Source organism: Phalacrocorax aristotelis, chromosome Z, assembly GCF_949628215.1.
Source record: "Phalacrocorax aristotelis chromosome Z, bGulAri2.1, whole genome shotgun sequence".
NCBI lineage: Eukaryota > Metazoa > Chordata > Aves > Suliformes > Phalacrocoracidae > Phalacrocorax > Phalacrocorax aristotelis.
The window spans coordinates 17,671,387-17,815,565 of record NC_134311.1 but is presented as its reverse complement, the minus strand read 5'-3'; the positions used below and the strand labels follow the sequence as shown (position 1 = coordinate 17,815,565).

Below are 144,179 nucleotides of genomic sequence, written 5' to 3'. Positions count from 1 at the left end.
TGCTTAACAGTGTTTATATATTTTCAGTACATTTACAAACCAACTTCAGGTTAAGGTCTCTTGCACCCAAGTAAAATCACAGAACAGAAGCAGGGGATAACTCTGGTGGGGAAGGAACTCAGGAGGAGCAACCAGTTAGTTTGGAGCAATTAACAAGTTGCTCACAGCAGGGTCAGCCATACGGTCAGACCAGGCTCCTCAGGAAGGATCTTATGCTCATACATAATGAAAAAACCAGAGGCAAATCTCATTAGAAAGACAATTTTAAAGGATAATGCAACATATAGATGCATATGGTGACAGTGGATGCAATGGTCAGGGAATAGGGAGCAACAAGATGTATTGCCATTGCATTGCCTGACAAGGACCCAGGCCAAGTGGTTTGCTTCAGAAATCCTGCAGCAGAGTGGATGAGAGTTTGTTCTGAAAATCCAATACATGACAGTGATTAGGGCTGCTGACAGGGTGCTGTTTAGAACTCTCCTTCCAAAACCTTTCAAAATTTAGTCAATGCTATGGTTGCAGACCCTAAATACCACATCATGTCAGGCTGTTTATAAACCTCCCCAGGCTATTTTCAACAGCTTGTTCAGTTGTGCTGACCAACAAAAGCAATGCATGGTTTTAAGATGTCTCAACTACTTGGCACATTTTACCTAAAAGAACCATCAAGCTGAGCTTTCAGTACATAGCCAGTGTGGTTTATTTTGCAATGAACTGGACCATTAAAGAAAAGAAGCTTTGTGTTGTAGTGGAGCCAGTAAGTGAGAACCCAGGAGCAATCATATATATTTCTGATTCTGCCACCACCTCTCTCTGTAACTACAAGCAGAGTGTTCAGCTAGTTTTGACAGTTTCCACACCCAAAAAAGGGTATAACATCACGTACTGGAGTAGTACTGAAAAATAAAAGCCTGGTCTAGCTCCAAGTGAATATCACAGCTACATCTTTGTTCATTTTTACTACATAAAGACCTTGAACCTGACTATGAACCATGCTGTGGCAGTGTAGCTGTAGCGTCCGTTCAACCAGAAAGTGGGTAATTTTTCCTCCTGTGTGCAGGACCTTGTTGGACTGCAAAATAGGCCGCTATAATGTTTGCACAAGATCCCCTCCTGTAGATACAGACATAAATATCATGAAAAGAAGAGAGGATAATGAGTGAGGCACAGATGTCTCTGTGTCTGGTGGTCTACAGAAATCTCATCTGAGGCCATGCATAAGTCTGAGAAGCCTAAGGACACGCTTCTGAGCATCCCAGAGTCAAAGAGAGTGGAAGGAAGCTGCCACCATGGCCTTCAGAGTTGCCAAGCACAATTCAGATCCTAAAAAAAAGCATCACCGGTATTTCATGTGGTTTTGCTAAGAAGGAATTATTTCTGGGTAGAAATCCACAGTTAGTAGCACATGTACTGTATAAGCCTAAGGGATAAAAAATTCCTACATTTAGTAGAAGCTCCCCCTGCTTTAAAAATCAGTAAGAGAAGGTCATTCTATTTAATAGAGGCTGTAACTTGTAAATGAAGGCATATAGTAGTCTACAAATTGAAAATATCTGGTAAAAGACAATGTTTTTAACAGAAATCAAACAACCTTCTTTACAGCAGCCGTCAAACAATATTTGATATCAGAGAAAAAAAAAACCAAACCAGAATCCTATTATTAGGGACCAATTTTCTTTTTTTTTCTTCCCTCCCCTCTTACTGCCCAGGGGATTGGCATAACCACCTCCAAGAGCCGACAGTACTTCAACTGTGAGCACCCCTTCCCACTTCTCTGCATGATGATCCTCAGCCGGGTTGTCAAACACAATTATTTCTCTGGGTAACAATGTGAAAGGCAGCTGCAGCGAGAGTGGAGGTCAGGCAAAGCAGGCCACGGATGCAACAACACCTGCCTTTTGCACGCAAAGAAGGAGCAAATTACAACATTTATCGCCAAGGAACTGAGCAGTAGCACCATGTGTGATGGCCTCACAAGCACCATTTTCATCATGTACATGGGTATATCTTTTCAAATCTAGAGCAGGGAACAGATGTTTCATCAAAAGACACGTTTAAAATAAAGATAATTATGCAGTAAGAAGCTTAATTACATAGTATTATTCAGGTCCACTTAATTGCTGACAGTCTGAGAGCTTCCCACGTATCTGTGACAGAAGCACCCTTCTCTTATTGGGTTACCAAACTCTGTCATGGCTTCAGGACAAATGTAGTTGTGTTAGTAATTCAACAAATACTAATTTCTGATTTTCATCTCCAAGGAGGAAATGTAAACAATCTTATCAAGCAATAAAATATTATTTTATTCCTATAGGCACTTTATTTTCTTCCATAAAATATTAATAACCTGAACTACAGAAGTAAAACTGAATGTTATTATCACTGTATACTCAGCAGAACATTAAGTGTACTTAGACATGATGTAGATTAAAGAATAGAATTTCCTCTGGTCTGGCTGCCCTCAGATACTTATGGAACTCCTGTTTCCGGAAGTTTGTTATGACTTTTTCATGTGGGCATATAAAAATGGCCTTTCATTTCCCCCCAGTGGATCACCCCCTTTCCCCACAAGCAAAAATTCTAATACTCTAAAAAAATATATTTACTCCAAGAAAATAGATTTTTTTCTTTGTCTTTGCTTAAACAGCATAGTATGGACTATAAGGCTATGCTGCAGCTATTCTGGGAGACTGCATTATCATGGGAGTTACTGAACTGATCATACTAATACATTTCATGGAAAAATAATGATTTCTGTGAACTTCTGCTGACAGGCTTTCAGTGTGATTCTCTCAAGTCCGGGAGCTTACCAGCTGTGGAGTGTGGATTCAGCATAGGTCCAAAATACAAAATCATGAAGGCAGACCTGCCATGTGAATCATGCTGAAGGGGGAACCCTGCCTTTACAGGGTCCCTATCATGCAGCTGAGGGATTTAAGGAACACCCAACATCAGCCCAGGTGTTTTTTACTTTATACAGGTTCCAGGAAACAGCTCTTAGATTTTCTGTAGAGAGCTTTGTAATTAAATTTCATCCCTCCCTCCAGCCCTCCATGCATTAGTTTCTCATGCTCAACACATTTTTTGATCATGTATGGTAGGGCACTAGCAAAGCCAAGAACAGATTTTATATTTAAGGGGTGTAAACGTGACATTGAAAGCCTGAGTACTAAAATGATCTCCTACTTTTCATCAAAGAGACCACTATAATATTTGCAATTTTCAAGCCATTGCAGAATTTTCTTACATAGGCAAACTAGGAATGGTTTCATTGTGCATTACTGAAAAAAATCTGCAGGAGAATTAACTTTATATGGAGTTAAATCTTGTAATTTAGAAAAAAAATCCTTAGTTCAGTCTAAGCCCCTAAAAGTAACTTAGAGCTCGGGAAAGATGATTACCCTATAATGGCTCCATTCACATTCACAAAGTTGAGGTCATTTTAAACTGCTGCTATGTTTTGGAAGGCTGCCCAGAAAACTTTGGTGTGAAAAATTTGCTGAATGCCTTTGCGCTACATTAGCTAACAGTATTTAAGGTCAATAACGCAGGTGTGGGCTTTATCCCATTCAAGCTGCATCGTGAAAACTTAAAAAACCCTTTAGGAATTCTTCTTAAAACTCCATTCAAAAGTGGCTTCTGCTCAAACTTTTAAAAAGAAGAAACAATGGGGGGAGAATGGGGAAAGGATAGCTTTTTGCTCTTATCAGAAGAGAACACGAGAGAGGTGCTAATAAACCATAAACCAAGAATATGGCTTTTGCATTAGTTTCAGCGCACCAATTTAACTTTTATAAACATGTACCAGCACTAAGTGCAACTTGCCAAGCAAATCATAGGGGCTTGTGCTACTTTCACACTAATAGTGTCAAGGTACACTGAGTGTTTCTCCCTTGGTGCTTGAGAGTGACATTAGAGGCTTTTGGTGAAGCATATGCCCAAGTTCCTAGCTCTGCAGCAGTTATCATATGCTAAGGTGACACTATGACTGATCACAGTCAAGCACTGCTTCTGCCTCTGCAAATGGGCTTTCAGCTATAATGGAAATCTTTAGTTCAAAGCAGCATATACATTACACGTTATTAATGGCTGAAACAGATGCTTCCATCTAGTGAAAGGGTTTGGTTTTATATAAAGCAAATCCTCCCGTAAATCTGGATCTTTTATTTGGTTGCATATCAATTTGAAGGATAATAATCTGGAAAAGCTTGTTCTACTTTGCCTTATATTACAGAAGCATTTAAATTTTTAATTTGTGTTTCATATAAACAAATTTATATACATCTACACACATTTTATTACCCATTTTATATGGCTCCGTTTGTTTCTGTTGTAAATTGCACAGTTTCTTAATCACTGCTAAGCATAAAATATCCTATCAGTAAATTATTCCTACAATAAAATACATGATGTGGTCTACAAATGATGGTTATTAATTTCAGGACAGAAATGTTGTGTTTATATTGTGGTTTATGTTCAATTAACACATGGCTGCATTAATGCAAAGTGTCAGTATAGAATTGAACCAGAGACTAAATGAAAATGAAGTACCCTAAAAAGGAATTATTGCCTGTGCTAAACAGAGTAAAAGCCAGTTTATTTGGGAGTTTGCTTGTACAGTACCACCTGAGATATTCATAAGCAATTCCAAAAGCATAGATCATGTTTCCAGAAGGAAATTATCTGATTGCTTTACCTTTTTATGCACTTTTTGTGGAAAGAACTGTGTCTCTATGTACATGATAGATCAATGATTCTAAAGCTGGAGCAGCTGCAGTTCATGAAAACCAGATTATTAGCAAGGGGAAAACATCTTTAAAAATAAGTCACTCATTTCTTTTGTTAAACAAGCCTGTTTCCTAAGGCACAGGCGGCTCATGAGAGAAAAGAGTGGCCATGGTGGAAACAGTGATTATGATCTTTTAGATGCAAAACATAACAATAGTTTTGTCAGATACAATTTTGCTAGCAGTGCAAAACTCTAGAAGTAACTAAAAGGAGCAGACAATATGGTTTGAAATTAAAATGCTGAATTACCCTCTTTTTGAGATAAGCAAGGTCTTGTAGGACGAAATTGCTTATATGTTTTGCGTTTGAATGCTGTAGGGGTTAAAACTACCCCTGACTGCAAACCAAGTGGACTAGAATTACGTTCTTTGAACACATGGTGTGTCTCACTTCTGATTTCTGCTCTCTCAACCTGTACAGATTGCAATGTGTTCTTGCCCATGGATAAATATCTGAATGGCTGTAAAATATTTGCATTAGAAAGTAGGTTAACATCATTAAACAGATCCAGGATTGCAGCATTACTGAAATCTATTTAATATCAGGATAAAACATTTTGAATTAAATGTCCTGTTTTTTGTAAGACGTTGAGCTGTATAAATTTAGGAATAACCTCACAGAAATTACTTGGAAAACCTCCCAAAATCTGTGTGAGCCACTAAATTCATTGTGTGGATTTTACATTAGAATTTGTGTATTTGTAGAGGAACTTAAAGAGCCCAGCTGGCACTAAATCACTTTGTAAGACTGGCACCACAGTCGTGAATAAACTGTGTAAACTCCCTCTGAGATTTACATTTCATTCAGGTGAATTAAATCTTCTTAATCATATTGCGCCAAAGCACCTGAGCTCCCCCTCATCTCAAGGGAGCTCTGGAGGACAATATCACCATAAGGCTTCCTTCATGCCTTTTCTCCTATTTTGCCCTGTGCCAGCAACAAGGTGAGAGGCAGGATTTGCTCCCTCACAAAATAGGTTTCAGGGCACAACTCCATAGCTGGAGGGCTAGCTGTGTAGATCTCACAAACTAGGCACCACTGCTGGCCCAGTTCTTGTTAATTTTTCTCAGGTGGACTCTGCCACACACTTTCCATTTAGGGACCTCGCTGTGAAGAAATGACAGATAGAAATAGAGAAGAAAGTAACACCCTGCTTCCCCCAGAAACCAGGCAAACCTCACCAACACAGTAGCATAGACCCTTAACATGGGCTAGTCTGGCTTGTAAAAAATTGTTTGCATGGTTCATCAGTGAAGTTTAGAAAGCTGTACTAGAAATAGAAAAGTTTTCCCCACCCCTTTCCTTTTTCTTTCCTTTGAGTGCTATCAATGTCCATGTTCAAATGAATGAACTTAATTTGTACACTTTGTTCTGTTGCTAATCCGAACATTTTATGTAAACCCAGCTTTGCAAGTTCACCTTATTGAAGAAGCCAAGCAGCATGCACTGTTATGCAGTTACAAACTGCTGACGAATATCTGCTGTTATTATATAGTCAGTGGAAAGCATAGTTACTTTGGTTTCTGAATACTATAAATATGTTTTCTGCAGTGTTCCTCTTTCACCTATAAAAGTAGGGGAGACCTGGACAATAGCTACAATCCACAGTACATGAGTCTGAGCACCTCCACTGTTTGGATTAATGTTTTCATTAGCCTGTGCCTCTACTTAGGCACCACCGTATAGCATACACCTTGCATCTGCAAACTTGGTTCTTAAAAACACATGTCCAGCCCTAGAATTCACTGATTTTCCACTACATGGATCAGCTTGAACAAAATTCCCCCATTAGGTTCATCTCAGTAAAAGAATTTAGAAGTCCCTCCATTTTTCAAAAATTTCTAGTTCTAAATTATTTTTCTTCTTATGCTCCTAGATAAGCATTAAAAAAAATGTTTCTTTTTAAAAATAAGACCATATTTATGGCATAGCTGCAAATAAAAAAGTGGAGGTACAAGGGCAACTGCCATCTAGTTACTCATCCAGACCTGATGATTGGACCTGTGGATATCACCTACTGCAACAAATCTTCAGGCCTTGACTGGGGTCTGCAAATGATATTGCAATTCAAATAATAATTATGTGTGCATAGTAATCTAATAAGATAAAATCTTACTGGAAATTTGGAGTAATAATGGCCTATATGTAAAGTACTTTGTTATTATTTAGGGAAAATGAGAACAGTAACATTTTACCTTCTACAACTATATGACAACAATTTTCCTTCCTCTGACCTCCAAGTCTTCACTGAATGACAGGAACTTTTGTCAAATTTTCTTGAATTTGTCATGCTTCATTTGCTTTCACATAGGCCCTTCCTGAGGTAATTTTGGTGCCTAAAGCATTTGTGTATTATAACTGCAAATCAGAAGTAACCAACTGGTGTAAAACTAGTATGTAAAACTGGTGAGAGGAACTGCCTTGAAATGAGTTAAACATTCTTTTATGGGCCAAAGATATTTTCTAAGACTAAAATTAACTACAAAATAATAAGGTTTAGTGATCATATAGTACATATTTTACTGCTAATTTGCTCTATGATATATATTCATATGCTTTGACTGTAAAAGCTGGTGATGTACACCAGTTTCAGGCAATTTTGCTGTTGTTTAGAACTAGTGCTGGATCATGATTTATTCTGTTTTCTTCTAGTTCATAATATAGCTCAAGGAAAATAGCTCACCTCATGGCTTATGCTTGCCCTGAAGGACTTAAAGTGCCAGATGATAAAACCTACTTTGACAAAAAGCTGACCATATAAGACAAGGAAGGATGAAGTATGAAGATAAGAGTGAGGGAAGACAGCTTTCAAAGAGAGACAAAGAAGCGCCTTTGTTTATGTGTTCCATATAAAGACCGATTTTTTTTCTTTTTTTCTTTTTCAGATTGCTTCATCATATAGAGAATGCTAAGGTGCTAAGAATATGGTCATCCCTGGCAGCCAGGAGGCAGAAAACAAGCCCACTGAAATATCCAATATGTTTATAGATAGTCCTCAAGGAGTAGGCTGCAAAATAATTTTGTCTTCCAGAGACTGCTAACAGCTACCTGAGGGTGTTACGCTTGAAAAATATGACTTCACATTTAGTACTTGAACGTGGTATTGTTAAGTATTCAGGAATAGCTCAAAAATCGCTCAGCTGGCACAAAACGAAAGCTAAACAAGACACCTCAGACATGCATTTGATGTAGTGTGATTTAAGGAAAAGTGACTTTCTTTTGTTACTCTTGCCTCCTAAATGCAATGCATAGCCTAATTTTTTAAGATTTTCTCTTTTCCATGTAACCTCAGAGGCCTCACTCCCATGATGGTTGCTAGTTTTTTCCTCTTCAATAATACATGAATATAGATAATAACCGTTCAGTGTCACAGATTTAGCACAATCTCATGCATACTTGTCAGGAAATGCTACTTTCCTTCAGATATGTTTTCAGTTACAAATGTCTTATACATTTCAGTGGCTTTCTCATGTGGAGCACTTCATCTAGGGTTGGATCTGATCCAGCTCTCACCATAGGCAGTGGCAAAAGTCCTACTGGCTTCAGTAGGGACTAAATGAAACTCTATGGGTTTTATCCTCATTTCTGTGTCTTCAGTCCTAAGTACGACACTTAAGAAGATGCTTAAATTTAAGTATGTGAGTAGTCCTATTCAAATCAATGGACCACTCACATGTTTCTAATTTAGGACATTGAAAAATGTTTTTTCTGGTTTGGGAGCATCTACACATATATGTGTATGGGTATACGTATATGTTATTAAATTATGGAGAGCTACACAGCTTATGAAAGAATAGTGCTTAACATCTTAAGGTTTAGAATCATAGAAACATAGTACATCTCAAGTTGAAAGGGACCCATAAGGATCATCAACTCCAACTCCCTGGTCCTCTCAGGACTGCCTAAAACTAAACCTGATGATTAAGAGTGTCATCCAGATGCTCCTGGAACTCTGGCAGGCTTGGTGCTGTGACCACTTCCCCAGGGAGCCTTTTCTAGTGACCGACCACCCTCGTTTCCTAATTAGGAACCTTTTCCTAATGCCCAATCTGAACTTCTCCTGATGCAGCTTCATTCCATTTCCTTGTGTCCTATCGCTGGTCACCAGAGAGAGGAGGTCAGCACCTCCCCAGCCACTGCCCGCCTTGAGGAAGCTGTAGACTGTGATGAGGGCACCCCTCAGCCTTCTCTTCTCCAAGCTGAACAAACCAAGTGACCTCAGCCACTCCTCCTGAGTCTTGCCCTTGAGGCCTTTCACCATCTTGGTCTCCCTCCTCTGGGCACACTCAGAATTTTATGTCCTTTGTATATTGAGATGCCCGAAACTGCACACGGTACTCAAGGTGGGGCCGGACCAGTGTGGTGTAGAGTGGTACAATCACCTCCCTGGACCGGCTGCAATGCAGTGTTTGATGCACACCAGGACATGGTTACCCTTTTGGCTGCCAGGGCACACTGTTGGCTCATGTTCAACTTGCCATCAACACAAGCCCCCAGATGTTTTTCCACAGGGCTACTCTCCAGACAGTCTCTGTTTTATGTCTTTTTCAGAAGTCAGAGAATTGAAGAAATTAATACTTTTTACAAGGTTTGCATTATATCTGACTGTGTCTTTCTTTGCAAATAATTGAGCTGAATAATGTAGCCCTTTATCTTACTCAAATTTGTTGTGACACAGGCTGGATTTTTGTGTTTGCTTTATTTATAAGGATCAGATGAATAGTCTGGATGGACTATTTTAAATCAATGGATTATTTAGACACTGTTCACTTTACTTGTGTTCATTATATGTGATCTGTGATTAATTACCTGAGTGTTTAAGTATTGTTTCTGTATTCTGATTGGACGCCTGAAACTTCTGATAACAGGAAAAGAATGAGTCAGAAACAGTAATTAGCCCACAGTCAAAGTGAATGCACTTGTTAACACATGAATGATTTGGTATTAATATGAAAACAGATGTTAATATGAAAAAAACTCTTGATAATTAGTGCAATTAAAAAACTGCCTGTGTAAAATCCTTAAAACAGTATTTTTGCCATATTCAGCCCACTCTAGCTAGTACTGTAAATCCATTATCAAATTACAGCAAAATAGTAAAAATGCCACACTAATGAAATGAGAAAACTCTAATTCTTCCAGTGGCAGAGTTTATTGAGCATTTTATGGTGTATGTATAGCATGGAAGTAAAAGCGTAGGTGCTTAAGATGTAGTTAGTGTTATTGACAGAGGATTTCACTGAACACTTTCAGAAGGTACTGTTGTAGTTACAACTATATAGGTCATGAAGTAAAAAGTAGTTGTAATGAGAATATCTGAGATGATATACAGCACTCTGACTCACACCCATGTGACAAGGTATAGGAAAAAAAAAAGCTATAACAATAATAACAATTAACTACCTTTAAAATACAAATGGTAAAAGAGTTTGAATAATGCCTAGGATGAGGAGGGTAGCTATACACAGCAGCAGGAGCGCAGCTGTCATCTGGGCATGAGGGCAGTTGAACAGTGAGCGCCTCATGTTCTTTATTCAGATAAACACAGGAAAAGAAGGAGCCCAAGGAGGGATAATAAATCCTTGAGACGGAAAAGAATGGCATAGGAAAAAATGCCCTGAGATGACAGAGCTGTGACCAAGGCGACGCGGGTCTGGACCTGGTTTTCCCTGGAAGTCTGTTGCAGATCCTCATCTGAAGGTGTTTGATGGAGTCTCACCAGTTCCTGGGGGAAACAGCCCACCCTGTCCTGCTGGTTAAGAGTCCAAACTTGCACTCACACCCACCTCTGGGAAAGGGTGGTCCTTCCTGGTCTGGCTTTGGCTCAGGGACATGTCACTGAGGCAAGGCTTCACCTGGCCTGTATTCACCTTGTACCTGCCCCAGGGAGAATTAAAAACTTTAATGTCAGGCCTTACTACTGCTTTTACCTTCAAGGTCAAATAGATGTCAATCCTTTTTATCTTCTGAAATCCTTAGAATTTCAGAATGACTTTTTATGGCCAAGAGAGTGATAGGTAAGAGGTGTGCTGCTGGGCACTGGCCTCTGGGGCTCCTGGCCTCTTTGGCCTCACAGCGCTCGTGCCACAGCTCGGATGTATTTAATAGAGATCCACAGTCATGAGGGGAGGAAACATAAGGGAGGAGACCCTTTTCGAGACATGTGGCTTGGAGGCATGCTGCTGAGGGGGCTGCTGAAAAGGTACCTGGAGACTCCTGAAAGAAGGCCCTCCATGTCAAAGGGCTACCCTGCCAGGGCTGGGACACCCATGAGGGACTGTGGCCATAAGGGGACCCACACCAGGGCAAGGACACTCCTGAGGGCACTGCAGCCTGCAGATGACCCATGCTGGAGCAGGAGAAAACCAGTAAAAAAAGGAAGGTGGAGCCACAGGAGACCAGCATGCAGAGAGGTACACACAGTAACTTTATGCACTCAGCCACAACCTGCGGGGCTGCCCCTCGCCTGGCTGGGGGAACAGGGATGGGGATGTGGGAGATGCCAGACTTACCTTTCCTCTCCCTTTCCCACAGTCCACTTAAGTGTTGGTTTACTTATTTATATTTTCTTTGTTTCAATGCTTGAATTGGTTATTAGAAATTTGTGGCAATGTGTGTTAAACTATATGAAGTAAATGTTCTCCAAGCTGAGAATATTTTGCCCAGGACAGGAGGGGAAAATATGTAATAACAAAATCCTGAGGTCTGCCCTCTCACTGGCCACCCCACAGTGTTCAGTGACAGCAGAGAAATGGGAGCACAGGCTCTTCAGCAAGGCCTTAGTGGCAGTTCAAGAGATTGAAAAGCTGTATCTTCAACTGTGTAGAAGATGAAGCTCTGATTCAGCTAAGTATGTTGTAACATCCTCTTCTCTTAACAAAAAGGGAGAGGGCTGTAACCAACAATCTGGTTAAGCTTTCCAGTTATGTTTTTTAAATGTACACATGGCTAGATAGCAAAGAATATGGCAACAGAAACATAGAATTTTTGTGTTACACTATTTCCGCAAATATGAGCTTACTCCAATATTTCTGTTGCACTACAATGATGAGTCCCTCATGCTTACATGTGTGAAATCACATTATGTCACGACCTGTAACAAATCACAGTTCCTGATTCAATGGAGAGGACTCAGTAGTAATCTCCATGCCAGGAAGAAGATGTGAAATAAGGGGGGGGTTCTGTGAGGTCTGCAGCTGAAGTTAAAAGGTGAAATAAAACTCAGTTCTCCCCATGAAAAATATTCTAGGAGAAACACATTCTCCTTCCTCTATTAGAATTCTATGACATAGAGAAACATTATGTAGTTATACCAAACCACAGTGTGATAAAGCATGAGGAAGAAAATAGATGTTTAAGCAATAGACTTGTATAAATTCAATAATGGCTATCCTTCATTGTCAGAATTCCTTTGGATACATTGATGTATACCTCTGTATAACATCAAAATGTTGCACAGCTCTTCATACTAAGTTGTCTTAGGCACACAGAACCTGTATCACAGAGTCTCCCTGTCTCATCTGCTACGTGCGCTGGGCTTTAGCAGGTGATTCCTGAAGATTAGGGTATTTGGGAAAGCTTCCATAAAACAGAGATGGAAAGTCAGGAAGTATTTGGTGTCCTAGCAGTCACAGACTTAATGTTTCACTCAACAAGAGAGCAGAGTGCAGTGGCAACCATGTTCCTAAATTTTCTTTCACTATTATGGAACTGACATAGTCAGACAATATCCAAGTTTTGGCTGGTTAAAAAATTATGTCAAAAAACATGTGCCAAGGAACAAGTTCCTTGAAAGAAAACTATAGAATCTTGCAGTCTTATGTGATCTTTTTTTGTAATTATTATATGTTTAATACAATACAGTATCTAACAGTTTTACATTGAAATGGGGTGTCATGAACAAGACAATGCATTCAACGTAGATTTTGCTCATACTGATAAAGCAAAAAGCATCTGCACTGGTAAGTGAGTTACACTACCGCAAAAACAGTTCATGGTAACCATCAGAACCAGGACCATGTTCACTGTCAAATGCACAGACACTGAGATTAACTCTAATCGTAACTGAGAGCAGACTCTGAAATTGGCAAGTCACTGCTGAAGTGCTGCCTGTTATTTAAACGGACATTTGTTTTGTCTAAATGTAACTTATGCAAATTTAAGAACAGAATCAGGGGTTCATCGTATGCAAATATTCATCTAGCTGGCAGAAAATTAAATTTTTTTGGCTAGATGTTAGAGCCACTTTTAAAAAATATAATATGCTCAGAAGAGAACATATATATTGAATACTAATGACCAGGGAAGAAAAAAACCTGGTTCCTCTGTATCCCAACATTTAACTTAAAATAGTCTTAGAACCCCTAGCTTTTAAGATGGGCTGATGTAATTTTGAAGCCTGTTTGTCACTATGGTGGAGAAATTGGTACCTTAGCTGATTTACTGTTTTGGCATTTTAGTTGTTTAAAAAGCTTTGGATAGGAATTTGAAGTAAGTATTCCACTGAAATGGAATGTATTTTAAATGAAAACTTACCCAAATAATGAGCTTGATAGGAAGCTGGTTTTTCCCTTGAAACCAAAATAAAACATCATTTTGGAGCCATTAAAGTGTACAACAAGTTTGCTATTTAATTCTTTTCTGGGCAACGAATTAAAATGCGTTCTATTACTTGGTGGTTTTTTAATAATTAATGTTTCCTGTGTTTTCTGGGACTCTTCTTTTCAGACTTCTAGTAGAGAAGGCTCATTTCTTAATCTGAAAAGCTATCCCACATTTGGTTCATGAACAATCAAGGCATTTGAATGTATCTTGGATTTTATTTTGGAACTCTGACATATCCTGAAAAGGTTTGGCTATGCATTACACAGCAGGACTTCAACTACAAGTGCATGGTAAACATTTTACCATTAGGTTTCACTTACATTTTGCTGTGATTTTAGCATGCATCAAATACTTTATTTTACATCTTTACTAAATCCACAAACCATTAATTTAAGCAGTCCACGTTTTTGACAAGTTATTCCACATGCTAAGTGTCAATAGTCTACATCTAGTTGAACAAAACCTAGGAATTAAACAAGAGTGCGCTCAAATTGAGATGAAATTATTCTGAAATCTAAAAGCCAAGCTAAATCATTTACAGCAGCTTCATAAAAGGCTGAGAGATGAAATGCAAATTCTTTCTGGCGTTAAATAAAATATGTTTAAACCATGTAATATATTATAAACATCTCTGTTGGTAGATTTTTGAAAGACTGTCACTTTGTTAGAGCATAGATGATATCCATCAATAGAAGATCAATATGTAGTGCTGGATTCTCATTTTAAATTGTCGGATAAATGCAGATGGTAATTAAATAGGGAACTTCATGATTATATCCTTTGCCAGAAATGGTGTAATTTTAACCATGCAGCATAAAGTAATATTTCTTAATCTTTAATTATATTCTAAGATTCCAATAGTTAGATGACAGGCTATCTATGGAGGAATTACTGTCAGATGTTTTCCTTTTAAACTCTGGAAAACAATGCTCTGTTGAATACACATCAAGCCTTTATTGCTCCCAAATAAGATTTTTCCGTGTTCAGCTTATTTTCTTTTTGTAGTCATCTTACAAAACAGTGCTACAGCTGCTGCAGTCTTTTTATTGTTGATCTCTTTATACAAAATTTTTCATCTGCTCAGACTATTTCCATTTTACCAAGTCTCTGATGCTTTTCTTTCTCAACATGGAAATCATACTTATCTGTAAATGGCACTTTTGCTCAACACAGTACTGTGAGAATTCATGTGGTGAACTGTTACATACAGTGTCACATGCAGACTTGTGATATTGTGACTAAGTCATTCTTGACAATGCCAGTTTTGTGTTATGAGTTTCTGTTGTGAATATTTTAATAGGATGCAATGGGAGGAATGGAGGGCCAATAGTGGGAGCCACTACATCCTAGTCTGACCTGTGCCACTGTGAAATCTCAGGCTAAACCCTAAGTTTTTTTTCTGGTCTCATCTGCTCTTTTTCAAAATAGGAATATATCCTTACCTCAGAAAGACTGTGTTTTAGGTTCACCTCCAGCTTCCTCTGTGTTCAGGAACTGGCAGTATCAGTGTCATCAACATGGCGTTATACCCTACCTAACAACCCATGCCAAAAGACAGGACTTAGCAGCAGACATGGTGCAGAGATAATGTAGGATTACTGCACCCACGTCTGAGCTGAAATCTCTGAACAAGCTGCTTTGCCTCTCATAGGTATGTCTGTTCTCACTGACGTGAGCTCAGGCATTTTTGAACCACATTCTGTTAAATGCCATCTATTGCATCTTTGGTCCAGGTCTCCTAAGCTGAAGCTTGATGAAAGATAACTTAGTAGGAGCAATAAACTATCTTTTCAAAACTAGGTTTGCAGTTCTATAACTGTGTTGTCTTAGACACCACATTTGGACTATAATTATGAGCATTTAGTTTGACAATTCCCAAACAAGTCATAGAAACAGACTTCAGATACCCTGCCTGCAAAACCTTGGAGTGTCTTCAAACCTATTACTGAGACAGCTGTTTTTTAAAGGATTTTTTGCAAAAATATCTCAGCACTGTGGCAGTTTCTCCAAGATCATGGAATGACTGATGGCCTTTTAGCATGCCTTTGCATGTGACATTACATTGCTTACACCAAGTTCTACTTAAAAGGTTTATTGCAGCAGCCAGATTTTTGTTGTCTTGTAGTCAAAATGCAACATGACTTTTTACTAAAAAAACATTACTATTACAATTTTATCCCATTGCTTCATTATTCTGTAATTTGAGTCAGATTTGTGGACACTTTGGGTACTCCTAAAAAGTTACACTTGTTGAGTAACTGCTCTCTCACTGATTCTTATTTACCTTTAACTAGTATAAAACAAAAACTTTGAAATTAGAAACAAAACAAAAAAAACATTTAAAAGTTAATAGTAAAATGAATTTTATCTTCCTAGTCATTTGACTGACCCAGGGACACAACATAGCCAAGAAATGCCGTCCATTGGTTTCAAATGACATGTCACTTCAGGCAAAATTTGCTTTGCTATTGGTGATGGAAAATAAAGATAAGTGTGGTGCATTCAGCGTCATTTCCAAAAAAATGAAATGGATACAATGTTCCCACAACACAGACAGCTGGCTATACCTGTGTAACACAGCTGTACAGAACATGGAAGCACAGATCTTTTTCAGTAAAGTGGTTGGCCCACAATACATGCCACAGCCAAAGACTGGCCTCATCTCAGACATCTTTTACCTTTTTCAGTTGAACGGCTGTCTTGATTCTAACCTCACTTGTTGGTGTAAATCAGGAGTAACTTTACTGAAGTCCCTTTCTTGGGAGTTTTTCCAAGTCTAGTACCAAAACCTAATAGGTATATCACATTCAGAACTTGGCACAATTGTAAATACAGGGTCGAAAGACAGATATTTTATGTCATTATCAGTCATGAACACTACTCTTTCTAACAGAAAATGTTGATGTAATTGACTTCAAAATATGTTTCAGAAAGAGCTGCCAAGTTTCCTTTAATCGAAATGTGGAAGAATTTCATTTTCTGTCATTCTCTTAATAACAGTAGGTACAAGGATGATGAGAGAAAGCATAGCTAGCTTTTTAAATCTTTTTCTTCCACTCTAGTGCACCTTCTTTGACACCTATAATAAATCCTAGCAAAAATTAAGAGGCATCTTAGTCCAAACAGTGATGAAGAAAATCCATGTTTTATATATTAATTCACTATGCATTTTCTTATTAGCCCTGAAATTTTCTTAGGTGTCTAATGCAAGTAAGTGACCATGTAGAAAAGCATCCCAATCTGCAAAAGTAAATACTTGGGTCCTGCTGTTCTGTATCATGATGTGGAGATGAAAAGGAGTTGCCTAACCTCTGCTGGAAAAGCTCAGCATGCTCAGAGCCCCAGCAGCACTCACTATAGCACAACAACCATATGGTAAAGGGGTACCCAGTTTGTTAAAGCATCATTAAGGGATAAAGTGGGTGCATGATCCCATTCCCATTTCAGCCATTTCCCCTGCCCAGGAGAATCTGCTGTCCAGGTAGGGTAGAATAGTATGGCTGGAGGCATTTGATGCTCCTTCTGTGGATTGGGCCACTGACAGGGCCAAACCTCCAAAATTTGTGAGATTTAGACAGACTCTCATATCAAAGGAATTCTACCTTTACCACTCAGATGAAAAGCTGTTGTAGCACGGGTCCAGGACTTGGGTTACCTGTGTACAAAGCCCTGAGCTGCAGCAGTTTTACTAGGGGACCTGAAGCAAGGTACTTATTTTTTTGAGCAACAGCTCCCCAGCTGTATGGTATGGTATGGCATGGAAAATGGCACTTCCGTCTTGCTCATGCTAGTGATAAGATTTAACTAAATAAGGGACCATGAAGCACTCACATTCTGTGGTGATAAAGATTGTAATAATATCATGGGAATACATCCTCACAATGTAAACAACATGCTAGACTACCTTGTGCAAAGCAGGGAGAACCCTTCTTGCGTAGCTTCATCTGCTGTTTTTAATTTTACAACAATGTATGCAATTTTTCCTGCAATGCTTTGGCTTACACCACTGCAAATATTTTGTCACAAACCTGGACTTTTAGTATCAAAACTGCACTAGTAATCTTCGTAATCAGGAAGAAAGCAAATAGAGTTTAGAGCTTTGTACACAAACATTCTCAGAGAAATTTGCATCAGTTCTTATATACATATGATCTGGTATCACTATATTGAGGCTATTGCCTTGTTAATCTTGATAACATGCTGCTGAAAGAAGCACCACAGCTGTAGCGAGGTTCATTCTTTTCCATCAAAAATGTATACCTAGTTACATGGAACTGCTTGTGTTTTCATTTTACCTCAAGCCTTTATTTGGGAGGCAGGAACAAAAAATGGGATCTTGTACCATGACAGTTCTTTGTGCAACAAGCTAAAAAAACCTTTCTGTTTTGACCTAATCAACAATTGTCATGTTCATAGGCACTATTCCCCAGGAAATCCAGTTGAAAATATGCAGTGCTTTTTCATAAAATGAAAGAGCTTAATACTAATTTTTGCAGATGTATTAGTCAACCTGAGGTTCTATTCTAAAAGAAGAGTTTACAGGCAGTATAATGTCTTTTAGTACAAAATATGCTCTTGCATTCTGGTGAGATCTTAAGACCTTACATATAAAGCTTATTTCCTGCAGTGGCTCCAATTTAGTTTTTCACGGTGTTAGGAGATTTCCAACTGTGATTCTCTATATCTGTTGCAAATGTTCAACAATTTACAGGAGAAATTTAGGTCATGGGTTTTTTTAAACTTTAAACATATAAAGATTAAAGAATGAATGTGTAATCAGCATATAGAGAAACCAGCTTTTGCAAGAATGGAATAGATGGTTCAGTTTCTTAAACCCCAGAGGAATTCATAAGATCTACATCCACTGCTACCTCTGTCTTCTGTATTTCCTTCTATTAAATAGGTTCCCTAGAGAGATAGTTTGGTAAACTAGAAAGTACAGCGGTAAAACATTATTTTCCTTTCTGGCATGACATGGATAATGTCCAAGCACTTGTTTCCAATAAGAAATTTAACACTTTCTATTACAGCTAATTTTTCTCCTTACTGTAACTAAAGGCATAAACTCTTTCTGTCTTTAGTTTAGAGGAGGAGGCACATCTAACCTCTGCTACAGAGAATGGAGGCATTCATTAGATCTGAATCCCTTCTGAATGGTGTCTTCATGATGTGGTGTGCACAGAGGCTGAGCTGGGCGTGTGGGATCTTGAGCAGAAGTAAGGAATGGGTGTTTCCAATTTTCCCAACTCCTCTACATTTACATTTCATCACCGAAAATCTCCCATGGCCAAACTAGCCCCTACCTGATCATGACTGAGAGAGGACTGGGCACAGAGGGGCAGATGTTTGTTCTTGGCCTGCTAATTTCAGTGGCCCCGTTAGGGACCTCCCCCAGGACAGATAAAAAAGGTTCATTTTGTGTTTCCAGTTGAAGTTTGGAGACTTGTCCATGGCTATATTGGTATATAGACTGTATTTTGCAATAGGGGAATTTTAAATCCCACTTTGTTATATTCCTCCATAAGAAGTATCTTCTAGAATCTGAAAAGTATTTGGCCAGGACTTACATCTTTATCCCAGCAGCTCCCACTAAATCAAACGTCTGAAACTGTGGAAACCCACAACCCACTTTCCTTCCTGTCCCTGTATCCTCCAACACCCGGGAGCCATTGCCATTGAGTACACTTGCAGGCAAAGTGCTGAATGGTATCCAGTACACAAAAGTAGTAAAATAAAACAATACAAATAATTATTCGGTTTTGATATCTTAGGTGCATAAAGACTTCTATGCATGTCCTGTAGTTATTTAGCAGCCTGGCTTTTGTAGTCTGTTTTAATTATGCATAAACATAAACCTTTGATTAGAAGAACTATGCAAATGCTCTGTGTGTAGGTTTTGATGCAAACAGACACTCTAATATAATGCGATAAACGTGCTAAACTTTTTTTCCCAAATATTGAATTACAAAATGTGCTACAAAAATTCAAATTCATGCATATGTATGATTGTGTGTAACTTTGCTTATCAGCCTCTATCCTCCCATGTTTCCTAGCTGTAAGATACACAAATATTTGATAGTCAAATGAAAAATATGTTATTTATTTAACAATGAGATTTATTCAGATTATGTAAAATCTTAGTTAGAAATAGACATGAATTATGCTCCTAAATCCACATGTTTGCTACCTCTGCACTTTAGGTATGTTACTTAAAGCGATACAGTCTCTGAAGTAAGTTTACAATACAAGAAGAAGATCTACAAAGTTATTGTTGAAAAAAAGTATTCTGTGGTATCAGATATTATAAATGGTTGATCCACTTAAAAGATATCATCCTTTTAGTTTATATGAGAATTTAATACCCATATAGAAAGAAAATTAACGAAGAATCAATTTTGTTGTAAACAAATGTTATAGATGTTAGAAAATATAGATATAGAAAAGAAACAAATGCAGCTGGTTAACTTCTGTCACTAATACAGATATTGAGAGAGAGCAGCAGTTACAGCAGGATGCAACCCACTGACTTCTAACTATTTTATGAAGACAAGATATTCTTACAGTAATGAATATTACCATGTAATACTGCATGACTGCATACCTTTTGATTCAAAAGGACAAGGAAGTAGTAGATAAATCTAAATAAGTTCAGAGCTGGTGACACTCTTTCTAATGAACTGTCTGGGGTTCAATTAGTAAATGTTAAGTTTTTCTGCTATGTTCTTGTGCTTGTGACTATCAAAATTATAAAGCATGTTCAAGAACAAGAAGAAAGAATAGGGAGAGTAGGATCACCAAATAATTACAAGGCAAGCCCTCCTATCTAGGACACGCACACATGCACTGCAATGCTATCTCATCAGGAAACCAATTGCATCCAGGAGCCTTTTGGAAGAAAGATGTAGGAACATGTTTGCTCCTGTTTGAGGAATGATATGAGGGGTTATTTCTGAATGATTAATTAAAGGGAATCAATCTTCATTGCATTGCCACTGACATGAAAAGCACCATAGCTGTGCAATAATCGCATGCAATTATTCAACTACCCCTTTGGCAAGGACAACATAATTAGTCCTGGTAGTGTCGAGAGATTTTCTTTATACCCAACAAATTGGCAGTTTTAATCAAGTGTTGCTGAAAATTTATCATAACACAGGGAAAACAATAGGTGAAGGTACAAGACCCCAAGCTGTGTGACTCCTATCTATGACAGTACAAATTTACAATACTAACAACATGATGAATACTACCAATCCCTGAATAAGCTGGTTATATTGTATATCAGTATCATGCATAATAGTTCTTGCTTGTTTAAAATTGTGGACACAACCCTTTCCATGCCTTAATGCAAAGGCTGCTTCTAAGCCTTCATACCTGTTATTGTGGTCACCTGTTATCACAGCTGTCATAGGTGAACCTGAATGCTCCTCAGGGAACTGCTGAGCTGTCAGGAAATGCCACATAGGTCCAAGCCTCAGGCCTGCTGGAGACAAATACAGCTAAAAGGGGGATCACTCAGCCTTGTTCTGTGCTTGAGCTCTGAACTGTCACAAGTTGCAGGAGCCATTCATGACCAACAGAAAGCTAGATGCTCTTGGAGCATGTGGCAAAATGAAACCAGCCTGTTATGAACTCAGTAAGCTGTAACTTATGTTCTGTATCCAGACTCTTGGCAGACGTTTAAAAGAGTCTGATGTTTTAAGCACTCTTGAGCCCCTACACTATGCCACATTTTGTCAGATTGGCTTGTTCTTGCTGTTTGCATGCTTGTACTCACATTCAACTGCTAGGTCAGTCGTGCTTCTGCTAGCTACAACAGATTTATGCCAGTACTAAATTTGGTAGCTTCTCTTTCATTAACGTAGGTGGAGGAAGTGCCTTTCAATTTGCCATTTTACAGATGGTGGGTTCAATGTGTACAGAGTGTTGACATGAGAGGAATCAGACTTACAGAGGTAGCCACAGGAAAAGACAACACACACTAAAAATGACTGTACATCTGAGATATTACCTGTTCCAAGTACAGAAAGATTCAGCTGTATGTCACATATTGTTGTATGCTGTAAATGTGCATGCTGGTTTCTTTGCTAAGTCTTTAATAAATATTGCATATTTATTTTTTTATTACATTCAGTATAAATATTTCACTGGTAAGAGTTAATCTGCCAGTAAGACAGGCATTATGGTCAATCCTCCCAGTAAATCTGTGGAATATAAGATTGTTTTTATTGTTACCTATTACTCTTACAGTGGCTGTTTGAATACCAATTCTTTAATGGGACTAGTGAAAGAAAAGTGTACTCTACAAATAGCTTACAATCTAGAAAAACAGTCCTATTCAATAGCAAGGCAAAATCTAGAAAGGTGATATTTAGCCAACAGTTTTCTGCCCATCTTGGAAAGTAACACTTCTTTTAAGATGGAAAACTTAGCAAGGAGTTATGGTCTCTTCCCCACAGAGCAAATCTGGAGAACTGTTAGTTCAAGTTACATGAATGTGTATTACTCAGGCTCTGAATAAGGGGAGGAAAAGCACACTTATCCCTACATCTGTGATCTGTATTTTTACCTCTTTGCAGACTAAAAAGAGGAGAAAAAAAAGGTCTTTTCACTCCTCTATTCCTTTTCTTTTTTTTTTTTTTTAACAGCTCTAAAGACAACTATAACAAATGCTGCTGGCCTATATCACAACACAAAGAAATCAGTAAGATAATGGCAGCAGCATTGCTCTTTCTGCCTTCGAGCATTATGTTCAGCTCTTTAACCTACCTATTTCTGCTAGATAGGTTGCCCAGTGACTTCATGCCTTCCACTTTTGCTTTTCTTTTTCTAAAGGAAGAAGTAGTATGTTGTCTTTTTAATATCCACTGTCTCTGAGATTACTTTTGAGCTTAGAATGCAAAACTTTTCCTTAGGCTACATCTCCATTTTCAGTGTTTTATAACCTCATGAATGGAACTGCATTGCACGCTGACAGAGGCATATATTATTTGTGGCAATGTGTTGGTTTGTTGCATTGTATTGCATTTAGTTGAAGGAACATCTCCCTCCACCCCTCCACGCACCCCCACCCTCCCCAGAAAAAAGGAGGGGAGGGAAAGGAAGGGGCAGAGAGAGAGAGAGTAGAGAAGAGAAAAAACATGGTACACGTACAAAAGAGATTTTTAGTATAATCTGAATAACTTTTACCCCTGCAGAAGTCTCTTATCTTAATGACTTTGCTAAAGAAGTTGTCTTGTCAAACATATTTAAAAGCTTTTGCCTCGTATGAGTAAGTTACAAATGGAAGCAATTTGGTAACAGCATAGCACAAGATAAAGAAACTCCTTGGTATGGTAGAAGCATGCAAATGTTGAACAAATATAAAATTACCAACTATCAAAGAATTTTGATTCTTCAGCATTACATTTCCTTGAGTAGAGTCTATTCTAACGAGTGCTGCAAGAGCTATGTCACTAACAAATCTTGATTCTGCATTCCTATGTGATATAAATACCACGACATCAGTAGTCAAAAAATAAACAGTAATTGTTTTGCACAGATGGATAGAAAATGTACAGATTAAAACCATCTTGCACTGCATTGCCTGATATCTGTATCTGTATCTATATATATATCTGTATTTCAGCATGTTGCTTCCATTAAGTTTTGTCATTCTTTCACCGTCTCCTGAGTATTTCAGGAAGATGGGTGGCCAGTCACAAGAAGCAGGAAACAGAGATGAAAATTAAAGTACCCATTATCTTGGAAGAAAGAGAAATGGGAGGAAGACACTGTGGGAGGGAGTTCCCTCTGTGGGAGGGAACATGTGATGAGATGTGGAAGGAGGGAGGCAAGCAGGGGGAAAGCAAGGAAGGAACTGCTCTGAAGGAGTTAGGAAAGAGTAGCTGGCTGGAGTTTGAAGCTGTATTCTGTTCTGTTGGGCTTAATGGCACTAAATGAGAGCAGAATGAACTTGTGAAGAACTGAACTGAAAATAGTGCCAGCAAAACTTAATGAAAAGGACAGGAAACATCAGAATGCAAAGCAGAAGGAGAAGTTATCAGTGAGGAGATAGAAAAGAAAGAGAAATGGAAAAAGTGGATGGAAGAAGACAAAAGGGTCAATACCTCAAAGCAAATATATAAACCATTTGCACTTGTTTGTGTTTCTTCTTGTTTTTTTAATACATGAGTTGAAGGTCTGTGGGGGGCATTGCAAGTCATGGCAGCATATAACACCCACAGGATTTGGTTGATAAGGTGATAGTAAGAAAGAGGGAAAAGTGCTTGCTTCCCGACAGAAACAGAAAAATAGATAAAACTCAAACTACACAAATGGTGCAACTGACATAACATAGAGAGTTGCGAAATCAAACTTGGATCTGGAATGTTTGGGCTGTTTTTTCATCACTTTTCTACTACATGTTTCTTTTAAAAATTATTATTATTATTATTATTCATAAGACTGTAGGTAGAAATTTTTGATTGAGTAAATCTGATATAAGTGCACAAGGAAGAACATTTAGCCAAGAACTTCATCTTTATCAGACAAGCAAGTGTACAGATGCTGAAAGTGCCTACCTGGCCATCCTATATTTAGGGTGGCCAATTACTCATTGGAAGTGTGACAAGGGAAAATTGAAAGTAAAGTCTGCTAGACAGCCAATAAATCAGGCTTATATCTTCCTCTCCCCCTTGGTCTGTAAGGAGCCCAGGTATTTTAAAACTAGATTCCAGGAAACCAGCCAACAGGAAGACATGAAAAGAATAGAGGAAAAGATTTTCTTACCCTTTTTTTCTCCTGCAATTTTTAAATGTTTCTCTCTTTCTGATAAACGCTCCCAATCCTCTACTAGGGAAATATAAACTGTAGTGATTTCTACTGGAACTTGCTCCCATTTCAAAGGATTTTAAAAGCAGTGTCACAGAAATGAGGTGACTAAACAGAGGTGTAGCAAGTGAGGCTCTCAAGGCGTACACAAAGAGTTCATAACACCCCCTCCAATTTTATAGGCATTAAAGGCATGGATTGTCAATAAATTATGAAAAGTAGACAAATTAATAAAACCTAAACTTTGCACTCAAGCCTTACCATGAAGTGAGAACAATATGGGGTAAAAATGTAGGTCCTGTTTCTAAATGTGACATGAGCACTTAGAAACCAGAGTTCTGAATTAGATTCGTAAATGCTTGGGCCGCTTTTAGAAATTGCTCGCTGGCTTCTGAGTCACTGAACTCTTCTGAAAAGAAATCCCTTCAGCAGATTTGATAAATTGTTTGTGATGAGTAGTTCAGTCAGCTCCAGATATGACTGAAGGAGCAGGTGCAACAAGAGAGATTAAAAAGCATGGGTGCATTCCTGAATTGAGGTCAGGAGAAACAGAGGACGTGATTATACAGGAATGCAGGCTGGGATTACAACTGTTTATATACTCTTTCTATCTCACCTCCCATATGAATGTGTGTTTTGAAATTCTTGCTGTTAATACAGGGGTTCTGCCATTAAAATTTTGAACTTCATGTCACTGAAAACCCAGGGGGCATCTTCGCATTCTCCTTTTCTCACATCCCACAAAAGACCGTCCTGCATTGAGTGAAAAGGCTCAGTTAATCACAAATGAAATTGTATTTTACCCATGGTTATATCATAGAATTGGTTTTATTGCTGGAATTCAACTTCACTCTATTGTGCTTTGTCCTGTTTTGTTGTTCCAGAGTCACTCCTTGGGCCTCAAGCAAGGCAGTGTGAAGAGACAAACACCAAAGCTTGGTGCTGTGCAATTTAGCTAAGTGCATATGGTGAAATCCACTGGGGTCCTCTGAAAATTTTGTAGTCAGGCTAGCATTAAAAGGAAAATACTGTGTTGCAGCCCATTCTTGCTCAGTTTCAAGATAATCAAAGGTTTTGCAACGACATCAGCTGGAGCAGGTTTAGATCCTTTTTAAAGATTAATCCCAGATGTTTTGTGGCGGGTGGTTTATCCATCATCTCAGTGCCAATTTCATAAAAACATTCAGAAAGTCAGAATTTGTAAACGTCATTTTATCATTCACTGTGGGTTTTATTATTATGTGTCAATGTTACAAACAAATGCCTCTAGGAAAAGCACAATCTCATCTTCTCTCAAGATATTAACATTTACAAATATTTGCTTCAGTCCTTTAGAGATGATAATATTCTTCAGCTGTTATCTTTTGACAAGTTACAGATATGGGAAAAACATTCATGGCCTGGTCTCTTCCTGCTTACGTTGCTATGGATTAAGAGTAACTCCAAGAAGTCAAAGCATTTACATCAGAGTAAAACTGATTAACAAGAGCAGAACCAAGCCAGAGTTACACTGTGAGACTCACACATAAGTGCAATCTGCAATTAAGAATAAATGTGTTTAATGTAACCTTCAAAAGTCATCAGTGCAGATTCCTTTCATTTTGTTCTCTTTTTATTTGTATTACAAAATGTGTTTGTTTAAATATTTCACTGGCCTAGTTTAACAAAAAAGCACATCAATAATGCAAACCCCAACAAGTGAGCTGATACGTTGTATTTGTAACAGTGGAATGCTAAAACAAATTGCACTGGATGGACAAATTCAAGTGGTTTCTTTCCGCAGCAGGAGAAGTAAGTTCATGTTACATATTTGGGTTTTTTTATATTTATATTTATCTCCTTTAGTTTACCCCACCTCTTTCTCCTCTCTTTTTCTTTTGTGCAGCTCACAAAATACTGCATTTGCTGTTTTTATTTTCCCAGAGTTTAAAGAAAAGTTGAGCCAGTCAAGAAAACAATTACCTAGGCAGTAAATTTTTCAGTGATCTTCACTATTTTTATTTGAAAAAAAAAAAAAAAAATCAGGGTTTGGCATGAGGGACATTTTATAATCTCTTTTATTATCTATTTATTTATACTGACACAAAGGAACACCAACGTAAATAGCTATTCATTACACTTGCCATTATATAGGCCCAAATTAAGGAACAACGTCTGACCAGAAGAGCTTCCCACCTAAACAAAGACAGATGGAAGGCCTTGAAAGTGATAAATAGGTTTGTCTTCACAATTTTTTATTGCTCCGATATGGGCACCAGTGCTCCAGAAAAGATATATTTTTCTCTTGTTTATTCAGAAAGCGTGTGGCAGAGTCAAAAGCTGCAGGTGCAGCCCACTCCATAACGACCAAGCACAGCCCTTCCCAAGCCCTCATACCCATTTTGCAAACACAAAGCCTCCAAAATTAGAAGTAGAAAATGAAACCAGGGCAATGAATGAGTTAAAGAAACAGCTTCTTACTAGTACTCATCTTAGTAACTTCCCTGGTTAGGCAGTGGATAATTCTAGAGAATAAATCAAGTTCTTGCCAGAACTACGGGTCTCAGAGTTTGTAGATTCTTTCTGCAGACAATTAACAGGTAAGAACTGTAGCTAAATTCTTACTGTTTATTATAAATTATAGGTATTTTTTCTTTTTAGCTTTTAAACACTATCTTAAAATAATATGCAATCACCATGTGAAAACCTCCAAGTAATTTACTTCAGGCAAGCACAAATATATTTTCCTTATTTCTGTGAACTTGAAACTTAAAAAACATTTCTTTTTAACTTCAGTTAAAAGTGAATTTGGAAACATTTTCTTTTTCTTGGCAGTATACCAGCATTCACTTTGGTTATTTTTTTACCTGGAAGGTACTCATGCTTAGGTTTCTCAGAGGATTTATATATCTGAGTTTGTATTTGAATCTTGGCCCTAGACTTAACAAAAACTACAATCAATGAACAGTATCTCTGTACTGGTATTTTATGTAATCAACCCAAATTTTGTCAAAAAACCCTTAATCAGAATCCTCTAAAATAATCAGCACTGACTTTTAGCAGTGATTTTTTCCCCCAATTTGAATATTTTACATAAGGCCAAGAAGCAGTTCTTTCACACCCTTTATCACAGCCAGTCATAGATCCAAGGTCTGGACTGTATTTAGTCTGTGGATATTACATTACGCATCATTACTCATTAATTAAAATTAATAGAGCCATTTGCTTTAATATGCTACAAATTAGCTTTTGAAATGGGATTATATGAGGGAGATAGCATCTCACTCTATTCCAAGCTTACTTTCTAAAGAAGGTAAGGGATTTTCAAAGTATTTATCATTGACTTAAATCAATATAGAAGAAGAGTAGAAAAATGTGCTTGCTATCTATAACCTAGGTAACCACCACTGGTGGTTATGGTGAACTTTTCCCACATATGAACTTGATGGTAACAGTAACATTTTTCTATGGATACAAAAGAAAGGCCTTCTCCAAGTTCATATTGCAAGTAATTAGTGGAGCCAAATGAAGGACCTGGGTTTATCACAAACCACCTGCAACCTTCATTCCCTTCTAGCACCTAGGCTTATTAAAAAAGTACCAGCTGTATATCACTGCAAATTTATGAAATTGCTTTTTTAGGGCTATTAGATTGATTTTTTGTTTAAAGCCAGGTTTAACATCAGTGTTCTTTTACCAAAACAACAAGATACGGTTTCTAGGGAGTCCATATGTATGGAAAAGATTCTAATCTATCCTAAAAATAAATCTCTTTTAATGAAAGTCAGCTGGCTACAATGGTCTTATGCCAGAAGACTTGGCCCTTTTCTTCCATTCCCTCAAAATGTAAGGAATCAAGACTTGACTGTCCAGTGAAATCTAATACAAATGATGATTTAAATAATCCCCTCAGATTCTACTTATTTAGGCACTTTTTCCTTGTTTACATGTAGTACTAAAAATTAAAACCTGAGTGCTCATAAAGGGTCCCCATACTGAAAACAAAGTAGCTGGTTTAATAAATAAAGGCATAAGCACAAGCACTAGGAAGCTAATGAAAAACCCTGTATATATTTAGAACATTGTCTGCTAAATCTGTTGGCAAAGCAAGCCCATTCTGTATGGTCTTTGTATGGTGCTCTGGCTGGAAGATAGCATTGTTATTGAAGAGTATCAAGGGGTCTCTCATAGGCTGTGGATTCCTGAATCCAGAACAGGTGCAGTCACACCCTCTCTACAAACAAAGATAGTTTGTTTGAACAAGCACAGCAGAGAAGAATGCGATGTATTAATAGCTAAATAGTGTCTTTATTAACAGTGGAACAGCTGGCAGTTTTATATGACAGCACTTACTCCAATCTATTTTACCCAATTGCAAAACTATAAGCACACCACATCAGGGAACCGAGGGGACCACACACAAGCAATCAGCCATTCAACAGCACTATAATTGCTTCACAGTTGGAAGTTTGTTCTGCTCAGCCACTGTTATTCTTTTAGTTTGAATTGTTGGTGCACTGCAACTATCTCGAATCAAGTGTTGTTAATGCAGATAATGTGCTCAGAGAAACTCCTTTTGTTTTACAAGCCATGTGAGCTAGCCTGCTGCAGGAACTGCTGCCTGGCCTCTGAGGACCACAGATGCCTCAAGCATTAGGTACCAGGACTGAGCCAGAGGCAGGCAGTCTCAAGATCTTGGCTATATCTCCCACAAAACTGTTACCCTGAGAAGGGAAAAATAAACTCCCAATAAACTCTTAAGATGCTGTTAGACCCTGCTTGAAACCTTTCCTGAGGACTTCCTACTGAGCAGAAGAATAAGCTCTGTGAGTCCGTCTGAGATGCATAAATAGCTGAAGCTGTACTAGTAGCCCCAATGCAGCATGGAAGCTCTTCCAGAAGGAATTGGTTTCAAGTACAATCAGGTTACACAGGTAGATATGATTCTGTGTATGCACATGTCTTTGTGTAGGTGTAGAAAAGATACAGCAAGGGAAAGGATATTGGGCAGATTTATTAGGCCATAAAGAATTATCATTCAACTTTATACATATATACTCCTAAACAGCTAAGAGCCAGTAGAGTCCTAGGCTGCAGTTTCCAGTATTACTGTTGGTTACTGTCTGATCTTGGAGTTGTTGCAGTACACATGCATGCTAATGTTAATATTGTTCATTGTAGCTTGATTCTGCAGTTTCTTTCTTCCACCTGCCTTTCCCCCACCAGCCCCCCCATACACAAACATTTTTTCCCTCCTACCATAGCATAATGCTTATTTGGTAAGTTTTCAAAGTATCCTTCAGGGAGAAGATGAAAAAGCTCTTGGCTGTAGCTAGCCTAGTGGTATACATACAGATTAAATTATAATAGCTTTCTAATTTGCAGAGTTTCTTTGCTTTCTGTTTTCTATCATCTTTTGAGATTAAATACTCAGAGGAGTAATTCTTATTATTCAAGGTTTACTATTCAGTAGATCTCTCTCAGACTCTATACACAACAGCTCTTCAGTATATTGTTGTTCTTTCTTTCTTCTTGACATATGGCTCTAGGTAATAAAATAATGGGCTGTCCCAAATTGTTATCTATTGCTGCTGTTTCAGGATGGCTTTCAGGTTGTCCTTTTTTGTTCCATCTCTACTGATGGCTCCTTACAAATAAATGAACAGTTCTTACAGGTAAGACAATAGATTTGTAGGAACTGAAGACCTCTCTTAAAACTAAAGGTAGACTCAGGGAGCTTGGGAAACTTTAAGTAGTGGGCATTTAAAGAAGTCACCAACCTCATGAGTGAAATGAAGTTTTAACTGAAATTCAGTTGTGAACTAGAATGTGTATTTCAATGGTCAATAAATGTAAAAAAACCCCAACAAACCACCACAAAAAACAAAAGGAGAATAAGTAAGGAATCATCTAGGGTCATCTTTAAAAAAATATATTGCCAAATCTAAGCATAACATGAAGGTACAAGCTGAATCGTGCATGCAAAAAGGATTGGAAACAAAACCATTCATAAACAACACCATTTTCTTTGCCATTGTCAGAATTATTACTTTAATAGCCAAGAATGCAATTAACCACTGAATACTCTGCCCATGTCACAAGACTTTTTGCCATTGTTCCAGGAGAGTCAGATTTGCACTCTTTTTTAGCTCACAGTCCTTCAGGCCATGCCTACGTTGGCAAGGGGTGAAGAGCCTTAGAAATAGATCCATCGGAAAACTTAGGTTGTTCCGAGAGGGCAAAGAGCACTTTACACCCAGTTCAAGAGGACTGGCTCCAGTTGGGTCCCGTGTATTTAATGCCCATTAGAAATGGGAGTGTATTAGATGCATATGCCATAATCCAGTTCATATACTACAATACTGCTTTGCCATGTGAGACATTGCCTGGTAAATGACAACAATCTGAAGGTGCGCTTTGAAAGTGTGATTCTGAAATAAAATAAAATGGTAGTAGAAATGGTACTTAGCATCATGATCTGGACCAAAAGTAAGGAGATTATTTGCATGGAAAATGTCCTCTGTAAAGCACATGGATTGTTTATTTAGGGATGTTTGATCTTAAATGTTACAGAAATGAAATTTTCCCATTGCCCCAGTAGACATTTGAAGAGTCTTATCAGTTAAATCTGGACTGTCCCCAACAATCGTGGTTCAGTATTCCGTTTCCTTCCAGTATCTCTAAATGAGCCATTAAGGAAATTACTGTTGGGTTTAGAAAGCTTTAAAGGTAATACTGCAGGTGTAAAAAAGTAAAGCTAAACATATCATTTGAAAGGCAAAGTTGAAGAGGGATTGGAGTATTTGGTCCTTTTAGGTACCTGCTCCTAAGACTAAGATTTTACAAGGCAATTCCAGTCACCTAATTCATACTTTAAGATAGATAATATCTCTGCAATTTTAACAGCCTCAGCAACTGCATGAAGAATTACTTTTTGGAACTGTATTGCACTAAGCTTTATCTCACATGAATTTTTCACCACTACCATAGAACAAAGGCAGGGAAAGCCCTAGAACTATCACAAGATAAAAAATAAACAATATCAAGAAGAAAAAGACTGTTGTGTCTTAATTGATCTTGGGTAAAAAAGAAAAAAAAACAGATTTAGTGATGATAATCCCAAGAATATCCCTCTAGTAATCTATATAGTTAGAATAGAGAAACATTATCTCCACAGCACTCCGAGCATCATGATACATAAACGCTGTGTATCTGTATGTTTGTTTAAGGACCATATACAGGGTGCACAGAGCCCCTATCTTCCCATGTACGTACTGTTAGGCAAAATTGTTTGATAAAATATTTCAAAATCATGCTGTGCACTTTCCTTATTTTTCATTCTTACCTCTGCCTTTGGTTTTCTTATAGTTCACAGAGTAAAAGAAAAGTGCAGGTAGCTCATATCTGTTGAAAAGGAATCACCACTGTTGGCAGGCAGCAGCATATTGATGTGATTGCACTCCTTATGGAGGGTGCTGGGTATAAATGTATGCTTGTGAGCAACAGACTTCTTACAGCTTCTGTTTAGGTAACGAGATGGGTAAAAGATACAGTATCTCCTCACAAGAGATTGAAAAAGAAAACAAAACCAAACAACCCATTTTCCCATTTTCTGACTATGCTGGGAAAATTTGCTTCCATTTCAAGGACAGGAATAGGTTTAATGGCATGAGTTCAATGTCGCCTGCTAATTAACTTAATTAATTTACATAAAATCTAGGCTCAGAAGAGTGGTGTGCAGTCTAAGTTGTCAGAGTGTATTCAGAACACTAAAACATGGTTTGTAATATATACCTCTGCTTTTGAGGAGAGAGTGATTCAGCCACCTAAGCACATTTTGCAGACTCCTGAATTCTCCCCTTCTTTCAGATTTTAATGGAAAAATGTTTATTAGCAGTTTTACCACGTCCAGCTTTCCAAAACCTCCAGCAAACCGTTCTTTCACATTCCCTTGGATTGTTCAGGCCAAAAGGCAGCTTTCAGGTGTACATGTGGAATTTAGGCAGCACAACTGAATTATCAGTGGCCACTAGATCTCCTTATGCTGCTGTCACTATCGGCATTAGATTTGGTATTACATCCAGATTTCTTGGTCTGGTTACAACCAAAACTTGTGACCACCTATGTAAGGTTTTGCTGCAGAAGACTAATAAAAAATTCTCATTTGGTTGCTAAATTAAGGAATAGGTAGTGTCAGTAACATACATCTATGACTATGTCCAGCACATTTTTCCAGTCTTCTTTTCTTTTCCCTGTTCACTATACCTGAGATGGATTTTTAGAGAGAACTTTTAGCAACTAGTAGCCTCTAACAGCAGGCCAATGGGCTGGAGCATACTATATACATGGCTGGAGTTGCTGTCAGGAATAGGGTGCATGCTACCCATGCTGCAAGAAAACAGATAAGAAAAGAACACAAGCGGCTTGTGTTTTGTACAGCTGTAGATTTTCTTCAAGTTATACTGCATCTTTTACAATCTTCACATCCATTTCATGGAGTGGACTGGATTCAGAGACCCATGTTTTGTCCTCAGCTCTGCGAAAAAAAGCACATCAAAAAGCAGATGAGATTCGATTCTTGTTTACATGGGTATAATCCCATGATAAGTCTGTCGGTGTATTGGTACAAATATTCTCACTGAGAAGATTTCTCATACCAGGTAGAAAGAAACAGCAATTTATATAATTAAACACCTTGAAACTATTTACAGTGGAATGGTTCTGGGCTTGCTTTTATTTTTTTTCTGAACTTGCTTCAGCAGACTGAGTGATCTCTCTCTTATCAGCAAAAACAAAAAGATGAACCTGCTCTGGGATGCAGTTGCAAGGCTGTTCCTTTACTGCTGCTACAAGAAAAGGAAAGAGAACTACTTTGAATTCAGGGATTTATGGATGTTACATGGTAACCTAAGTGAAAAAACTCCAAGTTTTTAATGAACTTCCAGGAATCTGGGCAGGCACTCTATGTAACTATTAGCTAGCATGACATGTCGAGGGGAATGAGGAGGAACCCAGCTCTGAAGAGGACCCATGTCCATCCTGAAAAAGAAAGCCCAAAAAGAAAGCTCCAAGTCTGTGCTTCTTCAGAAATCAGGCAGGGGGAGTGGAAAGGGCTGATTTTTTGGAACATTCTGACACCTGACTGATTTTCTGTCTTTTTTAAACCAACTTCTCCTAGACATAGTATAAAAAACCAGTCATTTAAAATATCTGCAGTTCTTTCTTCCACCCTACATAGCCTGACTTCAAGTCTGTTATAATACAGCAGCAGCAGTGTGCTGGTCAATATTCTTCTGGCCTGAAGGAAGATCAAGTATGCACTCTAATATTTTTTAGATTTATCAGCTGCTTTCAGTACTGTTGATGATGTGGCATTAAATCAATGGCATTAGACCAAGACGAACTTGGCCCACTTCCTTGAGCATAATAGCATCCAGACTCAGCTTCACTTCTGGAGCAGTTACATGTCTTGAAATTTGTCAGCTTCTCCTATCAGCAATTTGAGTTGTGGTAAACTGGTTTTATCTTCTTTGACTTAGAGGCTTTGCTGGGCTGTGAATTCATTCTCACGAACACTGCAAGAATGTTACAGGGATCTTTGTGGAGACTCCATAACTCTGAGAGAGGAATCTCTGGTGAAGTTCTGCGGCACTAATCAAAAGGTTCATTTATTGCACCAAATCTGGTTTTCACTGAAGGATGCTGTGTATTAAGTTCTGTACAATATCTCTCCTTGAACTCTGAGAACGTATTCATGCAAAGATAAAGCCAAATCCATATTACAAAAATGTTACAGTTCAGGAAGAAACAAACTAAACATATTGTTCAAAACCTGCTTTGCATGGAGGAGGGCTGATAAAAACACAAAGGTACAAGCTATGTTGCAGCTATTTTGTAAGCTGAAAAATTCTATCCCATTTAGGAGACTTGGGCTTGATTTTTTAAAAAATAAAAACCCATACATTTCATAATGGCAAATAATAATAATAAAAAATATAGAGCTGCCCCAAACAACAGCAGCTGAAAAAGGAGAGTTAGGTTTAATGTGAATTTTAATATGCTGTCTAGATATTTCCCAGATGTATGCATATAATATTAGAATTGCATTTAGTTTAATACTGCATTTGGCATCCAAATACAGAAGACAGGGACTCTTTTAAGTTGCATAAATATAGATCACACATGCTAGAGAAACAACTATGAAAAACGCATAGTCTTTCCAAACAAGACCAGAAATAGTGGGCTAACCCCATGTTTTTAGGCATATGACCTTTGTCTCATTAGGTGTACCTTTAACTGTCATAAACATCCATTTAAATGAATATCATTTCCTTACAATTACAGAAGGGTCATACATAATACACTAAGTTCCTCTGGCAGCATATGTGTTAGTCATGCATATTTCATGAACAGTTTTATTCCACCAGTCAGCTTCAAGCGATGCTCAAGCTCATGGCTTTGGTGTGTAGGAAATGAAGGTCTTGCCCATAAAAAGATTCCAAGGCAATGACTGTAACTCTGCACTTCATCAAGAAGAGCAACAGAATGACCTCCTTGTAACATCTGATGGATACTGGTATCAATTTTCTTTGTAATATACATTAATTCCCCTTATTTGTCAGTTGCTATGGAAAATGCATAATTTCCACATGTGCTTGAACGTAAAAATCATGAGTGATACTCGGCACTGAAGGGCAGTTAGGAATGTTGTAGTTGCATGAGAAATTGTGGAAGGAAAGAAAAAAATAGGTGGGGAGGATTTAAAAAAATAAGTCAAATATGCTACATCCTAAAAATTTATAGGTCAGGCTCCAAAAAATTTATTGTGATCCAACGTATGACCTGGGTAGGTAAACCAACATCTGTTTGTACACTATGATGGTTTTTCCTGATGCAAAAGGGGAAGGATATAAAGGGCTGGAGGGGTAACAAGAATAAAAAAGGACTGCAGCAATGAAATGCAAAACTCTTTAGAAATTCTCAATACCACCAGCAGCAATTTCCCCTTTCTTCTTTCCAAGAAAATCAATTTTATCGAGGCAGCTATATCTAGTTGATATTTTTCACCATGGTAAAAATACTGTTTGGAGGCACGTTAAGTCACAGATGTCAGCCCAGACAGTGAGTGCATTCTGCTTTTGTAGGAGGACAGTGTGGTCTCAAGTCAAAAGGAAAGGTTATTCTTTGGTAATCTTTAAAACAGTACAGGGCCATGCAAAATCAAATCCAGCAGAAGTCCCGTCCCAACCCTGTCCCCCGCACTCCCCCACCCGCTCCTTGTCCAAGTGTGGTTAATGCTCAGAGATTGTGATGCCATGTTTGATGCCCTGTGTTTTGGGGAGATCTTTGTTCAAGAGATTGAAGTGAAGAAAGCTGTTTCTCCTTGATGTGCTAAATTAATATTTATGTTGTTAAAATATCAGAGAAGCCACAGAAAAATATTAATATAAAAAGGTTATAATTATCTTTAAAAATGTGGCAGCAGTTGAAATGTAAATCCTAGTGAGCTGAGAGAGAGACTTGTTTGCATTGTGCCTGGGGCACCCTGCCTGCCTGCCGCAGCTGCCATTGATCATTTCAAATCAAAGGAAGCTGGAGATGTCTCTGGTGGCTCGGCTGGGAAAAAAGCAAGCAGAGAAAGATGCTCTGTTCTGCAGGACTGTTATCAAAAAATGAGCTGGAATGTGTTTCAAATCTTGCTTCTGTCGAATATGGAGCCCTTCAAAGCTTTGCTCCAATAAATAAAGTTTTCAAAACACATAGAATCTAAAAGATACATTTAAAGTCCCTCTGAACTAAGCATTTCCCCCTTTCTTGTCATTATTAGAAAACAACAGTATGAAACTAATGTGCACGTGGTGATTAAATCAGAAGACTATGCAAACAATCAGAAACCACCATTTTAGAGTGGAGTTTCTTGTTTTAAATTTCTGTAGGTAGGAAAAATTATTTTCAGAGGAAAGGGTACACAACACAGGGAAAAGAGAAATGCAAATTTATATTACTATTTTTTCCAACTATAATGTCTCCATACAGTACTGGGCAATGACAAGCAATATGCCTTCAGCTGCCTACAGTTCAATAATAGGAGATAAAATGCATCTTCGCTAAACCCTGAATATTACTGACTATGTAGACATTTCTTGAGGTCCATTAAATTCTATTTGACATACATTAAAAAGATTTAATCACAGATGCCAGTCAGCTAACCAACCCATTAATCTAGCTGTTTTTCCTATGAAAATTGTATTTAAAAAGGCCTTTTTTCCCCCCTCAATTTAATTTAGTCATCCATTTAAATTTCATGTATTTATCATGTAAATGTGCCTTATTTGCAAAAGAAAAGCTCAGGACTCAGTGAAATAAATAGTTATTTCATTAAAATGGATACAAAAAACCCTGTGATTAGGGTAATTAATTTGCACACTAAAAGCTATCTTCCTAGTTCAGATCATTAATATTGATGGTGTTCGATTTTGTTCTCAGTAATGTTCCTTGAAATATATTCAGAACTGGCAAGCAAGGATGAAGAAGCAGCCGCTCAAACTAGGAATGAGGATTCAGTAAGCATTTGGCTACTTTCCCTCTTCCACCATTCAGAATTAATAACATACAATCATGAAGCCTGTGTCCCAAAGTGAACTGGATTACTTGGATTGTATGGGATTACGTGGTTCATCACAAGTGACTCTTATTTACGTATATCGTTCTCACTGCATTTCTCTGACTATTTTTTTTCATTGCAAAATAACATTAGAAGAGATTATGTCTAGGTACCCCGTGCTGCTATACACATCATTGCCAGATAACAAGACACAGTTTGCCAATACACTCTTTTGTCATTAGGTTTTCATCTGCATAATATGCAAATTGTGTTGAACAGTTTCCCAGTTTGAGTCCTTTCTACCACAAGATTCAGTCAAGACTCATATTTTGTTTTCCCACTGTACAGCAGATGTATTCCACAAAAAGCCTTTCAGGAAAGGTGTCACATCACTGTGGTGCACTATCAATTACAGCTGTAGGCGAAGTGCTGTGAAAAGCAAGTTCTGGAAGAATTTCAGACACATTATGCTGTCTGTGTCTACACACTGTAATGTACTTTGTGGCAGAGAAGTCAGACTTATACTTCAGTATGCGTGCTGTATGTTTTAGTTGTACCAACAAATTATATGGATACATGATGTACGGCAAGGCAAAATCTATGTGAAATATTCACTTATCGTTCAGCTTGACTGCACAGTCCATTTCCTGCTCATTATCCTTCTCGGGCATCTATCTGAAACCTCCAAGAAGCACCAGAAAGTTTTATTTTTTTGAGAACCAGCTAGCAAAGCCCATATTTTCCTCCTTTTTCCCAAATGTGGAACTTTTTCTAGCCTCTTATCCACCTCTAGAACCACCTTTGGATAACTTTTCTCCTTGGTCAAAGGCAGTTTAATGTGATGGCAGCTTAAATATCAACACTTTTCACTCATGAAGGATTAGAAATGCATGTTATCTTATTAGAGGAAGTATTCGATTCACATCATCTAGCAAACTTTGACAGTCAATAGAAAACAGACATCGTAATTATTACATTTATTTTACATATATTCTATATAAATATGTACATATATATAGTTTTTACAGAAAAGGTCACACAGGTGTTTAAGTAATTTCAAATTTATTTTACAGTTGTTAATTCTTAATATAATTGCATAATTTAACAATTTCCTCTTTCTTAGTCCTTTCTCAGGCACTATATTTGAACTCTTGATTTTCCAGGTAATTGGATACAAAATCCCATGAAGTGGTTTTAATGTCATATGATGGGTAATTTTTCTGCAACATACCTGCCATAGATAAACAATATGTTAGAATATGAAAGGATTTAGAAACATTTCATTACTCACAGTTTGTAAATTCAATTAAGGCTTCACTACTAATGAGTAACTATTAGTTCTCAGCTAGTGCATTAACATGCTTTGTTTCCTTCTGTACGTTTGAACAAGGTATCCAAAACCAATGTGTAATCTGGTGACCAGAACAGTACCGTCCAAAAATCTAGCCGCCTTCAAAAAAGCAGCATGTAGGATTACTAACTACCTTTAAAAGAAATCCATGTCTGTATATACATAGCTATGTGTAAATATATAAATACAGAAATTTACATATATATATATAATAGCCATCATATTTTTGCACTCATTTATACTGCATAGAACCAAGAACGTGTGTCCACTCTTTTCACTTCTACACTTTATGAATGACTGCACATATATATGTCTCAAAAAAACAATATGGGCTTTTGGAGTTCATATAATGTCGGAAAAAATCCCGTTTACTGTTAGGAGTTTCCTGTTTGCCTAACTGCTTATCCTACTAATCTGATGCTTTTAAAAGGTGAACTTCCAATTTCTCTCATTTAAAAAAATTAAAAAAAATCCCAACTGTGAATAATACAGCAAATACTTCCTGACTCTTCTGCCGTGGAACTTGTTGAAGACCAATAAGTCACTTCAAAAAATAGGAATTCCAGAGCAAAGTACTGCAAATATCTCTAAAATCTTTCTGTATTATTTATTGACAAAAGTATTTGCATTAACATTTAACCATGATTTAGAGAGTGCAGGTCATGAGACAGCCTCATTTCTGTTCACTCTGGACAGTATCCAGCACACTGTAAGTATTAGGACAGTCCTGATATTTTCACAGGAATTTGTTTTAAAAGCCTGGTTTCTCTCTTAGGTACTTTGCTGTCAATCATAACTCAGGAGGTCACATTCCTTGTGCAGTAACAGAGATGCTTTATACACCTTTTTAGTGAGGATCCACTACCAGCTTCGCAAAAATGAAAAACCAGCAACAACCATTTACATGTCCCTTTTCCTGCTTTCAGTGACCCTTATATGGACACACACTGACATTTACCTTCCACAGGGCAGGGCAGAGTATTTCTGGGGCAAGCAACCTCAGAGGTGACAGATGTCCTCTACGCCCATGTGTTAAAACTCTAGGAGAAAATCCTGAACTTCCCCTGAGTGTGAAGACATCATGAATAAATTTGGCTAGAAGCCTTCAAATGGAATATTTCTGAAATCTGCAGCAACAAAAGACATTTACAATTGATTTAGCCATTCTATTTTTTCTTGGATATATTTTTATGATTTTTTTTATGTAATAAGTATGGTATGTATTATCTTGGAGAGGATATTTTCATGAATCTCCATTAGAAGTGCAGCTGTGATAACGAAATACAGGTTCCCTTCTGCCAACCTTTTCTTTTTTTTTATTCTTTCATTGCCTGAAACTTCTGACAAAATTTCTGGTAAATCTCCATTCTCTCTTTCATTCAGATCTAGCCATAATTCTTTTCTACTTTAATGTTACTACTTTAAAATTCTGCTCTGTCTAGAACAACTGTGAGAATTTTGAAAAACATTTAAACCAGTACCTCAGATAAATATATAAAAAATGTGATTTAAAAAAATTATCTTTTCCATCTTATTCAACTATGACACTCTAAAACTTAATTATATTTAAGACATAGAGAAATGGTTTGTAACAAGAGAACTCAGTCTAACAATGCTTTTATTTTTAAAACAACATATACACATATTTATATTCCAGCTCTGGAAATTAACCCTTTCCCAAATAAGTTTACAGAAATTTATTTAAAGTTATTTTTATACAGCACAATACCTACAATTGGATTTACTCAGAGCTTTAACAGCCAATTTTTTCCACAAAAAAAGAGTAAAACATTGAAGTATTTTAAACCAATCCCAAGAACACTCTATGGTATTTTTTTCTATCTTGTTTCATAAACTGCTGCAAGTGGTATCCTCTAGACGCATTGTAATAAGACAGTACTCATCCATACAGCAACAACAGCAGTCGGGTTATAGCAATGTGCTAATTAAAAAGAGGAACACACCACAAATCTACTCGTTACTATTCATGGCAAGTGTACAGCAAATCACTTAGCTGTTTGCTTTTAAAATAAAAGCTTTTGTCTGTCTTGTTTAGAAAGACATGCACGGGCTAAAAAGACTTTTACTAAAGCATGACATTGAAAAGACATTGCCCTAAGGTTTGATAGAGTAAAAGGCTGAAACATTTATATTGTTTAATGATAGACCTTATTTTTTTTCCCTAGCTATTCACCTTTCACAATATGTTTTCTTTAATTCACTCCAAATCAACACCTAGGGGAGCAGTGTAAGGAATCTTCCAGGATATATTTTGTTCCAAGGAAAATGATAGGAAAAGCACCCTTGCTAATTAAAATAAAGAGATCTCTGATGCCTGGCAGTTAAACACTGTTCATCTTTATTAAGGCACTAGGAGAACAGCATTGCAAATAGTCAGAAAAACCATTACTCTCTTGGGTTGCACTGTAAATACCTGATTCATTGAAAACAATACAGTATGTGAAGAATGGGTGAGCTTTGTTCCTAGAAATGCACAGCACAGAGTGTTTCGTATTATGTAAAAACTAAAAAGAGAGAAGATTGGGTAATGACAACTATTTTATGAGGGTATTTACGCAAAGTGAGGGAAGATTAGGAAAAAACTTCCATATCAAAATGCTCCACTAACGAACATTTAATAGTAAAAATTATAATATGAAAAGGTGGCAAGAATACTCTTTCTCTTAGACATTATTTTCAAGTAAAACAACAAACAGATGTTATTATCCTCCAAGGACATGAACAAAAACAAACACCTAGCTAGTCCAAAGATAAGATTACCACCGTTCTTGGAATTGGCCTAAATTGTTGGCACTGTCAAAAGTAGCAGTTTTACTACCGCCTTTGATGGGAGCAGTTTTAGGATAATCCTTATCATACCTGAAAAATCCTATTCCAGCTGTACATACTTCATGTAAAAGATGGTCTTCACTGGCAAATAATAAGAGAGGGAAAAGGCCCGTGCCTTTTTTTGAGAGGATCCTATGGGATATGTATCTTTTTCCTTAACAGAAGTCACAGCTTTTTCCGTTGTCTGTGTGTAGCCTGGCATAGATTTGTAGGAAAGTATGGAGCTAAAAAAGGTTTAGCTTCTCCATTCATTCTTCAGCCTCAACACCACAAAGGCACTAGCTTGTATCATTCATATTTTCCTGAGTCCTCAGTCATGCTATTACCATGGCAAGAGAGCAATAGAAGGCTGGTGTCTTTCTTCATGAGCAAGGCCAGTTTGGGGGCGGGGCATAGAGCCAGTCCTGTCATTCCAGTGCAGGTGTTCAAGGGGTTGCCTGGTGCTGCAAGCTGGACAAGGGGTCTCACTCCCATCATATCTCCAGTACTGGGTGGGGTCAGCACACTGATTTCTCATTAAGGTTGCACCTGCTCATGCATGTACCCTAACAGAATATCTGTTTCAGCTTTTAAATCAGTATTTCAGTTAACACACAGGATGTAAATATTGTCCTTTACTTAAGGACACATCGATTAAAAGCCAAAAGAAAAGCAGAACAGCACAGATAAGATGTGGAAAAAGCTGAGCCGTAGATATTTTTAGGCTACAGGAAATGCTTTTAGTGAATAAGTCACACTTAAAAGGATTGGATGGACTGCTCTGCAGTAACTAAGAGGAGAGCAAGAGTAAAGCATTTAAGAATAGCCATCAGCATTTATATGAATCATTTAACAATGGGTAGAAAAATTCATTTAAAAATTAATTAAATTCTGCATTTTTTTTCTTCTCGCTTCTTGAGGAGAAAGTGTGTAAATGGTGGAAGCAGAGAAGTTGGAGAGCAAGAAATTAATTCTGTAGGCTGCCAGCTTAACAGCACTTGGTACAGTAAGGGAAAGGGCAGTGGCTGTATCATCAACAACACAGGACAATGAGCCTTGGCACCAACGGCCACGTATTATTGTGCGTGTCTTCTTCATTTTTTTGGTAACATCATCACAAGAGGTGAATAAAAGGTCTTTTAATAAAAGACAAATCAGTGTGGGGGCTGGGGTGGAGCAGGCTGAAAATTGCTGTTTGCATTGGGAAAGAGAAAGTTTTTGGAAGATAGCAAAGACAAGGCAGCGCCTTATGCAATTTATTGCAATATTTTTTGTTAGAGGAAGTTTGGATTCAGGTAAGATGAAAGGGCAGGAGATGGGGAATTCTATCATCTTAACATTTAGTGCTTTCCACAGAACCTTTACATAATAAAAGTCATCAAAGAAATATCCTCCCATAATATTAATGACTTACTTGCTCTATCCAGAACCTGTGTTACACAAAATGCCAAGAGGTTTGGAAATCAGCTGCAGTGCTATAGCATGTGGTAATAAATATGAACAGAAATAACCAAGTTGGCTGGCTGCCTGCTGTCTACATGTCACTGTAAATAAAACAAGATGCCTCTTGCTCACATTTCCAGCCATGTCTCTGAATCTACATACAGGTTTTTCTCTTTGCAATAATGAACAGATGTATTATTGTAGCCACTTTGGCCCATTAAAGCACAACTTTTTGTGATGGGAAAGAAGAAATATCACCCCTATTTAAGCAGAAAGGAAACTTAGAAGAGGCAGAATTTGTTGAGGACACTGATATTACCACAGCATTTTATAAAAGTTTCAAAAACTAACTGAACCAGAGTAGTTCAACTTAATTTTAAGAAATGCTACCAGCTACTATTTGTATCCCATGATGATTAATAGGAATAGAAGCAAAGTTACTGTTGTGGTGCCCTGTCCCTTGGATCACTGAATAGCAATACATGAACAGCCACAATGCAAGCTAGTAAATCGTGCATCACTCTGCAAGCTATTTATGAGGAGTGAAGAAAAAAATATATTTATTCGGTTCTCCACAAACATAAAACCAAAAACGAAGCCAAAACAAAAAAGACAGACAAGTGGCTTTTATATCACAGTGAACGACAAATAGAGAATTAAAGTAAAACTGGCAATGGACAGGTGATAGTCTCACAGACTGAGCGAATATGTGCTAATAGAACAGCATTTCTGAGCAAATACAAGCTGTGAAACAATGCTGGCAGAAATACATTTTATTATTGTCCTTTAACAGATCTAACAGAAAGACACCAGGCTAATTTTCCTTTACATGCAAAACCTTTGCGATAAATTATGTAGGGAATGAAGCCTACTTGTAATATATTACATTTTTTCCCAGTTTGATTTTATACCAGCCTCAGCCAGTGTACATTCAGTGGAAAGGTGCACAAGCTGTATCTGCATATGAAGAAGTGTAAGAGAAGAAAACCTCAAAGAGCTGTGACAGAAATATTTCGATGTATCTTAGTCCCTCTATCTGTATAGGAGTTATCTATGTAACGATATCTCTGTAGTTATCTACAGGAGACGTAATTTTCAAAAATGTTTATTTTTCAATAGTCTATGACCAACTAGAAACTGCTGCAAAGTTAGCAATTACAAAAAACTGCCTAACTGGAATGGCAAACCATACAGAAAAAATTATGAACTAAAGCACTTATTTGAAAGCTGAAGATAGTTTTGCTAGATGTGGAAATATTGAGGCCACGCAGCACCAAATATTCCTTCTGTAAATTTTTACTTCTTAGTTATTTTATACTTTTATTCTACTCCAAGTTAATCTACTAACTTAATAAGGATCATTGACTACAACATTCACACTGGCCCTATAAATTCCACATAAAAAAGAATTATACTGACCGAATGGCAAACCCACAACTCTAAGTTAAAAAACAGATCATGTAAAGGCTACGAGTCTTATTATCAGTCCCAACAGGACACTTTGCACCAGCATCTTTCTTAAAGGGAACACATGTTCCAGGCGACAGTACATCCGTCATTTCAGAATATTAAACTGTAAAAACTGAGTAAAGCTATAGAAATGGGATTAATTTTGTGTTGTCATACTTATTCAGAACACATGCTTCCCTGGTGCCCACAGGAGTAGAAGAGTTAATCTAGAGTGTGACAAGTCAGACAGTGCACTGTTGTGAACATACTTCCCAAGCTGCGTTTAAGACTCACTTAGATAGGCTAGGTTGCAGTGTCTTATCTGTCAGTGAGAAAACCAGAAGGAATGTCACAATGGGAGGAAATTGAAAAGTCTCTTTTTTTCTTTTTTATCCTGCCACAGACCCTCTGGTTGTGGTGAGGAAAGAGATGCCCTTTGGTTTCAAGACATAGTCATGAGCAATGCTCAACCTCTTTTCAGTAGCAATCTGTTTAAAAAAATTCATAACACTGCACAGAAATATTGTGGATTGATACCTATCTAATTTCAAAGTAACTGGGCACAAGCATAACCTCCATTTCACCCTATATAGGTACAAAATGGAATATCTTATATTTGAGATGAAAAAAGAGCAGACATATAATTACCTGTAGGTAACAGATGGTAGCATTCCAAATTCTCAACATGAAAGAAAATTCGTGTTTCTGAAGTTGCCACACACATGTTAAGAGGAGGCAAATATAGCTTTAAAGCCAGTTTTGAACTCTCCCAGGCCTCTGCTGCTCTGGGCAAGGGAAAGATCCCTTACATTAGTTAGACAAGTCCTATAGATTTACAATTTGTACCAAGGAAAAGTGTGTGAGTAGAGATTTATTGAGCTTAAGAAGAAAAAGATAGTGAGGACAGCACACACTGACAGGATAGAGTGGTTCTACACATTTCATCTTCCATCCATGAGCCTGAGTCACGTAGTATTTTAATTGTGGTAGGCTGTTCTTGAGAACTCTCCACACATATGTTTAGCTGGATAGGTTTGATTGTTTGTCATGGTCTGAAAAAGTACAAAATAGATATGAAATGATGAAAGTGATAGGTTGCAGCATCTGGGGAACTAGGTAGGCCAAAGCAATTAAGTAACAATGGTTCAGAAACCTGCCGGAGAAAACTAATGAAAAAAATAAGATTGAGTTGTATTATAAGCAATATTACAAAAACTGGTAAGGTGAAATTCTTTTTAGACTTGTATAAGATGAGAGTCTGTACAGATGATTCTGGGCAATTTCTTTCAATTTATTGGCTTCAAGGGGACACCAGTTTTAGAGTATTTAAGGAATTTTTATGCAACAGCACACTGTGCAGTGTAGGTATACACCTCCTTTGGCCACATGTAAAAAAACACCAGAGACAGTTTGGAAATGTTTTTTAAGTGCCAGTCACCTTTAAGGAACAGTTTCAGTAAGACCAATAAGCTCACAGTGAGACTTCTGGTGTGCACATGCGTTGGTAGTTAAGCTTTTACAGCTCTGTGGCGCTTCTTGTACAGTGGTAAATCAACACAGTGAAATGCAGGCACAGTCACACTTAAACAAGTATTGTTTCATGAACGAAGTACACCCTTCATTCTGCGTTTTCATTTTGATTCTCTTCCTGCATGACCATGCCTGCTTGTCTCTCCTGGCCCATGTTATCTAGACTGAGTGGAAGATAATAAGGTTCACTCTAACCTATGGGTAGATGGCATATATTGCTGTTGAAAGCAAAACCAAAACTAAGTTCAAGAAACTGTATGAGCCAAATGTGCTGGAATAAAGGTTCAAATAGACTGGGATTTCTGAAACTGCATGTGGCGGACTTAGATTTCTGAAACATCAGGCAAAATCACCAATTTTGATGGCTGCAAGTGAAGATAGTCTTGAAATAACAAGTATACATGCAGTGAGCCTAAGTTATTTTTTAAGTCTCAGGAGGCAAAGAAGTATCTGTCCTAGACAATTTTTTTAAGGGAATTGACAACTTGCTTATGAATGGCAAAAACAGGTTACTAAAATATTCAGAATATCTAACATCATGTGGTTGGAAAGAGGACAAGAAGAAAATGTAAAACCATACAAGCAAAAATGCTGCTGTATGGACTAGGAGTAAACTGTAGACTCTGTAAGCAACTAAAATGGCAATAGGCTACCTAAAATTAAATTTTTACATCTACGAACTTCTGTGTTGGCTGCCTACTCTTTATCCTCTAAGCAGCTATTATGTTACCCATTTCTCTTTACTGTACTGAAACTTCTTACAAGTTCTTTATCTTGATATTTTGTCAACTATTTTGTGAAGTTAGAACAATGTCTACACATTGTATGAAGTTTGATAGAGAGTTAATGGCTTTGGAGATACGTGTTAAAGTTCTGCATTTCCTCAAGTGCAGTCTTGCTCAGTGGATAACCTGGAGTCCAAGACAATCACTGTCGGCAAGGCAAGGTACAACAAATACTAAGATTTCTAACTTAGGACAGTTTTTCTATATTTTTACAAATCACAGAAATTCCCAAAACCACGATTCTGGAAACACATCATGGAAAAATGAGTTACAAACACTGGAAAGTCATGTATTGTGTCTCATCCAGCAAATCCAATAGGGCGCATGTGTGTGTGAGAGATAACTGGCTGAATACAGTAAACCAGTGAAAACTTTATTTATTCCAAAATTCAGCTGTGATTTTTCTTGCTTTCCTTTCCTCAGATTATATCCATATAGGTGTCATAAGTACATCTGTATTTACAAGGTGATCTGATAATATTAGTCTCATAAACAAGTTTTATTTTCACAGGAAACTAATATTAGGGATGTACACGAGAAGTGTGTTGGTAGAGTTTATTTATTCTGTTGCTGTGTGTCTCTTTGTTTACTCTATCTCTCACTAGATCCCTGGTTATTCTCCCTAATTAGTTGCTAAAGGTGCTATTGAAATTTTATTTTTAGAGAGAAAGAAACTCTGGTAAATATAGAGAAAGTTGAGTTTAATTTGATGAAAACCCAAAAGGACCTTCTTGCATTTGACCTTCATAATACTAATAAATTAATATAGCTAAGATTAATGAGCCAATTATTTTTGACAAGATAGCAAGCGCATAAGATTGTTTGCCTCACATTTCTTTTTTATACAACTGACAAATGACTATCACTTTCACCACAGACTGGTGTTAACATCCATAATCTGTTCCCAAGAAACTAATATCTTGAGATTTTCATGTAAATTCTAGGGTCAGAAAATATGCTGTAAAACTTGTCCTAATGGGAAGAGTCCAATGTGCATCTTTCCATAGAAATGCCTCCAGGAAAGTCATTTTAATAAACCAAACCAAAAGCCAGGCCTCCAGGGAGTCCTGAAGGACCGGATGAAAGTACAGGAGGAGGTGCTGGGAACTAGACATCAGGTGGCATGGCCGTAGAGATGAGGTGTGCACAACCTTCCTTCAGCTTGCACACAGCGCTAGGAACTGGTGTGCTTGGGGCTGCTTTACCCATAGTGTGTCAGTCCTCTGGGTCAGATCTGAAAAAGGGCAGGGGATGAGGCAGCAGATCAGCCTGTAGGATTTGTGTGCATTTGCACATTCATTATGGTGCTGCTGTTCTCTGCCTCTCCCTTCCTAAGGGGACCTTACCCCAAAGTCTGCCCCGTGCAACAGTGCTATAAAAATCTACCGATGCTGGCTTTCTGCAAGGGAACGTGACCTTCAGTGAACTGTAACACTGGAGCTGAATAACAGAAAACATCCTGTTGGGAGGTGAAAATAAATGTGATTCAGGCGAAGACACTACTGGATCCACCTTTGCAAATTTACATTAACTGAAGACTAAAAACTGGAGGAGAGAGGGGAGAAATCTTTGTAACAAAAGGCAAGATGTTTGGGGTTTTTTAAACTAAAGCACTAGACTGAAACAATCCTGACTCCGTTCAACATCATTAAAGCCCTTCAACATCAGTTTTAACTCGATAGGATGCCCATAGTCCTGCCATTAATTACTGTGTCTCAGACTAAGGTGGGGACAGAGAAGATACTTTTGACTCTACATCAGGGTGGATTTCAAACCTTTAGTCATTAAAGTTTGTTGAACATGTTGACATTCCTGCATGGAAAACACTAGCAAATCATTTAATAGGGGAAAACAACAGTTTATGAAAGTACAGTTAGTCCGGGTATGGTTTCATGAAATGCCAGGCAGTTTAATAAAAGGACAGCAAATGTCACAAAGTGATGATGAATTCCATGATGGCATTTTCTCAGTCTAGAATTATTTGTGTTTCCCCCTCTCAATTCTGTATAACACATCAGCTATTTAATGAAAAATTGGAAGAGAAAAAAAGTGGGAAAAAACCTCTCCAGACCCACAAGTAACACCTTGTATTTGATATGCTCCATGAACAGGAAAATGAAAGTCACATAGTGTACTGCATAAGAAGCTCATATATTATTAACCAGCAGTCTCTAAATCTCTAACTAGCAGTAGCTTGACAGTTGTGGACAATTCCAGTCCATTTTTGTATGGCTTGCATTATCATTATTTATTTTTTCCTCAAATAGGAGTATAAACAGCCAGGCAAACCTGTCAGCAAATTCTCTCAGCAGCTGAACAACTGCATGCAAAACTCCTTATCCTTGAATTGTGCTCAACTTTCTGCCTTTTACAGTTAGAGAGACAAAAATGCTAAATTACCCTAAGTACAACATACCCAGTGATTCTATCATTGTAGTGCACGATCAAGCAAGCTAAATAATCGTGAAATGCAGTAAGCTTTTTCAAGAACTGGCCTTGTGATTCAGAATTGAATCTCTGGAACAAAATAAAAAACAACAACAAATACAAGGCAGAGAAGAATGGCATTTTATTAGATCCTTTTTAACACATCCAAAAGTATGTAACTGACAGCTCTTTGTCTTTACAAAGACACAGCTCTCAAACATCAGGTGAGGCTAAGAATATATAATCCCAAATAAAAGCACTCAGTACCCTGAGAAATCTTTTTTGCTCAAAACTAATAAATTTTTTTTACTTTGTGCACAGAAGTAAAATAGTTTGTCAATTTCTCTGCAGAAATCCTTTTAGCTTTCACAAAAAGTGTATTTGGTACAGACCTACTTGATTTCTCATATAGGAGCAAAAATTTATTTTGTCAAATTACATTCTTCAAAAAGGTCTTTCAGTTGAGTTAAATATCCATTTCGTGCAAAACAATGACCATGCATCAGCTTGGAGTGATTGCATAGTAGTTACTTAGCCTGGCAAATGACAGCAAAATGTCAGCTGAAATGAAAGACACACAGCCCTGGGCTTATCACAGAAAGTGCAGATGATTCATGTAACACCGTAAATAAATAACACAGACTTTGTGTTAAGGTAGGTTTAACAGTAGAAGTTCTCTTTTCACCACCAGCTCATTTCAAAGCACCTGTAACAGAAGCTTTATTTGGTGACAGTGACATGCAGCGAGATAAGGCATCCTGTCTTTAATGCTCATATTTCAAGGTCACCAAGTGTTACATTCCAAGTGAACAAGCATAAAGCTCAATCAGATAGGACCTGCATCAATGGATCATCAAAATATTGATAGTAGATTCTCTTTCCTGCCTGCAGGGAATGTTTATCTTGGTTGGTAATTGTGTAGGGTAGGAGAAAGAGAGAGAGAGAGGTATGGAGAGATGTGTCAATCATGATTTGTCTACATTTCTTACAAAAATTATGGGCAATTATTTGGCAATGAGGTTTGAACCCAGGTTTTGTAGATTAGTGGAATCTTCTACTGACTGATGTCAGAGATCAAGTCTATCAGTTTACAGTGTAAAGCCAACAAATAAACCATTTTCTCTTCCTACAAAGGATGCAAGACAGACATCCACTTCTGTTGCTAATGATCCCTGTATTTTTTGCCTAATAGATATAAACTTCAGATCCACTTGTTCTTTTTCTTCTAAATTTGGTACTAAGCTTGAGGTTTGAATCCTAAGCATATGTTGATTGCTCAGAAGGGTAAATTGGTCAAAAGAGAAAGCAGTGATGAAATACTGAAAGAAACAAAAGCACATGTTGCTGAAAACCCTGTGAGAAATGCTGGAAGAGCAGATTTTCTTACCAGCTTATGGGTGCAACTATTTCCCAAAGTCAATATTTTTGTAAAGGCAGGTTAAGCCATGAACTTTATACCAGTTCCCAGTGATGATCAGACTATTTGTTACAGGACATTTATTATTACAGGATATTTATTATTTGGGGTGTGATATACCCAGGTAAAAGACACAACAGGTATGGTCAGAACATGCTAACTGAAAACAAATTTTCTTTTGTATTTCAGTTATTTATGCAATTTATATTTAAAAATAACAATGTGTTACATGACCGTATGTTGATAACATTTACTATCCATTCGGATTCAGTATTCTCTGAAAATCAAAAATAAAAATTAATCTTACTGTAAGTATAAAATAAGCGCTTAGTAACTCAGGGACTTCAGTGAATATTGATGAACATTTGTACTTTAACAGTGATCACACTATGTTGGGAAAAAGAAATGAAAAAGAATATGCATTTAGTAAAATTCTATTACACTTTAACTCAGTTATTCCAGTTAATCCCAGCACATATCAAAATCCTGAAATCTCTGCAGGTTCATAGGAAGCACTTGGCCATCAAGTGTTTAATTTTTTTCCCCATTTCCCACAATTTGGTGAGAACCTTTGTGTAAACTTGTCATCCTTTAGACAGCTAGTTTGGAAAGCTGGATTCTGGCCATCTTCAAGGTTTCTTAAAAGAAAAACTACAGGCTCTCTCTGCAGGTAGTAATTTCATTTCAGGCTTCCAGAAACATCTCAGATATGTAAGCCCAAAAAACTTCAGAAACTTTCTGCTGTGACACAGAAGAATATGGTAACTCAGCTTTTGTTCATCATTCTAAAAGGCTTGAATCCCTTTTAAATTTAAACCGGTAAAACAGGTTTAACTACGTAAAACTTCTAAAACTCCAGATTAAATACCCAGATGATTTTCTGTAAGGCTGCCTGTCTTAAGTGAAGTTTTCCTTCCTTATTTCATAAAATCATAACTTCCATCAGCAATAAAACATCTATCAAAAATCAATTACTTTTTTCAGTTAGGATAATGTCACAAACTTAATCTTCTTTCAGTACTGTTTGTCCAACTGTAATCTCTTTTCATTCTATCATGATAGTGGATAAGGCACTAGGATATTAAATTCCAAAGTTTATCATTAATCTTCTATATTCTAGTAGTGGGGCCTTATGAAGACTTCATTATATGTGAGTCTGTCTCCAATTTATGAGTTGTCAACTACCTTGAATCAGAAAGTAAAATTTTCCTTAAAAGTTTGTATCCCTAAAAATCTATACTGAATGACTATCCTGAAACTATGCCTATTTTAAGAACTTGAATTATAGACTCTGTTGATTATTATCTTGCAAGGATCTTAAAAATTCAGTCTGACATTAAGTTAGAAACCTGGAGATGATCAGCAGGGCCTTGTCATCTGACATTAGAGCTGCTTGTCTGTTGTGAGAAGCAAATTCCACAACAGATCGAAGGCACTCAAGAAAATCATGGAGATTTAGCCATAAAACTACAGCTGAAACAAGAAAGTTCTGTTTTGCTTTTAATCTCATAATAAAAACAAGACTGAAATGGTAATGACTGCTGGGGACAAGTTATCTAAAGATGAATCTTGAGGTCTGTAATAGTATCCTTACTTGGGGAAAAACCTCAGTGAGTGAAAACAGGAGTAAATTGACAGCAGAGGCATCTGGAAAAAGGGAATCTAAGAACAGAGCTGTACGCACAGCTGGAGTGCAAGGGAAATCAGTCCTGAAAGAAAGATCTTATCATAAATGTTGTAGAAAGATAAGGGAAGCATATAAGGTAAGAATGGAAAAGCCATATTAAAGCAGTTACTCTGTACTCTTAAAAGTGAAAATCAAAAGTGACATGACATGGAAAGCCTGTGATCTGAGACTATCTCAGCAAGATCTTAGTACCTTTCACCAACTTCACTCAAAGTTATTGACACACCACAGAACTGGAATCAAACCTAGGAGCCATAATCGGTTCAGTATTGTTTTAAATAGGGGTTACTTGAATCATATGGCTGCAGATTCAGGTCAGAGCTGTATTTGGTGGAAAGGTCTGAAAATATAGAGGTTTGAAAGGTCTTTCAAATTTCCCTTTGTGTCTCTTTTCTACACCATATAAATCATTTCAAGAAGGTATAAACAAAACTGTAATTTAATTCATTATTTCTCTTTCAAAAGTATATTTTTCCACACACACTCCGAAATAAACACCACTTCATAGACTATTCAATGGGCTTTTCTAGTGTCTTAAAAACCTTAACCTTTTTCCATAAGCAAAAACTGTGTAAAACATGGATCAGCTCATTAGTTGGTACAAATTTTTGCAGCTTCACTGAGTTCACTAAAGATAGTGTATATGTAATGAATATTAGGATCCATATGTTTCAGAAGTGCTCTGCTATAAACAAAAGAATCTGAAAACTGAAGAGTAATTAGCGAAACCTGCCAAGAAAAGATTAGTATAGTAGGCCATTGGTCATATAACACCATACAAGTAACGATTTGGACTTTGTCTTTGAGGTGTTGAGCAAGATACTCAAACAGAAATCGATTTATGGATTAAAAAGAGCTCCATCTTAGGAACTTACATGGAAAAAGTTTAACAAGGGAATTCCAGATGATATCATGCATGCTTAAGAACTTACAGGTTACGAGTGAGAAACTTCTATCTTCCCTAGGTTCCCTTCAAAACATGGATCCTAACCTTGCAGACTCAATACTTGGTTTCTGCCACAGATCAGAGCACTAAGACAGCTACAACTTGATGCCCTTATTTTGGTAGACATTTTACTCACATCTTTCTGCTTTCTGTATTCTTGTAAGATGCTCTTTTTGCCATTGTTCATGACATTCACAACTACAAGAGATTTATATGGCACTGCATACAACTATTACTGAACTATTCAAAAATATTTCAGACTCTTAAGGCTAAGATCTTCAAAACTAAAAAAACGTGTGTCCAACTTCTGCAGTCCACTGTAGTTCATTGTTCCCAGTTCTAAGTGTAATATATGTTAAAGTTAAACTCAAGTCATACTCCCCACCCCAGCTTTTTTTCAGATCCCACTCCTTTATGTTTATGCTTCAACGCTTTGAACTTTTCTCTCAGTCCTTTCATGGGAGATGTGGTAATCAACAAGCATCACCATCAGCAACAGTAAGAGATTAAAATACATACTTAAGTGAAGAAAAAGTTAGTTCTGCACAGTTTTATGCAAGCCAGGGTACAGGATTTCAATCCTACTGATACTCATGATGCAGTATGAGACGAGAGATACGCATTTGAGGTGAGGTAGGTGTTTGAGTAGATCAGCTGGTGAAGCAATAAAATTTAAAAAACCTTGAAGTGAAAAAAACTTACAAATGGCCTGCAGCTAGGGTGTAATCTGAATGGCCACCTTGCAAACAAGCTCAATGAATAAAATATTCTCAATTGCAAGGTCAAGTAAGTAAGCAGGCAGAGAAAAACTCTTCATGTAGCAAAGTGCTGCCTGAATTAATTCCAAATACTTCACAACTGCAATCAACACTTCTGAAAGCCTTGCACAATTTCCATCTGCTTTTCACTAGAGAAATAAGATATAAGTGTAAGGGTTTGTAAAAACAAAAGGATTTCAAAAATATTGATCTGAGAGATTATACAGTAACAGGAAAGGAATGCTCCAAGGTAAAATGTGACTGTTCTTTTCTTGGCTAAGAATTCTTCTAGTTCACATTTCTGTTATTATGCTGTTACATCATGTTTTTGCTTGCTGAAATATTACACATGCAGTAGGAAGGAAGAGACCTTCGTACTTGGACAATTTGCCTACGTTTAGCTCTATTAATATCATTAGACAGGAGAATCAGTGACACTGCAGCTAAAAGCTAGAGATGAACTAACCAGTGCTTTATCTTCTGTTGCCATGGACTACATGATGAACTCTGCAGTGACCTAAATTTATTACAGAATAGTGCTCATTGCTGCTGTACCAAGAACTCTGTTGCAATTACAGCACATTAGGCAGAGGAGTGAATCTCAAGGGGAAATGTCTAGTCTTTTAATCAAGCAGTAGAAAAGTTAGAGTGGACAAAAATTACACTGCTGTATATATCTGCAGTCAATCTTTACATGTACATCCAACAGCAGTGTTAATTTTGCCCAGAAAACATTTTTATTATATACAGGGGTCATGACTGTAGAGTTATCTCACTTAATCTTTTCTGTACTTCAGTCCATTTTTTCCTGTATTATATTCTCAACCTTCCTGAACTTTGTTGGTAATGCCAGACAGTTAAAACAACGAGTCTTAGAATTTCACCTTTAGACTTACCTATTTCAGATTAGGACATTCCTTTTTCTGCATTTTGTTGGTGCATCTCACAAATCTGAAGATCTGGGGAAAGCACACTGTGAGCTTGAAGACAGGCACACTGTTCTTGCAAACAGCTTTTAACATTTAATGGGATCTGTAAAGCTCACCTTACAAGTATTCTGAAACTTGATAAGTCATTCGTTTGTTTTAATGGATAAGAGGAAAGCTTTTGTAAACAGAGTGTTTCAAAACATTACTAATGAGTTTTCAAAAAAGAAACACTGTCATTTCTGTAGCAATAGTTGAAAGTACCGAGGTTTAAAAAAAGGCTAATTTGAATTGCAGAAAAAAATAGGCCATGAAATTCAAGGTATTTCTTAAACTCTGCTTATGGGATGGATAGAGGAGAGAAAGAGAGAGAGCACTCTTTTTATGTTTGTTCAAATGAACAAAAGGATTCCTAATGCTATCACGGAAGGCAGGAGCAGACACAAAAAGGCAATTCACATAACCCAACCTTAAGCACCTGTCTGAGACACCAAAGCCAGGAACCTCACGCACTCTGGGCTACCTGTAATGTGACTGCAGAGGGGTGGTAACTTTGAAAGGGCTAATCAGCACCATGCAGTTCTGAATTACAGTCTGAATGCACCTCGTTTTTTCTCTTTCCTAAATAAAATACTGTTTAAGAGCAATTAGGGTCCTAACATGGGTGTATAATGTTAGATGCTTGAGGATGACTGTTGCAAACCCTCCCTGTGCCCAGTGAACAAAAGGAAAATCAAAAAAATCAGTGCCTCTCATGACAACATAAGAACATGATCTTGAAAACCTTGTTGCAAGTCAGGTTTCTCAGTCACTCAGTGGACCAAAAGGATGTGTCACTCAGCTGAGCAAGGATTTACTAAGTTGCAAAATCAAAGAGCTTGTTCTTATTTTTCTCATTCTCCTCTTCTAGATGTACATGACATCATGCTAAAAATACAGTAGTAAAACAATGTGGATACAGAACAAAATAATTTACCTCCCAACACCTTTACTATTTTTGTTTTAATTGTGATTTCAGAACTATAGTCACTACCCTGGGAACAGCCAAATTACATACCTTTGTGATTCCAGCAAATAAATTATGTACATTTTCTGAAGAAGCTCAATTCCACTAGACTGGAATTCCACTCTAGTAACATAGTGGAATTATAGTACATATTTGTGACCACAACAACTTTTATAAACTGTCAGTATTGTTGATAAAATAAAAATTAAGGATGCGACATTGTACACTTACGCTGTTCATTTACACTTCTCTCCATTCATGTGTTTCTACAATGGCTGCTTAATGCCTCATCAAAATATTTCACAGTAAGCACTCTGTGGTATATTCTATGAAATATATGGCTCACCAAAACACCTTCTAAAAGGTGGGAACAGATGCCACATGCATTATGGTGAAGTGTAGACATTACAGGCTCATCTCTTGACAATATATTTCTTTCCATTATGTGTTTTAAGCACTAAAGAGACCAGACATAACTTGGAGGGCACGTCAGAAGTATGTATGAAAAATGCAGAGGGAATTGTCCCTATATCTGCAGGCTGACTAATATGTGAATACAAAACCATTTAACACAGAGAACAGATAACACTGTCTGAGACATACTGTATCTGATCTCTGTACATTTTCACAGTGCCTTAGCATAAATGCTACCTACCTCAGATGGTTTTAAAGTGTAGCTGACATACTGTATGTATGCTTTCCTTTCCCCAACACATACTTCACCTCTATGTGGAATAAGTGTGAAGGACTTGAGGAAATCAGCCAGAGGTAAATCTGCAACACTGTTGTCAGAAGGTCAAAGGAAGATCTGGAGAACTGGAATAGCCTTAGATTCAAAATATGTCCTGAAGTCTGAACAGACTTTTGGAGAAAGGAATTTGGGTAGTTTGGAGGCAAAGCTTAAAAAGAAAAGGTAGCTAATAGGGACAAACAATGGAGACAGAGGGTAAAAATAAAAAAGAAAAAAAAAAAGGAGACCTTTACTGGAAAATGAGAGTCACAAAGTTTTCGCGAAGCAGAAATTAAGAAAATTTTATTATTCTCCAGGCAGAGACTGACAAATGCAGCTGTCTCTGCAAATAACACTAGGAATCAGAGGCCAAGGACAAAATACACTGATTTAACACCAGCACTCACATAGCATTTGGCACATTTAGGTAATTTCCCTTCTTTAAAGGGAGTCAAAATTATATTTTCAGTCTCACTGCATGTCTGCGAGATAGAATCATATAATTCAATTTTACATATGGTTGCAACAAGGCATAAAACAGGAAGACAATTTGCTACACTAATTCAGTTAACTACAAATATCACCTGGAATGCTTAACATCCTCTACTCTATTAAGTATTTCTACATAGAACTGCATTTGGAGGCACAATGAAAATCCAGGAGAAAGGCTGAAGGTTAAAGATGTCCCTTTCTTGTTACATTCCACATTTTCACCTTGAAGAATAAACAAAACCTTGAAGTAAAAAAAGAAAGCACTGAAATATTTACACCTTTAAAAAAATAGCTATTTCATTTCATACACATACATATAGGTGCATGTGCATGCAACAACACAGATGGATTTTTTATTCCAGTACACTTTACTGGTCCTTATTTATAGTGGGAAGCTCCTTTACCCTTAGGAGAAAAGCTTCAGAGATTTCAGAGGAGCTGAGCTAGATGGTTTAACTATATTCAACATCTCAAAACGATTACAATGATGACTACACTCTAGCTGCTTAATGGGAACCTTTTGGCAGCATAGTAATTCCCCTGCTGTTATTATTTGATGTGCTTTCATGATTATTTGTATGAGGACAAAGCACTATAAAAGGGTTAGACATAAGCAGGCACCTACATCAGCCCACACAGAAAAAAAAATCTTAAGATGCTAGTAAAAGAAAGGGAATATGTAAAGGCTTATACAGCTTCTAAGTCTAATCTATTTTTTCTGTCTTTGTTATGGCATATAAAACAGCAACCTGGGGTGAGCTAGAGGCCAATGTATACAAAATAATTGTGTATTTGTCACTCATTTTCAAGTACTGTTAAATGTTTTGGAATCTCTTTGAGTCTGCAATGGTTTTTCCTAACTATATTACAATGAAACTTCTACCATGTACCAGTAATATTAACAAGGACCACATTTGTTGTGGGGATTCCTTCTCTCTGGTTTCCCATTTACAGTTATTCTCATTATTCTCGCTAAAGGAAATCAGAATATCATCTTCTTTATCTATGCTGGCAATTTTCTCCCCTCTTGCAATTACATGTGGCAGTCTTGGTAACAGGAAATAAGACCAATAGTTTTGGGAAAGAAACATACAAGAAGGTTAGACCACTGGAAGAGAACCCTAAAAGCTTTCATTCCTGTTAATGTCACCAGATACAAATTCTGGTCAGGAGGATTAAGATCATCAAGACTTACTTGTATTATTTCAACTAATTTTGGTAAGGCTACAATCTGTGACTCTGAAAGAGGCATGAAAACACCACATCACATCAGAAAACACTAGCATTTAGGGAGCAAGGTCCCAGCCAATGCTGGTTTAAAGACCACAGCTAGGAAATTAATGAAGTCTAGTTAAGAACAGATGCTGGATGTCAAGCCCAGCTGGGACATCACAGCCCATGTCTTCACCAGTGAGGTCTTCTGCTTCCAGAGGAGGAAGGCAAAGCAAACTGCCCACTGGAGTGGTCCACAGAACAACCTAGTTACCCAAATGTGCTCAGGAGTTGTTTCATAGGGTGCTATTTTCCATGAGTTAAAGTATGGTAACAGTTTAATGGTATTGACAGTGCTGCGTCAGGACCTGCTAGCAGTCCCAGGGACCATTCAGAGTAGCTGTATACCATGGCCTTGGAGGATGCTTGTAGGAGAACACATGAGATTAGCCTGTGTGGGCGGACGGGTGAAGGGTAGGTAGTGTTTTCATTCAGCAACCTGACCACCTCAACCAACTACTCATGTCCTTACCTAGTTATCAAGATTCCCATCAGCCTTGGCACCTTAGTGCCTGAGATCTTCCCTTTCCAGCAGCTAACAGAGTTTACCTTTTGATGCTTCTGGGGTATGTAGGTACTAAAATAGATAGAAAGCTGAGGCATAAAATAATTAAATTATTTCTGCAAGGCTACAGTCTGTAATAGGGCTGGGAACTGGGCCAAGATTTTCTGAAAAACTGAATCCTTATCTTACATCCTATCCACTAAGCTATTCCTCATTCTTTCATTAATTGCTCCTCTGCGGGAGTGATCAAGAGCTAAACCCTGGAAGATGCCTCGCTTCTGCACAGGAAATACTGTGAAAGATAATCTCGCAAGACTACTTAGCGTGTAAGCAGACCACAGCATAAGTAATCCCACAATGACTTTTTCCTTCTTGTATTTTAAAATTTTGTGGATAATGCCTTACTTAAAAGATCACAGGCTTTTTTCTGCTACACAGCTTTCCATATTAACTGTCCAATACTTTGGTTTTTTTCTTACAGCTATCAGAGTCTCCAATCCTTAAGTAAAGCAATTTACTCTGGCTTCCTTTTCCAACTAACATCATACCTTCTAGGCACACAGAGACTCCCTGTATTCATTGCTGGCATTTCCTAGAGCACAAAAAGTGAGTAGTAACATCAACATTATGAAAAGAATAACCATTCCTGCTTCATTTTCCAGCAAAACAATGTTCATCCCTGTAACTGGATTGAAATGCATTGGAAAGGTAAAAACTTATTACACAGTCAGTATCCAGACATTTGCTGAAGCATCCAACCTACCATCAGCTTAACTTGGAACAGATTTTTTTCTAGCAATGATTCAAACTAATGTTTACTAATTATTTTATGAAAATAGACTGAACTGTAAATTTTAGATTTTTTTTTTTTTTTTTAATTTGACATTGTTTTTTGAAGGTCTAAGCATTAGTACATTCACAGTCCAAGCTGCTAAGGATTCAGCATGTACGTAATATGATAGATAATGCCCTGAACAAGTTTTTTACAGAACACTTCTACAGAATATGTGGAATTAAGTTCTTAAATAGGTAGACAAAATATACTAATAAATTACCCTTATTTTGTGCTTCTATGTTTCTAGCTTATAATCTTTACACCAGTACATAATTCAAAGGGCTATAAATGTTGAAGGAAAAGGGATCATATTAGGTTAAAAATCAGAGACACCAGATTGCTCTAGGATTAAGCCTGGTGGCGGCATAAACACATTTAGTCATTTACTGTTACATTGAGAAATATTCCTAAGATATTAATAGCACTCCATGATTTGTTCTATGCACCTTTTCTTTTCAAGGTCAATGCTGCAAATAAAGAAGTAAAAAAAAGCAACTCACTTCTCCTTTTTATGCTTTCTATGCCTTCTGAGAGGCCGGTACATTTTCTAACCACATTACAGTGACTTAGGTTTGCTTTCTAAATGAATCTCCAACAGATAATTCATTCAGACTTATCAGCCTGACATTTTTCAGAAGCAGACTCAGGATTTTGAGCTTTTGAAAAGATTCAGTGCTATTGGAGTTGCTATTTTACTATTTGGCCACCTCTGTCCCATGTATTATTTTGAATTCTTTTCCCTTACCTACATATCTAAACCTTTTCAAGGACAGCACAGGTTCCTGCCCCCTCCAAACAAGAAGATTCTGGGAGGTCATCTTTCAAATAGCCCTTTTCAACAATTCACGAACTTGGTTATCTTCTTCTTTCTTTGATAGCACCGACTTAACAGTGATGAAATCAACTGCTGCTGTAGTTTTTTTCCATAGTTTACCCACAATACATAGTTCATAGATAAAAGCAAACATGATCCTTCATTCTATATGATATGAATTGATATGAACACTGAGTTTTGAACTCTACCAGTCTGTTCTATACTGTATAGGTCACCAACTTCCAAATATGATAGTAAGAATTGGACAGTAGGAGTAAGGGCAAGGACACTAACTCCATACTGGTTCCCTGTCATGCCTTCACAGAGGGTGAGGATTAATTGCTGCAGGTAGAGATTAAAGTCCCAAGAAACTTTCCCAGGCTCACTGTAGGTAAAGGGCTTGCAGAGCTCTTGCTTTCATTTGCTCACCATCAAAACAAAAATTCCCAACACAGTCCTGCAAACATGGCCCTAACTGAAGGATGCATGATCACCTATAGAAGAATAGTGACTTTCTGACTATTTTGTTTTATGTTTTTCTGAAGAAGGACTCCATCCTCTGTCACAGAGAGCACGACACAGTGTCAATAGTGGTACTACTGTTTTGAAACACTAATTCTTGTCCAAAATGACTTAGATTGATACTACTTATGTTATAATTTGAGCTGAACCTTACTGCTTCTACAAGTGAAAAGTTGATTTTTATACCTGTTGAAATAAGGCAGTTGGTAAATATATTAAGTATGGTTTGTTTTTGAATTTAAGAAAAAATTATGTTGGAATAATAATTTTGTTAATATCAACTGTAGTTCTTCAAAAGCAGTTACTTGTGATATATTGTTGTTTGACAAAATTGTTATACATACTCTGAAATAAGCTATCATGAGCACATTTCTTCATGAAACAATATTCATTTAAAACTGGATAGTCTCTTAGCTCGAAATGACATCTTACCATCTAGCAATTTTTCAAAAATTATTGCTAACAAAGCAAACAGTAACAAACCAGGCATATTCTGTGGTGTCAAAATGTGGACAAAACAGATCCTATACAAAGGAAATATGTCAATTAAATGGCTTCTGTCTGCAGTTAATACTTACTGCCATCCAGATTCAGTCTGTATTCTTACTGCTCATATGCTGAAGCTGATTCTCCAAGTCATTTCCTCAAACAGAGATTTAGAACAGAAAATAATTAAGCTAGAAGTAACCAGCAGAATACACGATATAAATTCCTCCCTCTGTGGATATTACAACATTGAGGTAGTTAACTGCTGACTTAGGAGCACAGTAGGGACAGAGGAACAGGCTGAAACATGGATTCAAACGTACGTACCAGATGCTCAGCTGATACAAAAAGGATCACGCCTCCCCCATGCATAGCCCAGCTGCGCAGCACTGTAACAGGTAACTTCCTCTCCCAGTTTTTTTTGCTCTGCAACACAGGACTAGCAAAGGCAGGTCAGATTATATGAAGAATTATAAGGAAAATATTAGGAATAAAACAGGTTATACTGTAGGGTGTTCGAGTGACCTGGAGGCCAAATCATGATGTATTAAGCATGGGTTTACCACAGGGTGCCATAAAGCCCAAGTGTTGGCTGGGAGGGGCAACAGAGCGTGTGCTCCCAAACTCTTTGTACTGTTTTAAGGTATGTGACTCTTCTCCACTTTTTGGCGTGGCTGAGGCCAGCCCTCCCTATTAAGGAGGCAGAGAAGAGGGAAAAGCAACTGTGTCTTGGTTTTTAATTTTGCCTTGGCATTGCTTTCAGAGAAGAGTTGCAACAGGACTAGGTACTCAGGTTTGGAAGGACATGGCATGACAACAGCAAATGGGGAAGTGTTACAATTCATGTAAGCAGCATGTTTTACATAATCACCTGCTTAAGCCAAGCTGCCATTTTGTCTGATGTTCCTTGCTTTGTAAAGCAGAACCAATTTTCATTAGTTAGTGACCAATTTCCTAATCAGATAGCCATCTGTGTTTTTCCTACTACACCACCGCATACTGTACAGAAGGTCCACAAAGCAGCAATTGAGAATATTTGGATGATTACATTTAATTGATTTTTTAATGTTAAAGTACTAGATGACTAATGGCTGTTTACCTGGCAACCTGCTGTGATAAATACTAGCAGCATATTTTTTCTCGGTATAGGTCACAGCACTGAGAAGTATCATCCTTGAAAGCTCTACCTTTCTGCTCCTGGACACTTTGTGACTCAGTGACTGTACCTTTGGTTATATGGGAAGATGTTTCAAAAATTGTTATTGTCGCTGCGAATACACATTGGTGCAGTAAAAATCGGGGAATAACGTTTATGTGTAAAGGAAAACCTGCAAGGGGAAAGTAAATAAGAAAGGACATGCATTAGAAAAATTCTGGTTTGCATTATTATGCTGAAATGTGATATTCTGGAAGAAAGGAAAATACTTAAATACATTTGGAGGAGGAATTTTAGAAATTTTGTAATGCAGGAAAGGGCAACAATGGTTACAATTATACATGTAGTATAATCTACTTAATGTAGTCTCCCATGAGTACTATCTTAATATGATGCATTAGCAACTACAAAACCCAGCCCCCTTCCCTCCCCCCCTCACTCCCATTGCTGCTGCACGTGCCCCTGCAAACTTACACAAAAGCTGTGATTTGGCATAATTTCTCTTTCTTCCTAAGTTTGTAGTTCTTTTTTGTAACAGGTCTTAACCTGGGTTTCCTGAAAGACTTCATACTAGATACTCTTGGGTGAAAATTTTTACCTAAGATTGAAAAACAAAGCTCCAGACCACCCAAAGGATTTTGAGAGTTCTGTATTGTTTGCATAATTTTGACAATGAAAACCTTAAAAACATGGAAAGAGTCAAAACTTTTCACTCTGATCATGAGAAAAAGACATGGTTTTGTTTGTTTCAGATCAGTTTGAAGCTATATATATTTTCCTTTTAGACCAGAAACTTAAAATATTACATTCACATAGTTTACACATTGGAATAATAATTTAGCTGTGCCTTTGTGGTGGTGAAAAAGTAAAGCAACAGGAATTTGGAATTTGAAGGAAGAGAATTTGGCCTGTATGCATGTTATAATTCTAGATCCAAACACATAATTGTGACAAAATTGTATGTGTAATTTCTTTTGGGTCTCAGTTCACGAAGTTTGAGGGGCCATTATTCAGTCCTCTGAGATGCCAGATCCTACTGACTGCATATAATGTTTAGGATACGTGCAGAATACATGGTCAGATTTTAACCAGATTTCAACGTAACAACCACTTCAGCAGACCTTTCATCTTACTCTTACTGTTTTTGCTTGTAAACCATGTTTTTGCACTAAAGGGAAATAACACGGTTGGTTAACCACAATTTAAAAATAAAGATGAAGTCCTTGAAAATAACCAACATACTCAGAGAACCATGGGAACCTCAAGACATCATTTAGTTTTCTTCCTGCCCAAAGGCGGGATCAATTATACTATTGTCAGACTTGACAGATGTTAGACTGACTAGTTCTTAAAGACTTCCAGTACAGGGCGGGGTGGGGGGGGGGGCAGGGAGGAGGGGAGGGGAAGGGGGCTCCCAGGCGCTCCTTTCCCATGGCTTGCTGTCCTTATCCTTTGAAATGTGACTTTTCCACCCACAGTTTAAGGCTACTGTCTCTTGTTCCACCCGCCACAGGCACAGAGATGAGGGGTAAGCAGGGTCTGACTTGTGTCTCCAGACTGTGGCTTTGTATTCTGTCTGTTCCTTAGCCAGTACACCTGCACATGTCCCCTACTTAAGAGCTCCTGCCATGTATCCCTGAAGCTCTAGGGCATGAAAAATGCAGTAAAATAAGTGACGTCCAATTTGCCAGGAATTATACACTATGATGAATAAAAGTTAATACTACAGTTAAATGCCCCCATTCCAACATTTCAGCACTGAAAGGGATTACTCCTGAGGCCACAGTACAACAGAATGGAAAGAAAGGTGTAAAATATATTTACTTTTATGTATTTATAAACGTGTGTACATATCGATCTATTGCTTCCCCATTTGCATACTTGCACATGTATTTAACATATTATTTCATGTATTAAGTTAGGCCAACACCACCTACTTTTTTCACCAGCAACATGGTGTTGCAGGCTTCTCAGATATCAACTCTTGCCCCTGCAAAAACCCCTGACAGCTGAAAACATAAATCTTGGAGTCAGCGAAATAAAAAATAGCCACTTTATTACACCACAGCATTTCCCTCCAGTTTCTCTGTGGTATCATTTGAAGCCTGCTTTCTAAAACAGAAGTTGAACAAATGAATCCTTCTGTCCTCACTTTCAGTTGTCAGCAGTGCTTCAGCGTGAGATGAAATAAATTGCCAGGCTCTTTCATCTTCTATAATCAGCTCTGCACAGCTGAGTACACCCACAGCCCTGAGAGCTGCCTCTGCCAGCACTAATTCTGTGTGGAACGGGAAGTCTTTGTTAGTGCCACATTTCTAATGCTCTACACAGGAGTGGATTTTATTATTTTTATTTCTCCCTTTTTCTCCTGTGCACTCTTCTCCGACTGATAAGCTATTGTACAATCCATTTTCTGCAGGAGAGAAGCTTTTAGGTGGTAACGTTATTTTCAAAATGTGCTTGATGTAGGGTACTTCTATTCCAATGGGTGCCACTATCGCTGATGGTATCAGTGCTTTTGCAACATAATACTTATAAATTGGAGTTGGTTCGAAGAAGCCTTCAACCAACCTAACAGCAGGTCAAAACGTTTCATTTTTAGAAGTGTGAAAGCTCTAAATTCATTGTTGTAGCATCAATGTGGGGCATTGTGGAGATTTACTTGTCATAGGGTTATTTTTGTCTTTCCATCGCACTTGCCCTGCTCAACAACAGTGGAGAAGATATCAGGCAAGGGAGGACTAGAGTTTCCAAAGACTCAAAGATAGCCTAAAATCCCAGGATGGTGTCTTGTATCAGATTAATCCTTGGGGAAGTGAGAGGCAATCAACTGTAAATCTGACACCGTACATACAGAGACATGGAGATGGGCTTTGCTAATGCACTTACTGGGCCATGTGATGGGAAATACAGCTGTGGCACCCCTAGCCTCCAGGTCATCAGCTCAAACTAAGGACAGGTCAATAGAGTGAAATGGGTTATGGGCATTGGTGCAAGTCCCATCTGCCACACCGAGATCATCATTATACCCACCGCTCTTGGTGGCAGCCTCTGAGAGTGTGGCAAGGACCAACTTGCCACAGAAAGTGAACTATGATATTCTCATTCCTTCCCAGAGTTAGCCCTTGAAGGCTAAAACTATATAAACATTGACATTTTAATACCACCTTCTACAACTGGACTAAGGACTAAAGCTGTCAGCCTTTTGCCCTATTCTGGTATGCATGAGATACAGCTAAATAAAAATGCTGCATGCTACACTTCAGTAATCAATGAGCTGAAACTGCCCAGCAAATGGGAAATAAGGCAGAGCAGAAGATCAGCCTTCTCCAACTTTTTACTTCAAGAACAGAAAACAAACCCATTTCTACATGCTAAATGATGTCAGTAGTACAAGACTAAGATCTGCCTACAGCCTGGTTTCTCATGGGCTGGTAAGTTCTTTGAAAAAGAGTACATTAATTAAGCAGTGCAACCTAGCAGGAGGTGCAGTTTTACCATAAAATAATCACAATGCTGGCCAATTAGGAGGCAGAAGCAAAACACCTCACTACCCCTGAGAATTTCATTATCTCAAGACATCCGCAACCAACAGATTTGGTTTATTAAAGCTCTTATAATTAAGTAGTGTTTTCCTTTAGCAAATTAATATTTTAGAATCTGATTAAAAGAAATGTGACCATTAAGGATACTGTGTAGCAGAACAAGCCTTATATATTATTCTACCTTTTAAAAATATTTTAACAGCAAATAAAATTGCTCCCTATGCCAAGTAGTTTTCAGTCTTGAAATCACAGCTGAAAGCACTGTTAATAATTTTAAATTACCACATATTCACTGTTGACCTCTAAATTGCCTCGTTGATCTTTGGGCACAAGAAAAACAAAATGAGACACTTTTTTCCAAGGTATGTGTATCCTCACTGCGCTGAATTGGATTCTACTCTTGTCAGGGCTGAGGCACACAGCAGGTGATCACTGTGCTCTCAGACTTACTGGGAGAGGGGAAGGCAGGTTTCTGGAAGGTCTTGTTCTCCTCCTGGTGCCCACTGACTAATTCTGTAACGAGGGCTTTCTCAAAAATAGATCTCACCTTCTGGCTCTGATGGTTTTGTAATGTGCCCACTCCCACCCAGCTATGTTGAACAACACCAAGGAAGCTGTACCATTACAACAACACTTCCAGATGACTTTTCGCTGCAAGAATGCTGCAAGTGTGGCTTTCAAAAGCTGAATGGACACACTGTGTGAAAACATTTTTGGCTGAAGGGTAACCATGCCTTCACAAAAACTGCCAAATATTTACAAGTATCACACAGACATAAAATGTAGACAATATATGTCCCCTCCCCTTGCACAATACCTTACAGATCAGAATAATAACACGTTCTAAACACTACATAGTCATAAATATGCAAAGCTCTGGAAACACAAGCCCTGTAGCTACATCATAAGTAGAAAAGGATCTGGGCCAAAGCAATACCTAACTACTAGGTATATCAGAACTTAAAGCCAGGTCTGAATTTTGTTCTTTATAAGAGGTCAAACAAAACTCCCAGAGTTGAACTCCCTTTAACTTTGGGGTGTTGCAAATCTGAATTCAAAATGTAAATGCTGAGACCTTTTCTGATGTCAAGTTAAATGAAGCTAACAAGTGATATAGATAACAAGGTGTAAGGGAATTCAAAATAAAGTCTAGCTGTGAGTTCACATCACTGCACAGAGAATTTTAAACTTTTCCCCATAGATTTTTATCTTGTCTTTTCTTCAGTTAACTCTAATGCACTTTACAGAAATCTCTATCACAGGTGTAAATTTTATCAGAAAGGAGGGCACCATAATTATATCAAAATTCGCTTGTCTCGGAAAGTGTATAATAGGGATTCCTTTCTGAGTCAACAAACCCTCCTACTCATCTGTGCATCTAACAGGTTTTTGCTTGCTGTTAGTGAAGTTAAAACCAAACAAAGGTCAGAGATTCCGTTCAATGCTATCCTGAAAATTATGACCGGAGTGTTTGGACCTAAATAAATAAACTGGCTGTCCTTTCCCAGCCACCTTTATGGGAAACGAGCATGCAGGTGCGGAGGTTTCAGGGCTTGCCTCCAGGCCAGAATTGCTAGTGGGGTATGATGACTGACACCCCAAAGGTCAGGGAGATCCAGCCAAGATGCAGGTATGGTTCCATTTACATTATTTCATTCTGTCACAGTGAACCTGCCCCACCCCACCCCCCCAAAAAAAAAAAAAAGGCAGGCCTTGGGTATGGTTGTGAGGGAGGGAATGCTGATGTCTGTAAGCAACTCAATGTCTAACTTCTGTTTTTCATACATTTGTCTGATAAAGAACAACCACCTACCTGCTTTTGGCAAAACTAGCAAGATAACAAAAGGTCCATCATGTTAGTCAGGCAGGACCTAGGTCACAAGTATATCATTATTGTCAAAACTTAGTTTCATCCAAAGCAATCTTCCACCCCATTAGTGAAAAGAAGGGTAGCATAACGGTTACCTGAAGGTGAATGAAGTCAGCACCTCTCTCCCAAAGCAGGGAATTTTTGCAAAGATATTAGGGCTAACAGAGCATTTTCTCTGTTGCTCACCAGTAAATGGGGGCAATGATAACCTTCTCTGTACAAAAATCTAGATGTTGCAGGCTGTCTACCGCAATGAACATAAAATCAAATCCATATGCATAAGAGACATGCATGCAGTAGATATATTATTGCTACTGTTGAAATATTTAAGAAACCTTCTGCAAACTAGTTCCTTTAAACTTGACCACAGATGCATTTGAGAAGTTTAAAGTAAAATTAAGATGCAATGTGATTATCGCTGTTTATTGCAGCTAATATAAATCAGAGCATAAAATATTTGCAGAGGATATTGCCCAGTGCCGTCATTTGTTCTTTGTTTAGCAATAATTTCAGCTAAGAGCTTTAAAAATAATTTTATTAGTTAAAATAATCACTTTAAGACTCGCAAAATGGTTATGTCTAGGTAATTTTTCCAAATACTTTTTTGCTTCATTCCAACATGTCTGTTGTCTACAAAAAGCTCTTCATAAAATATGTGAATTGAATTTAGCTTTTCTCAGTGTGGTTTACTAAAGGGTGATACACTTGGCATAAAAATGATGTCCAGTTAAATGAATACAGAATAGCCGGAGCTGGAATATAAGTAGACTAAATTAAAGAAACCTGACAAACAGGTGCACAGTTACATCCTGCTACATTAAATGTCAGTAAAAACGGTATTTGCTTTTTAACCTTTTCTAGCTGTGTTTGTGTTTAGAGAGAAGGGTTTATTCTCGCAAAACAAGTTTCATAACCTTCTCAGCAGTAGACTGATTGGCAGAAGCTTTTTTCTTACCTTTCTTTTGTATAATTAACCATTAGACCTTATTACCATGTTTCCTGTATTTGACAGTGGGTTTCCTTTTGAAGTCAAAAGAAAGTTTTCCATTAAATACAGCTGGCACAAAGCTAAGACCACTGACAGAGCAATTTGCTTTCAATCATATAACCCCATTATCCCATTATACACAGCATATGGGTGAAAGAGACACAAGAGGCAACCAATACTTTTGGACAATGCTGAGTATCACAACCTTGCCATATTGTACATTAAACTTACATTACATCCAGCAGTCAAGGAGGACATTAAATATGTTGATATTACAAGTTCATAACATCCTTTCTCCCAAAGTGCTGATATTATTTTATAGTACAAGGATTTGTACAATTCTAGACAGAACTGTGACTTTATTAATGGTCACTTATTAAATTTCTGGGATTCTAAGTACTCTGCAAGGCAGAGTTCATAGACTGTGGCCAAATTCTGCTGGCTCTGGAGGGAATCTACAGAATGAGGTACACAGCACATTATCACAGGGCAGATACTTTTCCACCAAGTCCTTCTTTGATCTTTTTTTTTTGTTGTTTTGCCTTATTGGCCCTGTGTTTTCATCACTGCAGTGTCATGGGACCTTGTTATGTTCACTAGGCTGTTAGAGAGGGTAATGACATTTTAAGCACATTGATAATACTGTGTACTGGGAAAACTACTTGTATAGGTGTAGATTTCCTTCTCAGAGAATTAAGAGTGTGTAGAGATACATCTGAATCCCAGACTGAACTTCCTGAAAGTTTAAGACTTTCTAGAATTAGCATTTTGGCACTGCTTGTTTCAGAAATGGGACCCAAGTGCAATACTTGGAACCAGACCGATACATGGATCCAGGTTTTCCCTATTTGGTGCTTGATGTAACTTCTATTGAAGCCAGTGGGAGACTTTCCACTGACTTCACTCAAAGTACATCAGGGCCTTGGCTGAAAAAATATTTAGACAGAGGAATTAATCCCATCACCAATTTTAATAAACTTGTTTTTAGACCTTGCTTACAACATTTTCCATTAAGAAGAAAAGTTAACCAACTGGAATGTATTTTTGAATATGAAATATATCTTGACAATATATTGCAAAGACTTTTATAATGACAAATTAAAGCGCTCAGATTAAAAACATACTTATTTATTATATATATGCTGTTAAGATTTGCTGAGGACAAAATATCCGTGATTTAAAAAAATACAAAGAAAATTTGGTTATTCTGCCTAAGTCTAAATGGCCATGGAAAACCAGTAATGTCTGTATGGTTTAAAGAAGAACAATTGACATAAAACCAGGTCACTTTCAGTATTAATTTAAGATTACAACTCTACACAGGTCTCCTGAGAGTGCAAAAGCTATGTCAGTTCTTTGTTGATTCTTTGTGAAAAGTGTAGTCTGTATAGCTAGGGTTTTGTGCGTGCAGCAGTACCTTGGTTTTACTAAGAAACAGTGGAAATTTCCTCAGCACATTAAAAAGAATCTTTAAAGAAAAAAATACTACTATGAAAACAAACTATCCACAAGTGCTGCTTGCTAAATCTAACAAGTTCCAACAACTGTTAATTTTGTCTGGTTCCTTGGTGGAAGGTTTATATGCAAACACATTCCCAGTTATGCTGTAATCCATCTCAAAGGTGGCATGATATCAACACTCCAGCAGCCAGGGCCAAGTCTGTGGGTATGAGGGTAAGAGAAGGGCATCAAAAAAGAAATAAATCTTGGTTTCTGCAGTTCAAAGACTCGTTCCATCAGAGCAGAAGGAGCTTATTTTGATTTTATATTTTGGTAAAAAAAACCTGACATGAGTTTGTTTGTGTCTATTTGGGTTCTGCCAGATGGAAAGGTTTGCTCATCAGAGGCAGCTGCTTTAGCAAATTACCTCACTGTGGTATAATGAATGAGTTATAACAGGCTATTGAAGAAAACCCTTTCGTTTCCCAGTGAGATCATGATAACTAGAAACAATTTCAATAAGATATTTGGTTTACTTTGGAAAGGATTCAGTTGGAAAGACTGGTGACACCATGATGTATTTCTTTTGTTTGTATTTCTTTTCTACATGTATTAAGCATTTGGTTTTGCTTTGAAATAATGTATTTATTATTTTCTCTGTGGTGATATATTTCATTATTTAAAAATATAACTGCAATTACACTGGGAAGGAAGCTACTCTATATACAATATGCCTTACTGAAAAACCTATTCCAAAAACTCAAAGAATGAATTCATTCTTTGCCTTTTATACATTTACTCTGTGTGTTACATGATTAAAATGATCACAAGGGAAAATGTAAAGCAACACAGACAGCAAAAGCTGCATGCAGTCTGCATCCAGAAGGGTTATTTGGAGGAAAAAACCTTTTTTTAAGGGTTTGAATGAAGTTGACTAGGCTCTTTTGAAGAGCTGAAGCAAAAAATATTTCCCCCATTTTAATCCCATTGCTGTAACTTTTTCTAGAAACAGAACTAGCATGCTGGAGAGTAAAGTACCACAGAAACTTGACATTTGGCAGGAACTTGGTCCCCTAGTCACAGTGGTGCCTTTGGAGGTCTAGTAAAAATTGGCTGTGACGAGCTCTGGCAGAAGCCGTGCTTCCTGTGGCTGCCACAACTGCAGCCGCCCAGCACTTGAATTTGTAGGGATAATGTCAGTTTTGTCAGCATTTTTTTTTCCCCAGCTCCATTTTGAGATATTTGTTACAGGCTGTACTCACAAAATGAAACCTAAACTGCATATACAATGCAAGCCTCCTTCCAACCAAAAGTGCACGTAGTGAGCCTTGCCCATGCACTCCATAGCAACAATGCTCTTCCCAGAGCCTTCTCCCACACCCAAAGAGCTTAAAAAGAAAAATATTTGTGACTTCCTCTCTGGTTAAGCTGTTTCATTCAGTCATCTTTCCCTTGACTGTTAGAGAAGAAGACAAACTTTCAGTCTCTTAGGACACAGCTACAGAGATTGTCCAGACACTGGCCCCTGGCCTTTCAAAGGGCAATATCCCTGTGGCAGGCACTTGCAAGACACTTGGTAAAAAAACTTGCAATTAGCTTAGGAAAATCTGCTCCCCATACATGGATTCTACAGGCTAAAGTGATCCAAAATAGCCTACACCTCAGCACTAGAAATTTGATTGCAATACAGCTTGACATGGTTTATGGCATCTGGCCGCACGAAGGGCATTCTTTACACACCAGGGCATTATTTGAGGCCTTTCTGGAGGGGGTATAATACTTCAGCTCAGCTAGCCAGTTCTATAGCTGCATAGTTCACTGGTCTTGGACAGCCTTTGTGGGCTAGCAGCCACAGCACCAAATTTACTCTAGACAGAGCTTTTATTTACTTTTATGACTGCAAGTGTGTATTTTGAATGGACGACTTCACTCAGCTGCTCACAGTGAAGCTCACATTGTGTTTTCAGAAAGAGTGACCAACACAGAACCTGCCAGCAGTTTATAAAGCTCCTTCCACCACCATACGCGGTTGTCATGCATTTAATTTTTTACTGGTTGTCCATTTTTGTTGTGGTGTTATGAAGTTCTTCACAGTTTACTTCATTATGGAATTACTTCAGCACTTGAGTCATCTGCTGTACCTCCGCCATAGTATTTACAATCTCTACCAGCTTGTTAAGAAAAAACTTAAGTGTCACCATTACTTTTTGCGAGTTGGAAATGAGTCATTTATTCTTCTTCTTACCCTCTGGTTTCAGGACTCACATCACTTACACGACAGGACTTCTGTTACCATATGCTGAATATGCAGTATAGGATACACTCAATTAGCACTATGGGGCAATATATAATATTTGTAGCTCATGTCTGTATCTGGATATTCAGCTGTAAAGACTGTATTTCACTTACATAATTAATGTATTCTGAAACCCAACAAGCTTTATAAAAATTTAGTGTATTTGTCAATATGAAAGACCATAATCATATATAACAGAGGAGTTTTACTTCAGGAATATGTTATTCAATTCCCAAATCATGGAAAACCTTCATGATTATCCTATCTCTAGTCCACCTGGGAATCCAGCTCAGTTTAATAGCTTGTTTTCCCCTAAGCATACTTCAGGGATTTATTAACCTGCAGTGTTTCCTTCTTTATATCATCAGACATATTATTTGGGAAGGGATCTTTAGATAGCAGTGTCTCTTGAGATATCTGCTGGAGACTCACACTCCTCATAAACCTTGGTTTTTGCTGACCACCAGGAGAAGAGACAGGTGCATAAGAGGGCAGGATCAACAGGTTACAGGCAGAAAAGTGGGCCGGTAACGGGGAAGGCACCTGCAGCAGGGTGAACCACACCGGGAAGAGCTCAGAGAAAACTCCTGGGAGCAAACAATGGAGTGTGGGACTGGCGGGGGCTGCCTGAGTTGCTGCGTCTGGTCTTTGCAAAGTCAGAGAGTCATGTGACCAGCCAGTCATCAAAAGGGTCCACAGAGCCCCTGCCACACATCCCCCACATGCTCTACAGCCATAAAAAACTTTCCAACACCCCACAGCAAAATTAAAACCTTTAGTACAAAACCAAAGCCACAGAAGCTGTAAAGTGTCACAGGAAATGAAGCAGAAAAGAACAAGGACACTTTTAACGTACTAAATCCATGAAGTAGCAGGAAACGTGGAAATTACCAGATGACTTTTGAAGACAGATTATGCCACAGAGGAAGACAAAATAACTGCAATAGGCCTACCAGTATGACCTTTGGAAAATTTTTTCCTTAAGACATGTTTGACAAACTATAAGCCTGTGTGGAAGTGATACTAAGAAATACTGCTAGGAGAAGCAGGAAACTTTGCTTTTGATGCTCTACATTCAAATTTGGTAGCTTTCTTTCCTACAATGCCTAGGATCAACAAATGTTTTATAAAAAGCTATAAGAGAGTCCTTGCACTGATTTAAAATGTTCATGAGTGCATAGTACTTACTTTGAAAGTGCTTTTCAGCCCTATGATAACGTCTGCCTGATACTAAATGAGTTTCCAGGTAATCTAGAAAACCCTGCTGATTGTGAAATGAACTATGCCTTTTCAAGGTCTTATGGTCCTTGGTCACTGTTCCCAGGGATGGCAAAACATACTTTTATCATTAAAAAATCCACATATTATTTCTGCCCTATAATATGTGTAGTGCTAATTTCTCAGAGGGAAGTTTAGTAGCATTTTAACACAGGCAAAACAACTCATTTTTTTTCTTTTCATTCCAAAGAGTGACTCAACTATATTCCACAGAACTAGAAGAAACTCTGTCCAAGACAAACAAAGGTTTTCAGACTAAACTGTTACAATTAATTTTTAATTGCTTATTAATATTTATTAGTGAGAAAGGATAAGTGGGTTTAGGAATAGGGAATGCTCATACCACAGAGTTTATTTGTTACAGGATAAGGAATAAAGGAGTATTAAACTGTGCAAACACAGTGTTTTCTGGAAAGATACCCACCTTCCAAGGGATTTCAGACACAGTATTCCACAACAAGGAATGACTGACAAACTGGAAACAGCTGGATGAAATAAAGGACTTTCAAATATGCAAGGTTTTCGTTTTATTAACCAGAGCACATGTAACTAATCTTGGAACCCAGATAACAATTCTTTCCACAGCAATTAGCCTTGCCTCATTAATATGCTGCTTAACATTTGCTTGGGACTTTCTTTTGATTTTTCCCCCTCATGAGAGAAATATATTTTGAATTTTTAAAAAGATAATTAGAATAGATTGCATGCATTAAATCTGGGAACATCTACAGTCAGGCACTCCAGAAGGCAAAAGACTGACATTTCACCTTGAAGCATTAGAGAAGTCATAGATGTTTGGACCAAAACACAAGAGCCGCAATTCCCCTTCTTGTATATTACAAAGAAGAGATGGATTTGACACTGGGCAAGCAAGAAAACCTTAGCCAGGGTGCTCATTAAACTTACACATTTCTGAAGAGCTTTAATTTTTGCAGAAAAATGTAAGGAGACATTAGTATGAGTGAGAATCAGGCATGATTCTGCAGCTTCATAATGTATAATTTGGAGAATTTCTCATAATTTTATTATGTTACCAGAGATTATATAGTTCCATCCCTACTAGAAAGTGTTTAAATGGGCATTCTCATGAGTCCTGCTATCAACTAAGAATGTCAAAAATGTATTTTCTGAGGTGAAAATTAGCCATTATCATTCTCTTTTGACATTGATCCTCCCTGGAATCAGTTAATGGATCTTGGTAGGACAGAAGACATGAAGGCAATGGCTTTTCCTGTAGGCCAGTTGAGGTTGCAGAAAGAAGCCCAAGAACAATCAAAAGGGACTTCAGGGCACTGGAGCAATCGGTTGAAGGATCAGGAGCACAGACACTGTTTTCCTCAATCCTGTCAGTAACAGGGAGGCGTACTGAAAGGAACAGGAAAACTAATCTGATTAACACATGGCTCAGAGGCTGGTGCCATTGGTGGAATTTTGGTTTTTTTGATCATGGGGAGATTTACATGGCACCAGGCCTGCTGCAGGTCACCTATCTCAAAGGCAGAAAAGGATTCTTGCACATAAGTTGGCAGGGATCATTGAGAAGACATTAAACTCAAAGGGAAGGGGGTATAGTCAGGCCCACTAGAGAAGAGCCTAGGGGTGGTGCGCCAGGTTTGGGGGTGGAACCAATAGTCCAGCTCAAGTGTATCTATGTCAATGCATGCAGCATGGGCAACAAACAGGAGGAGCTGGAAGCCATTGTGCAGTGGCATAGTTATGACTTAGTCACCATCACAGAGACATGGTGGGATGACTTACAGAACTGGAGTGCTGTAATGGACGGCTATAAGGTCTTCAGGAGGAATAGACAAGGGAGGAGAGGTGGTGGGGTGGCTTTATATGTTAGGGAGCATTTCGATTGCATAGAGCCTAGCGATTGTGATGATAAGGTTAAATGCTTATGGGTAAGGATGAGGGGGAAGGCCAACAAAGCAGATATTCTTCTGGGGGTCTGTTATAGACCACCCAACCTGGATGAAGAGATAGATGAAGCATTCTCCAAGTGGCTGGTAGAAGTATCATAACCAGTTGCCCTTGTTCTTGTGGGGACTTCAATTTACCAGATGTCTGCTGGAAATATAATACAGCAGAGAAGAAACAGCCCAGGAGGTTCCTGGAGTGTGTGGAAGATAACTTCCTGATGCAGCTGGTAAGTGAGCCACCTTGGGGAGGTGCCTTGCTTGACCTCCTGTTCACAAACAGAGAGGGGCTGGTGGGAGATGTGGTGGTCGGAGGCCATCTTGGGCTTAGTGACCATGATATGATAAAGTTCTCAATTCTTGGTGAAGTAGGAAGGGTGGTCAGCAGAACCACTACCATGGACTTCAGGAGGGCAGACTTTGGTCTATTCAGGGCCCTGGTATGGAGAGTCCCTTGGGAGGCAGTCCTGAAGGGCAAGGGAGTCCAGGAAGCCTGGGCTTTCTTCAAGAAGGAAGTCTTGAAGGCGCAGGAGCAGGTTGTCCCCAAGTGCTGCAAGAAAAACCAGTGAGGAAGACAACTGGCCTGGCTGAACAGGGAGCTTTTGTTGAAACACAGGAAAAAAAAGAGAGTTTGTCACTTTTGGAAGATGGGGCAGGCAACTCAAAAAGAGTACAGGGATCTTGTTAGGTCTTGCAGAGAGAAAATTAGGCAAGCAAAAGCCTAGCTAGAACTCAATCTGGCCACTGTTGTAAGGGATAACAAAAAATGTTTTTACAAATACATTAACAACAGAAAGAGAACCAGGGAGAATGTCCATCCCCTATTGGACGCAGAGGGGAACATCGCCACTGAGGATAAGGAAAAGGCAAGGTATTAAATGCCTTCTTTGCCACAGTCTTTAACTGTCAGACCAGTTATCCCCAGGGTATTCAGCCCCCTGAGCTGGAAGGCAGGGACAGGGAGTGGAATGAACCCCCATAATCCAGGAGGAAGAAGTTTACGACCTGCTGAGCCACCTGGACACTCACAAGTCCATGGGGCTGGATGAGATCCACCCAAGATTACTGAGGGAGCTGGCAGAGGAGCTTGCCAAGTCACTCTTCTTCATTTATCAGCAGTCCTGGTTAACAGGGGAGGTCCCAGATGACTAGAGGCTTGCTGATGTGATGCTGATGTGATGTGATGAAGAAGGGCTGAAAAACGGATCCAGAGAACTGCATGCCTGTCAGCATATCCTTGGTACCAGGGAAGGTTATGGAGCAATACATCTTGATTGAGCTCACAAGGCAAGTACAGGACAACCATGTGATCAGGCCCAACCAGCATGGCTTCATGAAAGGCAGATCCTGCTTGGCCAACCTGATCTCCTCCTATGACCAGGTGACCTGCCTAGTGGATGAGGGAAAGGCTGTGGATGTTGTCTACCTGGAATTTAGTAAAGCCTTTGACACTGTCTCCTACAGCTTCCTCATAGAGAAGCTGGCTGCCTATGGCTTAGTCAGGTGTACTCTTCACTGGGTAAAAAGCTGGCTGGAAGACCAAGCCCAGAGAGTTGTGTTGAATGGAGCTAAATCCAGTTGGCGACTGGTCACAAGCAGGGTTCCCCAGGGCTCAGTGTTGGGGCCAGTCTTGTTTAGCATCTTTATCAACGATGTGGATAAGGGGATGGATGCACCCTCAGTAAGTTTGCAGAAGACACCAAATTGGGCATGAGTGTTGATCTGCTCAAGGGTAGGAAGGCTCTGCAGAGGGATCTGGACAGGCTGGATTGATGGGCCAAGGCCAATTTTATGGAGTTCAACAAGGTCAAATGCCAGGTCTTGCATTTCAGTCACAACAACCTCATGCAATGCTACAGGCTTGGGGTAGCCTGGCTGCAAAGTTGCCTGGCAGAAAAGGACATGGAGGTGTTGTTGACAGCTGGCTGAATAGAAGCCAGCAGTGTGCCCAGGTGGCTAAGAAGGCCAACGGCATCCTGGCTTGTATCAGAAACAGTGTGACCAGCAGGAGCAGGGAGTTGATCATGCCCCTGTACTCAGCACTGGTGAGGCCGCACCTCAAGTACTGTGTTCAGTTTTGAGCCCTTCAGTACAAGAAGGACATTGTGCTGCTGGAGCGTGCCGAGAGAAGGGTAAGGAAGCTAGTGAAGGGTCTGGAGAGCAAATCTTATGAGGAGAGGTTGAGACAACTCGGGTTGTTTAGTCTGGAGAAGAGGAGGCTGAGGGGAGACCTTATCGCTCTCAACAGCTACCTGAAAGGAGGTTGCAGTGAGGTGGGTGTTGGTCTCTTCTCCCAAGTTACTAGCAATAGGACAAGAGGAAATGGCCTCAAGCTGTGCCAGGGGAGGTTTAGATTGGATATTAGGAAAAATTTCTTTACTGAAAGAGCAGTCAGGCACTGGAACAGGCTGCCCAGAGAGGTGGTGGAGTCACCATCCCTGGAGGTGTTCAAAAAAAGTGTAGGTGTGGCACTTCAGGGCATGGTTTAGGATGCATGGTGGTGTTCAGTTGATGGTTGGACTTAATGATCCTAGATGTCTTTTCTAACCTTAATAATTCTATGATTCTATGAAAAGCTGATAGTTAACATCAAGCTGTGGTGCATAAGTATGGATGAATCTTCACTTCACAACACCTGAAGCCAGAGGACTTGTTTAGATCTGATCTGCCATGGTAACTAACTTTTAACAAGTCTAATGACATCATTTAAATCAAAGCTTTTTAGTCCAAAGCAGAGAAAATGGGAGAAATTGAGGTACCACTGCCAGCTGAAACTCATTTGGCAGTAAGGAATGGTGTTGGAGTGGCAGCTACAATAGCAAGTTGCATTGTGTCTCTTCACACCACAAAAGATACACGTTTCCAAAGCCTTTTCAAAATATAAGATATTTTACTCCTTAGCTGAGTTTCAAGTGACCTTTGATTTGGCTCTGCACATATGACTCAAGCACACAAGGGTCTAGAGAGATCGCGCCCTCTGCCAGCAGAGAAAGGTGGTCAGCTCAGTTTCAGTTTTAGCAAGGAGCAATTTCAGAGGAAGGAGGAGATGAGGAGGAAACAACAAAACTATCAGGATTCCAAGTCAAGAAGTCTTCTACCCTAAACCTCCCTCTGTTTCACTTTATTAGGCAGCAGTTGGACCCATTCCCTCTTTTTTTTATTCAGTGATAAACAGTCTCTATTGATAAAATCCAAAAGTCTGTAATTCTATTAGCATTATTCTTGCTGTTTAACACCAGGCTTGCTTCAGAAGCAAATGGACAAAACTGTGGGCTCTGATTATCTCTACTGGATTCAGCTGAGGCATTTTCTGCTGCTATGGATTGTGCTAATATGTGGGCTTTGAAGTGGGGCAGCTGAGGAACCCAGTGCATATTCACATCTGCCATGCCCACTTCAGGGCAGTAATCTTTGGCAGTAGCACAAAGGGACAGCTGAGAATGATAACCTTGTAAATATCCCCATTACGGCTTGCCAAAGACCATGAGTCAGAGTCCTCAACATGAACATGTTATCTGTAAGATGATGGAAGATTTGTGATGCATTTTATCCATGTCTCAAAATAACATTTCATCCTTCTCTGGTCTGTGTGCCTCTTTGATCCCACCAGTACATCATTCCTCATCGTCTCTTTACTTCACATTGCCACTGCAACTAATTCACCTGGAGCAAAACCCTGCTAATTTTTGTTGCCAATCCAGCTGATCAGCACAATGCAGTCTCAGGGTTATTTTCTTTTTACTGAAGTGTAGTTAACTGGATAAACCCTCTGCCAGCAGCACTGCCATTGACAGCCGTTTCTCAGAGGCAGTCCCCCTCCCTTGGCGTGCTGAACCATTATACAAGCTAAACTCATCATGTGCAAGGTCCAGGCCAAAAACGGAGCCCCAGGCTTCTTGAAGCACAAGCCAATGCGTTAAACCGCTAAGCACTCAGCCTGCCTTCCCTATGCTGTAGCTACAGCAACGCTGTGACCATCTCGTGGGGCTCACTGTAAATGAACTGCTACTCCTTAACTGAAATGTCTTGGTAGAATATAATAATGAATCCGTAACAATAGCTTTGTACAGTATATTACTAGTATAATCAGATATTTTATTGGTAACAGTATACTTCTTAAGCTAGCATTTCATTTGCCTCCTTTGCCTTGTAGAAATCCTGCTGCTGCAACAAAGGAGAGCTGTAAAGCTAATGGTCTTTCTTAAACTCCCCCTTCCGAGCGAGCGAGAAAGAGGGAGAGAAATCACAGTCATTTCCAGCCGTTTGTGTTAAAATACAAAGAAAACAAGAATCATTCAAAAATGATGTGCCCAGCAGCCTGCATTAATATTTATGTTGGCATTAATATTGATAAGAATGCACCTTATGCTTTGTTGTCTACCCCCAGCATCCTTAAGTTCCCTGTATTCAAGCTAGTAGCCATTAGCTTGCATCTTCCTCCATCCACAAAGCTTCAAAAAACCTTGGCAGGGCTCCAGCTCACTTACGCTTAAATGGACACTCAAGCTTCAACGGACACACAGCTAAATAGAGGCCAATAATTCAATACAGTATGACTGTACTGGGGCTGCTAGTAAATCCATCAAGCAGTAAATATCATCTGAAGCCAATGCAAGCTTTTATCTTTCCAATTTTGTGTATGTCTGTGTGAAGCCCAGGCATTCAGCGAATCATGTAATTTATTCTGCAGTGCAGAGCCTGGGCTGTCTCAGACATCATATTGACTTTTTTTCCATCTGTCAGGGGCAGTCACTGCTCTGCTTTTGTGCAAACACATCACATTGCATTTATTTATTTATTTAATCCCACTCTCTAGCGCAATTGGGCAAGGACACATTTTCGCAGATCAACAAATACTAAGAAAAGCATCTGAATATCATTACAACAGCATGTTAAACATTTGTCCTAACCAGTTTGTTAAATCAGCAAATGCACTTCCAGCAAATGCTTGTAATGGCTTAGAAAGGACTCCCCACTGCAATGTTTTATTAAGCCTCAAATATGCCCTGTTATTTTCTTTTGCTCTTTAGGTCAGCAGAGATGCCAGTATAATGTAAATAATACCAAACAGCTGGGCTTATTGACTTGTGGTCTGTGTTTGGGTGGGTATTCAGACACAGTAGATGATACAGATAGATATAAAAATAGAAGGCATGGATCAGGCTAGCATTCTCTCCCAGAGTTGGAGGGGACAAAATTGCTCTTCCAGGGAGAGGAGATGTCATGCACACACCGTAAGAGCAGCTGAGCTGGCCATGGCCTTCCTCCCAGTGGTGTGCCAGTGGCATTGCTACCAACTTCATCCTTGGGGCTTCCCCACATGCTGGCGGAGGTGGCAGGAGAAAAGCACTGAGTCAGTGCCTTTGCCAGCAGTCTAGGACTGTCCTGCCAGGGAGATACAAAGCCAGAAGGCCTGGGCAATGGGGCAAAATGACACACTGTGGAAAGCTTGTGCCTGCATGGTATATTTTAGAAGCTGGACCAAACATTAATGTCTCTGTCACATCAAGGAAATGAGTCAGGGTCAAAACATAACTTTCTCAATTCCTTGACATAAAAAGAGCTTTTTTTTGAAGGGGGAGAAGTAAGGCTTCACTAGCTGTCTACTTTAAAATATAAGTCCTTTTCTGAAAAAAATTCACACACTATATATATGTATGTATATATATATTCTCAGATTTCCTGTTCTCAACCACATTCAGTTCATATCATGGCCATGTACAAAGTCTGGTTCAGAAATGGTCCCGGGTTTTATATGCAAGGAACATGCAACTATGGGGGCTCAACTGACTTATAGCTTGGACCCTTGTATTTCTACCACCTTTGCTGTGTGTGACTGATTTTAAGTTCAAGTTCATGGGATTTAGGACAGCCACAGCCATATTGTAGGCACAGTTCCCTTTTAACTTTAGCCAGTGGTAATCAAATTGCAAGACCAAACACAGACGTTCTAGTTATCTCATACGCCTTCGCAACAAGAGACTGCAAGAGTAGACCAGGCATGCTGGTTATTGCAGTCCTAAATGGCAAGCGCTTCTGGCACTCCATGAGATCAGGTGTGGGAATACAGAGAGACAATGACTACTGTGGCCTTCATCCCACATGGTGCAATAGCAAACATTGCAGTCACCCTCGCCAGAAAATTGCCTTCTTTTTCACTTCTTCTTTAGCCCATGCTCCAACTTGTGACCTTCCTGAGCCCCGTCACTCGGCAAGCGATTAGAGATTTTGTTCTACATCTCTGTAGTGGGCATGGGAGATGTGTCCTACCACATCAGGTATTTTCTTGACAACAATTTTTTATTGATGCAGGAATCCAAGATTCATACTCCAACCTGCCACCCACCTGAGGGAAACCTCCATAATCAGTTATGCAGCAGCTGCTACTGGGACATGGTGGGCCACTAGGGATGATTTATCAACACTGGCATATAACTAGTGTCTGGCTCTTCAGATATTTCAAAATGCTTTTTTCTTGGGCCAGGCCAGTGTACTTTTCTAAGCCACAGGCAGGGAGACTGGTGGCTACAGGGAAATGAAGCTCTAAAGACTCCAGAAAAATGTATAGATAGAGAAACAAGCAATGACAGACAACTTAAAACCATGAAATACATTTATTTCTTCAGGAACGCTGAAAAATAGGGCCAGTCTCATGCTACAATGACACAATAAGGGAACTGAAAGCCAGCAGACTATTTCCCAGCATAGAAAAATGAAAACAGTAAGATAGCATCCAACTTGATCCTCTAAAATAATGAAATATTTGCAAAGGCAATGAGCCAATAAAGTCTCCCATGGAAAAGTGAATCAATAATGTAAATTTCAATAGTGTAAGTGCTTAGTGTAATAGGTGTATTCAGTAGGCATTACCCCAAAAGGGAGGGATTTCCTTGTCCTTGTACAGTCCAGATAAAACTGAAAATCACCCATCCAGACTGCCTGCTGGGACAGGGCTTGACTTCAAGCCATCCCTCACCTTCATTTGATTTTCACTGCCAGATAAACCAGTTGGCTTATGTCACTCCAGATTCAGCCAAAATACAAAGGCAAATGCAAAGGCTCTCTGGACAGAAAATTTAGGTACAAAGAAAGCTTGAGCCCAAGATAGTAACATAATACAGATGTAGGTTTTTTTGATCAAACCATGTCATAAAATTCCACTCATAAAGTGTACCTCCAGCACAATTTGAAGCTCACTGGCATGACAATTATAAACTGTAGAAACTCTATATTTGCATATGAAAGGGCACAGTAAGGAAGGAGAAATTAATGATAATGGTACCGTTATTCTGTAGGCATGATACCTGTAAAACAATTTTGCTTGAATTTCAGGTAACGTGGGTTTGTAAATCTTATTTTCTTCTTGTTTCTGTCGCAAGTCAGGTAAATTACACCATGGAATTAAGTCTACCTCTTAGAAAAATCAAAGCTATGCTATCTGTGATGCAGGTCCTTGCAGGTGTTGAATAATGCTAACTATATTGAAATAGACAGCAGTTAAGTACTGTGTGCTTTCCTGGATCAGAGCCTTAATGTATAGCCCTAATCATCAGGGGAACATAAATTATACTTTGAAACATCAACACAGAGGCATCTGAGTCTCTTCACTGTTGGCACTCCTCCATGTCATCCTCATCTCTTCCAAAACTCATGTGCACATGCATGCGCACACACACATGCAGAGAGGCAATAGCACACAAACACGCATTCAGTGCACCCTTATTAACCTACAGTTAGAAAGTACTGCCTAGAACACATTACTTACAGTATCCTGAAAAGCAGCATGCTGCTTTTCTAAAGAAACAAATTAAAAGGCAACTCACTGAACAATTCTCCAACACCTGAGAGCAATTAATGTAAGCAGAAACAGGAAACATCATCAATTATTTAAAACAAAATGAATATGTAACATTGACCTTCTCCAGCACTCATCAGTTTTATACCTCTACCTGAATAAACTCAGGGGAGACAAAACCACAAGACAGGCATACACCATGGCTATAAAACCCAGCAAACAGAGACAGAGAGCTCTCTGTCTCCATGGCTGTCCTCAGCATTTCCAGTTCTGCAGGTAAGACTCAGCCTGTCAGTCCCCCAGTTTTGATACATGTACCCTTGCTTCCTATACTTTGAAATGTTATAATTCCTCTCTGTGAATTTCAGAATTCTCTTGTCAAATGAAGCAGGCCAGACTTTGCAGGCTGTAAAAGAGTGATCAAAGAGCAGTAGACATTTTCTGTGAGTTGTCACTCCTTGATTTTAATAAACAAAAAAAAGAAGTATCAGTAAGTCATCCTGATTTGGACAATACAAAGAAGGGGTTTATAAGACTCCAGAGCAGCTGCTTTCCAGAGTTCTATGTGGTTTTTTATATGCAGAACCAAGAATCTTGAGGAAAATGTTATAGTCCAAATCGTTGCAGACTTGGGCCTGGACAGACAGGATTTTACGGGAACACGGAATTTATTAGCTAATGCAATTGCTGAGCATAACATACAGTGGAAGGAGAAGGATATTTGGCATGCCAACGGCTCAAGATTTTCAGAGCAAAGCCTATTAGACACAAAGTACAATAAGTCCTTTGTGACTGTTCAAACTAAACAAGGCTTGAAGTGATGGTGTCTGTTGTTTCCCCAACTCCTGTTAGCAGTTTCAAGGAAACTCACATGAGTGCTTCATGCAGAATAACACAAGCTTGCACAAGGTCATCTGCTTAAAATCCTCCTACCGATACACAGAATCACAGAATCACAGATCAACCCTGTTTGGAAGGGACCTCAAAAGATCCTCTGGTCCAGCCTTTCATGGGAAAGGGAGCCTAGATGAGATTACCAAGCACTCTGTTCAAATGCATCTTGAAAACCTCCGGTGACAGGGACTCTTCCACATCCCTGAGGAAGTTGTTCCAGTGAATTATGGTTCTCACTGTAAAAAGTTTCTTTCTTATATTGAGATGAAGCCTCTCCCGGTGCAACTTGTATGCATTGCCCCTTGTCTTTTTCCACATGTCTCCTTGCAAAGGGAGAGCGTCTGTCCTCTTTGTAGCCACCCTTTAAGTACTAGAATCCTGTGATGAGGTTTCCCCTGAGCATTATGTTCTCCAGGGAGGAAAGCCTGAGCTCCTTCAGTCTTTCCTCACAGGGCAGATTCTTCAGTCCCTTGATCATCCTTGTGGCACCCCATTTGGACCCTCTCTAGTCTAGCTGCATCTTCCTTGAGTTGTGGGTACCAGAACTGGACACAGTAGAATCACAGAATCATAGAATGTTTTGGGTTGGAGTACATCTTCAGAGCTCATCCAGTCCAACGCCCCTGCAGTGAGCAGGGACATCTTCAACTAAATCAGATTGCTCAGAGCCCCAGCCAACCTGACCTTGAATGTTTCCAGGCACGGGGCATCTACCACCTCTCTGGACAACCTGTTCCTGTGTTTCTCCACCCTCACTGTAAATATTTTTTTCCATATATCCAGTCTAAATCAACCCTCCTTTAGTTTAAAGGCATCACCCCTTGTCCTGTCACAACAGGCATTGCTAAAGAGGTTGCCCCCATCTTTCCTATAGTCCCCCTTCAAGTACTGAAAGGCTGCAATAAGGTCTCCCAACAGCCTTCTCTTCTCCAGTCTGGACAACCCCAACTCTCTCAGCCTGTCATCGTAGGTGCTCCAGCCCTTGGATCATTTTTGTGGCCTCCTCTGGACCCGCTCCAACAGCTCCATGTCCTTCTTGTGCTGAGGGCTCCAGAGCTGGATGCAGGACTCCAGGTGGGTTCTCACCAGAGCAGAGTAGGGGGGCAGAATCACCTCCCTAGACCTGCCCTTTTGATGCAGCCTAGGATATGGCTGGCTTTCTGGGCTGCAAGCGCACATTGTTGGCTCATGCCCAGCTTTTCGTGCACCAGTAGCCCCAAGTCCTTCTCTGCAGGGCTGCTCTCAATCTCTTCATCCCCCAGCCTGTATTGATACTGGGGATTATGGTACTCCACATGCCACCTGAGTGCACTGGGTAGGATGATCATATCTTTGTCTTGTCTAGTGATGCCCCTGCAGATGCAGCCCAGGATCTGGTCTGCCTTTGTTGCCACAGAGGCATGCTGTTGACTCATGTTTTCCACTAGAACCTCCAGGTCCCTTTCTGCAAGGCCTCTCCCCAGCCACACTGATCCTAACCTGTACCAGGCTCTTTGGTTATTCCATCGGAGGTGTAGGACTTTGTATTTTTCTTTGTTAAACTTCATATAGTTCTTGCTAGCCCACTTTTCCATCCTGTCCAGGTCTCTCTAAGGTGGCTCACTCTTCTGACTTGTCCACATGCCCACCCAGTCTGGTGTCATCAGCAAATGTGGTGGCAGTGTTTTCAATGTCATCATCCAGATCATTTATGAAGGTGTTGAACAGTGTAGAGTCCAGTATCAATCCCTGGGGGACCCCATTTTGACAGGCTGCCAGACTGAGTAAAAACATTGATGACCACCCTCTGAATATGGTCTGTTAGTCAGCTTCCTATCCAATCTGCATCTTGCCAGTTTGTCCAGGAGAAGTCTGTGGGAAACAGTGCTGAAAATAGTTTACTCTAGCTCAAGATCTGACTGAATACCCGTTTGAATAGTACAGCACTGAACATAGCCCACACAGAACTTGCTCTAACACTGGCTAGAAATCTGAGTTTTCAGTTGTCTAAATCCAAGCCTCAGATATGAATCTGAGTGGATCCATCTATGTTACCTAAAAAACACATAAAGCTATATTATGAAAAAAGACCACATGACATTATATCAAATCAAAGTAATGATCTCAAAAAATGTAGTCTTGAGATTTGATATAAGGCACAACATTTTACTTCTCTTTGTATTTCATATCATCTTCCTTAAAAGTTACTGATTTTTACTTTCGTTTGTTTGGCAACAAAGTCTACAGGCCAAATAGCATATTATCAGGGTGGTTTTCATATTACCCAGAAAGATATGGCCCTAAGCTGTAGGGAAGGCCACCTTTGTAGTAAGAAAAGAAGATAAAGAGGTTAAATAGAAAGTGCAAACCTCTTACAATTTTTATCATTCTTCAGATTGTTTCTGACTGCTGCCATTTCAGCAGTCTTGAGAACTTGCCCTACCAGGGCTTCATTCTGTTGGGTTCCACAAAAACTTTTAAAATATATGTTTCTGACTCCCAAAGCATACAATCAAATTAGTGCAAAGCAGTGCAAAATAAGAAGGGGGACCAGACAGACAAGGTTTTGTTCAGTAAGAATGTAAAAGGGTGGTGGCTATGCCTTAGGCATAGCTTGTATCAATCCTGCTCAATTCTGGTATAAACAGAAGAGCTTCAGCCTAGACTCTGCAACGAGAACATCAAGTAACAGTAATGAAATAAACATATCAGCTGATTTTTATAATAGCTTCCACTGCGAAAGCAACGACTACATAATTATGGTTTGACAGAAGAAAGAGAAATGGTGCAAATAACTAGTATCTGCATTACTTATACAAAATATTGTGGGGACACAGCATGGCTTGACAGTTACTCGTTGATAAATTCTTCTGTAGATATACCACAGTTCCCACATAATCTCTCACATGCTTTTTAATCCACTTTGACTATGCATACTACTATTGTAAATATTTCCCTAACTGCATTTGGCAGCATATTCTGTAATGTCTTGGGATACTCTATCCTTAATGGATACCTGTAGTACTAGTGTAAATATAGGTTAATTATTACCATTCAAGATACTGAGACATCTTTACATTTCTTTTCATTGCAGAACCAAGTCAGGGTATCTTCCCAGCTGCAGCTGACACCTATTTTCTGAGACAAAGTCAATCTATGCTAATTACTACAAAAAGTTCCTTATCTTGCAGGAAGGGAAAGATCAAGAAATCAATGCTGGCTTTATCACTTCTAACTTTCAAATCACATTCATGGTGAATACATTTGTGTGCTAGCATTAACCATTCTTTGGTTTTTAAGTTTTATGATCTGTACTTGTATTCCCTGCAAAGCTCAGTACTGTCAGCGTGTAATGCAGGATTACAATTGCCACCTATATGCATACACATAGGCAAGAAGGTGGAAATATAAAGACATTGAATGCCTGTGTAACTTATTATTCTACTTCTAAACTTCAATATGAAGACAAAGAGTTAGTTTCTCCATGAAAACTGTGGGGCAACACTCTCTTCCAGCAAAACACTACCACAGCTAATGAAGGACTTTCAGGAACAGTTCCCTTTTGCTAAGCAAACACCAGCAGCATCATTGTCTTGTGGGTACTCTGATTTGCCATCACCAATTCAAGCTGGAAAATCTAAAGGTATTTTGGAACTTGTCTTCTGTAAGGGGACTGCCCAACAGCACACAAAGCTTGATTCAGATTCTAACAGAATTTGTGTTACCAACACATTATTTATATAACCAGAAATGTTTAATCAGAATGACTGATGTAGTAGCATTGCAGAGGTAGCCTTAGAAGCACGAAAAATATGTGAGTTCAATCTGTCCAGACTGTTGAGTAAAGCACACTCCAGACTGTGGTAAGTAATATACATGTATCCTTTCTGGATATAAATTTTGTAAATTAACAGCCAAAAAAGGCAGCTGTCTGCTCAGAAAACAGACACTCTAAATGTCTACTTTATACTCAGAATAACCTATGTACCTATATAACCTATGAAGCTGGGGTCAGATAGATATCTGTATGAACAATTGTAGTACCTCAGATTCTTTTGTGAGTTTATACCACATTCTCATGGTCCACTAAGAGAAAGGATTATCTAAAGAGTCAGCCTGGATTAGCATTAGTAATGAACAAAGTTGGTATCCCAAGAAAAGCTAAGACACTTTAAATATAAGAAAGTCTTCAAGGTATTTTAAAGGATTAAAAAGATACAGATCAGTCACATTAAGTTAACCAGGCTTATCTGGCAATATTCAGCATGGTGCACAGGTAAGCAGAACAAACCCAAGAGCCCAAAGTAACATTAGATTGAAGGTCTACCATGGCCACCCCCTGCACGACACCGGTAGTCCCTTTTATGTGAGGAGGGGGAAAAGGTTTTACTACTTATTTTGTTTCCACAAGTATCCTGTTTAATGGAAAGAGATCATACTTAGCAAGGACTACTCTAACCACGCTGTTTGTAAAAACCAATTGGAAGGAGTAAAAATTATTGATAAGGAAGCAAACACTTGTTTGAGAGTAAAGGCAAGAGAGACCAATTGGAACAGTACATGTGCAGCATTTTAAAATTTTATTTCAAAGTGTTAGGACTGTCCTGTGCTCTGTATTTCCATTTGTCAGCTTTCTGAGTTCTAATACAGACAATTCCATCTCAGCCAATTTGTGGTATTTCTTGAGATAGAAACAACCAGAAAGTTTCAGCAACAGATGCACTACCACTGACATAGTCACTATGCTGGGGCCACTACTTCTGGTCTTTTCCTATTACAGGCATAATGCTACCTCACTCTCTCTAAAGGCAAAAAATAAAAGTAATGGTTTCCCGCTGTTTACTAAGAATCTTGACTAATTATCTCAGATAAAGTCCACTATGTCATTAACATGGAGGCAAAGTACATTACTAGTCCTCAGGCCCAGATTCATGTTATTATGACTGTTGGGGTGCTATTAAGGACATTTCAGTTTCCATCATCAACAATTTTTTCCCTGTTTCGAAGAACAGACCTGTAAAAAGTGGCAGGGAGCCAAAGAATGGCATACAGGATGTCAGCTTGCAAGTTATTAAAAGAAGTGATGTGTTAACAGCTGAGTTTTAAAAGAGAAATACATAAATTATGCCAAGTACTGTCAGGACTTTTGCTTCCATTTATTTACTATAGCTCTGAAGCTCCTAATGACTTCATTAATAAGAAGTTCTGAATATGAAATATCTTCAGTGTCACCTCATGACCTCTTGGAGGAGGAGGAAATATGAATGATTTCTCTCTGAAGAAACCTGGTATTGCTTGCAGGTGCCGCATTCAGCACCAGCAAAGTAAAACACTTTTCAAGCAGTCCAGGGGAGGTCTTTGCCAGGCTCCTGCAACCAGTGCAGGGGAGTGGCCACACAGAGGCAGCCAAGGCATCACAGGAGCTGTGGAGGGGCAGCTCCAGCAAAGATGGGAGGCAGATGTGAAGAACATCTCTTCACGAGATACAGAGCAGTGTTGGAGTCAGGACTGGTTTGGACTTTCCTTGGTGAACCACCCCCCTCCAGCAGCTGGGGACCTGTGGTATCTCATAGCCCTGCAGCTGGCTGTAAGGTGCAGGACTCTTTGGGGATGTATTTGGCTGGGGAGCCCAGATGCAGTGCCATGCCAGAAGATGTGCTCCTCCTGCCAGGACTAAGCTCCTGCACTGGCTGCAATTTGTGGGAGAATGAGCTTCAGGAACTGTAAGCTGTAATCAGTTCAGTGGATTAGGCGCAGCTGAAAACACACAGAGGTAGAGAGAGCTTTATGAAGGAGATGTTTAGGAGCCTAAAGATAGAGTCGTGTCCAAAAAATTAGGTCCCTTACTCACAGTGACAGTCAGGCACATCTAACAAAGATTTTAAGTGTCTTAAACTTCTTTTTACAAATAACTTTAAAAGTCTTGATCCAATCATACAGCCTTTGCAAAGATAAGGATCAAAACCAGCCTTTTTTTGCAGGTCCCAACACAACCCTCTAATCACTGCCACTCCTTCCCCAGTATACAGCCTTGTCCTGGGACTCACTGCCAAAACATATTGCCGGAGCAAAGACTTCAGCAGGATCCAGAAGCAGATGAGGTATTTATATAGATATTAAAACGTGCTGAGTTGAAAAAGTAAGTCCTAAAAATGAAAGCATTAGCAGGTGTAAACCCTCACAGTATTTAATTCAGTCTTGCCAGGAGTGGGAGCATCCATGCAAAGCTTGGAGAAGACTTGTCTGAAGAACCAAAGAGTCCAAAGATCCAGAGAGAGATGAGGTACCAAGAACACAGTCTTTCAATTTTCAAAATATTTTAATTCATACATTTTAGGTGGCAGCCAAATAAATGGTACCAACATTTCCTTGGAGGAGAACATAGTGTCTGTGATTTGCTACAGTCCACAAAATTAAGAGTTCTCAACACTGCTTCTCTGGGTCAATATTGCAAGTTCAGAAAATTGTTGTAAAGTGCTAAGCAACAGATATTTCTTTTAAAAAATGCATGTTTATATTTTTATACCGCAAACAGTTCGCTATACGTTAAATATCCTTATTTGTGGTGTGTAATAGATCTACACTTTCTCCATTCTTTCACTCTTTTGCTTCGTGTAACAATATATTTTAAAAAAACATAGCATTTGAATTAAAGCCAAAAGCTTTTCCCACGATCATCCACCCCACAATCATAATATTCAGACCAATCCTTCCTAAGATTCAGGCAGTTGTACCATTGTATACCTGTTCTGCAATCAGCCAAAACTTAATTCAAAAACACAAAACGGAATAGTCCAAAGAAGGAACTGGGGCTGGGGCTCAAAACCACATGAAAGGTATGATCTGGCTGATATATACAGTCACTTTGTAGGAGCAGGTGTCGAGGGCTACTCTAAGTAGGTCTAAAGGCTTGAGCTGTCATGACTGTAACACCATCCTTGGTTTGTAACATCATAGCATCTTTGATGGGCATGTTTATGCATTAGGTCCAAGCACTGACGAGCAGATATTATCAACCTTCCTTTTCAGTCCAACAGCATTTTCTTCAACTCAGCTGCAGAGAAACAAACCAACATCTGAGGCCATGTATGCAAGCAGAAGGGACACTTTGGTGATTCCACAGCTGTGTGACAGGTTGTTGCCACAAAGGGCAGCTGGCAGCTTTCTGCCTACTTCAGCATCAGTCAGGACTTTCCAACCTAAAGGTAACCTTCTGTTTAAAGAGCAGGAAATTCTTGTTTGTAAGTGTGTATCAACTGCCATTGAAGATAATGAAGATAATATTTTCAAAAAGCCTTTAAACAATGTTGTTTACTATAAGATAAAATTTGGTTTCGGCTGGACTTAACTCAAACCGTCTGGATTGATTGAATATGATAATTTTTCTGGAATAAGAAGCACAGCAATATCTTCAGACAGGCTGTTCTGTTCTTAATATAATTTAATAGCTGTGTGTTAAAAGCTATCATTCTCATTTAGTTACTGAAAACGTGACAGCAGCATTCCTTCTACTGGACAATAATTCTGTACCAAATATTTATCATCCCATCATCACAAAGATTTGAAAGCTGACTACATGCAGAGTTTTATTATGACACACAAAACCTATGCGTTACACTAGCGTGTGCTTATTTATCTAATTTTTACTTTTTGTGTACATACCTCTAGGAATGAGTCTAAGTTACGAGTAGGGAAAACAAAATTTTTTTCACTTTGGACAAAATGTGGTAAACATTGTACTTTGATGGACAAATGGAAGACAATGAGTCGTGGCATTAGCCTTCAGGCAACTATTAGCTATGTTTTCATCTCAGGCACTTACGTATTTGATATGAAGATGTGGCTATGCTTTAAAGAACGTATATAAGCCGTGTGCTGCCTGAAAACGTAACATTAAGCCTGACTTGCCCAACTGATTGGCCAAACTATCCCCATAAGCAAAGTAAGCAAGTATTGTTTGTTGAAAGATACAGTTTTAGGTCCCTTTACCTTTTTAATTCCTTTGCCTCTTACATCATTCTGGGAGTTTATTTCTGAAATGGAAGCTGTGGTTTGATATATCTATGTTTTGTACTTCTTATATTTTCTTTAGCTATATTCTCAGTAGATTTTATTTCACTTTAATTGCAACACACCCCAGTGTTATTGCTAATGACTAACAGTGTGTTCCTGGGAAATAATTTCAGTTTCATAATGGTAGATAGAAATAGATATTATCCAGCAAGGTAATGAAAAAAATCCTCTATCCTGCAACCCACTAAATTACTGCAAAAAACCCTTCAGTGCTATGTAGTAGCATGGTTGTTGTGTGACATTATTACATTACTGTTGGGTATAGCCACTTGAAAAAGTAGAAACTGCTTTGCAGTTAAAAATTTGTTTTTCGAAAAAAATTTAAACAGACCCTGACATGTGAAAATATTCTAACTGTCTTTACGGTAACCTAAAAATAAAGGGACTATTTGCACATTTTTACTTTTGAAAATCTAATTTGGGTCAGATTAAATATATCAAGTAAGTGTAAAATTATTAGTTTGTGTCCCTCTTTATAAAAATTCCTAACTTAAAAAAACCCCTTGATTACACAGAACAGAATATCTCATCTGACTTTGAAAATTCTGCTGTGCTATTATGTCAATAAATGTCCTAGGCTCTTAGGCATGGCAGAAAATTAACCAATACTGCCAGACAGAAATTCAGAGAGCAATTTTGTCAGTCTTGTAGTTAGGGGTGTCTTAATCAGGATGATAGGCTGATATCAAAGCTGCTCCAATTAAGAGGACTCTGCTGCATTCAGAACCTGTGCATAGTATGCTAAAACTCAAAAGCAATAGCTTAAGAAATTATTACATATCAAAGTTGCATAATATAACTTAATATAGGAATTAAATTATTTTACCCCAAAAGTCCTTTGTGGAGCCTAAATGCCTGCCTGTCTAACAAGCCAATTTTTTTTCTGACCTAATAATTTCCAACATGCTTTTTGCCCTAGATCCTTGAAATTAAGCAAGGATGGCATTTGTCAGCAAGTTTCTCAAGTCTGCTACCTCTCATTCCACAAGCTGTCATTTGAAGAGGTACATTTAACTTGTGAAAAGGTCATTTTTCTACTAAGAAGAGAACGTGGTGTCTTAGATGATTTGTGCCTTGATCCAAATTCCATTTGACTCTACAGAAATACCTTGCACGTGCGTACATATATATACACACACATCTCTGTCTCTGTGTGTGTACACAAATGAATACTTCTAGAAAAATAGAGCACACTTTAGGATAAGGACCACTTCAAAAAGCTCTTACACATTCATTAAAGCTGGCCCTCAAAGAGCCATATTGTGAGACACAAGAGCAGTTGTGGACTTTCTTTGTTATACCTGTGCCAGACCATTCCACCATGAGACCATGGGTAGTTGATGAGAGATAAATCATGTTTGCCATTCAGGTGGGATCAAAAACATAGATTATATTATCTATTAAAATGTGTTTCCGAAAATCATGCTGTTAAAATGATACTTCAATATCATGGTGTAGTTATAAATGAATACTATCTGCTTGTAAAGGTACAACATTATATACTTCTCAAGCCTTCAGGAACATTATAACTTGACAAGCAGATATTTATAGAATTGGTTTGTTGTCAGCATGCTATCTACAGAAACATATTACAGATTTCTGTAATACGTCTTTGTTTGTATATCTGCTAGCCCGAGAAGTCTCCGGGTTTTTTTAAGACATGTACATATTTTTTTAAGACATGTACATGTACTCAATAGCTTCAGTAAGAAAATGAGTCCATAGAAGCTAAAAAGCTAGCTAAGCTCTCAGCTTTTATTTCTGTTGGGACACCTAGGAAAAGAACACTTATGTTACAGAGGATGGAACTGGCAGCAAAAAGTACACAATAGTCTGAAGCAGGTGGATCTGGAATTAATTTCTGTGAGTTTAAGTTGATGATGGACAATAGTGAAATAAAATTCAATAAAGTTCACTCTTGATCCATCTCAGATGTAAAGTCAATAGGGATCTGCCTGGCTGCATGTTATTTTAGACATATGTCAGCTATAACAGAGACCCCACTGTAAAGCGTAACACTTGTTACATCACATGGATGTCTGATGCTCCTTGCCCACGTCTGTACTTCAAGCTCTTCACATAGTTCAGTGAGAAGTAGACACAGCATTTTCATCTGCATCTGAAAGCAACTTTCTCCAACATTGCTCTTACTTTCTTACTGTGACCCTTACCAACAGACCAGCAGGCACTAATTTAAAAAGAAACAGAAACTTTCCTCAACCCTGAAGTGAAAAGAACATAAGAAAATTCCTTCAGTATCATTGTTTAAAACTTTAGACAAATGTGGGCATAGATTTCTGTTTCTCTTATCACCAAACAACTCATACATTGATAAACTGTTCATGAGCTTCATTCCTACCAGCGTCACTTCAAAAGATGAAAGCAAGGTCCTCGCACATTTTGTGGACAACATCTGGGTGAAATACTCAGAATGCATGAATTTGCATTGTGATAATGTCATCAGCACTATACTCACTTAAAACAATTCACTTTCTGATTTTTCTATATAACTTATTCTACATCTGTCTTGTTGCAACTGTATAGTATTTTGATTTAAAAAGTAAAGTGAGGACAATATAAAGTACTGCTTATACTGGGTTTAAAATCTACAAGAGGAATTAGTAAATTATGTCTTCCCATATGAAATAATTTACTCTCCTTAGGACTTGAACATATACAAACATAATCCTGTGTCTTCCCACCAGGAGCCTATTTCTTTACTTTTGCCATACACAGTTCAGTTTACCATTGTGTGTTTACCGCACCTTCAGATTTGATGTCTTACTATAAAGCAGAACAAGATACAGTTTATAAGAAATATATATGTAGATTTTAAAATGCAAGAGAGCCTTGATTCAGTTGCTCTGTGTCTTTTTCTATTTTTTAAACCCCTCTAGAAGAGACTGGGAGAGCACTGCCCTTAGTGGTAGGCAGGCAAGCAGGCAGATAATCCATCAGGGTGGCAGAAAGAAGCAGCCCCACAGCTCACCTGGGTGCACTGCCTCAGGCACTGCTGGAGTATCAGTTGTATACACAAGTGGTAGAGTTACAGATTTTTGCAGCACACAAGTCCATCACACATCTGGATCAAGGGCATAAGACTTGAAAAATTACCCATAAATAAACACAGAAACCCCACATCAAAGAGCTCCAGTTGCCTTATTGTTACTTGAGACTTATGGGCGAAGTGGGAACCTTTAGATGTACAGTTATTGTCCCTGCCTGTTGCTGACATGTTAAAATCTGTTGCCCGTTTCATTATCTAAATTAGAAAATAATGTATTTTTCAAAATCATCCAGAATTTACGCAGGCCCTTAGACATCTGTGATGAGATGCTGTAAGTGCAACTCAAAGGTAAAATCTGTAAACGAGCCTCCTGCTAATACTGGCCCTGCAAGCACATGGCCCTCTTCCCAGCCCCATCAGGGTCCCCTAGGGTCTCTCCATCCTGCAGTGGCACCAGCACATTGGCGGCTGCGGGTGGCCTCCCTGTCCTGCAGCATAGAGCATGAGCTATATGTTCTGCAAGAACAGGCCTTATAACTGCAGATTCTCCCTGCACCTCTGACTGATGTATGTATCAGTTCACAAGACCGGGCCAATGAATATCGGGTGTCCACTGTCACTTGGACAAGCCCTTTGAATAGGTCTTTACAGCACACAACTGTATTCCCTTCTAACAGCTGTCAAATATTTTCCTGGAGCAAGACTATTTAAGTAACAGCGGCTTGAATGTAGCTCTTTAAAAGTGTTTGTGTTTCATGAGGTGAAGAAAACCCTTTCTGGTCCAGTGGAGACTTTTAACCAAGTGTATCATAAAGGATTTTTTCTTTCTCTCTCTTTTATATCATGTAGAAATGTAAAAATAATGGTAATAGGTTTTCCTCTTTGCTGATAATATAGGGTGTTTCTGACAAGAAGGAAATTCAAGCTGACACATTCCTGGCTCAGTTCAACTACTCTGACTGATGTGATCTGGTTACCTTTTCCCCCTATTTTCTTTTTAAAAATATATTATCAGTGGGAAATCTGCACCTCAGAATGAGCCATGTATTTCTGTTACAAAGGTCAGTCCGTTATATAATTTTACACATATGTTCAATACAAATCAATTCTGTTAGGCTCAAGTGCACCTAAAGAGGCCCAGAGCACATTCAATCCAAATTATATCACATTCTTCTCAATCAAATCCCCAAGAATTAGATTTTTTTTTTCAGTCCACTGGAGTTAAATAGTGTTAAAATCCAGTTAAACCCTGGAGATAAAAACATTTCTCAGTGGTTCGACTGGAAAACTGGAAGACGACACAGGCCCAAAGGCACCAAAATGAACTCTGGATTTTAATGACCTGCAAAAAGGCACTTGTTTACTTTATATAAACAGTCACTACACGGTAATTAATATTTCATGAATTTGTTACACAAATTTTCTGTAGAATTTTCACTCTTCCTATTTATATAAAAATTAAAATCAATACACTTTGTGCTATGTGGATAACATTTATGAATCTCAGTAACATGAGCTAGATTTGTTTAATTTAGAGTGCAGTTAAATATTTTGTAATAGAAAGTGAAAAAGGTATTACTAACTCCTCTAGTGATGTACCTATTGGTTTCAGTCCAGAGAAGCTTTATTCTTTAGTTTAAAAATAAGGCACCTTTTTTTCTCTTTGATAGGTATCCAAAGCAGTTTAGCCAATATATCTGTTAGCTAAAGAGGCCTCTGCCCTTCCCACTACAAGTTGATATGCTACTTGGAAAAGCTCCTTGGTAGAAGAAAACAAGCACTTCTGTTGGCACAAAACTAACTGGGTAAAGAACATTTTTACAGCTGCGTTGGCCAGAGTCTGGCTTCACGTAGCCCTGGGTTTAGCAGCCAGGGCACCCCTGCAGCCTGGCGCTGGGTCTCCCTGCGGGAAGGCATTTGCCAGCACTGTCGAGCAGCCTGGGGCTGCAGTGGTGTGACTCTCTGACCATCACAGCTCTGCCCCTGCAACCCCATGGTAGATGCAGTTCTACTGATTAGATGGGGCTTTTGTTAATTAGGCACATTTCACTCAGCACACAGTCTTACTGTGCTTGCCCAAAATGCATCTTTGCTACTGGTTGCACTCACTCTCAGAGGACAATGTCTTCCTGTCTCAGACCAACACTGTCAGCATGGCTAGCACCTTAGCAAGACTGAAGAACACAATTAGGAAGAGACAGATGCTCACTAACAGGTATAAATTATTCAGGAATGAAATGCTCAAGTAATATTAACCTAAAGGTATCATCATCCATTTTTCTCCCATGAATGAAATTGCCTAGTTAGTATTCAAGTGTTACTACCCAAATAAAACTGATTGATGTTAACTGAGCAGACTCTGAGAAAATTTTATCAGGATGCCCAAATTCTGCTCCTTCTTGCTTAATCAATCATCTCTCTGCTGAGCTGTGTAGCATTTTGCTACAAAATTCTTAGCAGAGAAACTGGGCTGTGGCAAAATGAATAAAACATTTGCTGCAGTGCTAGAGTAATGACCCTTAAGTGCCTTAGAAAAATGAGCTGCATGGACTCCTTCCTTTTACAGAGAGACTGGGTCATACCTCGGGAAGTAACTACTAATAAGGTAATAAGGATGATGTTTAAGGATGGGGATAAAGCAGAGTATGTTCCATTTACTTGAGGTGTCAGGCCAGTCCCTGCACAAATACCCATCCATGGGATCCTGAGGTATGAGTGTGTTCTCATATCCTAACCTCTTTCCTATTGCAGACAGTTTTTACACTGGCATTAATCACCTTCATCTCTTCTCTTGCTGTTTTCATGGAGCTTATTGTGTTACCATAAAGGCATTGATCAGATGGTGGCTAGCAGGACACAGCTATTTACTTTGAAGCAGTGGGAGGGTTGCAGGGCAGAAAAGCATGGTGAAAATCTGCATTGGCTGGCAATTACAATACCTGAACAATTCATAAGTCTCCTTGAACAGGTCCCTAAGGGCAAAGAATAGTAGCTTAGGTTTCCTTACAGAAATGTCATTTTTATCTGTGGCATAAAGTAGGAAAGGAAGAGAAAACCCTATGTATTAAGCATGCTTAAAAATAAGCTTATTCAATGATAATTACAGAGAAATGTAAGACCAGTAACTGAATGGTGGAGGATTATTTACTGTCAGTTCAAATTAGTTTAAATCCATCTAAAGCATACTTGAAGTTAAAATGAGGCATTTCTTCAGATTTCTTTTTTTGAAAGTAGAAAGGGAGAAAGAAGAGAGCCACTAAAAGGGGGGGGGGGGGAGGGGTGGGATATTTCATTAGATAATATAATTGGTAGACAGCTGCTGAAAACAAAATGCTCCTTTAAGAAAGCAGTGATTTAAAAACTAGTGTGAGGTCATGTAACCTCGTTATTCTCTTTACATCTTCCGTTAGGTCAAAATACCAATACCTATTGCAGTAGCTTTCATCTCAGGCAGCATATGCCAGTGCTTCACTTTCAACTCTGGCTTTTTTATTCTTTGGAAGGATTACAATCTGCAACACCACTGCTTCGTTTTCATTACGTTGCTGTTCTATCTTTTAGGGGAAATCAGTTTCACATTGTGCTATTCTTATGCTCCGTAACAAGGTTTAGAAAGAAAAAGAAAAGAGGAATCCTTTTAAATTAAGAGGTCCCAGTTTGATAGCACTTCCTAAATCCAAAAAAAAAAAAAAAAAAGAAAAAAAAAAAAAAGAAAAGAAAGCCTTATTATCTGAATAGGTTGCTTGAAAAGGACATGCAGCAGTGGAACATTCAAATCCCAACTGTCTAAGCTGAAGTCATTGATGTGTATTATCTGCAGGCTGCTATCATTAATAAGGCAGCTTTAAAAGGACACTTCTTAAAGCCTGGACAATTTCTTTGGGCTAAAACTCTGAGGATGCCCTATCTATCCTTTAGCTGAAAAGAGAAATCCTCTTGTGTATGAACACATATAAAAAAGTTGTCTCCTTTTGCTGGACTTTCACAAAGACTTTTGCAGAGTTTCTTTGCTTGCCTCATAATTCCCTTTCTATACAAGGCTAAGACAAGACCATTTCTAAGCATTAACACAGAATAATAAAGTCCTCCAACTGATTAGTGGCATGAAAACTGCTGCAAAGGCTTCCTTATAAGTCTTCCTTAGATATGTTACTGCTTTCCTCTGCCTCCTTAGGAAGAAGGTTTTATGTGAAAGTTTAATGTATTTTGTCTGATGATTTAATAGGAGATAATATAGGTGTAATGACCTACAAACTACAAATATCTTTGTTTTATTTGAAGTAAGATTGTCTGTGTTTTCTCCCCTCCTGCCTTTTTTTAGGGAGGGGGGGAGTTAGGACTTTTCACTCAGAACCCCAGAATGGAATCTGATTTGATAAATCATTCAGATGAGCTGATTCAATTCCAATAAAATAACAGTATTTTGCTTTTGCTCTCATTTGAATGTGCTTACAGCTATTGGGAAAGCAAAATTCCTCTTTGCTGTAGTGCTCATGTTTGATACAACAAACTGCAAATGATATAATATGAAGCAAAAGAGGACTTAAACAAAATGGTGGTTGATACAAAGACTATTTTTAGTTTATGCTTTCTCAGTTAAGTGTTGGACAAAAGCATGCAATAATTTTTATAATGTTTTTGAGATCTGACTATTTGCCATTGTCAGATGTCTATTTGATTGTAACTCTACTGGTGTCTGACTGGGAAAGTGATATGGTTTCATAGGAACAGTTATCTCTTAAAGAGGAAACTCTACCACAAACTTCTGGTGAAACTCTTACTCAGTCCATAATATAACCTGAAATTCCAAAGATTATGCAACAAAAATAAAGCACTTCCTTCATTAAAAATGGATCTAATCAAGGGAACAGGGAAGCAATGCCTCTGCCCTGCAATGGAATCTGATATCTTTTAAAATATACATCTCACATTACTGCAATTTTAAAATATCTATAATACTCTATTTTCCTAACATGTTTAGAAATAAATTGCTTCCAGACTTATGATGCTGTATGTTATTTTCAGTGCACCGTGAATATTAACCATTGCAAATCAGTTAAAAAAATAGATGTTGATAATATAATGGAACTATCATCTGTAGTGATAACATTCATTAGGCCAACAAAACTCAAAGTGGGAAGCACTGAATATAGCAAAGCTCTAGGAAACACACTAGAAGACAAAATTAAGCTCCTGGGAATGGTCTAGAATGACCTCTCACTGTGTTCAGTCTCTGACTCTGAAACTAGGTATTAGGCAGATGCTGGTCACAGGCTGCAGCAGAACTTCATTGCTGCTTAGAGCTCTGCAACAGGAGGACAGGGAACGTATGAAGCAGTTTGGGCAAAAGGAGGAACACCCTCCAGACCTAGATCCCCAAATTAAACAAAATTTCCTTACATTTATTTGCTTCCAATTTCTTTGCATATTCTCACTTCTATCACTGTGTAGATGGTATACAGAAGCTCTGTTCAGAAAGACCAACTTTGTAAGAATCTCACCTAAAAAGGGTGTCCCATCAGTCCATGACTATGATTCCATTCATGAGTTTCATCCTGGTTTTACATTGCCATGAGATTTAATTGTTTCAGCTGTGGTTGGGTTAAGATGTGAGATGAATTTCTGCACCTGGTCATTCAGTGACAGCTTTCCTTTTGGACTTCAGAAAGCCTACATGTTATTCTACTATTTTAAAATACAGTGAATGAAGCCACTCTCTGAATTTTGCTGGGAGAAAATGGACTGTGAGCACCCAGCATGGTGGGTTTACCAGCATAAATCAAAGGTAAATACACCTGAGCTTGAGAAATTACATCTATATAAAAACCAACAAGGACTTAGATCAGAATGAATAAATAAACACATCAGGGAGTGATTGTAGGTACTTGTGCTCTGCCTCACACATTCACACACTGAAAAAGCATGTGGGCTGCAAAAAAAAGATCTGCCTCTCCTTGCACACAGAGAGCTCCACATAGCACTTCAGGCCTCAGCAATGAGTAACTGATTTCCAACAATTCTTCAAAGACTAACATTACTGAAATTATCGTTTAAGGAAAGAACATATAAGAAGCTTGTTTTGATATATTTTTGGCAATAGACCACTTCAGTCAACACTATCATGTCCTGTCTAGCCATGTCAAAACCACGTATGACAGGTCCTGACATAACTGATGCACTTTTACATCAGGAATGTTTTAAAAAAAGCCGTTCTGTGAAAAGCAGCTTCTTAATAAATGTTACTTGCAATTAAAGAAAAAAAAGAGAGAGAAAAGAATCTTGATAATATGTTTTATTCTAATTTGTCACACTGCCTTTCATTAACACTTTCCAAATGTACAGTGAAGCATTTGTCAGACCTGTACATGCAAAGGGTGTCCCAAGAACATTTTCTCTGTGATAAACTGTCAAATACTAGAGACGTCCTACTTGTCTAATCTGGGCTCACCTTCACAGTAAAGTTGTTCTGTTCCTTTCTCCAAGGATTAAGACATTATGATTCGGATGCTTGCTAGGTGACCAGTACCATTCAGAAAAATAAATTATTTTAAAAATCTGTAAGTATAGGGGGAAAGAAAGGACATTAAGTTTTTATTAAAACAGATAACAGGATTGCTATTGTTAGAGCAATTTCCTATTGCCTGCTGAGCACAGTAATGAGGATTCAGGACTCTGTAAATTATACACTGTCAGAAAAAACCTCTGAATGCACAGCAAGAGTGACATAGCAGCTTCATTTTCTTGCAGAACTTAATCTTATGAAACATTTATTTAAGAAACACCAAGCAATTACAAACATGTGTATGTGCATGTGTGTGGGCATGGTTTTTGAGAAGCCTCACTTCTTAGAGTTCAATATACACTATTGCAAGTATCCCGAGAATTAAAAGAAAATGTATTTGAAAATAATAAGTTAGAACCACATATTAGTCTATCCTCCAAAGAGAGATTTGTGCTTAAAATAGTAAAGGCCATAAGTTCTGAGGTTAACTATATGTGCAGAATATAAGAAACAGTAATAGACACTGCTTGTCTCATTTAGTATGCTCAGTTTCTGCTTGTAGAGGAAGAGTTGACCAGGATGATTGTAAACTGCCTATATAATTGAAAAGAACTGCTGTAGGATTCACTTTATAGTGCCAGCAAGATCAGAGCTGGCAGAAGGCATTTGTCCATCAAAAATCATCCTAGACCTGATTCTTTGTCCCTTCTGCATATTTTCACTGACTTTCATAGAGTTCACTGACTTTCATAGAGTTCTCTCTGAGTCACTCTCACCTGAAAGGAGAACAAGACCCCCTGTTTTGTGATGTTCACATGATGTTTGCCACTTCCTCATGGCCAGCTATATTTTAGCATTGAGTCCAGAAGTCATACTGTCCACATCTCTTCAATGCCTGGCAGGTTGTCCCCTTCAAAACAAGTCTGAAACATCTATTCAGACTAACTCCACTTCGTCCTAAAAATGGAGAAAGTGGAATTTAAATACCAAAACAATCATAATTGTCTTCAATATCTTTCCCAATTGCTAACTACCAGTGTTATATTTCAAGAATAATTCTCTTTCCTGTTGTATTTACACTAGACACTTTTCATACTATGCTGTTCCTACAGCTGTTCCCGCCCTTCATCCTTCTGATAAGCATTAGGCAGGAAAAAAAACAGGGTAAGTGCTGCCCTTCTTTTCAACCTCTACTGATTAGAGATAAGACCATGCATTTGGAAAGATTTAAAACATCAAGTTTATTGACATTGCGGACAGGAGAGGAAAGGTTGTGTCACTGCTAGACCAAACTTATCAAAGCTTATTCCTCACAGCAGCTGATAGTTTAGGGTCCACATAAATAGTGTGCATACTTTCTTTAGTGCAGCCTGGCATGGACCCAGTGTAGATGCCTTGTTACTATACTATGAGATCAGGAATACAGGAGATGTTATGCAACATACAGTTATACAAGTGACAGGAGAAAAGCAGAGATATCCTGTCTGGGTGTAATCTAGCTGCAGCAAAAAGAGCTGAGCATAAGTGATCTGTCCAGCCAAAGACACCTTTCACTAAAGCCTTAACCTTCACACAGAGGGAAGAGTGGAGCTGAAGTCTAAATAACAAATGGCCCAGAGTGCTTACCCTAAGCAGCAGAAATATTATGTTGCCCTATACTAAATATAGCCCTGGCCCATACTTTCTTGCCATTTCTGTCTTTTTCCTAGGGACAAGTTTGTAATTTTTATAATTTCACTCACTCTTACTGGCATTTTTCTATTCCCTTTCATGGGACTGCATACAAAGGCTATGTGGGTTACACTTGGCTAGAAGAAGAAACACCCTTGTTCTCAGTCATGTACCCAGACATTTTTTTTTTTCATTCCATTCATTCCCTTGTGGCTTTTCCTCTTTAGTTACGTCTAGTTCTCAGTTCTTCACCACACTTTTCCCTATTAGTCTTACATACTGACACACAAACACCAACAAAAATGCGTATTATATTGTGAGATCTGGTTTCTACAAACCATCAAGAGCTGATGGCACCACCCAAGATTCCCCTTTTCAGCTTGCAGGGTTAGCTGATTTGGCTTTGTGGAGGAGTGTAACAGACCACAAGCAAAGTAGATCAGCTTTTAAGGTTTTATTTAAAATTCAGAGCACTCAGGGACTGTGACAGAGCCATGCATGCAGAATGAGACAAAGCAGTAAGCATGAAGAATGTAAAATATATTAGTCTTCATTTAAAACCAGTGAAGTTGCTATTCCTCTTTCATATACTTGATTGGTAATTTTGTGTGCATTAGTTTCAGAAAGTAATGTTTTGTATGAATAGATTTTGCCAATAAAATGTCACACTGACTAAGATGAGGACAGTAAAGTATCTCTTGCTACTGTTTTCACATAAAATAGCAATAGTTTCAATATTATGTAATTACAGAGACTGAGAGAAATAGAGTATAATGAATGTTAATATGCTTTGTGCCATAATGCTTAGAGGTATTAAACCCTTTATTTGTTTCATTGTACTGCAAATGTTCTCATACAGGGTAACACTTTCCAGTCCCTAAAGAGTAGGAAGGTGTAGAATGGTAGGAACACACAAGGATCAGCTGGGATCACAAAACCTAACATATTTTCATGTAAGCTATTAAGAATGAGGGCACTTTGAAGAAACAGCAAATATTCAAATAGTTTTCTGTATGCAGTTGGTTGATTTGCTACTGTTAACATTAACATTAAGTTGTAAGGATAAAACAAGAGTATTGGTGGCTGCTGGCTTTTAGACTGTGGTTATTATTATCACTGTCAAGCAACGTCTTGCCAGAATATGATAGATATACCTTTGAGTATTGGCATTTAAAGTACAGTGCCGCTGTCATTTATAAGCTGTATTTTTTAGGGAAATTAAGCAGTCATGGAAAATTTTCAAAACCCAGTAAAAAGAGCAGTGCTCAGGGTTCATCACTCTCACGCAGAATGTGAGAATGGTGTTCCTCTAGTCCAATTCATATTGTCTAAGAGACATAATAACATCATTTTCGAATGAAGCTATGTATGACCTTGGTATCTCCCTGGGCTCTGTGAAGAAATCCCGTAACTTGTTTCCAATAATGAGTACATCTTTTTACAGTCACTGGTAGAAAAGTACAGTGTTCCATGATGGTACCTGAGGAGAACCTTACTAGACAGTTCAGTCTGCAGAAGCAAGCCATAATGAATGCTCTCTAGATGTGTCAAGGGGAGCTTCACAAAAGGAGTCTGCATTTTGCACAGACATAAGTGCAGTTTTGGGGTTTTGGGTTTTTTTAAAGAGCAGAGCTTTGTTGTTTCGAGCTTGGACAATGATTTCCCTTTGATTCCTTTTCTGTAGCACAGTGAGAACTGGGGATACACTCCCATTACTTCCATTCCACTGGTGCTTTACGCTTACAACCCCGGTTCAGTAACTGACCCAAGTATGTTCACAGATTCATTCAAGACACATAGTTAAGTTTCATCTATGCCTAGGTGCACAACTCTTGGTTCAAAACTTAGACAGTGCTTTGAGATCCTGCAGGTAGAGAGGCAATAAATACCATGATAATAAACCTTGTTCTACAGCTGTCCTGTAGGGACAGTTAATATTAATCTGCAGCGTGATATCTATTGAGGATAGTTTGGGAGGATGTGAAAAGACAATATATTTACCTTTTAAAAAATTAATTAAAAATTATAATAGTTTTTGTTAAGCAGATTCATTTGCAGGCCTACACAAGGAAAGGCTTTAGAAAAAGTGAAATCAGTTTGAAATTAAGGCTGAAGCTGAAAGACTACAAAGCAAGTGGTGGCAATTTGAATAGATGATTTCCTCTCTCAGGCCATAGAAGCAGTGAACTGAAATTCATTCACCAGAAGGCAGTAGGAATTTCACATAAAGTGTAGAAAATGGTATTTCCAAAGATTCTGACACACAACTAGTCCTTCAAAAAGTCGCGATCTATCAGTTTAGCTCTTTAGCTTTTCAGCAGTTTCCGTTTGATCTTAGGCCACTGACTTTGGACAGCAGCTTCAATCACAGCTCGCAGGCAAGTGACTTGGTGCCAAGAACAACTTTGTTTGGCAGCGGGAGCTGACACATATGCTTTAGTTTTTCTGCAGTACTGCATGTGTCTTCCAAAAACTGTGGTTGGAGACTGTAATAAAGATCTAACTGTTACAGCGTATTAGTGAGGAAATATACGGTCCCTGACTTCAGGTCTGGAAAAAGATCTAAGATTGGAGTTTTGGTTTTTATTCAGAGGCCTTTTTAGGGAGTGTATTTCACTCAGCTTTTTGCAAGCTTTATTTGAAATGTTTGGGTATCAATATTTATTAGAACTGAATGACAGTTTTTAGATAACATTTTTTTTTTGAAATTCTGGGCAAAACAGAGAAGGGAGAGGAGGGAGGGCAGAATCCCAGCCGTCCTAAGGCAGCCCACCACCTGGTGGTTAGGGCACTTATGAACGACATGGGACAAGCCTCTGGTTGTGAACTGCTTTAGGCCACTCACATAACTTTTCACGAACATTTTAGGAAAATTTTACTTTGCTTCCCTTGCATGCTCAAGGAAAACGTACTTAGACATACCCAGATATTCTCCCAGAATTCTTGTCTTTCAGCCAGTCTAATATCCTCTCCCAGCTCTGCAAAAGCATCAGTACATACTGGTCCATTGTAGGCATCATCATTTAATAGCATATTAATTTAAGAAAGAGAATAATTAATACAAATAATTAATTGAACTTCATATCACTTGTTGAGTACCTAACAAAAACTGACCTGAAAATATTATCTCTGTACCTGTTTAACTATCTAGGGCCTTATGACAGAGCCTCAGTCATTAATTTGTGGAACGGTTGCTTGTTTAACACCTTAAAAATTATTTCATATTTATTTTATTTTATTTTATTTATATTTTATAGCTGTAATTTTGTGATGAATTTATACCTCTTGTTGGAACTGGATGCTTACTATTGCCATTATTTAGGCAAGGACAGAAATCAAATCCAGTCTTTCAATATATCTTACAATTTTTATAGACTATTGATTTGCTACTTGTCTTATAAAATAATAGTGAATTTGTGAGGTTGATGAAATCCCTTCTGCTTTACCCTACAAAATGTTTTGAAGAGTAAAATTTAGGTTTTATGGCAAAAGAGAACCAAAGCAAAGGAAAATCTGAGCAAGGTAGTTAAACAGATTCCATCTGACCTACCTGATGGGACCCTTATTTCTATTATGGAATGAAACTTTGAACAGAAAATTTAAAGATTGAATCTTTGAGTGAAAATATCCACACAAACTGTACATGAGAAGAAAATGCAAAAAGTACACAGTTTCTAATAACCCCACCCAAAGCATCGCAAGATCTTCTATATCTTGGTAGCTCAAATATGTATTTCATAGTATCTTTGTCATAGCAATAGCTTTCTCTAAATAATGTTAGTTACTAGACAAGGAGAAGAGCAATTTCATTTCACTGATAATGAAGCAATCTTCAGCAAGATTTCAAAACATCCTAAGTGGTTAATGACATTTCTTGTGATCCATCTGCTGGCCATCCTTCCCCTTGGGACAAAAAGGGAATCTTTTTTATTAAATGTAAATCAGTATTTAGATGAATACTAACCAGATGAAGAGGAAAACAGCCTTCAGGCTTAGGGACTGTAAGTGTGCTCAATCATAGCATAAAAACAATATTTTCTTTTTACACAGACAACCTTTGTGCATGTCTAGCCGTGCTATTACCTCAATCTCCAACTAAGGAGAAACCAGATACTGGTTTATCTAAATAATTATATATTTATCCATACACACATGCACACACACAAGTATACATATATTTACAATCTGGATGTGCACACATATCATGTATCTCCTATCTTACCTTTTTTTTTAATCCCCTGGACACCACTGACAAGGAGAAATGTACTGTGGCCTTAAAAGAAAAAGAAACAGGAAGGATATAACAGCATGAGCAGATACTTTAAGGAGAGAAAACAATTACTACTCTCCCTGGAGGCTGCTGTGGGAAGGCTGGCATATGCCAGCTCTGGCCCAAACACAGCCAAGGGATCTGGGAGTGCCAGATGCGTCTGTGGCGTATGATGATTTTTTGAGAGAGCTGCTTTACTCTGTGCCTGGCTCCACTCCACAGCAGCTCTGACAGTCCCATGGCCACCTTGTTTTCCTCTCCCTTTTTCTCCTTTTTATCAGATATTTCCTCTCCAAGCTAAAGTTATTGTAAAAATCCCACCAAAAATACTCATAACAAGCTAATAACTAAACTATATCTTACACTTTAAAATGTAGGTTTGGGTCTAAATCATCAGTCTTTTTCTGTGGGCACTTCCAACACCATTTTCTACCAATTTTTGGAGATTAAAAGGAGTAAAAGCTGTGTATCTAAACTTCTACTTCAGTTTAAATCACTTAAAATCACAACCATTAAAACTGGACCCACTGTCAGAGAATACTATGCTGTACTTGCCATGTTTAAAAAAACAAATTACTTGAGAAGTCAGTAAAATTTGCCATAAGGCTATTATTTCAGAGTAGTAAAAATCACACCAATATGCTTGATGCGCTTGGGCTATCCAGACAATCCTGCCAGTCTCAAAACCTATTCTTACTGTTGTCTTTCCTAGCAGGATAGGGAGATTTGGGGAAATGGCAATAGACTGGTCTTAGTCATCATTGTCATTATCTCTCAGCACATCTCAGATTCTTCCCTTACCATAGCACTCGATATATCCAAATGAATCTATTGCATATACAGTGTTCATGTTGCACATAAGTCAGTAAATAAACAACAAGAAAATGAATCCTTTCCTGAAATTATTGAACTTACTGAGGATAGACAGAACAGCAGTGCAGAACTGCACAGCAGGTCCAGTGCTTCATGGTATGTGCATCTTGGTATCTGGGATTAAGCATGTCACTAGTCAAATCTATTACCTCCAGGAAATATCAGCATAGGGGAAAGGCTGTGGTATGGCACCTTCCCTCCAGGATGGAAGCTCATCAAATATCTAACATCATAAAATATATTTGGAAGCTGTTGACCATAAAGAGTATAGAGCTTTCCTTCTGTAAACAAATTAATGCTTATTTGTTTTAGAAACCAGCATTTCCTGGACTAGTAAGAATAGCATTTTTGGCTTGACCTGGTCTGGAGGTTTTTGGCCTGTACAACAAGCCTTAAAAGTCCTTCCATGTTCCTGTTCATTTGAAGCCAGCATCAAACGTCTCAAGATTTTCTCATAAACTTCTCAATCCTCAAATGACCTTCTGTACACTCCCAAACATATTTTCGTCAGCACCTGGATGAGCACCATCTTGTGGTCTTTAAATAAATCCCATCAAATATATAGTGTTTCCTTGTAAGAACATAATATTGGCTGAAAACAAGCTGTCCAAACCACCATGGTCTAATACGCTTCCTTATCTTTGTGGGGTCTTATCCTTAGCAATAGTTCTGGCAATACAGTAGTTCCCTTTTGATCAGAGGCAGGTAAGGTCTTCTATGATACTTTTCTTCTGAACTGACAAATCTGGAATTGAGTACTCTAAAGCTCTATGATCAAGTAACCCTGAGGATTTGCACATAACCATCAAATCCCTCCCCAGTTTGTTTTCAATTTGCAAACCACAGCTTTGTAGCTGAAAAAATAATCTCTTTATTCATGTGTGTTTCACAGGCCCCTTTTGGCAGTGTTAATAAATGGCTTATGGTTGGTTTCAGCTATCAGTAAAATAGCCATGCATTAAAGGAGGGACAAAAAAAAGAAATAAAACTTCTTACACCAGTGAAATAAGACAAGTCCTCCCTCCTATGAATTTACTGTATTAATATTTTGTTAGCACTGAGGCCAGATACTCCTGTCTAGTTCTGAGAAATAAGCAAGAGTGCCTGTATTAGGAGGAACTCATTATGTTGGCTTTTCTCATTACAGTTCTAGTTACACAAGTAGGCTTGTTTGTAAAAGCAAAATCTTCCCCTCTCTCTTTTCATGTTTTCATTCCTCTGCTTAATATTCCCTGTCCTGAGCCTTTCACTCTCGCATCTTGTTTCGGTTCCTCCCTCTCCCCTCTAAAATGCATCTATTTGGTCTTTCAAATGTGAGGTTGAGGCTTTCTCCTGAGATATGCCTTCACTGTTGATAATCTGGGCTAAAACCCATGCTAAGGTCAATGATTTTAGGGTGGTGAGGAAGGCAGTTCTCACCATGTTGCCTCTGTGAAGAATGAGATCAGGATTCCTTGGATTACCCTGTCATAGCAACAGGGTAAAACTTGAAAGGTTTGGGTTCAAACTGCTTGATTCCTCTGTACTTATAGTTTTGTTGGAGATTTTCCCATCTTCAGTACAGCAACACAGGTATTTCCCCAGTTACATGGGAAGTGCCTAGGCATGACTCTGCAGAACAGTGACCACAAATTCAGAGCTTATTACACAAAGCCTGGATGCTGTTCAGCTATTACTTTAAAAATGTGGTCTATCTCCTGTCACTTGGGTTAGGTAGGATATAGAGCACTAATAAACTGTTAAGCTGCACTCGTGAAGCTCTTTGTAAAAGTACCCAGCATAAAGAGGATAAAACGGAAGAGTCAATAATTTTAAATCCTCAGCACATTTTGGTAACATTTGCCTTGATTTCTCAGTCATTAACTGGAAAAATCCTATATTACTGCTCCTTCTTCTACCTGCAACACATTTATTTTTGTACACCTGTCATGGTTTCAGCTGGGATAGAGTTAATTTTCTTCACTCTAGCTGGTATAGTGCTGTGCTTTGAAATTAGCAGGGAAAAAAAATCCTGTTGAGATAACACACAGATGTTTAGGCTGTTGCTGGGTAGCGCTTATACTAGTCAAGGACATGTCCAGCCTCCCATGCTCTGCGGGGTGCACAAGAAGCTGGGAGGGGAGGGGGCACAGCTAAGAGAGCGGATTCAAACTGACCAAAGGGATATTCCATATCATGTAACGTCATGCCCAGTATGTTACCTGGGAGGGGCTGGCCGGGGGAAGGAGGCAGCAATCGCGGCTCGGGGACGGGCAGCATCGGTCAGCGGGTGGTGAGCGGCTGTATCGTTCGTGTATTCTGCGTTTTTTTTCCTGTTTTCCCTTTCCTTCCTTTTCCCTTTTATTATATTAACATTATTGTCATTATTATCATAATCATTTATCATCATCATTTTATTGTAATCATTAAACTGTGCTTATCTCAACGCACAAGTTCTTTTGCTCGTCCGATTCTCTTCCCCATCCCACAGGGGTGGGGGGGGGTGAGCGAGCGGCTGCGTGGTGTTCAGTTGCCAGCTGAGGCTGAACCACGACAGTCTATTTTTTGGCGCCCAACGTCGGGCTCGAAGGGTTTGAGATAATAACAGTTGCTGGTCACAGCATTGATTCATCTGCTCGCAGTATTAGTTTGTCCAGTCTTTACCATGCTGATTGTAAAGTACATGTTAAAACTTGCTGTTGGTTTTGTCAGTTTGCTGTGCTCTGCAGTGATTAGAGATATTTTGCCTAGGAGAGTTGTTATTAAAACAATGGCCTTGACTGTTATCGGTTATTTAGGTTTTGCATGGAAGCCGTTACTGTACTACAGCTACCACCTCATGGAGGCAATTAGCAATTATACCTCCTCCTCTGAGGAGTTTTTTATGGAGGAAATACAGAATGGCACCTTAGCTACCATCTTATGTAATGCCTCCTCCTTCATTACAACAACTTTTCAGTATCTTGAACATCCTTGTGTAGTTAAGATACATCTGTTGATATTGCTTTGGCAGGTGGTATCAGATCTGTCTAAGGTTAGTAAGCAAGTTAAGAATATAATCCAGAGATCGGTCCCAAGGCTCGATAGCTATGCGTGGCAGGGTATGTGGGAAAGTATGGGCAAATGCCTAAGACGGTGGGCACCCCCCGTGGTGTGGGACTTCACCCCTGAACAAGTGCAGAATCCTGAAAAATTAGTAGAACATTTGGAGGAAGTACGTTGTCACCCTGGCAATTCCAGAGAGATACAAATCACTGCCATGTGCTGGGGTCTGGCTTATGCCTGTCGAGCCCTATTTAACACTATTCAGTACCCCCAAGGGAAAGAGAAGGGAGCTACTCCAACCCCCGTGACAAGCACTGCGGCCACTCAAACCCCCACGATAGACTCTGCAGCTACTCCAACCGCAGCGACAAGCACTGTGGCCACCCAACCCCCTACGACAGATACTGCAGCTACTCCAACCCCAGTGACAAGCAGTGTGGCCACCCAACCCGTCGCGACAGATACTGCAGCTACTCCAACCCCAGTGACAAGCACTGCAGCCACCCAAACCGCCACGACAGATACTGCAGCTGCTCCAACCCTGGTGACGAGCACGGCGGCCACTCAAACCCCCACGACAGGCACTGCAGCTACTCAAACCCCAGTGCCAAGCGTTGCAGCTAAACCAGAGGACCAACCTGTGCCAGTATCAGTCGCCCCTATACGCAAGAAGAAATCATGGAAGAGAAGGTCAACTCGTTTAGAAAGAGATTTCGAGGAACCAGGGCCATCACGAGAAGAGGAGGAGGAGGAGGAACCATGTGTACAAGAAACGGAAACTACCCGATCTCTATCCTTGAGTGAGTTGCGGGATATACGGAAAGATTTCGGGCGTCATTCAGGTGAGCACGTTATCACCTGGCTGCTCCGATGCTGGGATAATGGGGCCAGTAGTTTGGAATTAGAGGGGAAGGAAGCCAAACAACTGGGATCCCTCTCTAGGGAAGGGGGCATTGATAAAGCAATTGGAAAAGGAACACAAGCCTTCAGCCTCTGGAGGAGGCTCCTGTCCGCGGTGAGAGAGAGGTATCCCTTCAAAGAAGATATTGTATTTCGCCTAGGAAAATGGATGACCATGGAGAAAGGCATTCAGCATCTAAGGGAATTAGCTGTGCTTGAGGTGGTTTATGGTGACCTGGACGATCAACGGTCCTCCAAAGATGCAGATGAAGCTGAGTGCACACGACCCATGTGGCGGAAGTTTGTACGGAGCGCGCCATCTTCGCATGCAAACTCATTGGCAGTGATGTCCTGGAAAGATGACGAGACACCAACGGTGGCTGAGTTGATTGATAGACTCCGGGAATATGAAGCGAATCTCTCTTCCTCGCTCGTCTCTGCTGTTGAGAAACTGTCCTGAGAGTTCCAGCAACTCAAAGAAGATATGTCCTACTCCCCACCAGTACGGACCAGTATCTCAGCCATTAGGAGTAATCGTCCCTTGGCTCAAGAGAAGGGATACGCACGACGGGGCACCCTATGGTTTTACCTGAGTGATCACGGAGAGGACATGAAGAAGTGGGATGGAAAACCTACCTCAGCCTTAGAGGCACGGGTACGTGAGCTGCAAGGGAGAACAATTACTCAGGGGAGTTTCTCCAGGAGAGCTGCTGCTCCAGTTTCCCGTAAGCAATTCTCCAGACAGAGGAGCAGAAGTGCTGAAGTCCTGACTGATCTTAACAGAGACACCCGTGATTCATATTTACCGGAAGTGAGTGATGAATACTATGATCAGGACTAGGGGGGCCCTGCCTCCAGCCAGATGGAGGAAAGGGATAACCGGGTTTACTGGACTGTGTGGATCCGATGGCCTGGCACATCTGACCCACAGGAGTATAAAGCTTTAGTGGACACCGGCGCACAGTGCACCTTAATGCCATCAAACTATATAGGGGCAGAACCCATCAGCATTGCTGGAGTGACAGGGGGATCCCAAAAGCTAACTGTATTGGAGGCCGAAGTGAGCCTAACTGGCAATGAGTGGCAAAAGCACCCTATTGTGACTGGCCCAGAGGCTCCATGTATCCTTGGCATAGACTATCTCAGGAGAGGGTATTTCAAGGACCCAAAAGGTTACAAGTGGGTTTTTGGTGTAGCTGCCTTGGAGACGGCGGAAATTAGACAGCTGTCTACCTTGCCCGGTCTCTCGAAGGACCCTTCTGTTGTGGGGTTGCTGAAGGTCAAAGAACAACAGGTGCCGGTCGCCACCACAACAGTGCACCGGCGGCAATATCGCACCAACAGAGACTCTCTGATCCCCATCCACGGGCTCATTCGTCGACTGGAGAGCCAAGGAGTCATCAGTAAAACCCACTCACCCTTTAACAGTCCCATATGGCCAGTCCGGAAGTCTAATGGAGAGTGGAGACTAACAGTAGACCACCGTGGCCTGAACGAAGTCACTCCACCGTTGAGTGCTGCTGTGCCAGACATGCTAGAACTTCAATATGAACTGGAGTCCAAGGCAGCCAAGTGGTATGCCACAATTGATATCGCTAATGCATTCTTCTCCATCCCTCTGGCAGCAGAGTGCAGGCCACAGTTTGCTTTTACTTGGAGGGGGGTCCAGTACACCTGGAATCGACTGCCCCAGGGGTGGAAACACAGCCCTACCATTTGCCATGGACTGATCCATAATGCTTTGGAACAAGGTGGAGCTCCCGAACACCTACAGTACATTGATGACATCATTGTGTGGGGCAATACAGCAGAAGAATTTTTTGAGAAAGGAAAGGAAATAGTTCAAATCCTCCTGAAAGCTGGTTTCGCCATAAAACACAGTAAAGTTAAGGGACCTGCACGAGAAATCCAGTTCTTGGGAATAAAATGGCAAGATGGTCGTCGTCAGATCCCCATGGATGTGATCAACAAAATAACAGCCATGTCTCCACCAACCAGCAAAAAGGAAACACAAGCTTTCTTGGGCGTTGTGGGTTTTTGGAGAATGCATATTCCACACTACAGTCTGATCATGAGCCCTCTCTATCAAGTGACCCGGAAAAAGAATGATTTCAAATGGGGCCCTGAGCAACGACAAGCCTTTGAACAGATTAAACGAGAAATAGTTCATGCAGTAGCTCTTGGGCCAGTCGGGCAGGACAAGATATAAAAAACGTGCTCTACACCGCAGCCGGGGAGAATGGCCCCACCTGGAGCCTCTGGCAGAAAGCGCATGGGGAGACCCGAGGTCGACCCCTAGGATTTTGGAGTCGGGGATACAGAGGGTCTGAAGCCCGCTATACTCCAACTGAAAAAGAGATATTGGCAGCATATGAAGGGGTCCGAGCTGCTTCAGAAGTGGTTGGTACTGAAGCACAGTTGCTCCTGGCACCCCGACTGCCAGTGCTGGGCTGGATGTTCAAAGGAAACATCCCCTCTACACACCATGCAACTGATGCTACGTGGCGTAAATGGGTTGCACTGATCACCCAGCGGGCTCGAGTAGGAAACCCCAGTCGCCCAGGAATCTTGGAAGTGATTATGGACTGGCCAGAAGGCAAAGACTTTGGATTATCACCGGAGGAGGAGGTGACACGTGCTGAAGAAGCCCCACTGTATAACACACTGCCAGAAAAGGAGAAGCAGTATGCCCTGTTCACTGATGGGTCCTGTCGCCTTGTGGGAAAGCACCGGAGATGGAAGGCTGCTGTATGGAGTCCTAAACGACAAGTAGCAGAAACTGCTGAAGGAGAAGGTGAATCGAGCCAGTTTGCAGAGGTAAAGGCCATCCAGCTGGCCTTAGATGTTGCTGAACGGGAAAAGTGGCCAGTGCTCTATCTCTATACTGACTCCTGGATGGTGGCAAATGCCTTGTGGGGCTGTTTACAGCAGTGGAAGCGGCACAACTGGCAGTGCAGAGGCAAACCCATCTGGGCTGCCACATTGTGGCAAGATATTGCTGCCCGGGTAGAGAACCTGGTTGTAAAGGTACGTCATGTGGATGCTCACGTCCCCAAGAGTCAAGCCACTGAAGAACATCGAAACAACCAGCAGGTAGATGAGGCTGCCAAGATTGAAGTGGCTGAGGTGGATCTGCACTGGCAACATAAGGGTGAACTATTTCTAGCTCGATGGGCCCACGACACCTCAGGCCATCAAGGGAGAGATGCAACATACAGGTGGGCTCGTGATCGAGGGGTGGACTTGACCATGGACGTTGTTGCGCAGGTTATCCACGAATGTGAAACATGTGCTGCAATCAAGCAAGCGAAGCGGGTAAAGCCTCTATGGTATGGGGGTCGATGGCTGAAATATAAATATGGGGAGGCCTGGCAAATTGACTATATCACACTCCCACAGACCTGCCAAGGCAAGCGCCATGTTCTCACCATGGTAGAAGCAACCACTGGCTGGCTGGAAACATATCCTGTCCCCCACGCCACTGACTGGAACACTATCCTGGGTCTTGAGAAACAAGTGCTGTGGCGACATGGCACCCCAGAGAGAACTGAGTCAGACAATGGGACTCATTTCCGAAATAACCTCATAGACAGCTGGGCCAAAGAGCACGGCATTGAGTGGGTGTATCACATCCCCTATCACGCACCAGCCTCTGGGAAAATCGAAAGATACAATGGACTATTAAAGATGACACTGAGAGCAATGAGGGGTGGAACATTTAAACACTAGGATACACATTTAGCAAAAGCCACCTGGTTAGTCAACACAAGGGGATCTGCCAGGCGAGCTGGCCCTGCCCAGTCAGAATCCTTACGTACTGTGGAAGGGGATAGAGTCCCTGTAGTGCACATAAAAAATATGCTGGGCAAGACAGTCTGGGTTATTCCTGCTTCCAGCAGAGGCAAACCCACTCATGGGATTGCGTTTGCTCGAGGACCTGGGTGCCCTTGGTGGGTGATGCGGGAGGATGGAGGAGTCCAGTGTGTACCTCAGGGGGATTTAATTTTGGGTGAAAACAGCCAATGAACTGAATAATATGCTGTCAATTGCTATATGATGTTGTATGTAATCACTACTATGGTTGCATCAATGGAATGTTATCATGGTGGGAATCTCCCAATTAATAATAATAGCGAATGAACCTTCAATGGAACCAGGCAAAGTGCAGCAGTGAGAGAACAAGAACTACCAGTGCAGCAGTGATGGAACAAGGACTGACATGCAACAACCTGACCCCACGCACACCGCCTCTCTGAAGGACCCTTACAAGAGATGAAATCCAAAGTCATGGACTAAATGAACTCAATGGACATTCCACAGGCATTCTACAGGGGTGTTCCATAGACTAGTGGAATGATAAATGAAAATCTGTATAGAGATATATATATACATATTGTTAAAGGATGAGAAGATGGATAGGGATTATTGAATTTGTACTGAATAGTATGGGACCTGAGCATGATGTCAATGATATGGAATAAGGGGTGGATACCCCGTCCTCTTCCCAGGTTCTGTACTTCATTGGTACATCGCAGTGCAACTCTCTCCCTGCCTCATGAGCATGGTTAGTCCTGGCAGTGATTAAATGATCGATGGACTGTATTTGGCACATTTTGCAGAAGAGCTGCAGAACTTCACCACTCCCTTTTTAGCAAGGTCCAAACCCCATAGCAACAGCCTGGCACCACAGACTGCCCCTGTCTCAAGAGACCTAGTGGCCTGAGACTTCTAGTAGCCTTAGACAAGCTGAGTGTGTCAGGGTGCTATAAACAGGGAAGAAAACTTTGCTGTGGTTTAATTAGAACTGCAAAATCTATGGGCAATTATAATGGAAAAGTCTGCATCTGCCATAGCTAGAGAAAAACCTGTTGCTTCTGTTGGCCAAGCAGATGAACTTAAAAACTGAGTTTGTAATGCAATTAATCACGGAAAGGACTCCAATTAAAACTATCCACTTTTTTATCATCTTGTTTGTAAGATGTACTGATGGATGCTACATGGTCATACTTAAAATATGTCTAAGTAAATGTTTGGGGTAATTATTGATATTTTCAAAATAGTCTTAGTTGTTGATAGAGGAAAATACTATCTTTCTCTTAGGGCTGTATAACATTTCCCACAGAAGAAGAAATTCTAATACCCGTTTCCTCATAACAAATGTATTGGACATACAGTATTTAATGTAGCCACAATCTATGTGCTTACTATGTGGTTTATACTTAAAACTGTGAAGTATTATTTATGTACATGGATTAGCCTTTCCAAGAGCACATCCATTAAACTCTGTTCTTATTTTCTGTATGAAGGGATAAGTCTTCAGTACGATTTTTGGGAATCAATGTTCCATTAGTTACACATCTCACCTCCTCTTTCATGTTCAGAGACAGAAGTTTCCAAAAGAAAGCCTACAGTTCAAAGGTTTATGGCCTTTTTTGTTACATAGGTTTTTCTTGTTTGGTGCATTTGAAGATGTTTTCAAGCACCATTTCACCATGATAGGTCAAATACTTTACAGTTTGCTGATGTATTACTATACTTAAAAGACTTTTGTTCTAAGAAAAGCACATACAGGATTTACACAGGCAAGAAGGTTAAAGAGGATTATTTTTAATAAAAACTTGGCAAAAAATTGAATACTTTGGGGGGACTATAAAGAAAGAGAAGTGACTAGACTTATGAAAAAAGTTTATGTCATAAAGAAAGAACCTATCTTATAAGTGGGAACTATGACAGTGAAAAAACTGCAAAAGCCCATAGGAAAATACTGAGATCAAACACAGTAGGGCAACTTTTCATCATAATGCTAATGGTAGGAATTATCTATTCTCTTCCTGTGGTGAAATCTATGTAATTCTTCCTGCACTGAGCACAAGTGCTGTTGAGCATAAACAGAGACGTGTTGAATCACTGTAGATTTCTTCAATTGAAACAGCTCTATACTCAAGGGAGTTAGTAGCAAATCTGTAAATCTTTCTGGCAGTTCTCTGCATTTGGGGAATGACTGAAAGCCTAGCTCCTAGTCAAATCAATGGTAACTTTCTTATTCACTTCAAAGGACCTACGAGCAAAAGTGTTGCTGATAGCTTGGAAAAAATGGGCCAAATAACTACATACTTCAAGGCCTACAACAGGTATTTTTTTTAAAATTAGTCATATTTCACAGTAAGTAAGGAAAGAACAGATGAGATCTTTAAAACAAAACAAATAATGGTTAAACAACACCCTGTATCTTTCCAACAGTACAAAAACAATGCAAATGCTACAAAGTAGTAAAAACAATGGAGGCCTTAAAACATTCATCCAGCTATTGTGCATTATAGATTTAGGTACTTGCGTCTTTGCACTGTGTAGCTTTTGGCCAAAGAAATGGGTGAGAAGAGAAGAAGGGTAATGATTCACTAGCTAAGTGTAAAAAAAAAGGGTTCCATGTAAATTAATCTAGATCTTGGTACATTAAATTCTGTCCCATTCTGGAAATGGGGTCCTATAAGTGTTGACACTTAATAGTGTTGAGCACGTAATTTAATGAATACTGCTTTCAGTGGCAAAGCCAGTCATTCAGGCAAAATGCAGGGGGGTCACATTGGAGAACAGACTGGAGAACTGGTCTAGATGACTTTTTGCAAAGTTATTTTAAACTCAGGTCAGCTCTCCAATCCAGGTTACCAAGCACAGGAATGTGGAGCTGTCTCAGGACAACTAACAGCTGCCAGAAGAAATGTTTACCGAATGACATTACAAAGGTCCTTATTTAATATATATCTGCCAATGAAATCCAAGAGGAGAGAGGAAGAATTTTTAAGAAGGTGAGGTGGATAACCTGGGACATTGCAAGTTTTCTTCTCTTTGGTAGACATTGATTCTTATGGCTTGTACAAGGTCTTTTATGGCACTTCATCCCAAGAACTCCAATGGCCAAACTGCAACCTCCACCTTAACTTGAACACAGCAGCAACAGAAGGATGATTTATATACAGATTTTGTAGGCAGTTAGTAGTTACAGATAGAACTGAAAATGGAAATAACAACCTAATTTATTCAATAAGGTCAGAAAGGAGTTTTTCAATAATCCCTGCAACAGAAGAGCATAGCAACCAAAAGTGAGCCAACCAGAAACTATACTCCTTTGGCTTGGCACAACCGACCTAAAAGCGATATATGTGCTAAGCTGAGGGATAAGACTCTGACCTCTTTAATCAGAGTTATAGATCCTGTTGCTTCTGGCATATACTTCACCAGCCATTTTCTGAAATGGCGTTCAAGAACAACACTCCCTTCCTTTAACAGACACCCAGAAAGACTGAGTTACCATCAGTTCAACGAAAACCACTTCATGACAAAAGGAAATGTTAACAGTGAAGCCTCTACAATCTTGCCACTGTTGGGCTGGGGGAACATGAGCAGATCACCCTGCCTTGAGTCAGGTGCACATACTCCTCACCCATCCTGTGGCAAGTTACACTGCACAACTCAACAGACAGACCCAGAATGAACCAGTGTTGGCTCAGGACAACTGGAAGCACTATGGTCACACAGCTTGAGAGTCAGGTTTTTCCAGCTCAAATGCTACTTCTGGAATGCTTTTTGTATTGTAGTGGGAGAAGTAGGGGACAGCTCTACAATACGTACTGAAACCCACAAAATCTAAGAAAATGATAGCCTGGTCCATTTTCTAGTATTAGCCAGTGACTAAAATCCATGAAAATGCAAGGACTGACTAGTTAGTAAGAGAAATGCAGGGGGTTTTATGTGCCGATAGCAGGAAATGCAGGATATTTTGAAAAATAAGGTCTACATTTGCACTTGTCTTAGAAGAGGAAGAAAAAAATTTACCAGACGTTTTCTATTCAACACTACTCTAGAATTCTCATCACAATATACTTCTTTTTCCTGTGTTTTCAAAGTACTCTTCACCCACTGTAGGCTACTAATCCCTCCTGCCCCCTATGCAAAAACACAGCCTAGCGATGGAAACCTAAAACTCATCTGTCACTAAAAGAAAACAAGATATGAGACTTCTGAGGGAAAAACAGAAGAAAATGTCTTTCTTTTTTTTCTAGTTTCCTTCAAAGGCAATGGTTACAATATAGAATTTTAAGTTACGAAACTCACTTATTCCTTTTGTTAAACAATTCAAAATGACAGAGAGTGAAAGCGTGTGTAAAATGAGTTTAGAAGTGTCATTTATCACACTTCAGTTTGGGTCAAGGTTGCCTTCTATAATGTCTAAGATAGACATAAGTTCGATCTCTCATAACTACGGGGTAATAAAATACCCAGAAACAAGTTGTGAGATTGTGCAAGCATTATAAATGTTTTAACTGATAATCTGTTTCCAAGAAAATTTCTAAAAACGGAAGGGGCAAGGGAGGCAGACGGTCCTACAGCGATTCACACCTTGATTTCATGGCTCATTCACTTCTGTATCAATAGTGTCCACACAAAAGATGCACTATTATTTCACATAATGGAGGGGGCAGCTAAATGATTGGCTTCATTGCACACTGCAGCTACATTGACATTTGTAAAAATGTCCAAATCCAAAGGGATAAATAATTCACAGCTTTGCTGAAGGTTAGCACTGAAGGGTTTGATAGGTTGATAAAGAAGAATACAGCTGTAAAAGTCTGGCATGTCCAAGCTGCAGGGAATTTGTACAAGTCTACTATGTCCTCACTTTTCAAGAGAACTGTTAAACTAAAAGCCCTAAATGTTCTTTTTCAACTGCAAATGATCCCTGTGATAAAGTACAGGGAGATTATAAAAATAACAAAAAAGTAGCAAAATGTGTCTGTAAAGGCAGCTTCAGGAAGGCATTGAGAGAGGGTGATGGCTTGTATTTTTCTAATTATTTCTTTAAACACATTCTTAAATGGGAAAAAGAATTATAACTTAGAGTTCCTGTCTCTGTGGTTTGACAAATCAGCAATTTGTCCATTGTAAAAGTAATGATATGTTTCATTTATTTTCGCTTGTTCCTTTAATAGAATATTTTACTCTTAAAATTGCAAGGACAGCTGAAAAGATTCTTTGAGATGGCAGCAATCTGTGCATTACAGAAACATCTGTGGTGCCTAATTCTGTTAACAATGAATGTAATGGCTTTATTTGTTTCTCATGGTATCCTCTGCATTCCAAACACTTGAGGATACTCACTCAAATAGACATTTATCTGATTTTAACCCTGGATGTCTCTTGTCCTGTCCACATTCACTCCAGTCAGAGACGGGATACATTTCAAATTCAATCTTCATCAATAGATAAACAACAGCTAAAGAATAAAAACCACGATCAATTCTATAGAAAATACAAATTTTCCCCTTTAAGTAGCTCTCTGTCTAAAGTGACAGTAAGACTAAGCAATAACCCCCTCTCCCACATGTTGATACTTCATATAGGGCCTGAAAAGACCTGGATTAAGGATCATCAAGCCCGGTCCCCCATGTTGCAAAGAGTTATGAGCACTCCCTTTGCTAACAGGCCCTTCTTCATGCCATTAAGAACATTTCAAGACTTGTCATTCCATTTTGTAAATTTTCAGGCCCTGAAACTTGTTTTTATCTACAGCAGATACTGTGAGCCCAATAAGAAGTCTTGTGGTGTAGGTTATTTTCAAAATATGTCCAATGTGTTTATTTTCCATTTTTCAATTTTTTTCTGGCACAGAGAAGTCATAGATGGGTTGCAGACATGACCTTTTTTCTCTTGGGCAAGCCCTGAGTTCTCCCTCCATTCATTCAGTATTGGTCTTTCAAGGGTCCTTCTAGTCGCCCACAGTAATTTCATCTTGGGGTTCCCCAAAGCTCTGCTCTTCTATCTCTCTGACTCTCACAGCCACCATATTATTCGGAAGTTCATCTACTATCTCAGGGTTGCAGAGTCACAAATCTACCCTTTTATTCCAGACCTAACTCTCTTCCAAACTAAACTGTCAGCATGTATTTTTGACCTCCTGTGGATAATGTCAAATTAAGCTCAAAATGGTTACATCTTCTTCCTGAGGCATTTCTGCTACTTTCTTACTCAATTACTGTGGACAATGGTATCATATGTATTCATATCACAAAGATGTCATCTTTAACTTGGATTGCTCCTTGTTTTCAAATGTCAAGAATATGCCTAGGATTTTTCAAACTCCTGCTGCACAGCACCCTCAAATGTGTCCTTCCACACAGTCACACAACTAAAATTTTTGTCCAGAAGATCATCTAATGTCTTCATTATTGCAACTTTCTTTTGTTTGGAATTGACAAAAGGAATCTCAATGTGTTGGCGTTTTTTAAATAATGCTGCTTGCAGAGATGATTTCTTTGGCTCACTGAGTGAAACAAGCAATTCTTCACCTTACAGCATAGCCTCTCCTACCTCTACCACCATGTAAATTACTTTTTGTAGCTGTTCGCAGCTTTCCCTTGCCCTATTTAACTATTATATCTCATTCAGCTTCGGGAAGTTGAACCCCACCTCCAGCTCATGATTACTTCCTTTATAATTAATCTGCTGAATTTTCAAAGAAGCAGCTTCAGCCTTACACCCAGGATCCTCTTTACGCTTGGGAAAAGTTCCTGGTAAAACCCACAGAGCTACCTTGTAATCATTCAAACAATTTCTATGCGTGTCCTTTCTCTAGCAGAAGCTGGATAACACTTAGCGCATTGGTGCATCCAATCCATTAGCGGCTATTTTTAACTGTGTCGCTTCCTTGTTGCCTTTTGCTCCCTATCTCCCATGTAGACCAGATGGCAAACTGGCCAGCCACCAGATTTCTGCTTTGCATCTTTATGGAAGGTTCCGCAGAGGGAAATCTCAGCTCATGTGTAGACCTCCAGAAGCTGTGGTAACACAAACCTATGAAATACTAGTTCTAACATACAACTTGACAATAATGACCATAAACCTTTCTAAGTAAAAACCACTATTTTTAATACCTCTAAGGTCTTTCTTACAGCACTGAGCTTTCTCACTGGAAACCTTATCACATTTGGCAAAAGTAGAATAGGGTGGCATTCAGATCACCTGACATTAGACATCTCCAATGTAGTCATCTCCGTCTGCAGTATTTGCCTGGACTTCCCCTAGTATGGAATCTAAAAGAGCAAATACTTCTTGGCACAACTCGTCTCATCCTAAATAGACATCTACAGCAGATGTGAGTCATGGCTTAGTGCTTATTTCCTCCTATTGGTTATGAAGATGGCTGGAGCAGCAGTGCAAAAGCACATATATGCAGTGCAGATGTGTAAAGTTAGGTGATGTAAATCCCAGCCCTGTTATAGTATCTGGAGGCACAGGGCAGTGTACTTTTCTCAGAGCATTTCAAGTTGGATCTTTCTTTACTTGAGGTGTTTCTAACCACCACAAAATTGGCACCAAGGACTTATATGCAGGGAAAGTTTGTCTCTTTAGACATGGCAGAAGGAACATAGTAGTCATTTTTGGTTCTACAAAAGAAATAGCAGCTGCTCATTTCTGATACTAGAACATACATACATTGATCTATAGTTTCAGCTGGCATGAGAACAATGAGAGCTTAAGCTTCGCATTTTCCTTAATCTTTATTTAGTTTTAATTCATTTTAAAGTTTAATCACCACCATCTCCTTTGCCAGGTTTCTTGTACTTGACCTGAAACTAACCTTTAGACAAATGTAAAAGCAAAGAGAGCTCTGAAACACTATCTGTATGTTCTTTTGTCTTGGGAAATGTAAATTAGGGCACTGGGTGAATAACACTGCTTGGCTTTATGTCAAGAAATGTAATTGTAGGGCTATGGCAGGGTCAAGATTTATGAAGCTATCAGGACTGGAGTGGGCAGGGTGCCAGCTTACACCTGCAGCACTGATTTTGCTGTTTTCCAGACAAGTAACTGTGGAGCAAGGAACATGAGTTTCTGAGCTGACATTATTTAACAGAACAGCAGGCACCCCTCTGAGATGGGCCGGAAATGTACAGACTGGGGAAGGAACAATAAAAATAAAAGACACAGGAACTGCAAACTTGGATACCTTAGAATTTATATAATTTAAATAGAAAATATCTTTGAATAAGAGCAAAAGTAATAGAAATAATAAATAATCTAAGGAACTCAACAAAAAATAAATACTTGGACATGAACAAGTGGGAAAGAAGAACTACAGTAAGGAAATTGAAGGAAATAAAGGATTTTTACACAGGGACATGTCTCATTAACACTTTATTTTTATATAAAGGGACTAACCCAAAAAAGGTTCAATATCTTTTAACTGCTATGTAATATGGTCTGTTAAAAAAAAACAACAAAGAAACAAACAAACCACCCCCCTCAAAAAAAAAAACCCAAAAAACCCAAACCAAACAACAAATAAATAAAAGCATCAGAATATGTGAATATCTCTGCCTCAGTGCCCAGGTTTCTATTTCTGCCATCATACTGTTCTTCTTCTGACTTATTCACAGCTCACTGACCAGATTACACAACCACCAGCTCCTGAGGCTGCTGGGGAAAGCAAAGTAACCTTCATATGAGTCAAATGCAGAAAATGAAGGCATACAGAGAAAAGATTCAGCATTTCTTGTGTATGCTTTGCATTACCTTTCTGGTTATTAAATGGAGCTAACATTAATGTGGCAGAAATTTGACAAGCCACTTGCAACAACTAACTTATGTATGGAAAGTAGTCTTTTGTATTGAGGCAATATCTGAGTAGTCCTAATTTACTTGAACACATTCAGGGTACAATTTTATATATCTTTGTACTACCTCTCTACTGATTGCATGCAAATATTAAACAGTTCCACTGAACACTAGTGTCAGATCAAATAGAATTATTTCCAGTTTTCAATTTATGAGCATACATTCATATTTCACATTAATTTATATTGCAGTCTTTTAAGTGTTACAGTCTTTGCTTTTCCTAAATATTTTTCCTCAGTCATAAAACACAAAAACACATGGTCAAAGAAACAATTAAATAAATGGTCAGAAATGCTGCATCTTTTTTCTTGTACTCACATAATTATTTAAAGTACTTTTTTCCATACTGTAAATTTGTATATTAAGAATGATAGCTAAACAAAAGAAATGAGAATGTTGTCTATTTGGTATTGTGTAATCCTGTAACAGGGAGGAACAAGGAACCTTAAATCCAAAGTGAACAAGAATCTACAATGACTTATCACAATCACAAAGCTGTGCCTCCACTTAGGTGCTCACACCAGGTGGATATGCTAGATCTTCCTCTGTTTAAGACACAGGGAATTCAAGTCTCTCCTTATACCGTATCAAACACACTCCTGTTCTTAATAGACAGCTGTCAAACATGCAAACGGATGGCTACTCAGCTAGAACAAATCAATACAATTAATTTCAAAGTCTGTAGCATTTTCAGATACCAAGATTTTGGTACTGGCCCATTTCTATTTCATGTATTGACCTTGTACTGAATCTTGGTCCAAAGCCTTTTTTTATCTTACAGAATCACTAACTCCACCTAAGAGTTCTCCTAAGGATTCAGTATACTCTCAGTTTTCTCTAGCTGGGCTTGTATTTTTTTGTTACATGTTTAACTTGGCTTCCAAATGATAATGTTAGCATTCATTAGCAAGATCTTCTACACTCTCGGCCATTTGAGTGCAAATTTTTAATAAAATCTAAACAGGAAGACAGCACAGAAACGGTCATTAAAATGTTTCCATTTGAAATAAAATGATCTATTTAACACGTTAGTTCCATCTGGCAGGGATGAGGTTTCTGTTGGCATGCAGAAAATTCAGTGTGCCAGTCTTGGCATTACTTTTCTCATTGGAAGCCTCCACTGCAGTGAAGTGTACTACAAGAGCCTAAATAGTTGGATGAAAATCATCTCATTATTTATGTTTTTAAAAAGTCAGTCCTTTACCACTGCACAATACTCAGAAAGAGGCATAAAGGAGAGAAGTATATGTATTAAGTCTGGACTTTAAGATAAACCGGAGAGCATACCAAAACTCTGGGAATTACTCTATACATTTTCATTACTGGCAGCACTAATCAGACAATAGGTGTGGAAATAACAATTAAGTTGAAAAGCCTGACTACTTACCACATCAGTATATGAATTTTTGTCTTTTTCCTGCTGTTTATATCTAAATTTAAAAACAATACAAGAACATTTTACATCTAATGTCTGACAGATCCTATTATGATTCCTTCCTCCTCTTAGTATACTTCTTAAAAGTGCATACTGCGGAAAAGGGCAAGGAATTAATGAGAATGCCAAAAGAGCTGGGTTACACAGTATGTAGAAAGCACTTCAACTACATTATTTGCACAATTTCTGTAGGGAGTTGTGAAATAGAGGTCTTAAATTTAACGTGTCTGGCCTACTTCCACCTGGATTCAGTTCAAACCCGTTGCCTGCAGCTTGCTGAATACAGAGTGGGAAATCAGTCATTATATAAAGAACTGATGGCAAATGATTCCAATTCACATTTTTCAGCTGGTATGTTTTTTAACCTGGAGCAACACCAAATTGAAAAATTCTGCAATTCTGCAAGCTGGGCATAAAAGCTGTGTTGTAGACTAAATACATTTCCAGTCCTATGAAGTCAACAAGGGGATTTGTCTCCAGCGTTTCTCAAGCTGCTATGCTACTCGCTGAAGTTACAGGGTGTACTGTATCATCAACTGTCATCCTGTTCTTTTTCTCCCTGCTACCAGTCAGTGTCAAAGCTGCTCAGCTGATCTATGGTTTAGCACTGACTCAATTACAATAAATTTATTAATGCCTGATATAGACTTAAAAGCTATTTGCTGCAAAGATAAAAATGGACCTCTGAAATTAACCTGATGCACTTTCTGATATAAAGTACAGGTTTTTGTTCTATGACATTGTCAGGAGTTGTATATTTTTCTATTGTCTGTCAAAAATTGAGTGGTTACTCAAATGCCTTTCATTAGCTCAGAGACATTACCATACTCTGTAAAGTACTGATACACGTTCCTCACTTAATTTTTTGAGCAAACTCTGACAATTTCTAGCGCTTATGCATGTGAATGAAAATTTTAGTGCCATTTAGTATAGAAAGGAAATCTGCCAACCCTGAACTCTACTACTGATGTCATTTTAACCTGAGGACCCTAGTGGCCATATACTACTAGATGTGTTGAAATGTGTATTGATTTTGTGATGTTGACAAATGTAGATTTACAAGTTACAGGAGAATATTTTAATCAAGTCCAAAATAAGTTTCCAGTGTATCATAACTTTAACTTGATACAGAAAAACTTTGATACCAAAAAAAAAAACAATTTCATTGAAGGTTATTTTTCTTAATTTTGGTCAATGCAGATTGAACGAGATACAACTTTTATTCCTGTAAAAATTTAGTTCATACCTTATATTATTCCCATAAAGTATTTCTATATTTAGTGTCAGTGTAAAGGGAACAAAGATTTAAATTAATCTTATCTTTCACAGGAAATGCAACTGGGACAAACACTTTCCTGGGATAGTGCCACTCAGATAAAATTAGCTTTGCCTGGACAGTTTTATAAGATTCTTCAAATACTATGGTTAGCTGACCAAGCTGGTAGTTTGTTTCAGTACCTTTTCTTATTTGTATTTCTGTAGAAGATTTGTATGTTCAGAGAATTTTGGTCATAAATAAGTTTAAAAGCACTGGTCAGGGTAACACTATCAGTAGATCTCAGCATGTGAAAGGAAGTCTTAGCATCTTAGAAAGGAAGGAGAAAGAGGGAAGAAGAGATTACCTCAAGATCATAAAGTGAGCAAGAAGCAACATTAGGAATAGAAAAATGGACTGAAAAGTGGAAAAGAGAACTGACTTGGGCACGCAGCTTTAGCATAGCTTCATGTTAAATAGAAAGTTTTTTCCAGCTATTCCATCACAAAGAACCTACTGAAAGGAATTTATCAAGGAGATTTTTGTCATACTTCCTACAATGGTCCTTGTCTGGGGTAAACCTTCATACGTCCCAGGAACAGTGAAGTCAGTGTCTATATTTGCATGTTGGGGTACTTTTCCAGTAAACAAAAGGCAGAGATTTAATGGTTGCATTTTAACAGAAGGAAAGAGAAAGACAAGGAAAACATATCCCAGTTTGCACTTCATTGGAAATGTCTCAAAAACACCATGAATTTCAGCACAAAAAGTTTCATTTAGAAATTATGTGTTTCTACACCTGATTTCCAACATGAATCAGGCATGGAAAACTCAAAGGCGAAAGGTGCTTTCTCAACCATGTTTTACTTAGAGCAATGACTATGACAGTGACAAAGCATGGAAAGTTCTATGTTTATGTTAGAGAGGAGCTGGGAACTCAAATCCAACTGCAATGCACTTGTCATGATGAAGGTTCTCAGTCAGAAATCTAAGATTTAAGGGCAAAACCCAGAATGGTCTGTTTCTAAATTTGATCCAGATGCAACCCAAAAGGATGAAAGTCTGTGATAAAAGCTGCTATTGTGAGACAATCACATCTAAGAAGCCTTGTTAACCCAAACCTTACATTTGTGCTAGTGGGGCCCGTGGAGAAGCAGAAGTGTCTGTCAAAATCCTGCAAGGAAAGGGATCACGCCATCGGTAAGTTAAGCCAATAAACAATATAAGAACTGGCTGCATTCCTACACCTCACTCAGTCAAGCTGGACGCAGCATGCTTCCAGTACAGCCTAGCTTAAATTAATTTAAAAACTATGTCTTAAGACTATCACTACAGCAGTCACAAGAGGAAGGAGAATTCATCATATTGGTGCCCCCAAAGCATTCTTATTTCCACAGACAGAAGATAAACCATATCCAAGCTCTAGTCACACATTTTGGTGGAGTTGCAGGTGATGAAGTAGTTATGTACATTATACGCTCATTTTGCACAGTGCTTATGCAGCCAGCCCAGAATCCAATCTCAGGCATAGCTATAATTCCCTCTCCATTGAAATTATGTCAGATAAGAATTTCTTTCAATATAAAGCATTAAAAGGAACAGATAATATTAAATGTCTCTCTGAATAAGCAACCATGTTATCTCAAATTCTATATTTGACCGAAGTGAAATGTTTTCTTTATGACAACTGCTTTTTGTGTGTGTTTTAAAATGAAATTTAAAAATTCTACTGAAGAATGATATAAAATCATATTGTTGGAGTGCACAAAACTCCATAATCTTTCTTGAAAATATTTTAACTCCCATTTTTTCATGCTGATGCTACCTGTTATTGGCGAAAAATAAGAATTCTAACAACGTAGATTTTTTAACATATTTGGCACAGAGAGTTTGCTTTTTAGGTCTCTGTTCTGAATTAGGCACATATATATTTTGACATGCACTAATTTGCCAGTGAACTCCACTGGCAAGTGGAAGCTTCCAATAATGGAAGCACAGATTTATGTTTTCCAGGACAGTGTCTAAAGGAAGGTGAGACACTTTTGAGAATGTATATCAAGACAATTTCTTAATTTTGTTATGCTCACCTCTTTCAAGTGTTTCACACTCACCAAATTTCTGAGATGTCTCTGGAAAAGCTAATTCTTCCGTAAGTTGAAGTCTGTCATACTCTAGCTAAGACCTTTTGATCATATAACAATGTGCATAGAAATTAAACCCACAAACAAAGCTTTATTTCCAATTACATGCATGGGGTTTTTTCTTCCACTATATAAGCATTATCAATTCCATTAACTGATTCACCTCTGTCTTTGAACTATGGTACACAAGATAATTAATAAATCTGTCCCAGATATAATGGAAATGAAATAAAGTTCTAAGTTTTTAGAGATGTTTATTTATTCTGTATGAAAAATATTTGTGTCAGAAAAGCATCATTCTCAATAATCCCCCTGGTAAGATTATATTCCTAATATTTGACCCATCTTGCTCCACTCTGGTAGGAACCAAAGCTTATTGGAAAATTTGGCCCATTATTTTGTACGTTTTTTTCTGTTAGCCAAACCAGATTTTCAGCAGGGCTGACAAAATACCACTGTTTACAAAACCTGCCCTCAAGGTTTTTGTACAAGTTTAACATTGGGGTTTTAGGAAGCAATTTTGCATCTCTAGTTTCCACTTCATTTTATGCTTCAGTGAGCAAGCTGAAAGAACAAAAGGCCAAAATAATTCCTGAAATAATTCCATTTAATGAAGTTGACTTATGATATAGCAAGGCATCTAGGAAAGAAGTAATAAAAAAAGTTTGTGAAATACATACATGGAATAAAATTTTTTATTATTTTACTGTGGTCTGACAAGTTCAATCTCAGACATCACACTTGACCATATACCACAAAAAGCCAAAAATCTAGAAAATTATTCCCTTTTGACTGTACCTGGAGGTATGAACAGATGTTTTCATTCATTGTTCAGGTTAGAGAACGGCAGTGTCCTGATGACTAAAATACATGTCATCTCTATCTACTTCTTTTGCTTCTTACCACAACTAATAAAACTTTTGGTCTGTTGATGGGTCTCCTTGAGCTTTGTAGCGGCTACTGTCAGTCTGGTAAAAACATACTCAAATAATTAGGCGTACCTACTGTCCAACACGAGTTTTTCTTTTTTGTTTTTTTTTTGGCTTTAACATAATTTTATCACGTTATAATTTGTATCAGACTCAATAAACAATCAAGAACAATTTATCTTCTAGAAACTAGCAATGATCTCTGGCTCTTGTGATCCAGCTGATATTGTAAATAGAGTCAGCAAGCACTGTGCTAAGTTTTAAATTTTCAGACAAATCTTTCATAGTTCACAGCAATATTTCAACTATGGAACTAATAACAACCGGCAAACTTGGAACGGGAAACTTGCTAGATGACATATCAAAAGAATGTATCTTGGCACTGCAGTTTTGAATTAAGTTTTGAGTGCCTGAATCTGTGAAAAACTGAAAAACAGCATGCCCTGACTTTTCATTCAGTCTTTCCTCTTACTTAGGTATAAAATAATACTTGTCTCTTTGCTTTTAATGTCATGTGATCTATACCACATGAAGTGTATTACTTCTCTTTCTAATACACATGGACTTAACCCAGAATTTGCATTCTGTTGTTCTTTTGTTGTATTCAGTCTGGATGGTATGAAACGTCTTTTACATTATAACCTCTTCTTTCTGATAAAAACCACGGAAGACTTTAAACATATCACTACAATCAAAGATGACCACAGTGTAAGGATTTACTGCTGAACCCCACATAAAAAAGATGAGCTTCCAGCAACGCATTTATCTAAATGTTGAATAAGTTTGATAACTTTATTCTCCTAAATACAATGTTGTATTATAGTTACCTCTCATAAAAACTATCAGCTGTCATTGATCTCCACTTAAGCTGTAGCAATTTTAAAGCAATGACCAGCTTATGTTTTGCTCTTTCAGAATATGTAGCTTCAGGATGAACGACTGATAACTGAGGTTTGTACACGTCGTACAAGGCAACAATCAAAAGATTGGAGGGAAAGTAAAGCCAGTATTTTTTGGCAAGGTACTATATGGTATAATAATTACCTGTACTTAAAAGTTGGTTGGGTTTTTATTTATATTTTAAATATTGTAGGTTTACACAGTCCTTGTAGAAGAGATGAAAGTGGGTAATTAGATAATGCAGCATAAGTTTGCCAGGGGTAATGATCTATAACTGTCTAGTGTGTTTATACCTTGAGCTCAACTTCTGGCAGTGGTTATCACTGAACTCACCTTAGTAACGCCTATAGAAAGCAAGGAGGTACCTTTGCTGCCTGGAGGTATTTCATCAGGAGTCAATGAACCTCATTATCTCTACAACAAGTAATCCCATACATACATTGTGGTAGCACTTACTCTCTGTTTTCCTACCCTCATTTTCAACATTTGTATGTCTGCTGCTATGGCAGACTGAGAGCTTCTGAAGATATAATGAATAAACACTTGCTATGCCCCTGGGGAGAAGAAAATAGCATATCTCTATTCTGCACAGTAGGATTTGGTTTAAAAGTATATGGCTAGTTTATGGAAGAACTGAGATCAACTAAATACAAGTTCATTTGTCCCAGGTTTCTGGTTTACAGAGAAGAATTTATAGAGGAAGAAATAAAAAGAAATGAGGACAAAAAATTACAAAAAAAAAAAGCCATATAAAGTGATATTATTTGCAAAAACTCACCTGGTTAAGTCAAGCTCAGCAGCCTGAGTAATAAAATTTAGCAGGTGTATAATTCTACCCAATCATCTCTAAAACAGCTTTTATTTAAAAAAAAAGATGGAGAAAACACAACAGAAAATTGTTCATTTAAACTCTAATAAGAAATGCTAATTTCTAGTAGAAATACTGAAAAGTCAATTTTTGAGGAAAGTATTTTAGTTTAGAAGCAATTAATTTTTCTGAAAATAAAAAGTCTTTTTGTGTAATACAGAAAGTTATTCTGCAAAAGTATTTGTATAGAAAATAGACTGCTCACAAAAAATGATATCTCTGATTACAGAAATCATTTCCATGGTTGGGCAAAAGGAAACAGGATTCTGAGGATTTAAAATCTGGATACATGTCTGGAGCAAGAATGTATTTTACATTTTTAGCATTCAGAGTTAGTAGCTTAGGAAATGGCATACTGAACTTCTGTAAGTCACAGGGATTTCTGTGTCACCCAATTGTTTGTAACAGACGTGAGTTATTTTACCTATTTAAACTAATATTCTAAGCTCAATTACTTATATAACATAAAAGTAGGTGGAGACAAATGTAACAATTTTTTCCCACATATGCCCTGCAGCTTTGCTGGAGATGTAGTCCTTTAAACACAGGGCTGTGCTGACTCATTACCTAGACCAGTAAGGTGCCCTGAACAGGGACATCTATAGACCCTCTTTAACAAACTTGCCTCCTATGTGTGTTGAAGCTAAGGCATTTAAATCTAATCAAGTATATTTTCCTAGTTGGAGTAACACTTTTGAATTGCGGAAGACAAAGCCCTGGTGCACCCAATCTACTAATACGAGCATTAGGTACAGCAATGAGACCTGCTACCCAAGTTATATGGAAAATCAGATTAGGACAGAGCCGTTGTTTTAATAGCTATGACCAGGTGGTGCTGAGTGAAAGGAGGGAATGTAAAGCTGATTTACAGGTAACAAGGGCAGAAGCACCACCCCAATATTTTACTATGGCACTCTATCTGCAGAACTTTGGTCATTCCGAAAAGTCTGATATGTGTCAGTTTTAGTATTTCCCGTTGTTTCTTCATCAACAAAGTTGAAAGAATTTCATTACAGCTGAAATATTCTGACTTAAACATCACATAATATAATACATAGAAGTAAAATCAAAATAGTGAAATTAACAGAAAATAATTCAAACTCACTGGAATGTTACCCACAAACTTGATGAAATCAGGCCAAACCAGGATTTTGGGTAGAATTTTCTTTCACTAGAAAGCTTCATAACAGGATGAGTTATTACAGTTGCTCTAGGTTTATGTAAGTGTAAGAAACAAAAATGTGTCTAAAAATGTTGTTTGTTTTTGTTTTGTTTTGTTTTGTTTTTTAACATGGATATGGGAGTACAAAGTACTTGGCAGTGCACAGCGCACCAGAGAAGTTCTGAATTCTTCTGATTGTCTACAACAGTGGACAAAGTGACCTGTTACATCTATCACTAGTACCTGTTGAGAAAGTCAATAAAAATAAGACAGCAATCTATTATTACCAAAACTCTCTTAGGACATTGTCAGAAAGAACCCAATTTATAAATAACAATCCAGTTTTTGCAGCCACTTATAAAACTGAATTTTTGGACTGGGTTTTAGGGCAAAAGGAAAATTCAGGCCTTAGTTAAGCAAGTATTTAACATACACAATGGCATTTTCACAGGATTTAGAGGAACAGGATCTTGCTGACAAGACAAAAGACTTTGCTCTTCACCTCTTTGGTGAAGTGCTACAACCTCAGTTCAGGCCTTCAGCTCTTATTTACTTCCATTATCATGAACAATGAGATCTTTAATGAAAAGGATGAACATTTCAGTTTCTTTTCCTCATTGTTCAAAGGAAAGGTTTTGTAAACCATACTTCCAAAGGACCGATGTGACTTACAGGGAAGGAAGCTCTTAGAATGCTGAGCCATATCCCCTTCTCTTGCATATGTCTAACACTGGGGTGGAACACATGGTGTTAATGCACCGACATTTCCAGGAATTTTTTTTTGACTGAGGAAGCATTTAACACCCAGAGACTGCAAAACTCTGGGCTGTAGATTGCAAACTCTAGGGCTTGCTAAAACCACCAGAGCAGCTAAGTGGAATTGCTACATTAAGCCATTACAATTATGCAAACAAAAATTTTCTGTGGCGTATGTTAACACTTCAGAAGATAAATGCTTTGCCACCCTGCTCCATTTATGAACATTTCTGTGTACAGGGTATTCTATGATACTGCTTTACAGATTTGACTATGTCAGAGAGGAAGGGTTCTTTTGGTTGGTATAACAAATCTAAGCTGTAGGATACAATTTTCCTTACAAATGAACTACTTATTTCTGCCTGTGTTTAAGGAACTCATGCTGAAAGTCCATTCAGAACCTAAGAAACAGAGAAAAAGCAGATTACATGAACTATAGAAGTAGGTGGACAGAAGTAAACACAGAATGTTTGTTTTCTTAGTAAAAAAAATAAATCCCAAAACTGCAAGCCAAATGGTACTTTTTTCTTATTGTTTTTTTCTTTCATTGGCATCAGAAAATATGAGACTTTGAAAAAACATAAAACTAATATTGTAAAGTAAGAATAGCTCTTTTCATTGTTGGGGTTGGGCTTTTGTTTTCTTTTTTTTTTTGGGGGGGGCACACACAACACAACATCATGTTTTGAGATTGCGTGACTGACCATAAATGAGTAAATATATTTTTCTATGTTTCTTCTTATCAGAACTAACTGTTTTGTGGAAACTACAAAAGCAATTTTGCAGATAATTTCCCACAGACAAAAATACCATAAAAAGGACGAAACAGAAAAGAGTGTAAACTTCCTGCTATGATAAAGAAATCATACATAGCAGCCAGCCTGCTATTGAAAAGTCTCAAATTCTCTTTTTGCTCAGGAATTACACTGGACTTGTTAAAAAAGAATATGTAGCGTTATCTTACAAACAACAGGGAATTAAGTTTGTTTTATGAAAAAACAATATCTTTATATCCTTTAATAAGGATACTGTGAGGTACTCTAAAGTCTTAAAATGTGACTGTAAGTGTACAGTGGAAAAGGAAACAATAGTTTTTCTTTCCCTGTAGCAAGGCAGAACAAAGAAGAGGGATATGGAGATATTGAAGCACTGAGAGAAGAGCAGTGTTTACTCTGCGTGTGTGCTGTGCACATGAGAAGCCTCCATGGCTTCCTGAATCACCTGGTCTAGTTCTTACATCAGAAGAAAAACTGTGAATTTGTGCGAATGTAAAATCATTACCTTGTGGACATACTGTCTGGTTCAGGGCAGGGACTTGGACTTGTCTTTCAGTTTGAACTGCATGACCTAGCCAGCAGGCCACCAAGGATGTCTTTTTACCTAAGGGAAATACATATGTATATGTATCTATATATGTATGCATATATACGTGTGTGTATGTGCATGCATGTGTATGCACATACATAAGTTCCACCCTGAGGAGGATTTTTAAGAGTTTGTGTCTTTAAAAGCCTCAACTGAAGGTAATAAACCTCACCTTTCTTCAAGATGAGATAGATTGACCACCCACACACAGACGGCCTGTAGAGAGTCCTGAGCTGGTTAAAACCCTAGGTCAGACCCATGCATCTGCATCTTTAATTCATGAAGTGACTGTGGAGTCTCTACCTCCCTACTGGCAGTGCTTACTCTAACCCCTGGCTCAGTAGAGTTGCTGTGATCCCTAATCACACCATGCAGAAATGCTGTGAATTTGCAAAATACTATGGTGCTATGGTTCAAGCCTGGGTCTGACAAGTCTCAGCAAACCTTATGTCTACAAAGAATTTATTGGCAATTATCAGTACTGATTAATCTCTAGCAGCTTCAGGTCTGGGGCAGACTCACGCGCAGCCAGCCAAAAGGTTTGGGTCCTGTGTACCCCACCAGGCCCATCAGAAACATCAGAGGCTGTGTCTATGCCAACAAATAAAAGCGTATTATGAACCCTGCCCTGGCAGATTCAAACTGCTTATTGGGAATGGCATTTAGCCCATGATAATTCCCAAACCATGCAGAGGATTTGTGAGTTTTTTGCTGCCATGGACCAAAAGTATGCCACAGATGACAGGGCAATGCCTGCCCAGAGAGGGGACCCAGAAGACCCTCCTGTCACCCACCCTGGGTTTGTATGATGGGCCTCCTTCTGGCTCTCTTACTTACCTTGACAAAGTGGATAAAGAGGTAAAATTCACCAGCACAGGGAAGAACAAGGTAGGTGTCCGCACATAGAGTGGAAACGGGGTGGCACCAAAACCGGCAGATTACAGCACAAATAACTTTCCCCAGACTTCAAACAGTCAAAGTCTATCTTGTTCAAGGTTTGATCATCCGTAATGGATTCTTTCTGACTGGTTGTTAACCTGAAAATTAAAATGGCTGGTTGAGAAAGCAAAACAGCAGCTGCAGCAAGGAGGGATTAATCATTTGCTCTGACTAATGAAGACACTATCACCAGTGTAAATCAAACTGGTTGGATATCATTAGCAACTGATATTTTCCTTAAAAATCAAAATGCCTTTGTCCACAAAAGCAAAGACCAGCATACAAATTTCAGTATATTTATTTTACTAACAGCAAAACTAAAATGATTTCCCTTCCTTTGCAGCCACAGGCCTGGACATATATGAAACCAACAGATTTTGCACATTTTATGATAAGATAAACAAAGATATAAAATGAGGAGATAAAACAGAGATGGATTCATGAATGCTAAGTTATTCCAATATTTAAATTAATTACATGGTTAAAGAGTGATTGCCTCTTTTTATCTTCTACTAACTACAGACCAGAAAAGAGATCAAGAAACGCAGCTGGGCATTTATTAATTCTATTCTTCCCTCTACAATTAAACTTTAATCAGTTTCAAAGAAAATTTGGGTTCTGGCCAATGCAGTTGCCATGCTTAAAGCAATGATTAAAGAAAAAAATATGAAAATTACCTGTAGCAGCATTTTGGGGGAAATTTGATCTCTGGAAGGGAAATACTTTGTAGCAAAAGAAGCAAAGGTTTTTATACAGTGACTAATAAAATTAGTTATAATTTATGTTTCTACAAACAGAGGACTGGCTTTCCTTTTTGGAAAGCAACATCTGTGAAGTTTTATTTAAATATTTTACCTAATCTCAGTAGTCTTTAGAAAAATCAAGCATCAAAATTCCTTAACACCATTAGCCCTCAACTGGGATTCTTCATCAATAGCCCTTGAAAACTTAAATGCTGAAGTAAAACTTGTATAATCAAAACAAAGGCTTCAGCTGCAAGTAGCAGGTTTTTAAATCCAAATATTTCTGAAAAGATCCAAACCTTTTCTTCTCTAAATGAGAAAGAGTAGCAGCAACAAAAAGCAGCACATTTCCCACTCCCTGCAGGCAAAGAGCCCACCACCGTCAGTGGTTGTACAGATCACTCTTCATCTTGAGCTGGGCAGCAGGATCTGTCTGCCTTCCCCTGAAGCCACAATGTAATCCAGAAGGGAAGGGTCTGTAATCATGCTACTGCAAAACATCAATGTCTGCCAGGCCATGAGAAGTTGTGGCTTCCTCGGACATCAAATTATATCAGTTGGCCGTCTGGGGTGAACACATGGAAGTACATACAGAGAGCAGTGAGCAACAATTAGTCTCCTAAGGGTTTGAGGAAGGGGACTAATCAGTAACACAGAGATCTCATCTCTAACAGTACTACAATTTGCAGAACTTTCACCCTCAATGAGATTTAAAAGCCCCAAACAAATAAGAATGCCCACGTAATGAGAAAACTATCTGTCTGGCCCAGCAGATACAGGGAATGAAGCCTCAAACCTTGGCCAGCTGTCCCTGACCAAGGGTGCTGGGAGCCTTTGTTGCAAGCACTCCACAACAAGGGAGGGCCAAGCACCTTTTTAGCTGGTGCTGCAGAGAAGCCTTAATAAAAGCCAGGCCCAGAGCAAAGATCCCAAGGGCAGCAGTCTGGGCAGAAGCATGTAAAGAAGGGTTCCTCTTCTGAGTTCAGGATAGCCTAAATGTTTTTCGGTATAGTGGTGACAAATTACCCAGCAGGTGTTGGAGCAGCTGTCCCTGCCAGGGCAGAGGACACAATACAGGTTCACTGCCCTCAATGATAACCTGCAGAAAATTGTATTTTCCACTAAGTAACAACAGTGAACCATGTGACTTTTGCAAAACAGAATCTGGTGGTCAGAGGAAGAAACTGAGAGATAAGGAAGCATTGGTTTCACAACCATATCCTTGAAGAAGAACTGAAAGAATGATAAAAGGGAACATCCTGCCTCAGAAGATGCCAAAAGCTCGGTAATAAAGTGTGAAATCAGTCAAAAATACTAGGGGAAGGGTAAAAGCAGCAGGGGGAGATCATGACCACCAACTCAATTCAAGACTAAGATTTGCTTCCCCACTCCTGTAAGGATCATGTGTGCTAATTTACATAGTTAGTGAAGCTAATGGAAATATAGTTAACCAACCACAGATGAGATGATAATTACTAACCAATTAATATTAATTTAGGTAGGTTTTTACTAATCACGTAACAAGATAAATACCTTGTAGTTTCTTTGTGCTATTGCTAGCTTCGTGAAGTTACCACCTATCATGCATATTTGCGCAAATATGAAACAAATAAAATACCTCTGTGTGTATTTTGGTGTACTGCACACCTGGTGAACAATTCCACTTTTGGGAAAATATCAAGGCTGAGGAAACCAGTTGTTCTTTCAAGTAAAGCATTTGCACCAACTGTCCCTGAAGCATGCAAGACCACTTTGAGGAAGCAGTGAGTGACAGTAGCGGGAGACTCTGTGCTGCGGGGGATGGAGGCACCCACCTGCCAACCTGACCGGTTGTCTGCAGAAGCTTGCTGCTTGCTGGGGGATCAGATATGGAATGTGTGGGGAGACTGACAAGCCTTGTCCAACACTCTGACTGGAGGTTCATACCCCTCCTGACTCACCTCCTCTGTCACAGGAGCATACCCCTGATATTCCTACTTGTGGGCACCAGTGATACTGCTGGGGCAACCTAGAGAGCATCAAAGGCAACTACAGAGCTCTGGGGTGACAGGCAGGGACATGGGGGCCCTGCCAGTATGGAAAGAGGAGGAGGTCACTGATAATGCATGTCAACAATTGGTTATGGAGCTGGTGTCAGTAACAGAGTTTTAGTTTCCTTGTCTGTAGGACCCTGTCTGAGGATCAACTTCTGCTTGAGCAGGGGGGTTGGGCCAGATGACCTCTAGTGGTCACGTCTGACCTCAGCCAGTCTGTGATTCTGTGAACCTACATCAGTAAGTACAGCGGATATTAACCTGATCCCAGGTGAAGGATGATTATTTTCTGCAAATTTTGGCTCAAGGTACTCCTGGCAAAATACAAGGCCTAGAATATGGTCCTGATACAACATATTGCCAGAGAAGGTTTGCATTTAAATTATAATAGAATAAAATATATTTAAAACTCATACTCAAAAGCCAACAATTACTGCCAAGGCTGGATGGTTGGTCAGACTCCAGTTTCTGGAGGGATACATGACTCTCTGCAAGGCATAGGCACAACTTGCTCTGTGGGAGATGAAGAAGCAAATGCTGTTTCTCCCTTCCCTAGAGAACTCCACCCCAACCCCTTCTGGCCCCATTCCTCTCTCCTCTGCTGGAGTTTTCTACCATTCACAGGAAAGCAGCTGAGGAGAAACTGGCAAAAATCTGCTGCTGCCACCACTGCCCCTCTACAGATGAGTGAAAGATTTGCACCATGCCTCCTGCCTTACTGGCCTGGGGATGAGCCAGAGTCATTGGATTACAGACAGTGAATGAGAGCTGTGCACTTATAGTGAGAGCAAGAAAGTCTGGCTGGAATAAATGGCCCTTGCTTCCCCCACACTTGCTACTGAAGGTGACAAAGAAGCAAAATGGAAACAGGGCTGTTAATTATCCTCTCTCACTGGTATGAACCAGGCACAACTCCTCAGAGGTCAGTAAAATTACATGGTTATAAACTGGGGTAGACAAGTAAACAATCTTCTCACAGTATTAAGAATTTTGGGGGAAGTAATTTTTTATCAACGCAAAAGCAAAAAAAAAGAAGGTCTTACTTCTTTGGATATTGGGCTATCTAATTATTTTGATTCCAGCAAAGTTTTGAGATCAGTTCCATCTTATTTTAGAATAGAACAATGTCAGCTGAGATTGTTTCAAGGCAAGCTGGTAGAAAACACTGAAACACATCAAGATACCCATTTATCTCAGACTCTGGCAAAATATAAAGAATGAATTTTATGTCTAATTACTACACTCACTCATTGCCACATAAATTAGAAACTGTTATTTAGTAGCAAACCATTTGCTTAACATGGTGCTGCATATTTTCCATCAAACTGTTGTGGGCTTCTTTTCTTCCCCTAATTTGGTTAAACTGTATAGCTCCCTTTGGAATTGTTAGATTAATTTGATTTGGTTTATAGTTGGTATGTGAATGGCTCAGAGTCCATAGGGTCTAGCTTTCCCTTTTAGAAATAATTCCTGTTTTATGGTGCAATTAGGATGCTGTGAGTTTTTGCCATGCATCTCAGAGGTAAGCGTGACAAATGGGAGATATTAAAAGTTCTGTTACTTTTCCTTCATGACACAAGGAGAACCTGAAGAATCCAGAATGAGGATTATAATGCTGTTTCTGAATATATTCAGTTCACATTTCTACTGTGTACCATACTTCTTGTGCTGACGCTTTATTGTGCTGTTGCATTTGTACTTGATGTTCACGTCTGTCTAGAGGCTTTGGAGTATTGATCTATTTATCTATGCAAGCACAGATCAATACATGCATTTTGTAAGAAATCTGAAGTTATTTCTGTGAATGTTAACAGGTGTATACCAAATGTATACAGATATTTATGATCCATCCAAGTCACTACCAAAACTGAATTTACAGCAAATGATAAGAACGCAAGAGTGCTTGTAACTTATAACTACTGTATAAAAGATGATGAGATGCTGGGCTTTGGGGTTTTTTTTAGTGGGCAATTACAGCTATACTTAATCCAATGGATATTCTTCCGCCTTTATGAAAAGATGTATAATTGAGATACCCTCAAGGCACATGTAAACCATTTCACCAGACAATTTATTTTTTATATTAAGTCAGAAAAAATATCTGCAGCTCCTTTACATAAAGGAATACACCCATACACAAACAAGCTCCTTTGTGGAACAGCGTAACAGATCCATGTAAAAAGACTTTGCACCAAATTTTAAAGAAGAACAAAGTCTGTGGAAGAATATATTTCTAGAGAAAGAGATCGTTTGTTACAATGCCCAGGTATCAGTCATTCTTTGGTAAAATCTGCAAACCATTTCCTTCATTGCTGTCACAGCACATGTGCTAATATCAGGTCCTTTATTAAAAAAATGTTTTAATGGCCAGACTGAAATTTCTGACTTCTCTCCTTTTGCTTAGAAGAGTTACAATCTCAAAACCACAAAACAGAAACAGCATCGCATGACAAAGGTAGTCAGTCACACTTCATACATCATCTGACAATCTTTTTCATTATTCTGATGTATTTCCCCTTAAATGAATATATAGACTGCTTGAAGAATTTTAAATAGCAAACAAAAATAATGCATTTTAATCCATCTGCACGCTGTTAACAGCATGCAAAGAGAAAGATGAACTACAATCAATGCATACATCGTTTGCAATAATGTGTTCAGCTTGTACACTGTTAGAAATGATAGGCTTGTGGAAGCCATGAAATCACAAGTCAGACATTAAGAATTAAAGTCACCAATTTACACAGGAAAGTAAATCCAGTCAATATCACTTGCTACACAAAATAAATGTATATTAATCTCATAAAAACTCAGAAATGCACAAGTGCTGATCTTTATCTGTTACCATTACAACTTTGTCTCCAGCTCACACTCCAGGTAAGCATAAGGTAATGAATATGCAAAAGAAATGGAAGTGGTTTGGGATCAGATTTACTTTGGCATATGAGGTGGGATGCAAACAGCAGTGATGGACCACCTTTCCAGCTCTCTCCCTCTTAACATGGGGCCTTTGTTTCACCCAGGGAAGCCCTCCAAGTTTTTAAGACTTATCATAAAACCTTTATTAGGCATCTTGTTTTATTAAATAGCCCAAATTTCATTAAATAGCCCAACTTGTGGATTAGGCTTTCTGAAGCTGCAAGCATTCAGGATGAACTCTACCACACACCCCCAAAGAATAGTCAAGTATTTATGAGTTATTAGTGCCTATAATACCCTGTGTCTATCCAAACTCATCAATATCAGAAGCAGAGAACCCAAAGTCTTGGAAACAACTGTCCCACTGGACTTCCCTATCTGTCTCCAGTTGACATTATTCAGATGTCTCGATCACCATCAAGCTATTTAGAAGGTGATAATAGTGTTGCCTTATGGCAGGATTAGTTCTAGGGCGTAGAAGACTTTTTTATGTGCAGCTTTGTAACTGTGGAAGTGGAGATCCTCAGGCTCCCACCTGCACTCTTTGATGTGAGACAGCAAGCAGGTCCAACCATATTTGGCAAATGCTGTCTTGAAAACTTAACTCAGTAAGGAATGAAAAGCCTTGGGACAGTCCAACATTAACCTTGAAAGAGAATATTTCATTACCCAGGCTCAGCTGGCTCCTTATCAATTGTGTCTACATAAGCCATTTGAATCTGCCCATTGAGCATCCCCGAAAGCTCAGTATATTTCTATTGTACCCATGTGCTTTGAGAGTGCATATCCTCATAATATCTTTTTTTAGTTTATTTTTCTCACTAGCTGTTCTAGTATATATGTATGCTGTGCAGGCATGTTCCTTACCGTATTACCAGAGGTTTATGTGTTTTAAGAACAGCTTCCAATTTCTTTTATTATCCATTTTACATTTTTCTTGCATAAATGCAGAAAGAAAGCTCATAGAGAAAAGAATGCCTGAGGACTCAAACGAGGACTTTACAATGAGGTGAGGACCTGGAAATGGAAGGCTGGCTAATAGAGTATGCACACTCTATTAATACACTCATTTAAATACCAAGGCTGAAGCCACCATGCCTAGAACTGAGCAAGCCAATTTTTGCTGTTGTTTTTTTTTTTATTAAAAAACAAATTTTCCATTGATTTGAAAAACAAATTGTCAGTCACCACGCTACTGAAAAACTGTGGTAAACACAAATATCTACTGAAAACAAGCACACTGCGGGGGGGGGAGGGACTAAGTAATTTTTGTAAAAGGACTTGCTTGTTCTCTCCATAAACAAAAATATTCTTTGTGTACACAAACCTCCCATCTATCAAATCCAGTCATGACAGAAATACAGATTTTTTTTCCTTTTTTAAATAAGAACCTAAGTTCTATATGCACTGGTGTAGATAGCTGTGTGTCTTATACCTATGGCTGCCACTGACGGCACTATGAAAACAGAGAGCAAAGAGTGCAGGCAGCAAGTAAAATCATGCTACATGTACACATCCATACACTGGTATATGAAAGCTAATCTTTTCCCTCCAATTCACAGTGCTATGTCCTTCTCTCTTA

At 38.8% G+C, this 144,179-nt stretch overlaps 1 long non-coding RNA gene across 1 annotated transcript; it reads right to left on the bottom strand.

Annotated features, from left to right (window-relative positions):
* Positions 1–37,763: 37,763 nt before the first annotated feature.
* Positions 37,764–106,429, bottom strand: LOC142050058 (uncharacterized). The gene is made up of 4 exons (XR_012657905.1): positions 106,336–106,429; positions 102,519–102,699; positions 39,100–39,268; positions 37,764–38,021 (listed from the first exon to the last, which is right to left on the bottom strand). It is a non-coding gene; the product is annotated as an uncharacterized LOC142050058 (long non-coding RNA).
* Positions 106,430–144,179: the final 37,750 nt, after the last annotated feature.